Genomic DNA, 144,179 nt, shown 5'->3' with positions numbered 1-144,179 from the left:
TGCTTTATTGAATAAAGTTAGTTGTAGCTAAAGAGTTCTTTAGGTGTACAAGGCAAGGTTGGAGGGCCCCCATACCAAGCTAAGTACACTTTGGTTAAATTTTGTATAAATTAGCATAATTTTGATTCAATATTTATTGTTTCAGTGTTATGATTCAGTTACTTAAATGTGTTATGATTTCTGTATGATTTTTGGATGATTTTGGTTTAAAATCTAATTTGTGTACAAAAGGACAACCAAGGATTTAAGTTAAATTCTCTTTCTATCAAATTATGAATCACAACTAAAAATCATCTTTTTACATTTCTTGAACTCCAGTTTATGATTTGATGCAATGGTAGTATTGTTGGAGTAGAACTGTGAGGAAGGACAACCAAGACCTCTTAAGTTAAGAGCCTCTTCTCTTTCTTTCTACACATCACAAACTATTGCTCTTTAGTTTCTCTTCTTGAGGACAGTATTGTGGGGAAGGACAACCAAGACCTCCTAAGTTAGGAGCCTCTTCCTTCACTTACTGCATCTTGAATCAGAGACTTTTTAATTTCTTTAAACTTAGAAATTATTTGTAATATGCATTACCATTAACCTTTGAGTCTTGCCTTTCAAAATTGACTTTACCTGACATCCATATACTTTGGACGTGCTTCCAAGTCTACAAACCCGGATTGACAAGTAAACCATTTGCATTAGTTTACTTGGTAAATTGACCTGAAAATCTACCAAAGCCAAGAACTTGATCTATGCAATGAACAGGAAATCACACTCTATTTTTGGGCTATGATGGTGGGGTCCTCTAATCATGCTCCCATGAGGGAGATGAGATAAGGGTCACAGTCACAGAATTTTTGATGAATTTTACTCTACTGAACTGCAGCAACTAATTAACCTTCTAAGCTAACAGAAATACGAATAAGTAGCAACTAATCAACCTTCTAAAGCTAACAAAAAAAAGAATAAACTTCTACTGAACTAGAGCAACTAATCAACATTCAAGGCTAGAAAAAATATAGATACATGAGAGGGACCTTTGCTGCTAAGGTTGGGCCCTAACCTAAGAGCTTCAGCCCTCTGAATTAACTCAATGCTCGATCAAAATAGAACTTCTCATTATCATTCCAAAAATGTCAAATACATCATCAAAATAACAGTCACAAGTTCTTCAGCTCAATGGCCTCTTAGCTATAATAAAACTTTGAATCCTAATGAGTTCCTTAGCATGTTTATTTATACAAAGGGGAGCTACCAACAACTCCTTAGAAAATAGGGATATTTGTCTCCCTAACTCAAGAATAGGTGGATCTAGATCTTCCTTGACTTGCACTGGCTCGACTGCCAATGAACTCGGCCTGCTTGGTTGCCAATGACACCGAGTTGATGAGAGATAGAGTGGGGATCTTCGACTGATTGGAGGAGTTAAGGAGGTGGACAACCTCCTAAAATCTCTCTTGTTGTCTACTTCGAGTTCCTGCACTCAAATTAACTCGAAATTGCTCCAATTCCTACATTTAATACACATTAGGCCACATGACATAGCAACACATCTTTTACTCCTCACACTAAGCATAATATAACAAAATTTATAGATAAATGTGAGAAAAAAATAATTTAATGAGTTGGAGGATGGCATTGTGACCCATATAATATACCTATTGATGAGCCTCATTAGTATAGCACAAACGAGATTAGTATAGTCGCCTTTCAAAGGGAGTCAAGCTCCCCTCTCAGACTCAAGGATGTGATGTTTGTTTCAGGTCTAAAAAAGAATCTTGTCTCTATTGCAGTTTTGGAAGATTGCGGTTATGATGTGATCTCTAGCAAAGGAAATGCATTCTTGAGACACATAGCCACGAGACAGGTGAAGTAGATCGGGGTTCGTGTGAAGAACCTCTATAAGCTAGATGTGGAGAATTGTGTTGCATTGAGCACAAAGGCGGAGAAGGTGTAGAGTCGTGATGTCGGTGAACTTTGGCATAAAATACTTGGCCAGATCATGCAACATAAAATCACAGACCTCCCCAAAGGAGCACTAGAGCAGTAGGATACATGAAGAGGGTGTACCTTAGGAAGTACACAAAAGCCACTTTCCATGATCAGGACAGTAGAGCACATGCAGTCCTTGGAAGGATCCACTCTGATGTTTGTGGACCTTTCTCGACAGCCTCAACTGTCAGACACAAATATTTTATCATTTTTATTAATGACTTCTCACAGAAGTGTTGGATCTCCTCCATGCAGAAGAAAGACGAGACTTTCTCCAAGTTTGTAGAATTCAAAGCACTAGTTGAGAAAGAAATGAGCAACAAGGTGAAAGCTTTCAAGAGAGATAATGAAGGTGAGTATGTGTCGAATGAGTTTAAAACTTTTTGTGGAAAATAAGGCATTTGATGAGAGTTGGCAACACCTCACAACCCACAGCGGAATGGGGTGGCTAAGAGGAAGAATTGTAGCATTGTGGGAGCAGCAAGGGCGATGTTGCATGATCAAAGCCTACCTCTGCACTTGTGGGTTGAAGCATGCAACACAACGGTCTATTTGTAGAACAAGAGTCTTCATCAAATTCTTGGCATGATTACACCAGAGGAGGCTTTCTCAAGAAGGAAGTCGGATGTGTCACAATTCGGGATTTTTGGAGCCTTCGTTTACTTCCATGTCTCCAAAGAATCAAGGAAGAAGCTAGAGTCGACAACAGAATTGGGGGTATTTGTGGGTTACACTGAAACTCCCCACAACTATAGTGTATACTTGCCATCCCCCAAAATGGCAGTGGTGCGAAAGGATGTAAAATTTGATGAAGACAAATCCATGCGATGCTCTCTTGAGAGGGAGCTTCAAATCCCACCAGAGAAGGAGCTTTTAGCTCCAAAGGAGGAGCCTCGAGATGTTTTGCAGCAACCATAAGTTGAGGAGCAGAGAGTGTAGACAACCACTCAAGCATAACCATCTAGAGAAGGCAAGAAAAGGACCAGGGAAGCTGAGAGACTTGTACAAGATGCGAGGGAGAATGTGGGTGCTCCTTCAAATCAGCGTAGGCAAAGAAGGTCACCAAATCGGTACATTGACTACATGGTTCAAATCACTGAGCTAGTAGAGACTAAGCCATCCTCTTTCGAGACAACAGTGGAGAAACATGTATAGGTTGATGCAATTGAGTATGAATCCATTGTACAACAATGTTTGGGAAGTGGTCCCTGTTATCACTCCAGGAAACTCTCCTAAGTTGCAACTCGGAGATGCCTGGTAACATATAATCTTCAATATTGTTCTCAGAACTATTGGAAAGGATGATGGTTTAGATCAAGTCAGATAATCATTTCAGCTCTATTCTCACTCAAGACATGCATGAACACTCTCAGAAATACATGGCTTTAGACCACTAATGCTCAAAAATTTATAGATTCAATGAATAGATGGAGAATACTAACTGTACCAGCAGATTTCATACATAAACACATATGAATGGCCAGCTACAGGAAGTAAATGACACTTGCAAATCTAATTTATCAATGCAGAGATAAGATGACAGTTATCTGGCATTAGACACAGCAGAAAACATGAATAACCTATTCAAGTGCAAGCATAGAACAGCAAAGAGAATGGACATTGAACATATAATAGCAAAAGAACCTTATATTGCTATAATGAAGATGAGAAGCTTGAAGGAACAGAGTAGCGACAATCTCCAGAAGTTGAAACCTTGTTACATTTAGTTTCCAGCCTTTTATAGGCCTTTTACAATGCTCCTGAGCTCTCAAAGGCTCAGATTCTTAATCTATCCTCTTTATCCCTTGACTATTTGATTCCCTGAATGGGAAAGCATGGCTCGGAGGTTTTCTCCTTCTGACAGAGGAATAACCACCTTCAGGTAGTTTGATGCGCTGTCTGGGAGCTCTCTCGTGCCAGAGATGCCCCATAATCGATTCTGTTGTGTTGCGCTATCTGCTCCATGATCGTTTCGGTTTATTTTCGTTGTGTCATGCTGTGCTGTCCATGATTACTTTCTAGCCTCTGTCCCTGTCTCCTGGCCCTTGTTAGGTAATGGAAAGGGTCTGCGTGCCTCTGTGATCTTTTAAATGTTTATAATGATTGTTTTCTGTTTAATACAGAAAACACAGGAACCTTGTAAAAATCCCGCCAATGATCTGTTCTTCCGGACTTGAAAAGTCCTTAATCATGGCCTATATTCCTATTGGGTCCGCCTTTACAATGATATCACATCTCCACCGTTGATCTGGGTGCTCGAGATCCAACGGTTGTGATCTATTTCGGGCGGCTCTTCTGTATTGGAGTTAACTGCCTGATGAGGGTGGTTTTCTCTCTCCTCATCCTGGACACGTGGCGGCCGCTGTATGGCATCGGGGGGAGCTTGGCCTAAACCGCTTATCGCCTTTGGCTCTCCCAAAATCCTGTCAGTTTTGTGATTTTCCCTTTATCTTGGAAATATGTCGAAAACATTGGAAACTATGAAAAATCGGCCTTGGCAGACCTGAAATATTTATATATTCCATTCCCGAACCCTTTCGAGTCCGGGCCTCATCACATCGGTGCCGCTCCTTGTCTCCCCTTTGTATTTCCTTATATAATGAAATACATTAAAATGAATTAAAACATGGCTTTGGTGCGAACCTGAAATCTTATGAAATATCATTTATAATGTCGTCAGATCCGCTAATCGGGTCGCACACACACACACACACACACACATATATATATATATATATGTAAAGGCCCTGCCCCTTAAGGTTTCTGCCGATTGCGATCCGTCGATGTAACGTGGGCTGTCGATCTGTGCACGCAATCAACAGTGCACATTTAATCGTCGATCGCAATCGCTCATTCCATATTGTCTGCACCGATTTGCCTCCGCCGATGCGACCCGCCGATCCGATCATCGAAGATCGCTGATCGGTGATGTCTTCCGCCGATTGCCACTGCCCGTCAATCAGATCCGTCGATTGCGATTTTCCACTTAGATCTGGGTCATTGATCGACCAGATCTAACAGTTGCTGTGCATTTGGATTGTTAAGCCTGCGATACTTGGTTTTTCACTGATTTATCAGTGTTTTAGCCTCTTGATAGTGTTTTTCCTCCCTTTAAGGGCTCTCCTCCCGTGCTTGTTTCGATCTTTGGATGATCTTAAGCACTTTTGAAGACTTTAGGAGTGCTTTAGAGCATATCTGGACCCATTTGCATGATTTTAAGCAAACTTTGGAGACTTTGGGAGTGTTTTGGATCCATTTTTGGGCCAAACGCCAAAAGAGCTAATATTGGCTCCATCTGGGGATGAAAGCCTCCTTGTGAGGTTTCAAGAACTACAGAACAATGCCTTTCCTATAAAAAACAAGATTAAATCTTCCTCCTAGTGTTGCATTGGGCATGGAGTCTATTTAGCATGAAATAAAAACTTGAAGAAACATATTTACAATATGAAGGCTTGAAAGCTTTAACTGAAATAAAGTTTGAAGAACAGCCCATTGATTGGGCCATCAAAAACATCTCCTCCTTCCTTTAATGCTTCCCTTTTGAGAAAACAGTCACCAAACTGAAAATTGACCCTTTTTGCCTTTCTGTTAAAGGTTTCTTTTTCTTGGTCAATGTGCATATCAGCAAAATCATCAACGACTTGCAAAAGCCTATTAATTTGATCATCTACTTCAAAAAAATTCCAGCATTTGACATTATCAAGCAGAAATGGTCTATATTTCACCTCATCTTTGTATGCTTTCAACCTTGGATGTTTTGTTTGGAAGGTTTTGCACACCTATTGAATGATAAGGTCTACTTCATACTCTGTTGTGTCATTTGTGACCTGAAAATTTAATATAAAAGATGAATCAATGTATTCCTCTGTGGGGGACACAAGGACTACACCTACTCCTGCAGCGTCTTTAGAGCAAGCTCCTTCAAAAAACATGTCCCAAATATGTGGGCCTTCTTCCTCTGTGACCTGGAAAACTGGTTTTTTAAGCTGAGTGGAGGCCAACTGAGATTCTTCAATCTCTATGGCTAGAGCTTTGAGGATGATAGGATCAACTGGTGGTTGCTTCTGCTTATTAGCTTGTTGTTCTGCAGGGACAACAACTTTATGAGCAGGAGTTTCCTTGGAATTATTCATCTTTGACTTCAGATTATATCTTTGCTGATCTTCAGTTTGTAGAACAGCTTCACTGTCCCACTCTTGGCTGATCTGATCATTGAATAATGACTTCTCATAGGCAACTTTGGTTAAAATAGGGGCACTGCCTTGTCTTCCATACAATGGATCTCATCATCTTCTTCACACTGCTCTTCTTCCATGACTGCATTTTGAAAAGGGGTCTTCACCCTTTGGTCTTCATTGGCATCTTTGTTTCTTTGCAAAATCTGCAACTAGTCATTTTCTCTTCTATATGGATTTGGATTTGGAGGAGCAAAGGTGTTAGGAACTCTTCCTTTCCCAGAGTGTTGCTCAACCTTTAATTTGGAGATCTCAGAGGCTAATGATTCTATCATCTTGGTCATTTTATCTATCTTGGGATCAGAGGATGATGAAGACTCGCCTCTTTGTCTCCTTCTATCAGCATTTCCCTTGAGCTTCTCAGCAACCATGATGTTTGATTCTACTTCCAAGGCTGCATCCTGCATATCAGCCAAAGAAGCACATCGCCTCTCCCTCAATAGTAAACAGAAGTCAGAATCAAAGAGGGCTGAGAAGTGATTGATAAGACTAAAGGAGTATGATGGATAGGAGATGAGGTTTCCTTTGGGCTTACAACAAAAGGAGAACCTAAAGAATAAGGAGCTTTATGAATCTCTGAGATTTTTTCTTCGCTGCTAGTATTAGAAGCTATACTCTCAACATGTATTTGTTTTATAACAGGCCTTTCTTGAAGAGATATAAGAGATTGTTTAGATTTTCCTGAACCTAATGCTCCTTTCGGTAATCCCTTGCTCTTTGATGATTTTTCAGGGTCATGTATTGGGTCAACTTGTAGCTTCTGAGGATTTCTCCGAGTATGCCTCACAAACTGAGCCAGAACTATGAAGTGGAGTCACCAAGAGGCTTGACCTCCAGTAGAGTCGCCAGATAGATGATTACAACCAAAAAAGTGCCCAAACTTTTTCTATCATCAAATCTGGATTTATGTCGTTTCCCAGGGAAGTTGAGCTTCAGTTTCCTCTCCCCGGCAACAACGCCAATTATGTTATCACTCCAAGAAACTCTCCTAGGTTGCAGCTCAGAGATGCCTGGTAACATATAATCTTCAATATTGTTCTCAAAACTATTGGAATGGATGATGGTTTGGATCAAGTCAGATAATCATTGTAGCTCTATTCTCACTCAAGGCATGCATGAACACTCTCAGCAATACAAGGCTTTAGACCACTAATGCTCAGTAATTTATAGATTCAATGGATAGATGGAGAATAGTGATTGTACCAGCAAATTGCATACATAAACACATATGAATGGCCAGCTACAAGAAGTAAATGACACTTGCAAATCTAATTTATCAATGCAAAGATAAGATGACAGTTATCTGGCATTAGACACAACAGAAAACATGAATAACCTATTCAAGTGCAAGCATAGAACAGCGAAGAGAATGGACATTGAACATATAATAGCAAAAGAAGCTTATATTGCTAGAATGAAGATGAGAAGCTTGAAGGAACAGAGTAGCAACAATCTCCAGAAGTTGAACCCTTGTTACATTTAGTTTCCAGCATTTTATAGGCCTTTTACAATGCTCCTTAGCTCTCAAAAGCTCAGAGTCTTAATCTATCCTCTTTGTCCATTAACTGTTTGATTCCCTGAATGGTAAAGCATGGCTCGTATGTTTTCTCCTTATCACAGAGCAATAACCACATTTAGGTAGTTTGATGCGTTGTCTGGGACCTCTCTCGTGCCAAAGATGCCCCATAATCGATTCTGTTGTGTTGCACTGTCTGCTCCATGATCGTTTCAGTTTGTTTTGGTTGTGTCGTGCTGTGCTATCCATGATTACTTTCTGACCACTGTCCCTATCTCCCGGCCTCTGTTAGGTAATGGAAAGGGTCTGCGTGCCTCTGTGATATTTTAAACGTTTATAATGATTGTTTTCTGTTTAATACAAAAAACACAGCAACCTTGTAAAAATCTCATCAATGCTCTGTTCTTTCGGACTTGAAAAGTCCTTAATCATGGCCTATATTCCTATTGGGTCCGCCTTTGCAGTGATATCACATCTCCACCATTGATCTAGGTGCTCTAGATCCAACGGTTGTGATCTATTTCGGGCAGCTCTTCTGTACTGGAGTTAACCGCCCGATGAGGGTGGTTTTCTCTCTCCTCATCCTGGACACGTGGAGGTTGTTGTATGGCATCAGGCGGAGCTTGGCCTAAACCGCTTATCGCCTTTGGCTCTCCCAAAATCCTGTTGGTTTTGTGATTTTCCCTTTATCTTGGAAATATGTTGAAAACATTGGAAACTATGAAAAATCAGCGTGGGCGGACCTGAAATATTTATATATTTCATTCCTGAACGCTTTCGGGGCCGGGCCTCATCGCATCGGTGCTGCTCCTTGTCTCCCCTTTCTATTTCGTTATATAACGAAATACATTAAAATGCATTAAAACATGGCTTTGGCATGGACATAAAATCTCATGAAATATCATTTATAATGTCGTCAGATCCGCTAATCGGGTCGCACACATATATATGTAAAGGCCCCGCCCCTTAAGGTTTCCGCCGATTGCGATCCGCCAATGTAACGTGGGCCATCGATCTGTGCGTGCGTGATCGACGATCCACGGTTAATTGTCAATCGCAATCGCTCATTCCATACTGTTTGTGCCGATTTGCCCCTACCAATGCAACCCGCCGATCCGATCATCGGAGATCGCTGATCAGCGGTGTCTTCCACTAATTGCCACTCCCTGCCGATTAGATCTGCCAATTACGATTTGCTACTTAGATCTGGGCCGTTGATCGGCTAGATCTAACGATTGTTGTGCATTTGGACTGTTAAGCTTGCGATACTTGGTTTTTCACTGATTTTTTAGAGTTTTAGCCTCCTAATAGTGTTTTTCCTCCCTTTTAAGGGCTCTCCACCCACGCTTGTTTCGATCTTTGGATGATCTTAATCACTTTTGAGGACTTTAGGAGTGCTTTGGAGCATATCTGGACCCATTTGCATGATTTTAAGCAAACTTTGGAGACTTTGGGAGTGTTTTGGATCCATTTTTGGGCCAAATGCCAACAAAGCTAACAGTCCCAAGATCAGCAGACAAATCAGTGGCGGGTTCGTGATAGATCTTCAAGGTTAAGCATGCAGCAGACGAAAGCATAGAAAAGTACAAGGCCAGATGTGTGGCCCAGGGGTACTCTTAGGTTGAGGGGGTTGACTATTTAGGAGACCTTTGATCCTATAGCAAGGTTCCCATCCATCAAATCAATCCTTGCTCTGGATGCACAAATGGAGTGGAAGATCCACTAGATGGATGTGAAAACAACATTCCTCAATGGAGTTATTGAGGAGGAGGTGTATATCGAGCAACCAGAAGGCTTCGAGACTTTTGATCGAGAGTCTCATGTGTGCAGACTCAAGCAAGCGTTGTATGGTCTCAAGCAAGCACCCTGTGCTTGGTACACCAGGATCAATAGTTATCTCACTAGTTTGGGCTTCACCAAAAGTGAAGTGGATGCAAACCTCCATCATATTTTGGTAGAAGGTAATTTGTTTATTATTGTCTTATATGTTGATGACTTGATTTTGATTAGTGATGAGCATTTGATCAGATCTTACAAGGAAGACCTTGCAAGAGAGTTTGAGATGAAGGACATGGGTCTCATGCACTACTTCCTTGGATTGGAAGTATGGCAAGGTGATGGGGAACTGTTTGTCTCTCAGGGAAAGTATGCCAACGAGATACTTCAGAAGTTCCGCATGGACAAGTGCAAACCCATGGAAACTCCTCTAGCAACCCACTGGAGGAAAGAGGATGCTACTTCAAGTGAGGAAGTCGATGATACTACTTACCAGCAATTGGTGGGTTCACTCATGTATCTTGTGAACACATGACCAGACACGTGATTTTCAGTCATCCAGTTGAGCCAAACTATGGTCAGGCCAGCAAAATTGTTTTAGAGGGCAGCTAAGCATGTCCTATAGTACCTCAGAGGCACTACCCAATTTGGACTATGGTACAAACGGATAGAGGGAGTGAATTTGTGTGGCTTCACAAATGCAAATTGGGCAGGAATTCCATCAAACAGGAAGAGTACATCAGGTGGAATTTGTAGTGTTCGGTATGCAGCGGTTTCTTAGTATAGGAGGAAGCAAAGATCTTTGGCACTCAACTCGGCAGAAGCAGAATACATTGCTGCAAGTCAAGCAACATGTGAGGCACTCTAGATGAGAAAGATATGTGTTCGCTTGTTTGGTCAAATGATGGATCCAACTGTGATTTACTGCGATAATCAGAGTTGCATCAAACTCTCTAAAAATCTTGTTTTTCACGATTGATCCAAGCATATTGATATCTGGTATCACCATCTACGGGATTGTGTGCGGAAGCGGATTATGTTGTTGCAGTACATTTTGACGTAGGAACAAGATGTTGATATTTTAACAAAGGCCTTGTCAAGAGGGAAGTTCAAGTTCCACAGGTGTAGGATAGGGGTGATTGATAATCCCTTTCATGTTGAGAGGGAGTGTTGAAAATATAGCAAGAAAACCTCATTTTGACTATGCCTTGGTCAAACTAGAGAAAAATTTGAATTTCTATTTCAGCAGAAATCTTGGGGGTAGTTAATTGAGGTGACATGGCACTTGTCACTCATTTAACTTAACTAATTCGAGTTGGGGAACCTTGAGTCCAGTTCAGTATGATTGATTGCTAATTTTTAGCAAACTATTCAGTTAATTTGAGTTATTGTCAATTAAACTAGTTATAACTATCAAAATAACTAGTGGAGGTCAAGTTGTGGAAGTGGAAATTCAACCACACTTAGTGATCAACGAGTTAACTAATCAATCAACCCAAAATAATTGTTGCATGCAGAGAAATCGAGTTACCCAGTTGAGATGGAGATTCCAAGGCAGTGTACTATCAGTTGTAACATATTCCCATGTGTACAAGTGGTGCATGCAATCAGAGGAAGGACCTAGAGGAATTGCGCAATTCAATAGTGAGAATTTCCTAAATAATAGGGGCTAGTTTCCTCAAGGAATAGCGCAAGGAAATAGGAGCTTAGAGGACTTGAAAATTGGCTAAGTGTTGGCCAGAGTCAGTGAGTCAAGCAAAGGGATAGACTATAGACTTGCAAGGTGTGCTCAGGCTTGAGCAAGCATATGTATTTCATCTTTAATATCTGATTAATGCAATACATATAGGAAGGGGTTTTGAGCAGTTGCTTTCCCCTAGATAAATTTGTGTGCATGTGTGTTGTTTCCTTTTGCATGACTATGATTTGTGTTCTATATGGTGAATTAACTTACGCAAATCAGTAGAGTAGCTTCGAGTCTTATGATTTAGTATATTTCATAAGCAGTTTTGAATCTACACATTAGTTTCTACAATGAGGTACGATGTTTTGAATATATACGACATCATTCGTTGCTTATCCCCAAAGGAATTTTGGCAACTTTTGATCGTGTAGCATGGCACAAGCAGCTTCTACAATAGACTTGTTCTTTCTTTCAGCTACTCCTTTTTGTTCGAGAGTATAGGGCATAATCGTCCCTTTCTTGATACCTTCCTTCTTGCAATAATCGATGAGCTCATTCAAAATGTACTCTCCACCATTGTTAGACCTGAAGATCTTGATTTTCTTCCCTGTTTGATTTTCGACCAAAGCTTTGAATCCTTTGAACATTTCAAAGGCTTCATCCTTTTGATTCAAGTAATATATCCACGTCTTTCTTGAGAAGTCATCAATGAAGGTGATGTAATAGAGGTGGCCACCAATAGAATGTACGGGCATTGGACCACATAAGTCGAAATGAATGAGATGGAGGATGTCACTTGTCTTGTTCTCGCTAGAGGGGAATGGTCCCCTTGTCTTCTTTCCACTAGCATAACCTGGGCATACTCCACCATGTTCGGCTTGAACATTGGGAATACCAAAAATCAATTTCTTCAATTTCAGAAGAGTATCATAATGTAAATGGGACAATCTTCGATGCCATAGTTCACATAGATGATTTGTATCATGGACCAATGATAGAAGTGGTCTTATAGTAACCCTGTAGAGTCCTTAAAATATCGATCCCAATGTAAATGCATCTCTCATAGGTGATCCAACAAGCCAAGAATGAACCTTTCCCATGATGAAGACAACCCTCATCCCTTTGTCTTCCAAAGCAAATATTGACACCAAATTTTTCTTCAATCCTAGCACATATCACATCATGGAGCATAACAAATTCCCCAGACTCCAAATGAAATTTGATGGACCCAAAGCCTTTCACAGGATGAGTGGAGTTGTCTCCAAGAATAATTTTCAAATTTGACTCCCTCTCTACCAAATTAAACAGAACATCTTTATACCCAGAGAAATAATGAGTGGTCCCACTATCAACCAACCATCCCACTAATCTAGAGGAGAGGAACTAATAAGGATAGAAATAAGAATATATTTAGATTGTTTGCCAACATTACTTTCATACCTGGAGTATATTAATTACTTTTGAGGACGGCGATCTTCTTCATGGTCACTTGGAGCATCTCTTCTTCTTCTTTCATCTCTTCCATTGTGATCATTCCTTTTGTTATCTCTTCTTCTTCAATCATCAGACCTATTGTTGTTGCTTCTAGTGTTGTAGTGTGGACCGTTGTTCTTATCGGGGCAATCTCAGGGATAATCACGCTTGTGATAATTGTAGCATTCAATGCGAGATGATGTTCTATCATTCCTTCTCTTTGCATCTCAAGGTGGAGGCTTTCTTGAATTTGATGGACCTCATTTTCCTTTCTTCTTCTTGTTTTGAGTGACGAATGTAGTGGGCTCTCCCTCTTCATGCTTTTGAATCCTTCCTCTTGATATCATTGTTGATTCTTCTTGAGTGAGCTTTCCAACAATTTCATCAAATGACGGGAAGGCATTGTTGTTGCTTATGGTAGGGATGAAGGTTTCCCAAATGGGAGGAAGACCTCTAAGAAATACGATCACCAATTCCCTGTCAAACACAGTTTCCCAAACTCTTTGCAATTGATCTCTAAGACGAGATATCCTCATAATGTAGGACTGCACATACTCTCTAGTTTTCATCTTTGTGTCTTTGAGATGATCTTCCAAGGAGATTATTTCATTCAAATTGTTGACTTCATACATGTCAGTTATGTTATCATACATGTCCTTGGACTTTCTCAAATTTCCAACATGTGCATGTAAATTATCTTGTAAACCATCAGCTATGATTTGATTTGCTTTTAACTCACCTTTTTTGTGCTTGTTCTTGGCAGTAACAGAAGCATTCTCCAAAGGCTCAGGTATGTTCCTTGAATGTATTCCAACACATCATTATTGTCAGCTATGACCTCCAACTTGATCTTCCATGCAGCAAATTTAGATGAGTCACCCAACTTCTCATGTTCCTTGAAGAAAGAGGAAGACATCTTGACTTTGATTAGATAGCCACCTTCAAATTTCCAAAGATGATTGCTTCAATGCTTGTCTACTTGTGGGTTTGTCCTTCACCTTAGCTCTGATACCATGTTAATTTTCACACTACTTTATGTTGTTTCAATTGCTTTTAGCCCAATTCAATACTTCAATTAGCAATCTTTTCAATAACAATTAATCTTTCCAATCATCAACAGTAATTGAAGATCAAACAGTAAATGCAAAGATAGAGGAGACAATCAACACATCAACAAGAGACACCAAGTTTGGTCAAAGATAGGGAAAAACCCCACAAGGGGGAAAACCTTTGAAAATTCTTCTCCTACTAGATTATCATAAAATGTTCAGCCCAATACAAAATCATCCAACAAAGTTAACCTAACAACTTTCAGAAATATGTTCCTAGCATCAATAAATATCAGAAACAAATTTTCCTATCTTCGGTCAACTACAGTGAGAAGTCAAAAAATTTTCCTAGTTCCCAATTGCATGGAGGAGTTGTACATGCAGATGAGACTTTCCAACGACACCCTTGAGCCTGCTAGCTTGTGGTTATAGCCGAAAACGGCTTTTGACAAAGCTATGGTTGAGACCCAACACCATAGAACACATGCAAGCTTTGGACCCTATATTTTCGAACCTATGTGAACCTCTTTCCTCGACCCAACCTCAGACTTGTGCGAACCAATCAATGAAGAAGAGAAGAAGATGGTGTTTGGTGATGTCCAAATGAGCTTGAGGTCACTTGTATTTATAGGCTTCTAAGGGTGACCAATTTCCTGTTAGGGCCGACCTGTCCAAATGTGCATATGTGGGCTTTTCTTCATAAGTTCACTTTCCCTTATCCAATTTGAGTGCTTCAATAGTCAAAATTGGTCCTCTCAAAAAGAGGAATCTAGTCCCATGGTTGGAATTTTCCACTGAGCTACCAAAATTAACAAAAGGAGAGGTATTACTTATATTTAGTGAGGCAGAATTGTCTAAGGTTAGACTATGAATTGTGATGCAATAATTCTTGATGGTGCACCCTAAGTTGGGGATTTATGTTTTGTTGGTACCATGGTGGGGCTTTTGCTAGTGAAAATATATTTTATTTGCATGATACAACACTAGAGTGAACCCCTCATTGGCACACATATTCATGGTGATTTAATCATTTGGATATTATTTAGAAGTAGACTATAGTTATTAACATTTGTGCACATATTTTGAGGTTGATTTAACCATTCATTGGTTAAATTAATCAATTTTATCTGGATAAAGTTTATTTGCTACAACACCCTACTTCATTTTGCATAATTTCAACATGAAAGGGTTATTTGGAGATTATTTGAGGATTTGTTATGGATCACTCCCCTCTTAGGCATAGATTTCAAGGCTTGCATGCATTATTCTATTATTTGGAGGATGGCACATCCTTCTAAGGCATGTCTCTCTTGGATGGTTGAGCATCATTATGGAGGTTATCAAAAAGGAGAATTATATCATTGAACCATATTGGATCATTATAATGTATGTAATCTATTTCAATGCTTTCAAAGTGGAAAATTTGGAGGTATCAGCTTGTAGGGTAATTTTTACTAATGAATCACAATTTGAAGAATTGAGGTTTGACGCCTTTCAAATCCATTTTGAGACATTAAACAAAGTTTTTGGGAGTTTAAAAATTCTCTTATCCCAAACTCCCTAACGTTGTTCCATATTGAGAGACCTTTCCAACGATGCAAGAAAGGCATTAATCATAGTTCATATGCAAAAGTTATCCCTCCTAAAGGTTGATCTATTGGTTTGACCACCATGGTTCGATAGGATTCCACATCAACCCCCGTTACTCATGCAAAAGGGGCTAGCCATGTGTGGACTATGAAGAAGACTCTACAAGGGTCAAAGTTGTAACTCTAGTTGATAATTGGAGTAAAACCCGTGACCCCTAGTTGGCTATCAAGATATGCAAAAACCAAGCCAGTAGGAGGGGGGGTTTCATTCTATGTTATTGTATCTTGTTCCATAGTAGAGCATAGCAACTAGGAGTAGGGTTTCGAAAGCCTAATAGAGAGGGTTAGTGTTATGTAGCAGCCTAATAGGCCACGTCTCAAGTGACTACACAGAGTGTGCCTTCTCCTTTGTATTTGCATTATATCCATTCCAAAGAAAAGAGAGTAGAGCATCCTCACCTTCCAACTGGGTTTTCTCCAGTAAGGGTTTCCGATAGAAAATCGTTGTGTTCATTGTGGATGGTGTGTGATTGTACTTGTTGTTCTTTTATTTTTTTCATTTTATCTATTACAAGCATAAGTAGAAAATCAATATTTAACATATTTGGAATCTAAAGGGATTTAAGCTTCTTAGCATATATTTTAGTTTATTTTATCAAATTTGTTGTGATGAACTATTTAATGGAATATCCATGGCAATTTATAAATAAATTGTTTACTGATACCTACTTGTCCACACTTCCGAGTGGGAACCTTCCCCTTCTACACATTGCTTGTAAACATATAGTTCTGGCACACCCTTGGCATATTCTTCTAAGGCACACTTCATTTCGGGGATAAATCATTATTTTTTGGTTGGATGAGGTGGCTCTACGCATATTTTTCTAGGGCACACCTATCCTTAGTGCTCCTAGTCATTATTGCAAGGTCAAATATGGTTATTTCAACTACATTGGAGAGCACCCCCACCTCTTTGATTTAACATTATTATTATTTTATTTAGAGGTTGTTGTGTAGTTTTATTGGATGGCATGTTGCTCTCAAAGGGCACTACTTGTGGTTCTTGAATGCTTCTACTCTGTATCCTTTTTATATTTGGAATTTTTTCTTGAAGGGTGCACATGCAAAAGGTTTCCTCTTGTTATTTTTAAGTTTTATCTTGGAGGAGAGTACCCTTTATTATTAGCTTGGACGACATGCCTTGGAGGAAAATAGTTTAATATTTGATGTAGTTTTGTATCGCAAAAGTTGCAATTGCTTCATTACTTTAGTTTTTATTGAACTTTTCTCACATAAGTGATTAGTTTAAAATGGTTAATTGTTTATATTTGCATGCATACATCTTGGAGGGTGTAGTTAGTGAGTTCTCCTAGGTGGGCTTGGAGCAGATCCTTCCACAAGGAAGATTATTTTATGTATATTGTTGAGCTAGCACCATGGAGGGTGCATTCTATGTGGACCATATGACATCTTGACATTGTGCCTATTTTGGGTATTGCGACTCTTTTATAAGCAGTATCATGTATATCTCTTTTTGAATTGACCAACATCCTTTAGAGAAACTAGCATCTACACTATACACTTGACATGGACAACAAGATCTAACTGCTCCATGTGTTTATTATTTATTTGACATGTCATGGAGTCAGTTGTAGATTTATTGTATTTTACTATAAGAGGGATTAAGCTACCACTATATAAAGAGGAGCTTCTCTTCATTTCATGGTGTAACTGGAAATTAGAGGATTGCTTAGGGAAAAAAATGATTGAGGTGATGTTGTTATGATCCTTTCTGTATCAAACCCTTTAAATATTAATGAAGAAGTGAGGTATTGTTGCTTTGTAGTATGTTTATTTTATATGTTATTCATTTTTTGTAAACCTCTTGTAGGAACTTCTTGCTTTCACTCTTAACATAAAGGCTTCGTAATGAGAACAATGTTCATTTAGGAATAAGCAATGTGAGGAGGTTTTCCCTCTTGCATTATTTTTTATCCTATTTATCTTTTGTTTAGCTTTCTTCTATCACATCTAGTTGTTGATTGATTAATAATTCAAGTAATAAACTACACCTTTATGTTAAATTGAAATCTAGAAAATAAAGCCCTCCAAGATTAGTTTCCATGTCATAATTTCCAACAAACACCTTAAGGTTCAATGGATCAAATAAGTTCATCTTACCTTAGGTACAAAACTAATTTGTCAAGGTATCAAACTAGTTGTTTCATCTAAATAAGTGGAAGGTGTCAAATCAATGTTTCTACCTCATAACTTACCTCAAAGTATCTGATTGTGACAAATCAAAGCACTCATTTTGCAATTTTCTCATGACTCCATTGTTTTCCCACGGCACTAGAATCTAGGTTAAGGTCTTAGAATCTCTTACACTACCAACCCAAATACCACAACAAACTACTTTACACAATAGAATATAAGCAACAGTAAATCAACTAGTGCACAAATATAGACAATGTTTCACAATTTTCAACGACCCAACTTCGTTATATTAACAAATTGTAATACAACTGTCTAGGGCTCTTGTACCGAGGATAATGGCCCTCATACATCCATTGATACAAGAATACAAACTAGGGCATGTTCTTAACAACTATGACAACCAAATTTCCCTAAATAATATACATTGATCATCTAGATGATGTAATCGACTTCATAGCTACCTTGATCATAAATTATACACAACTATTGGTCCTTTGACTCCCAATCTGCAGCTCTTGCCTCGATCAATGGTCATGTTCCTTCAGGTCACTGAACATGGCTTCTCCAACTGTTCTCTAGCTAATTGTTAGTCCTTCAACATATCAACACATACAGACTCTTGTTGAGTTGTTCACAACCTTGTTTGTGAACAAATCTCAACTGCCCACTATTGCTCCTCAACTCCTTTGGGACTTCTTCCCTCTAATACCTTCCAGTGCTACTCCAATGAAGACAAACTTCGGGTCGGAGGGTTGCCACCTATCACTACAAGATGTCCTCCTCCAACAATGAACTTGGGCTAGTCAACAACTCCCTTTGACCTCCTCCTTTAGTCCTTCAAGGATCATTCACTGAGCCTCCTATCAATCTGCCTCTCTTAGCAATCCAAGTGTCCTTCCTTGTACTGAACTTAGGGCTCCTTTGAGCACCTCCTTGCTGCCCTCCAACAACCATGAGATTACCCAACACAATTTGTCCAATCTGGATTGTCAATGACCTAGAAAACCATCAACTTAGGGAGCAATTACCTATGATTAAGGGCCTTCTTTCTATTGTTTGCAACTCAGCCTAAGCATATTTGTCCTGTAGATTTTTGGCCTTGTTAGAGCACTAGACCAACCCTTAACCAGTCCTCAAAAACACCTTGTTCTCCCTTCTACAAGGTTTGTCATGTTGAAGAATGTAACTAGCGTCGGTCTTCATAATTGTATTTAAGTCATGATGTAATGTATTTGTCAAAAGAAAGAAAGAAAAATTATTATTAAACATGGGTTTCATGCTTTGTTTATTTGTTTCTAGGTCAAAAGCCTTCATTATAGGCTTCTAGGGTTATTGTCATGAGTCATATTCCTTGTCATCATTTAATAGACCCTTCTTAGGATTTGTTTATGAAGAAAGAAATTTATTTATGTGTCAAAAGTGTCATTTGTGCCTCCTCCACCAAGTCAACCTCAAAAGGAGTCAAAAACCACTATATATTCGCAGCTACTCGACCTCATTTGGACACACTCTCAAGAAGTTCAATATGCAGTTGCAAGAGGAAGAAAGAAGAGCAAAATACCTAGAGAAGGAGAAAACCCTAGCAAAAAAGGATACACATGTCAAGCAAGGATTCAAAGTTCTGTTTTTTCTGCCACACGTACAAGTTTTTGGGTTGTTGCAAGAGGGCCGAAATTCTGAAGCTAAAAGGGTCGAAATCTGAGTTGTTGTAAGGGGAAAGTTGTTTGATTAGAAGAGACTACTGAAGTTTGGCTAATCAACTTGGAAGGTTGACCTGGTGGAGATAGGAAGGTCTTTTGGTCTGGTCTAAGGTCTTGGATTGTCTCAATTTGATTTGAATCTACTAGTGGAAGAGTTTGATTGGGTTTTCCCCTACATAGGTGTTTTAGCCTTGGCTGAGTGCCTATATCTGGTGTCACTAATCTTGATGCTTTTGATTTGATGATTGTCTGATGAGAAGAAGATAAAAGAAGAACATAAAGAAATATAATAAGAATAACAAGAATATCACAAGTAATTGTCAACATAAGAAAATCTTTCTGCCTTTTTCAATTTTCTAACGTGTCTAACCAATGTCCTTCTTCTAGGCACCTACAACCTTATTTGTAGTTGATCTAACCCTAGCCCAAACCTTCAAACAACCCTCGATCCTTCCTAAAGTAACCCTGTAACCTTTGGCCCTAATCATAGAAAAGTTTCACCTAATCATGTGCCCAAAATTTCCCTTATCCCATGTTGCTAGCCTCCTATACACCTCGAACCTACAATGGATACAAAACAAACCTGAAACTAGTCCCAAACTCTCACGTCCTTGTCCTATTTCCATAGTTGTGGCTGCCCCAACTTCATATGCTCTCACATATGATGTGTTTGCACTTGGGTTAATGCCTTCTAGCCTCAACATCATCCTTATTTATATGTTTTCCTTTGGGCTCCAACGAACTGTCATGAGGGCTTATCCTAACCCAGTCGACTTGACTTCTTGTGCATGCCCATTTAACATACAAATAGTTCATATCTCACAAATTATTAACCCTTTCTTGGTGTTCTTTGTGTCCCCTAGCTCCTTTTAGGGTCCTTTACAATCTCCAAGGGTTAGGTCATCAAAATTCCTTGTGGTTTCACACCCACAAAGCTTGGGTGCAAAGCCCACACCTGGTTCTAAGCCCGCAAAGCACTTTTGTTGTTCCCATTTCTCCAAACCCCGAACCCTAGGGCTTGGAGCACCTCCCAAGCTACAAATCTCAACACTCCCTCTTAACAAGGGAGGTACTTCCAAGACTAGGAAGTAACTCGTCATCATTGTCATTGTTGGCGACGCTAGCCCAACCCTTGACACCCATAACTCTAGCAAACCCTAAAGCATGGACTGCGCCCTTCTCAGAAGTGTCACTGCCACTAGAAGCCTCCTGCTTCTTCTCCTGAAATGCTTTCACGTGATTCCATGATTCCTTCTTACCAGCGATAGAAACACCCTTGCTCCCCATTAACCACACACTCTTCTTTGGCCTCCACATTCTCCCTTTGAACCTGCAAACTCCCTCTAGAACTCAGCTCCCTCTAAACCTCTGGAACTTGGACCTTCTCTTCCTTCTTCTCATGATCTATAGGCTTGCCCGTCAGCATATGTAGACCATGCTCCCTAACTCCAATCACAACACCTGCAGAGCTAGAGCCTTTGGGCATGAGTCTCACCTTTTCACCCTAGAACAACACCTCAAATCCCTTATGCTCAATCGCTGAGACAGGCAACATATTATATCTAAGCTCTAATACAAACAGTACATCCTGAACTCGCGTCAACTGGCATGAATCCATCTTGAATGGCACGACACATGATCCTTTGATCTCCTTCTAACTCTTGTCGCCCAAAACCATATGCAACTTCGAGTCACCCTCAACTAGAGTGTCAAATACATCCTGCGAACATGCCATGTGCCTCGATGCACCATTGTCCACTTACCATGTAGCCTCGTCGATGGTACCATGAGAGAAATGAGAGATCAAAGAAAATTCCTCACTCTCCAATCTCCTAGAGAGGTCATCAATCTCGGTAGAAGTGGCGACACCTGCAACCTACTTCCCCTTCTTCTTCTCGTCATCTCCTTGCTTCTTCCTAAGACACTTCATCGAATAATGAACAAACTTGTCGCAGTTGAAACACTTGATCTTACTCAAGTCCTTTTGCTTTCCCTTCATTCTCACTGCAAGAGCCACATCATCATCAAAAGCCTTCTTATTCAAATGAAGATCCTCGCCTTGCAATTCTTCCTTAATGAAGTCATCCCACAACCCATTCCAGTCTGGCAACTTGTCCCTGGAAAAAATACCCTTTATGAATGACTTCCACTCTGGAGTAAACCCCTTCAAGGCAATCCTCATCATCTCAGAATATGAAGCAGTCTCATCGATGGCAGCAAGCTCATCTCGAACCTAAGACAATCTCTTCAAATATTAAGTCACCCCTTCACGCTATATCATCTTGGTGGCCTTCAACTTATCCTATAATACCAACACTTGGTTCTCGTTCTTATTCTGGAAGAAATTCTGAAGAGCTCACGTTTCATGGGCAGTGTTCTTCCCGAACAGATGAGGTATAAAGGAATCCTTGACACCATCTAGGATTGATCAACTTTGCCTTTGTATCCAACTATTCGTACACTTCCAACTCGTTAGGGTCAGTTGGCTTCTTCATCGCTTTCTCGACAAAGTCCCATATCTTGTTCACCATCAAAAACAACATGATCCTTTCCTTCCATGGAATATAGTTGGACAACCCTTCCAACCTATCCTCATACCGTAGACCAACCGATAACTTTGACATTGTTGTGAGCCCTTCAACAACAATGTAACCAACTCCCTCTTAGTTTGTACTTCATTGTGCACACTCTGATTCATTGGCCCTTCAAAGTAGTTATGATACCATGTTTTTCCATGACACTGGAATCTAGGTTAGGCTCTTAAAATCTCTGACACTACCAATCCAAATACCAAAACAAGCTACTTTGCACAGCAAAATATAAACAGTAGTAAATCAAATAGTGCACAAATATAGACAACATTTTACAATTTTCAACAACCCAACTTTGTTATATTAGCAAATTGTAATACAACTGTCTAGGGCTCTCGTACCAAGGATAATGGCCCTCATACATCCACTGAACAAGAATACAAAATAGCGCTTGTTGTTGACAACTATGACAACCAAACTACCCTGAACAAGATACACTGACCATCTAACTGTTGTAGTCGACTTTACAGCAACCTTGATCATCTCCTGTACACAATTGCTAGCCCCTATGCCCCCAATCTACAGCTCATGCCTCTATCAATGGTCCTACGCCTTCAAGTCACTGAACACGGCTTCTCCAACTACTCTCTAGTTTATTGTTAGACCTTCAACACATAGAGACTCTTGTTGAGTTGTTCACAACCCCATTTGTTCACAACTCTCAATTGCCTGTTGCTGCTCCTTAGCTCCTTTGGGACTTCTTCACTCTAATGCCTTCCTGTGTTGCTCCAATGAAGAAAAGTTGTGGGCCAAAGGGCTACCACCTATCATTGCAAGATGTCCTTCTCTAACAATCAACTTGGGCTAGTCAACAGCTCCCTTTGACCTCCTTCTTTAGTCCTTCAAAGCTCAGTCACTGAGTCTCCTATCAATCAGCGTCTCCTAGCAATCCAAGTGTCCTTCCCTGTACTGCACTTAGGACTCCTTTGAGCACCTCCTTGTTGTCCTCCAACAGCCTTGAGATTACCCAACACAATATGTCCAATCTAGATTGTCAACCACCTAGAAAACCATCAACATAGACAACCCTTAACTCTGATTAAGGGCACCTTCTCACTGTTGTTTGGAAATTGGCCTAAGCACACTTGTCTTGTAGATTTTCGGCTTGGTTGGGGCACTAGACCAACCATTAACCAGTCCTCAAAAATACCTCACTCTCCCTTCTACAAGGTTTGTCCAACCAACATCCTTCTTCTAGGTACATGTGGCCTTATTTGTTGTTGATCTGACCTTAGTCCAACCCTTCAAACAGCGCTCAGTCCTACCTGAAGTAACCCTGTAACCTTCAGCAATGATCACATAAGAGTTTCACCCAATCATGTGCCCATAATTGCCCTTATCCCATACGGCTAGCCTCTTGCACTCTTCAGACCTACAATGGATACAAAACAAACATAAAACTAGTCCCAAACTCTCGCGTCCTTGTCCTCTTTCCTAAGTTGTGGCTACCCCAACTTCAGATGCTCCCACATATGATGTGTTTTCACTTAGGTTGATGCCTTCTAACCTCAATGTCACCCTTATTTATATGTTTTCCTTTCGACACCAACGAACTATCATGAGGGCTTATCCTAACCCGGCCGACTTGACTTATCCTTGTGCATGCCCAACTAACATACAAATAAATTCATATATCACAAACTACTAACCCTTTCTTGGTGTTCTTTGTGTCCCCTAGCTCCTTTTAGGGTCCTCTACAATCTCCAAGGGTTAGGTCATCAAAACTCCTTGTGGTTTCACACCCACAAGCTTGGTTAAAAAACCCACACCTTGGGTTCTAAGCCCACAAAGCACTTTTGTGGTGCCCATTTCTCCAAACCTCGAACCCTAGGGCTTGGAGTACCTCCCAAGCTACAAATCTCAACATCCATTAGCCCTTTGATAGGTACAGGTCTCTCATCATTTCATTCCCTTGTTTCCCCCCTTTCTTTATTTTCTTTCTTTCGATAACCTTGTTTTAATTTCCACTTCCATATACCTTATTACAACACTTTGATTTATTAAGGCTTACTCTTTAAACTTCACCTTAAGCCCCTACTCCATAGCCTTGATAATTCTACCTTTAGGGAAGCCCCAACTGAGTTGGAGAAAATCCAACCAAAAGAGAGAAGAACCACAAAGATGACAATGGGTAGCCTTCCTATGTCACACAAAGTTAAAACCTTGTGCTTTGGACTTTACACTTTTGTGAATGCTAGATTTTGTTGTAACAAGGACAATGATGTGTTGAGAAATCAATACTAGTAGTAATTAGGGTTTGATTCCTCTTCTTTGATAATTACTTGTGAAATATGTTGGCTTCTTTTACTTCTTTATTATATTATGTTTCATCAAGCAATTACCAATTTATGTGTATATGAAGATCACAAGAACAAGAGACACAAGATGTAGGCGGGCAGCCAGAGAAAAACCCCTATAAGGGGAAAACCTAGTCAGAACTCTTCCTTCAGTAGATTCAAAGATAAGATGAGATAATCCAAAGACTCTTTTGACCTAGACACAGACTTCCTCTAATCACCCAGTCATCCCTTCCTTATTCTTCAGGTGATATTCTCCAGTAGCAACTTCAACCTAGAATTTCAACCTAGCAGCAGCAAAATTTCTGCCTACCCAACAGCAGAACTTCGAACCCAGCAACAGAACTTTGACCTGCATTAGAATTCAAAATTTCGGCCCCAGCAATAGCCCAGTAACTTCGCACGCGTGAGAGAATGATAGCCCAAAACTTCAACTGTCTTTTTCTTCAATCTTCTCCCTTCTCTTGGAATTTTTCACCCTTTTCTACCTCTCTTTCTTGTGTATCGAACTTGTTGAGTGAGTGAGCAAATGGATCGAATTGTCTGTCTATATATAACCTCTTCTGTGGGTCGAATTGCCCTAATGTAGGCCGACTTCATCATCATAGGGTCAACTTGGTGTGGAGGTGTTGAATGACCTATTTGACTCAAAAATAATTCTTTTTACATGATACAAAAGCCCAATAAGGGTCCAATAAAATTTACAATGACTCTATTGACTCAATATAAAACTTACAAGCCTACAATGGAGGCTTTTACCTATAAACATGATGACTCAATCATGAAACTCGTGCTTTAATAAGCCATTATAAAATTTCTTTTGACAAATAAATTACATTATACCATTATGAAGACCGAACCTACTTACGTTCTTCAACACTCCCTCTTAACTATATATATATATATATGGATATGGAAGATCTCGAAAACACATGAACTACAAAGAGTTCAGGCATGCTCAGTGCCATGGACTACATACATAACCAGAGTTATCTATCCAAGTGGGACTAAGATGGAGTAAAGTTTTCAGCCACTCTAGGTACCATCAGGCTTACTAACTAACCATCAACCCAAGGATCTAGGTGTGTATCCAAGGTCAAAGCTCTAAGACCAACACCACCCTCCCTCTTCGGGATCAGGACATCAAACACACATAGGTCGGCTAGATGACCTCCCAAGCATATGCCATTAGATGCTTCATCTCTCTTTATCAACCAAACCTGCAATGTCAACCAAACCAAGCATGCTTCTAAAATACTCAAACTTTTGATTTGAAAGAGACTTTGTCAACACATCAACTACATGGTCATATGTTGGAATGTATTGTAGCTTTACAACCCCATCTTGTACCAAACTTCTAATATAGTGGTATTTGTTGTTGATATGCTTCGTCCTTGCATGGAATACAAGGTCTTCGGCTCTTGATGCTGCTTTGATTATCATAATTTATTATAGTAGGATCCAGAGGTTTTCCAAACAAATCTGACAAAGGTTTTCTTAACCAAACAACTTCCTTTCCTACTTCACATGCAGCAATGTATTCAACTTTGGCACTACTTAATGCAACAAGATCTTGTTTTCTACTTATCCATGAGATCATTGCAACTCCCAAACTAAAACATCCACTGGTAGTGCTTTTGCCATCAATCTCACTACCACCCCAATCTGAATCTACGAAACTTGTCAACTTAACTTCCTTTCCATCATATTTTAGGCAGTGATGTATAGCACCATGGAGATATCTAAGAATATGCTTAGCAGTTATCCAATGGTCATGACTAAGAATATATATAGCAATTGACTAAGAATATTTATAGCAAAACATATATCAGGTCTTGTATTTACCAGGCATATTAGAGAGCCCGCCAACTTACAATAGCCAGTAGATCGACGAGACTAGAGTCAGAACTTCTCAACTTCTTGAGATTAGTGATCATGGGAGTAATCATAGGCTTGGAACCCATCATACCGAATTTTTGTAAAATCTTGATTATGTATTTACCTTGACCCAGATATATTTCTCTAGGTTTCTACCAAACTTCTAAACCCAAGTAATAGTACATAAGACCCATATCTTTCATTTCAAATTGATCTGCCAGCATCTTCTTACATTATTGTATTCTATGCTCCACACCTGTAATAAGTAAATCATCTACATAAAGTAGTATAATGACTAGTTCATTGTTTACTACCTTAATGTAAAGATTTGGATCTACAAAACTATTGACGAACACAATTCTTAAGAGATATGCATCCATCCTTGCATATCGTGCCCTAGGAGCTTTCTTTAAACCATAAAGGGCTTTCTTAAGTCTGCAAACATGTATGTCCCTATTATTTATTTCAAATCCTTCCAGTTGTTCAATGTATACTTCTTCATCGTTGGTCCCATTGAGAAAAGTTGTCTTTACGTCCATTTGATGAATATTCCATCCCATTGTAGCAGCGAGCGAAAACAAAGATCTTATAGTAGTACACCTATCAGTAGGTGCAAAAGTTTCTTCATAGTCTATACCTTCCTTTTGAGAGAAACCACTTGCAATAAATCTAGCTTTGTATTTATCTATACTTCCATCAATCGCATGTTTGATTTTGTAAATCCATTTTGAAGTGACAACCAATTTGTCCTTTGGCCTAGGAACGATTTCCCAGACTCCATTCTTCATGATGGATTGATATTCTTCTTGCATTGCCTTCTTCCATTCTTCTTGATGAGCAGCGTCTTCAAAAGTAGTTGGTTCAACTTCTATCAAATTTGTTATGTATGTTGCATATCCTGAATATCTTTTTGGTCTTTTGCTTTCTCTAAAAGTTCCTTTAGCAACTCCATGTCCTTCGGCATCTTCAAGAGTAGCTTTCAACCAATTTGGTCGCTTTCTTGTTTCAATTATTATCATACGTTGAATCGGTTCACTTGGTCCTTCATATTCTTCTTCTTGGTTAGGAGTTGTCTCATCATGATATTTTCTTCTTCAAATAGTGGTGTATCTTTGTCATCGAAATCAATTGGAATATCCTTAGGTCTCTTGTAGGAATGATTCTCATCAAATAAAACATCCCTGCTTACTTCAATTTGTCTTCCTTCCTTAATGTAGATATATGCCTTTGAAGAAAGACTATAGCCAACGTAGATACCTTTGATGCTTGTAAAATCTAGTTTCTTTCGCTTGTCCTTTAGAACATGGATGTATGCGGGACACCCAAAGATTCGAAGATGGTCCACAAATGGCTTCTTCCCTATGAATGCTTCTCCAGGTGTCATATTCTCAAGAATTCTATGAAGACTTCTATTTTGTATATATATATTGTTTCATAGCTACTTCACCCTATAGAAGCTTTGGAAGATCCTGATCAAATATCATAGTTCGTATGCATTCTTCAATTGTTCTATTTTTCCTTTCGACAACTCCATATTGTTCCGGATTGTAGGGAACAATGAGCTCCCTCTTAGTACCTGCTTCTTTACAATATGTAACCAATTATTTTGAAGTGTATTCCCCACCATTGTCGGATCTCAAGGTTTTTATCTTTCTTTCGGTTAAGGTTTCCACTTCATATCTAAGCTCCTTGAATTTTTCAAATACTTAATCGTTTGACTTGAGAAGGTAGAGCCATGTCTTTCAAGAGTGATCATCAATGAAGGTCACATAATAAATATGGCCTCCAAGTGATTTGTTAGACATAGGCCCACACACATCAGAATGAATGAGGTCTAATATTTCTTTAGACCTTGTATAACTGCTTGTGAAAGGCTTCCTTGTATTCTTTCCCAAAGCCCATCCCTTACATAGTCCTTCACGATTTTCCTTGGTGTTAGGGATGCCATTTACCATTTGATTGAGAGAGGGAATGATCTTGTAGTGTATATGTCCATATCTTCTATGCCATAGTTCGATGGGATTGATTTCCATGTGAACTAGGGCTTAAGGCAATGGTGTTATAACTCTATATAATCTTCCTTCACGAACTCTAATAACTTTTTCTTTTTCTATGCTAGAATCCTTTCCCATACCAAGACTTTGCCTTCTACAAAAGAAACCCTATCTCCTTTATCTTCTAAACAAGAAATTGAAAGTAAATTCTTTTTCAAACTTGGAACATACAGTATATTGTTGAGGTGTAGTTTTTCTCCATTCTCCAGCTTCAAAGATGTAGATCCAAGGCCCTTGACTGCATAATTGTTATTGTCTCCTAGCTCCACTGCATGAGATGTTTGTTCATTTGATAGAGTATGAAGTTGTTTGTTTTCTCCTATCATATGTCTTGATGCTCCACTATCAATGATCCATGCATTGGAATCATCAAGAGCACATGTAAGTGCAACCAAAAATCCTTCACTTTTGAACTTCTTAGATAGGTTGTAGAAGATCCTTCCAATCCAGCTTTCTACAATTCTTATGATATTGAATCTCATCTTCAAGTAACTTGCCATTGAGGGAGTATCCTTTCCTTTTATGCCAACAAAGTGCTTTCCAACCTTCTTCGACCTTAGCTCTGATACCATGTTGAGAAATCAATACTAGTAGTAATTAGGGCTTGATTCCTCTTCTTTGATAATTACTTGTGAATTATGTTGGCGTCTTTTACTTATTTATTATATTATGTTTCATCAAGAAATTACCAATTTATGTGTATATGAATATCACAAGAACAAGAGACACAAGATGTAGGCGGACAGCCAGGGCAAAACCCCTATAAGGGGAAAACCCAGTCAGAACTCTTCCTTCAGTAGATTCAAAGACAAGATGAGATAATCCAAGACTCTTTTGACCTAGACACAAACTTCCTCCAATCACCAAGTCAGCCCTTCCTTCTTCTTCAAGTGATGTTCTCCAGTAGCAACTTCAACCTAGACTTTCGACCTGGCAGCAGCAAAATTTTAGCCTCCCCAGCAGCAGACCTTCGACCTGCAGTAGAATTCAGAATTTCGGCCCTAGAAATAGCCTAGTAACTTCGCACATGTGACAGAATGATCGCCCAAAACTTCAACTTTGTCTTTTTCTTCAATCTTCTCCCTTCTCTTGGAATTTTGCACCCTTTTCTATCTCTTTCTTGTGTATCGAACTTGTTGAGTGAGTGAGCAAATGGATTGCATTGCTTGTCTATATATAACCTCTTATATGGGTCGAATTGCCCTAATGTAGGCCGACTTCATCATCATAGGGCCGACTTGGTGTGGAGGTGTCAAATGACCTATTTGACTCAAAAATAGTTATTTTTACATGATACAAAAGCCCAAGAAGGGTCCAATAAAATCTAAAATGACTCTATTGACTCAATATAAAACTTAGAAGCCTACAATGGAGGCTTTGACCTATAAACATGATGACTCAAGCATGAAACTCGTGCTTTAATAAGTTATTATAAAATTTATTTTAACAAATAAATTACATTATACAATTATGAAAACCGAACCTAGTTACATTCTTTAACATGATGTTCTCAATAAAATCTCTTCTTAAATGCTTAACAAACTTTTCCAACGTCGGAAGATAGATTTGATTGACATATTTTTTGGTCAGTTTACTCTAAGACATGAAATATGACCTTTTATCCTCCATGAGAAAAAGAGATGTATACAATAATGCCCTCTAATCTGTCCCGTCTCCAACAGATTTGTAGATATATGCAGCCCTACTCTATCTATATATTTTATGATAACATAAGATATTATTATTACATGATTATCCATATAAAGAAACCATTACCCACATCCATAGAAAACCGTACCAAGTGGATAGTACAAATGCTCATTGAGGAGCAGATTACCAGCCTCTTAATCCTATCTTTTCACCCACGAAGTAAGCATTCTGTGGGCTTATCATCAAAATAGTCGAGAGCAATGGTATGACTCGGAGAGGGAAATAACAAGGGAGGATACGTTGTCCTGCCCTCTTTAAGAAGCTCAATAAAATATAAAAAATGGTTTCCCCAAATTCAGGGCAGATATCCACAAACCTACAATATGTCACAATTGTTGGTGTAGGTATATGCAGCATGTCCAACTTCCTATTAAGTTAAAATTATATTAACATAGAAGCAAGATTACAAAACACCGATCGGGGAAATCTGAGTGCAATTTGTCAGAAATATATATACTAATCTGGACTGTCTAGAAAATTATAGCTGCATAAACACAAGGTACTCCTGGGAAGTGTTGATCCACGAATCGCCAACCTTGATAGCAATTGTTACCAGCCGAGTTACCAGAAATAACCAGCAAAATAGTGAATATCCCAAATATAATGAGCAGGACTCCAAAGTATAATAATAATGATATCCCAAGAGGTAACAATATCAAATCATGCATCTATGAGTGAATGACTAATAAAATCCTATTACACTCTAATTCTCCACTCATTACTCATGTTGGCTCGATTCTGGGCCAGACAACCATTTACTTATACAAATAATCCCTTATATTTGCTAGATGGTCATAACATAAACTAAGCCTATACTGTCCCTAAGAATATCAGAGACAAAGAAAGATTAATAAACTACACCCTGACAACATCAGAGGCAAAGCTTCAAAGTCCACTCACCCGTCTCACTTCCAAAATAACCCTTGATAACTCTGCATCATAAATGTTGCTTGATTTGTATAAGCCTTCACTAAGCATGACAATTTGGTCAAGAGTTAGAAAAGATGGACTTAAAGCGAGCGAATTCATTGAAGAGATCAAAATTATTTTAGATGTTACACTTGATTACACTAACTTAGAGGGTTGGAGAGTAAACTGCAACAAATCATCAACAGTGAGGACCCAGATTGACATCTGTGGTTATAAGCATGAAGGCATCTTTTCGAAGCCCAACTCCCAAGGTATCTAATACAACAGCTGATAGACCCAAGCAGCAAAATATTCCAAATGATTCTCAATAGCCTTAAGAATTGCATTACATATATCTTTAACAAGAAAAGCTCTTACTTTGTAAGGTTACAACTATTACTAGAGTATGGGTTAGTAGTTACAAGACCATGTGCGTTTTAAACGCCTGATGCACCAAACTATCACTCATAGCAGGCAACCAGAGTAAGGAAACGAAAACAAAGAAGATGAAACTATTATATCATACAGACTTCAATCATGGATTATCTCTACAAATGAAAACGAGTGGATACTGCCTTTCAGCTCATGAAATTGCATTCAGAAAGCTGGCACTATAATTCTGTTGACTTCTTACCCATATGCCACATCCATACAGTATACCTACATGATGACACAACGTCTGTTACCACCTACTGATATGCCACTCGTATTGGAAAGCCTGATGCGATTCACTTGATTGCAAGGGAAATTAGCTTCTTCAACCCCATTCTGAAAGAGCAAAGCAAAACAAATTAGAATGACACACTTCAAGTAATTCTTAGGGCCCTGCTCATCCTTCTTATTTAAGATACAACGGAAATTAGCTTCTTCAACCCCATTCTGAAAGAGCAAAGCAAAACAAATTACAATGACACACTTCAAGTAATTCTTAGGGCCCTACTCATCCTTCTTATCTAAGATACATCAGAACGTCTCTTGCATGATATGAAACCCATAATTAAGTAACTACCTCTTGTGTCCTCGTATTGGCAACATTATTCCGAGACTCGGGATTAGCATTTGATAAAGGAGTCGGCTGAATCAAAAAAGATTGTTGTAGATCATGTCGAAAATGACGGTACTCGTAGTCACTATCACAGTACCTTCTAGGATCTGGGCCCAAAATTCTAAGAATGAATGCCAAAAATACTGTTGCAGCCTGACAAACAAAAAACAACATAGGTCAAAATTAAACAAAAAAACAGCATATGTCAAAATTAAAGCTTGAAATCAGTAGCAAATAATGTAGATGTTACATGTTGGTTTCCCTGTCATCCTGCAACAACTTTAACCATACATACACATATGCTTCTATTTTCCACAGAAAACGTCATCAGAGCTCCCCTTTTCCCTGGAATATCCAGCCGGAGGGAGGCTCAACAACCCGTTACAATAGCTGCTCGTAAAGCTTAAAGCAGCTGGACTCAGCTGAACTAGAACTGGAGACTGACAGTGAACTTCACTTCAGTCCATTTTAACTGATTGGGCTAGCCCACTGGGCTGTACATACTACATACACGTATACTTCTATACATATGTACAATTTATTTATTTATTTATTTAAGGGGTTAGCATGAAAGTCAGACTAATCTAATTCTAAGGGGAAAGCGGCAATAGGCCGCAATACATTCTTTAAACTGGAAACCTCAAATCAGAGGATGATGTATGCTGAAAAGAAAATTTTCCATGGTCCTCCTAGATCACTAATCTATGGCTCTACCAACTCATCGTGTTCTTCATCTATTTTCATTACAAAAAGTGAGTTAAAAAGCAGATTGTATCCTGTGCTGAATCAATTCCAATCAGATTGATCCTCGACAGTGCATTTTTGGAATATAAATTGAAGATTGATCTCATGGAATTTCATCCCCAACAGTGCTTTAAATAAGCAACAACACCATAGGGAATGTTTTTTTGAATGGCGATTTCAACACTTGCATTCCAAGCACCAATTCCATAGGGAATTTCTTTCTTCCGCTTCAATAAATACAATTCAAGTGTTAATGTCATATAAAATTTCAAAGTGTCGATCCTATGGGGAATCTCTTCCCTGCTTCTTTAATATATAGAAGCAAACCAACATCAATTTATGATCACGAACTCTAAATCATAACTATGGGACGTGATAATGCATTTTTTATATAATCATTAAATTATAAGCAAGGGAGCACACGATAGATTATGAGCATAGTTTCCGTATGAGAAGTTTTAGAATATGTCACTCTACAGTATAGCTACCTCCTCCAATAATGATGTAGTTTCGTTTAGAAGAGACGTGATGATGTATTGAAGAGCCGAAACCACTTTGTTGTAGTAATAATGTAGCACAATAAAAATACAAGGAAATGTTGTAACGCTACCTATCTCAATTCATAGCATACATTTAAACTTGCCATGTTAATAGCATATGTTGTGACAGCATCCCAGCCTTGTACAGTGGAAGCTCAAGGTTCAAGGCCCCATTAAAAAAGGGATGCATTAGTATGAATCTATAAAAACAATTCCTATAGTGTCCACTTATTAAGTCAATGCGGTATAAACCCAAGGTTATATTAAAATGTAAATATAAATACAAGTGGACTTTAATGCCTTCAGACAAATTGAATAGGACCCAAAGGGTATCAGTTGGTCCAAGTGTACAATCCCTTCAACTGCCACACAGTGATTAGGAGTCAAGACTACGACTTATGTTGCACTACACACATCTATCAAGCATGTCACGATGTCCAATCCTGACGAAGGCTGAGCTCCTGTAAATAGAAACCCAACCAAGCAGAAGTGGCTATTTTTGTGGAAGTATGTTGAGGGATATTCTAAAGTTATGCTACTTAAAGTGGATTAAGTGTGGTACATACTAGAAACCCAAAAGTGAAAGGAAACAAAGAGATAATAGCTCCAAAAGGGAAAATGTGAAACAACACGGAGATTGGCTTAAATATACAGCTAATTTCTGTACAAAAGAATGCTATAGTGATAAGGATCAGAAAAATGTAAGGAATCATTGTAACTCTTAACTATGAGAACAATTGTACTATAGTTCAATCCTACGACCAAATCAGTACAAAACATTGTAACTACAATGTAACATTATATGATGCTTCTACGATCAGTACTTAATTATATAATTATTTTAAATGGACTGTTTCCATATTTATACAAGAGAATGTATAGAATCTGCCATCAATGTCATGGTTACAAAGTTAGCCCGAGGAATATCAACCTCCTAGGACTTATGGAAACCCACCCACTAGATTGGAGTGGGCAAGGTCAACTTTGCTCACCTGAGGTTGTGGGTGCACCAAGCAAGTCAACTAAGAGATTCAACTGATGATTCTGAGGAATTGGGAGTTGTGCTAGTGCAATGTTATGCACTTCGATCTGTTGGTGATGCCACATGGAATTCTGAATATTTTTCTAGCACCATTAGAAACTTGTACAATTTATCCGTTATAAGATAAAAGTTTGGCACATATACTGACTCAAATAATTACATTCTAGATAAACTAGTTTACAAAAGGACCTTATTTGAGTTTAGCCAATTGACTTTACCTGCACCACAAGAGCTATTAAGCCAACACATTTGCATATAGAAAGATTGTTTTTGATAAATTCCTTCAGCTGTTTAAATCGACCAGTAGGGTCATCAGGAATATCCTGCAAAACAATTTTTGGTTATCAATAACATGAGAGAAACCATATATATTATGCAATAATTTAAAAACATAGTCAATCGACTCAGAAAATGATAGAGAACATATACTTACATCTTCCCACTTCTTGTCTAACAAAACACGGGCAATGGCTCCTCCCTGAAGTATGAGCAGCAATAAAAGAGAAAATATGTACTGAAGCAAATTAAGGACATGTAGTGTGAATAACATCTTCAATAATGAGAGATCATGTGACATTTATTTCAAAAATAGAAGAATAAGATATTTATGATAAACGAAAAAATGTACAAAGGATGATTGAGAATGCCTTATTGTCCAGCACATAAGAATAATTGACAGCTTCTTACCAAATTATGCAAAGGTATTGTTTTACAAGATAATTAAGTTTGTAGTGAATAACGGTCTCACCAATGAGAAGCTCTTCAATCTATGGATTATAGAATAAGTAATTATCAGTAAAGGTCAAAAAGAGCACTAGTGGCCAGCCTAGCCTAGGCATGTCTATAGTCGAGAAATAATGAAATAAGATTTGAATCGATCATTCTTTTCTTAAAGCTAGATTGAGGGTCTAGATGATTTGCCTCTGATTGACGTCATTTGCAATCAAAGGGAATTCATTTAGAGGTTTGCCATTTTGCATATTAAATATTATAGTATGGTATTGAATTTGTAATGCATTACAACATTCCCTAGCAAACATTGAAATTAGTTGACGACTAAAAATGTCCCAAATGCATGATCACAATCACAAGTTCTTATAAACATCTTCCTGAACCTGAAGCAAATGAAGACAACAACTTGGCATAACAGGGTTACTATGAATCCAAGCCTATTCGAATACTAATGCCATAATCATAAGTAAATCCAATATTTCTAGCACAACGGATCCTTTTCCTTACAAAGATGCTACAAGGATGGCAAAACCTCCCATGAATATCCTGCTTTTAGGGTTAGTTCCAAATGGTTATAGCTCATAACTCTCCACAATTATGCCTCACTATGTGACTCAACCCCTTCACCATACAACATGTGACACAAAACTTCCATTTGTGAAAATTTCAAGTCTGAAATCCTATTGCAGCAACCAGAAATTATTTTTCTAATTGTTAATTTAATTTAACAATTTATCTCCTACGGCAAACATCAAATAATTCACACTGCAACCTTCACAAATAAATTGCGGAAGAAAATAGCGTTAGAAACTGAGAAATGTATTAATACACACATATTAAAATTAACACAATTATTTTTGGACAAATGTCCCCGGAAAAACGCAACTTGGGAAAATTGGTGCAGCCGTTGAGGGTTTTTTACTTTTTATTATTATGTAGCAGTGAGAAATTCTGAGTACAATTTGGATGCAAAAAACTAGCAATCCTACAGAGAAATTACTGGCAGAAATATTGTGAGGAATTTTACTCACCCCCATTAGCAATCCAGGCTCTGACTGCAGCTCCAAGTGAGACGTCCAAACAGCCTCTACGCAGGCCCGCGTCACCCTTGCGCAGTCCTTTCTATGCTTTGCCTGAATCAGCTACTCCATCATGTCTGCCAGTAGCTAAGAAAACTCTCTCTTCGGCCTTCCAGAACCCTTTCCTGTCCTCTAGAACTGAAACTTGGCTTCTCTCCAACAAAATCGAATTGCCTCTAGAGGCTTTTGTGCAGCTCCTATGTCATCCTCACTATGGCTCTTTCTGCCTCTCTGCAATGCACTTCACCAGATTTGGAAAATTTCCTCCCGCTCACTGTCCCTACCCCTCACTGTCTCTGCTTCCTTCTAAAGCTCGAACTCTTCTGGCAACTGCTAGTTCTCTGGAAAAAAATCGAACTCTCCAAGGAAATCGAACTCCACAAGTGTGTTCTCAATCTACCCATTGGCTTCTTCTTATAATCTTTTGTTGGACCTCCAATGGCCAAGATTAAAACTTAATCAAGGGCTAAGATCATATCGGAGTCAATCTGTGTGAGTTTCTAGATGATTCGCACCTTATCTCAATTAATTCTGATTAATTAACCCTTTTTCCTAAGTTTAGACTTGGGAAATAATTAAAAATAGGCTAATAATCTAACTGAGACCAGTGTTGCACTAATCGCGATTATATCGTAAAATCGCGAGTTTTTGAAATCGGCGATATTATCGGCCGATAAATACATGTATTTTTTTCGGCGAAAAGATAACAATATATATATATATATATATATATATATATATGAGGAGGAGGAGGTGACACAACCTACCCAAGCTACCCCTGTCACTAGTAGAGGACGTGGTCTACCTCTTATAGCTCCTAGTTCTTCAGCTTCTAGAGCAAAGCAGAGTCCACTGCCAACTCCACCGACATCTACATCTAGAGGGGCAAAGGAAATCAGTAGTATTAGACTTTAGTTATTTGGTTCATTTCATTTGTATATGACATTATGACTCATGATATGAGATACATTATTATATTTTTTTGTTGATATTTTGAGGCTGAGTTGGGAGTCATGAGTCAGGACTTACTATTCAAGACATGATTCACTGTTATGCGTGATGTGGCACTAGAAATCATATTAAACATCTTATATATTAGTTCTTTTATCATATTTATGTGTCAATGTATTTATTTTATGTTGTAGATGCTTTAGATATTAAAAAAATTATTTAAAAAAATGAATATTTTTGTATGTTACGATTTTTTCCCGATTTTTACAGATTTTTTCCCGATTTTTACGATTTTTTCCGATTTTTTCCCCGCGCTGATTTAATCCCGATAACGATTAATGCAACATTGACTGAGACACTTCTAGGTAGAATTTCCAGAAACGATTTATGGGGTATGGAGAACTCCTGTGTTTTAGCCTCTCCACAAAGTTTCGAGACTAGAACACCTTCGATGATACAAAAATAACACTTCCTCTTAGTGAGGAAGGTGTTCTCTCTAATGTTGCACATATTGTCACAACACCCTATTTTTGTATCACCCCTCTATCACATTATTGATCTTTGGCCACTACCCACCAACCACTCTGCAACTCTGATGTTGCATTTGTGTTGTTGTTGACACTGGTGTACTACTGCCAACTCTACATTTGCACTACAACTCCCTCTCGTCTATTGTTGTTGCAACTGCAACAACTGCAACTGAGAAGCATCCGAAATACTGAATACATTTGTCACCCAAGTCCTAACTACTACTAGCCTCTGCATTGTCTACTGAAGAATCTACACTACTGCCAACTCTGCACTCAGCCACCTAGTCTACTGTCAACACTGCACTGCCCTCCTCAAAATCTGACCGCCACTAGTCTGCAACTGTCATTAGGAATCTAAATACATCACTGAAACTGATCCATCCTGCTATTGAATATTGTGGGCCCCCTATAGCAAGGTAATGATCCATGAGGAGGACACCTCAAGGACCCTACCCAAGTCTGCACCTCTTGGACTATAGCTCTAGATCTCCCCACCTCTCTCCTGGAGGTATGGCTGCAAACATGGCAAACTCTTCCTCCAGTCTGGAGGATAGCTTATCTATCTCATCAAACGCTTCAGCTTGGTCCTACTTCTCCTACTTGTCCTTCTTCCTGAGAGGACACTGCATGATGTAGTGACCAAACTCACCACATCTTAAGCACTTGACTTTTGACAAGTCCTTCTTCTTCTCCCCCTACCCCTAAATAGGACCCTTGGATGCCAGGGCCACATTCTCCTCTTCCTTCTCACTCTTCACAACCTTGCTACTGCTACTTCCGCTGATGGTACTCTTCAATAGATCATGCCTCAACTCCTCCTGTTGTAGATTAGCCCACATCCTGTCCCATCTTGGCAATGTGTCTTTGCCCAAGATACTTTAGACAAACACTTGCCAATCCTTTGAGACATTGTTTAGTGCTAGTCGTACAAGCTCTATGGGTTGGGGTGCCTCCCCAACAATTTCTAGTTGATCACGGACCTCCTGAATCCTAGTGAGGAAGCCATCTATGCTCTCGCCCTTCTGCATCCTTATGCTTCTCAGCTTCTCCTAGAGAAACATCTTCCACTGCTTGGAAGAACTCTGATATAGCATGCAGAGAGCTTTACACAATTCCTTGGCAGTCCCTTTGCTAGCTACATGTGAGACTATATGATCTTGAACTCCATCTAAGATCATCTGCTTCGCCTTCGCCATTTCTTTTTTGTACTCCTTCAGCTGATCCACATCCTGGGGTACTGCTACAACATTGTCCACATAGGCTTTCAGGCCATATTCATCTAGAAGGAAGGACATCATAGCCTTCCAGATGACATAGTTGGAGGCTCCCTCCAACCTATCTTGATCGCTAAGCCCAGCAGTGGCCATCTCTGAATCTGTCGAAAGCTCCCTCTTTCCCTCTGCTTGGTTGTTGGATCTGCTACTCGCACTTCCTTCTGGAGTGAGAAGATCTGCTCTCAGCTACTGCCAATCTGCAACTAGAAAAAAAAAAATCAAACTTCTAAAACTCAAGTCCCCTAAGAGAATTTTTCCCTCTGTGTGCTTTTCTCTTACACCCAACGTTGATTTTGCTACTGCAAACTGCTGCAAAACCCTCTGCTCCCAACCAAGGAATCTGCTCAGTGAAAATCTAAGTTGTTGTTGCGCCCTCTACTTGCTAGAATCACTATTCCGAGCAACTCGAATTTTTTGCCACCCTGCAACTGAAAATCGAACCCTTTCCCAGCAATTCACACTGCCGGGTAAGCACTACGCAAAACCAGAAAATTTCGGCTTGCTGCTCCCTCTGAATAGTGAAATTTTCTTCTTCTGCTTCAGAGCTTCCCGGTTGATCAATAACGCTCTAATACCATGTGAAATTTTCAAGTCTGAAATCCCGTTGCAACAACTAGAAATTATTTTTCTAATTGTTAATTTAATTTAACAATTTATCTGCTACAGCAAACATCAAATAATTCACACTGCAACCTTCACAAATAAACTGTGGAAGAAAATAGCGCTGGAAACTAAGAAATGTACTAGCACACATAAAAATTGACACAGTTAGTTTTGGACAAATGTCCCCGGAAAAACCCAACTTGGGAAAACTAATGCAACAATTGAGGGTTTTTTTTATTATGCAACAATGAGAAATTCTAGGTACAATCTAAATGTCGAAAACTGTCAATCCTGCAGAGAAATTATTGGCAAAAATATTGTGAGGAATTTTACTCACCTCCATTCGCAATTGGGGCTCTGACTGCAGCTCCAAGTGAGTCGTTCAAACAGCCTCTACGCAAGCCTGTGTCATCCTTGCACGGTCCTTTCTATGCTATGCCTAAATCAGCTACTCCTGTAGCCATCCTGTCTATCACTAGCTGAGAAAACTGTCTCTCCGACCTTCTAGAACCCTTTCCCCGCCTCTGGAACTAAAACTCGACTTCTCTCCAGCAAAATCGAATTGCCTCTAGAGGCTTCTGCGTAGCCCTTACATTAGCCTCACTGTGGCTCTTTCTGCCTCTCTGCAATGCACTTCACCGGATCTGAAAAACTTCCTCCGGCTCATTGTCTCTGCCCCTCATTGTCTATGCTTCCTTCTAAAGCCCGAACTCTTTCGGCAACTGCTAGCTCCATGGAAAAAATCGAATTCTCCAAGGAAATCGAACTCCACAAGTGTGTTCTCCATCTACCCATTGACTTCTTATAATTTTTTGTTCAACCTCCAACGGCCAAGATTAAAACTTAATCAAGGGCTAAGATCCTATCGGAATCGATCCGTGTGAGTTTCTAGATGATTCACACCTTATCTCAATTAATTTTGATTAATTAACCCCTTTTCCTAAATTAAAAAACATGCTAATAATCTAATTAAGACATTTCTCGATGGAAATTTTAGAAATGATTTCTGGGTTAAGGAGAACTCTTGTGTTTTAGCCTCTCAACAAAGTTTCCAGACTAAAACACCTTCGATGCTACAAAAACTAACACCATTTAGCTCCTTGAGGATCCTTACCCAATATGGTAAGCAATATAGCTTTTTCACATAGGATATCATTGTTCACTTTCCTATCAAGGTTTGCAGTACATTAGCATGTCGTCAAATAGAGATGATGCAATCACATTTACATATAGGTCAATATCAATTACCCTATGTTACCCCTTATTTTCTATGAGGCATGTTACCGCTCAATCTAGCAAGGGTCCTAGGAGGGATTCCTATAGAGCAACCACTAGGTCAAGTGGCAACAATGGAGCAATAGCCCAATATCACCTTAGCTAAAGCTCCCTGCTCTTTACAGAGTTTCACCAATGGGAGGAGTCAGATATAGGGGAAATCACTAAGAATGGTATTCAATGAATGGGAAGTAGTGATTTCAATAGCCTATTCAAAGGAGAGACTCTAGTGATAGGGTTTACTTGCTCAAGAAGCAAGATGGATGGCTCTCCAAGAAGGGCTAAAGGGAAACCTAGACCTAGGGAAGAGGAGTATTTCTTGACATAATGTGCCCTAGACCTAAGAATCCCAGGAGAATAGGGTTTTCTAAATGATCCTTGTGAAATTAGAGTGACATGGTTGCAAGACCACAAAGAAACCCTAGTGGACCTAAATGAGGTCAAGGGTTTAGGGTGAAACTTCAAACAAAAGGTCTTGACCAAGGGAGGGGAAGAGGATCAAAGAGATTGGATTTGTCTTGAGATTTAGTGCAATGATCCTTGATGAAGCCACTAACCAAATGAGACCTAGAGCCAAGAACAGAGTTGGAGCTAGGGCTTGGAATAATTCCAAATCCAGCCACGGGATTGATCTCAAAATTTGTGGAGGCCTTGAGGACACCCCAGCACAGTTATGGACCAACTTGCTCACCAAACGGATGGCTACAATGAATTTCGTGTGATGCCCTAGGAGACACTAGGGTTAGGGCTTAGAAAAAGAGAGGTGAAAATATTTTCATTAAGATGATCACCAAGGATTAGACCAGTGCCTAGTCTATTGGGAGAATGGAGTCAAAAATGAGATTGACTTAGGTTTTCGCTCTATTAAGGAGCCTAATTGCAGCTTCGCATGCCCTAGTGAAGCAGCTACCCAGCTACAACAAGGATTTATACTTCAACTTGTCAAATAATGGAGTTTTAGGGTTAGGTTTTCAAAACAACCCCTAGGAACATTCGCTTTTTCTTGCCCAATGAATAATGCATGCAATAGATCAAGACTACCACAGTGATTCAAGATTTTCACATAATTTAGAGCACAAGCAACAACATGATGCAGTATTCCATACATTAATCATATAATGAAAATTTCACACTAAAGAGAAACTTACATGGCAGAAAAAAGTATATCCATCCATCACATTTGCAAGAGAGAAGCTCCAAAATAGAATAGCATTAACCCAAACATCAAAATGCATTTAAGAATCTCCAATTTGTCCTCCAATAGCTATAGCGAAAATCCCAGAAGAAACAAATGATCCAAATCCAAGTGATGATGAGAGGAGAATGAGCCTCTCATTAAATTATACCATCTTCTAAAGGTTTGATTTGCCTCATTAAGCCTAAAGATGCCCCAACTAATAAAATAATGTGCAAAATAACATTACTTGGTGACAAGCCCAACAAGATAGCTCCATAATACAAAAATAAGCCTCTCAAGAGGGAAAAATGATAGATACAATAGGTCGAAGGGCCATTGAAGAGGCCTAGTGGAGTCCAATGTGTGCCAAAATGAATGGATGGGCTCCAAACATAGTGATAAAGGGGGTGGCCCCTTGATATCCAAGCAAATGACCTGTGGTGCCCCCAAGCTGTTGTGGGGGCACAAAAATATCCTCTTAGGTCTCCAAATGAATCGAAAAGCTTGTATCCCATCTATAAGGGTTGGAACAACGATGCAAGCCCTCCCTTTGTCTCCCATGGTGAGGCACGTCATCATTTGGACCTTGATCAGCTGCTAAGTGTGTGGTGTAAGCATGTAGCCGGATGGACAAGGTGGTCCAGGCGCATCATCATTGTCAAATGAATGGAACACGAGCAAGTAATGAGTGGAACTGAAGGATCCCATGATATGGCAATCTGCTCTCTGCTATAGTAGAGGCCCATGGCTCTCAACGGTCACCCTACAAATGCTAATATGACCCTCTGAAGGGCTTAGACCTTGTATAGGGAGAACAAACCCCAAGATGAATACCCACCTGCAATCATGTATAAGATCCAATGTGTCCCCTCACCTTCCTGATTCCAGCCTTCTTGCAAAAGTCAACGAACTAATTAGAAGTGTATTCTCCACCACTATCGGACCTGAAGACCTTGATCTTTTTCCCTGTTTGATTCTTTATCAGTGCCTTGAAATCCTGGAACATATCAAATGCTTCGTCCTTGTGCTTCAAGTAGAATATCCATGTCTTCCGAGAGAAGTCATCCACAAAGATTATGTAATATAGATTGCCACCAATAGATTTTACTAGCATGGCTCCACAAAAATCAAAATATATGAGTTGTAGAATATTATTGGTCATGCTTTTGCTAGAAGGGAATGGTCCCCTCGACTTCTTTCCACTGGCACATCCCGGACATACCCCATCATGCTTAGTTTGAACTTCAGGCATTCCAGAAACCATCCTCCTTACTTTAGGTAGGGCATCATAGTGTAGATGAGCAAACCTTCAATGCCATAGCTCACTTTGATGATTACTATCATGTACCATTGCTCGCAACGATCTTCCGTTGACTCTATAGAGTCCTTCAATTCTAGATCCCAAGGTGAAAGCATCCCTCATGCGAGATTCCATAAGCCAGGTGAGGACCTTTCCTCTTATGAAGGCAACTCTCATCCCTTTGTCTTCCAAGGCAAATATAGATACAAGGTTCTTCTTCAATCCCAAAACATACATAACATCATGAAGAAGTATGGTTTCCCCATAATCCAAATGAAATGTGATAGAACCAAAACCCTTCACAAGATAAGTAGAGTTATCCCCAAGAATGATATTCAAATTAGTCTCCCTCTCAACCATATTTGAGAGGACTTCATGATACCCAGAGAAATGTCTAGAGGCCCCACTATCTACCAACCATCACACGAATCCGGAGGAGAGGAACTAGAAAGAGCAGAAATAAGAATATATTCAGATTGAGTAGCAGTTGCATTATTTCCATACCTTGAGTTCCTTGATCTCTTTTGAGGATGATGGTCTTCTTCACAATCATCAAGAGCATCTCTTCTTCTATCATCTTCTCTTCTTCTATCATTAAACCTGTTGTTGTTGAAGCTGTTGAAGTTGGACCTTGGAGCATCACTCTTTTTCGGACAGTCTCGAGCATAATGACCATGCATGTGACAATTGAAGCATTAAATTCTCCTTCCTCTTATATCGGAATCCTTTAATTCAGGGGCAGGGTTTCTTGAGCTAGATGGTCTTCCTCTTCTTTTCCTCTTCTTTTCCTATGCAGCAAATGCAGAGGGCTCTACTTCTTCATGCTTTTGTATCCTTTCTCTAGATATCATCCTGGTTTCTTCTTGAGTACATTTGCCAACCAACTCATCAAATGTAGGGTACCTATCATTACTGCTTATAATAGTAATGAATGTCTCCCAAATTGGAGGAAGATCATGAAGTGCAACGAGGACTAGCTCTCTATCAGACATAGATTCTCCAATAGTCAACAAGTGATCCCTGAGTTGTGATAATCTCATGAATCTCTCGTTTGTTCATCTTGATGTCCTTGATTTTATTTTTCAAGGAGAGAATGTGATTCAAATTGTTGACCTCATACATCCCAACCAGCTTGTCATAGATATCCTTGGACTTCTTCAACTTTCCAATGTAAGTAAGCAAATGATCTTTCAAAGAATCAATAAGTATTTTCTTGGCTTTGATCTCACCTTTCTTATACTTGGCCTTGGCAACAGCAGGAGCATTTTCCAATGGCTCAGGTACTTTTCCTTCCACATATTCCAAAACATCATTTTCATCCAATGTCACTTCCAACCTGATCTTCCAAGTAGCAAAATTAGATGAGTCACCCAGCTTCTCTACATCCTTGAAGTATGAGGTAGACATCTTGACCAAGTAGCTTCTTCCAAATAGATTCCTTCAAAGGTGATTGCTTTTGTCTCTTGTCTCCTTGGGCTTGTCTTCACGTCAACGCTAATACAATGTTAAATTTCCAATGTTCTATGTCTAGCACAATCACTTAATCCAATTCTTCTTCAATTAGCAATAAATTCAATCTTCCAATAACATTAAGCAATTGTAGATTGAACAGTAATTCAAATGCAACAGAAGACAGCCAAGAACAAGAACAACAGAGACACAAGATTTGGTCAAAGACCAAGGAAAAACCCCAAAAGGAGGAAAACCCTTTCAAAATTCTTCTTCTATTAGATTGTCATCAAATGTTCAGCAAAGAGATACAATATTCAAATTCATCAACAATGAGTCAAAGTTCAACAACTTTGACTATCCAATCCAACTAACCAATATCCAATGATAAAAGAGCCCAAAAGTCAAATCTGATCCAAAGTCAAAGTTTGCAATTTTTGGTCAAAGTTAACAACAGTCAATAGCAGTCAAAGATGCCCTAACCAATCAACATTTAGCAATCAAACCACCTCGAAATCAGCTCGGTCAACAGTCAAAGTATGTTACCTTCCAATCTCGGTCAAACCCAGCCAAAACAGTCAACAAATGCTTGGTCAAAGGAGAGAGAAAGCCTGCAGTCAAACTTCAAAATTTCTGTTGTCAAAATCTGCAGTCAACCCAAGTCAAAACAGCCCATAAAAGTTTAGTCCTTCACCCAATGAATTTGTCCTCCAAACATCAAAATTTTCCAAGTCAAAGTTGGTCAATGGCTGGTTAAACTATCCCAATCAGAAATTCAACGCAGAAATAAGACTTATCCTCCTTCCCTTCACACGTGTGAGCTTGGACCTCCTTATTTCAGACCTATATGAACCAATCAAATGAAGAGAGAGAAGATGAGAAGATTAATGATGATCCTCCAAAGTGATGTGACATCATGTGTATTTATGTGTTGGAGGAGACCCAATTTAACCTTTAGGTCAGCCTTTTTGTGCACATGTGGTTCCATCATTAAAAATTATACTTTTCCTTAAACAAATTAAATTCTTCGTTGGGCTAGGAGGGGTCTTTCTTGATGATGAAGGTTGTCCAGTGGAGGAAATTTGTCCCAGAGCTACCAAATTAACATATACAAGAGGAAAAAAATGAATGAAGGTCCTTGTTACCACACAATCTAACAAGTCCTAAGAAGGGAAAGCCTACAAGACAAAGAGCTAGACTAAGTGATAACAATGGGACAATGGCCCGTTGTCACCTCAGCGAATGTCCCCTACTCTTTACGAACTTTCACTAATGGGAGGAGTCCTGATAAGATGATAATCACTTTTCGATAGATATTCTAAGGCTTATAGTGCTAGGTGGTGATGTAGGACCCCTTGAGGTAAGCTCTATGTGATTATATGGCACTTCAAAGGGTACTCCACTCCCTCTAAGAGACCTAGAAAGAATTTGCATGAGATCTAGAGTTTTGTGAATTATCATGGACAAAGGTACTCTCAAGACGAAGGCAAGGAAGAGAATGTGCTTCTTATGATTTACTTCACCAAGTAATAAGCTCATACAACCCACAAAGAAGTCCCTAAGTCAAGGAAATACAAGTTAGGGTTTCCCTTCTAAGGCACACCTAGGGCAAGAGTTTTTATGGACGAAAGCCTAAGGGATGCTTGTCAAACTTTGAGGTCTAGTAGATAAGACCCTAGGCTTGATTTATATGCTCCCGGAATCCACCAATTCTTCTTCTAATGTAATTAGCTCTATGCCCTAGCCAAGCCATCCTATTCAAGGGAACTAAAATTTAGAAGAACGGAAATATGGAGAGAAAGTGAAGTTAATCACCAAAGGCTTGAACCAGTGCCTTGTCCTTTGGGCATATGGAGTCTTGGATGCTTTAAATTATCCGAATTTGTCCTTAAGGAGGTCAAGAATTGATGCCTTAGATACCAACCCTCAACATTTACCCACTCAAGAATTATATAGTTTCATGGAGGAAAAACAAGATTTCTTCGACTAGGAACATTCATCACTTGCCATTCAATGAATAACATATGCAATTTTCAACCAAATAGCCTTGAAAATGATCTTCAATAAATTAGGGCACAATAGCATTAACCTAGTTGCAACAATTCCATACATTAAACATATTTCAAGAGCAAAACTTCAATACAAAGCACTTACAAGATGACAATATGATATATCCATCCACAATCCAAGAGATAGCTCCAAAGAAGATCAAGATTTCAGCTCCAAATATCAAAATGCATCCAAGAACATCCAATAGCCAACCAAAGAAAAAGTGTGAATTTGCCAAGAAGGCCGAAATTCCCGAGTGTGATGATGATCCTTCACAAATGATGTTGAGTTCTATTTATAAGAGACCTAGTTGGGCGAATTATTAACCTAAGGCCCCTAACATTATAAAAATGTGCAATATATAAGCCTTGGTCATAAGCTAACTAAGTAGCTTTTACAAATTATGATTTAGCCATCTAAATGCTAGCCGAACATCATGTTGAAATAGGGTCGTTGGAGGGCCACGTTGAGTCCCCTTGGTGCCAAAATGTGTGACAAGACTCCATAAATCATGAACTACGGGATGGCCCCTAACTTTGCATGCAAGTCATCCTATGGTGCCCCAAATTGGTTTTGGGGCACAAAAGCTAGTCTCGTGGGTCTCCTGATGATGGAATAGCCTATAATGCTCCAATACTAAGGGTTCTGACGATGGTGCTTGCCCTATCATGTCTCAAGGGGTAAGAAAAAACCTCCTCTAACCCTTGAATCAACAGCAAAACCATGTGACCACTACTAAGTTGGTTGGGGGCACACTAGTCCAAGTGCATCATCTCGCGAATGAAGTGGGGCAATGATCAGACTGTTGACGGTGCTGAGGGTGCCCATGGCATGAAATGATGTTGTACACATGATGGGAGTCCCATGGCTCTAGATGCTTCCCTCGGGGGTATCAATATGATCCTTTGTTGGACTTGGGCCCCAATTAAGTTGCCCAATCCACGATGAAAACACCTACCAATTACATATAATGTCCAATATGCATCCTCGCCATCAGGTACGTTAATTCATTAGTGCATCTAAATGAACCAAGCTTGTTAATCAAGGGCACATTGAGACTTCATGTTGGGCTTCCCTTCCAAATTTGGGGCTTCAATCTCATAATAGTGTTGCCTCCATAGGTAAGAGTGGTTAATAAACAACCCTATTAGGTGTTCCCATCCCCTAAGGGGAAAGACAGTTCCTTGATACATCCTTTATTTGATAGGTGTCATGTGAATGATGATGAATGGATGGGGACACGGGGGTCTCAAGGCCAAATGCCATGGGCTCAAGGGTGGCAATGATCAGGTATGTCCACATACTAGGTGTATAGATGTAGGAGAGAGCAATTATGGATACATGAGTTACCTTAGCCTTTATTTTTCCACCCTCCTTTATTTTCATTTTGCCTTTTCTTGATTTTTCTTTGTATTACTGCTTGGGGCTCTAAGAAATGAGAGCATGTTGTGCATAATGTAAGCAATTATTACCCCCTTAACGTGGGGCAACTCATCGCCCACTAGGGGTTGGGACGTGCATGGGTTCCTTAATGATGTAGGGGCACTCATAGGGCCCTACGAACCAGCGTGATGACCATAAGAAGGGGTAGAGCTCATGCTTGCCTTTTGCCCACGTGCTATATTAAATGTCCCGACTATCTTTTCCATTTTTTAATATTCTTTTTCTTTTGTTTCGTGCTTTTGGCCATGATATGCTTTTCAGGTTCTTTTAGCTGCATCAACCTCTGAGGCAACATTTCCAGGCCCGACCCAAATATGTGCGCATGGGGAGGGGTGTGCCAGTGCCTAGTTGACCCAGTGATCATGTGAACCCAGAGAAGGAATGTGATGAAATAGGGCTTGTAATATGCGAAGGGGAGTGAAAAATGTGGATTGGAAAAATGGGACCATGCCACCAAAATCAAGGTTTCCCAATTAGTGTTCTTCGTAAAGCCATATGCCAATAAGGGAGATCCCACGGGACTAGGATTGAGGATTAACCCCCCATTTAAGGTGAGGGAACAAAACCATGGTCAAAACACTTCCTTCTTCCAAGTCAACCAAAAATCCATGCCCAAGGAAAAACAAGCATAAGCATCTGATTGCACAATGAAAAACATACCTTTTGGATTGGATTGCCCACCTTCTAACATACACTCTCGACAGATAGGCGAGGGGAGGGGATATATGACTGGTGCAGGGAACGAGATCAAATGCCACAATGTATCAGCTACACTAGTCGCTGTCAAGGGTTGTCAGCTGAAGAGAGATCTAGGAGAAAAATTCCCCTACAGGGTCACCCACTTTTGGTGGGTCACAGTCCTAATATAAGTGATGGTGGAAAATTGCTTATTAAGAGCTGGTGCAACATTGCTTATTAAGGACCAGTGGAACATGAATGGCAGTGCTACCCCTACCCCATAGCTACAACATTTGACAACATGGGTGCTAGCACAACAAGTAGCTCAATTTATTGTTTTGGACCTTTCGATCTTCATAATTCGGTGTGTATAAGGCCTATTTTGTAAATATAACTATTTTCTCATGTTATTGTTGATAGTTGCTAGATAGCCTGTTTCATTCCAAAAATCAATGGTCTACTTTCTATTATATGCTTAAAAATTTGTATGTTTGTAATTGATAGAATCTAGATTCTAGATGGTTGATGCTCGAATGATTAATCATTAATGTATTATGGATGTCATTTCTATCTTCATTGATGTGCAAATATGCATGTTTCCATATATTCTACAACTAATTTGGCATTCCAAATGTTTTTCTTTCAACTATAAATTGTTGATTTGGGGTAGCATTGGATGTGCTCTAGCCATGAAAAATGGTGGAGAGGCTAAATCACATGAGATCTCCAAGACCCAGAAATGGTTTGGGAGATATTAAAATAATTAATATTTTTAATGGAGTTCCTAAGTCTAAAGTTAGGAAAAATAAAATATTAATGGGCATTAATATAAAACTGGGTTAGAAGGTTCCAAAAGTCATGGATCAAGCCAAATCTAATCTCATTCGTTGATTAGAGATTTAATCTCGGTCGTTAAAGGATCAACGAGAAAAGTATAAGAGGAGGCTTGAGGGTCAGTTGGAGAAGACACCCAAGTGATCAGTCATTCATTGTGCTAGAGCGGGATTGCTAAGCAAAGTTGAATCAATGATCAGCAACGAGGGGCAGTGAGTACGAGGCAGAGAAGCAGAGACAATACTGGGAGACTAGCACAGAAGTAGAGAGAGCGAAAGCAGTAATCAATCCAAGCTATGCAGAGCCCAGCAAAGGCAGCGTAGAGCCCAGAGAGACTGCGTCATCCATGCAGAGGGCAGAGGGAGTGACGCAGAGGCTCCCAGAGGCTGCGCAGTGCCTCAGAGAGCTGACACAGAGGGTCCTGGGGCTGACGCAGAGGCCAGAAGGGCCAGCGCTGAGTTTAGTTGTGTCGGAGAGGGTTTCGTGGGACGGGTTTTCTGAATACCTATTTCCGGATATACAGGTATTGTTGCCGTGTATTTTTCTCTGTCGGGTGAGCCAGATTAGGCACCCCGTTGTACTCAGATAGACTGCATAATAAATTATAATATAACCCTTAGAATAGCTGCACTAGTTTTCCCGCATTAGGTTTTTCCAGAGACATTTGTCCAAAAATAACGGTGTCACTTGTGTGCTTATTTTCTTTCAGTTGATGATCTATAGATGTGACTATATTGTGTTTATTTCGATATTTAAATGTATTAAATAACTTGTTCGAATTTAAACAAGTAGAAGAAATAAACCAGCAGAATACAGATTAATTTTCTAACAGATAGACTTAGAAAATTCAACATGGTATCAGAGCGTGGTTGCAGATCACAGGAAAACTGAAGGCATCAGCTTAGCAGAGTATTTGCAGCAGATTCAGCTATCCCAAGTGAAAGAGTTGATCCTTGCAAAAAGCGACAGAGGAAGGAGTGACGCAGAGGGACTATGTCATCATTCTAGGCCAAAGAGAGGCAACGCAGAGGCTAAGGAGGGCAGAAACAGGCTCACGCAAAGCCACGCAGAGGCTAGGAGGGTTGACACAGTTGGTTGAGCGAGTTGTTTTGCCGATGCCGGGATTACGCAGAGCCAAAAGGCTCAATCCTTCAGTTGTTGGGGCATAGGAGGCTGTGGGTAGTTTGCAGAACGAAGCTGGTGGGGTACTGTGGTCAGAACAATACCTAACAGGGCAAGACCAAGGTGGAGGGAGTTGCTCCCGAAGCAGATTTCTAGCGAAGGAATCTAGAGCAATGTTGCAGTTGCACAGACGATCGGAGTGGGGCAACTTTACGTTGGCAGAAGGATTTCCAGGAGGGAAATTGGGACTCAGAGGGAGTCCAGAAGAGAACTTCCAGGCGGGAAGTAGAGAGACTCCGAGGAGTCGACAGAGAAGAGCAGAGAGATGGTCGTGAATGGGCTGAGAGATCAGGACAGGTTGGACGGAGCATCCAACATGGTGGTCTGGAAAGCCAGGATCTTGTCCATTCTAGACAGACATTGCATCAAGGGCTTCCCCTTGAGAACTATGGCTATCCCAATTGACTCGGTAGCAAATGATAGGTACAAGGAGGCAATGGCTAAGGCAAAGTGCATTATCCTTGATGGGATCAAGGATCATGAGGTACCACATATTGCCGAGAAGGAAATGGAAAAGGAGATGTGGGACACTTCGAAGACATTGTACCAGCATACTTCCATGCAGAGGAAGATGCCCCTTGAAAATCAGCTAAGGTCATACCAAATGCAGAAGGGAGAGCAGATAGATGTCTTCCTCGATCGGTTGAAGGAGATCCATGACCAGCTAACTTCCATAGGGGCCACGCCAAATGAGGAATTAATGGTGAGGACCACACTTAACACAGTCTCCAAGGATTGGGACGTATTTGTCCAGAGCATACTGGGCAGAACGAGTCTTTCGGATTGGAAAGAACTGCTGGCGACCCTACATCAAGAAGAGATCAGACGGCTAACCAGGGCGGGAAGTAGTCGCAAAGGAGTCAGGATCAAGGAGGAAGAAGAGGATGCAGCTCCAGCATCTGCGGCAAAGAAGGAGAAGAGGAAGAAGAAGGACCTCTCCAAGGTCAAGTGCTTCCATTGTGGCGAACTGGGTCATTTTGCGAACCAATGTTCGAGAAAGAAGAGTAAGGGAGAGGGTTTTGACTCGAAGGTAGCGCCAACGAAGGCAGAGAAAGAAGTAGAGGAGGATGACGATTGTGCCACTTGAGAAGAAGTGGGGAGACATTGAGCTGTAGTCTAGAGGACTACAGGCAATAAGGAGCAAGATCCTTGAGGTACACAACCTCTTGGATTATACCTTGCTACGGGAGCCCTAAAGAGGAGTAGCAAGACTCGTAGATGTCGATAGGGACGGATGCGGAAGAGGTGACAGAGAGTGCTACAGTGCAGGAGTCCCAGGACAGCGCGAGGCTAGCAGGCTGCAACAATGCGAGAGGCACGGGAGTGTTGCAACAGTGCAGGATAGCACAAAGAGGTTTGCAATGGTGTGAGATGCAGGGAGTTGTTGCAGTAGCGCAGAGGTCAATAGAGGGAGCACTTGTTAGCGGCAGAGGGAGCTTCAGCATCGAGAGTGTTTCTAGCCTGACAGGGGTGTCAAAAGTTGGGTGGACCAGTTACTTACTTCTCAGTAACTGAGTTGCAGTGCAGTAGCACGATGCAGCATGATGAGAGGGGATGCAATGTAGATGCAGTGCTGGGAGGATGGACCAGCAGCAGCACGGATGCAGAGGGAGTTGTCGTACAAATGCAACAGCGGCGATGGTAGGGCCATGGGCAGCAATACAAGATGCAGCAGTGCAAAGGATGTTGGGCGGGGAGGCCTAGCATCAACACAGGGACCGATGCCGAATAATCAAGGTGATGCTCAGTGTGGAGTATTACTAGAACAGTCCTCGCTAAGAGGGAGTGTTGATTTGGGGTAGCATTGGATGTGCTCTAGCCATTAAAATGGGTGGAGAGGCTAAAGCAGATGAGATCTCCAAGACTCGGAAATGGTTTGGGCAGATTCTAACCAGTTTGGGAGATATTAAAAGAATTGATATTTTTAATGGAGTTCCTAAGTCTAAACTTAGGAAAAATAAAATATTAATGGGTATTAATATAAAACTGGGTTAGAAGATTCCAAAAGTCATGAATCAATCCAAATCTAATCTTAGTCGTTGATTAGAGATTTAATCTCGGTTATTGAACGACCAACAAGAAGAGTACAAGAGGAGGCTTGAGGGTCAGTTGGAGAACACACCAGAGTGATCAGTCATTCATTTTGCTAGAGCGGGGTTGCTAAGCAAAGTTGAATCAGTGATCAGCAGTGAGGGGCTGTGAGTACGAGGTAGAGAGGCAGAAACAATACTAGGAGACCAACACAGAAGTGGAGAGAGCAAGAGCAACAGTCAGTCCAGGCTACGTAAAGCCCAGCAGAGGCAGCGCAAATCCCAAAGAGACTGCGTCATCCACACAGAGGGCAGAGGGAGTGACGCAAAGGCTCCCAGAGGCTACCCAGTGCCTCAAAGGGCTGACACAGTGGCCAGAAGGGCCAGCGCTGAGCTTCAATTGTGCCGAAGAGGGTTTCGTGGCATAGGTTTTCTAAATACCTGTTTCTAGATATAGAGGTATTGCTACCATGTATTTTTCTCTGTCCGGTGAGCGGGATTAGGCACCCTGTTGTACTCAGATAGACTACATAATAATATAACCCTCTAAATAGTTGCACCAGTTTTCCCGCATTGGGTTTTTCCGGGGACATTTGTCCAAAAATAACGGTGTCACTTGTGTGCTTGTTTTCTTTCAGTTGATGATCTGTAGAAGTTGTGATTGTATTGTGTTTATTTCGATATTTAAATGTATTAAATAACTTGTTCGAATTTAAACAAGTAGAAGAAATAAACCAACTGAATACAGAGTAATTTTCTAACAGATAGACTTAGAAAATTCAGCATAAATGCAATATATATAATAGAAGCTCTGCTCCTAAGGATTTTTGGAAAATGGTGCTCTCGATCCTCCTACTCTCAAAAACACTCCCGCTTTGTGCAACCTTGCGAAGGACTATGGTCTCCTTGCCCCTAGTTGTCTCCCAATTATGGAGTTGCACGGGCTTATCATGGAGAGCGAGTAATTTAAAATGACGATTCAAATGCCTAGCTATTTTGGAGGGATTGGAGTTGGTGCCTTGGACATCCAATTCTATATTATGATTCCTATTTTTTGTACACCATGTTTCATCAAAGACATTCGTTATCCCAATCCTTAATGCTCAGTGGTTCTCCATGGATCTAGAGAGTAGAAGGATTCATCACCTACACAATGATTAGAGATTAAACTTTCCTATACGCTGAGAGTTTTGGCCTGGTTGATGATCTATCAAGCGATTCCAACCAAGGCCAAATTGACCAAGAGTGGACTCTCCAATGGCCTTTTCCCTATTTTTTGGTGCTCATGCAATAATCAATGCATTTTTGGGGAGCACATGTTTGTCAAGCACTATTGGAGATTTCTTGACGATCATTACTCAAGTGTGCCTCACAACAAGATTCAATAGCAATTTGTTTTATTTGGTGATTGTTTCTCTTAGGTTCATCTTGCCTTTGTAGGGCTTTGGCATTCTCTAAGGATCTTTACTTTATTTACTCTTTGGAAAATTACGTGTAAGTTTGTTTTTTCTCACAAGGTTAGCTCTCTAGCTTCCTTTTGTTTTATGTGGTGGGATGAGATATGCCTATAGCTTGTAGCCAAAGGATCTTTTTGATAAAGAATGCTCATTCTTTGGATACAACTAACTATTTTGACTTTATCTTAGCTCCCAATGCTTTTACGAAGAGGTTGTGATCACTAGTGTATATACCCTTCCACCTTTTTTGTACAAATCTTTGTAGATATTTTTTTTTTTGACTTTATCTTAGCTCCCAATGCTTTGACGAAGAGGTTGTGATCACTAGTGTATATATCCTTCCACCTTTTTTGTACAAATCTTTGTAGATATTTTTTTGGTATATATAAGATATATTTTGCAATTTTCTTTTAAAATCGATCTTTAAAAGGAGGGCCTCCCAAGTAAATCTCCTATGTCCACTCAAGGACTTTGCAAGGAGTGATAAGATTATCTAGGATTAATCTACCATGAATGAAACTTGTTTTCTCCTTCCAAACAATCCTAAAAACCAACAACAAGATCATTCTAGCAAGGACTTTGGTGAGCATTTTATAGAAGATATTCAGTAGGGGTGATAAGATGCCACCCACCCACCAAATCCCTTTCAACAACTTTAGCAAAGAGTTTTATAATCTAAAGCATTCAGCACCTCCCTTGGTAGCTACTTAACACATTTCAAATAAGAAATTAACCTTAAATGGCATTATACATGTGGTCTATAAGGCACATAATTATTAGCCTATTGGAATTATGAACCATCCTAAAATAACCCCTAAACACACTGGAGTCCCTTATTTAGCAATCATACAAGGGGAAAAATGGAAGAAAAAGACCCTAGTTTAAGATCAAAAGGAATAAGGATAAGAAATGGTACCTTCTATTTAGTTGATTGCATATTATTAAAATAAAAGCACAATTACCAAAGGCCAAGGATACAATAGCAAGATAGTTGCGGTTTATAGTTTCAATAGCAATATGTCCAATGAATGTTACGAAACATAAAATCATTCCCATTGACAAAAATGTGTAAATAAACCTGCAAAACCAAAATCCCACATGAATCAGTCTTGACAAGCAATGACAAAGAATAACAACATGGTATCATAAAATGAATCTTGAAACATAATCTAAAATCATTAACATGGCAATCTCAAAACAAATAACATGATAGTTGACCAAAGCATTCTTCCAAAATTGACATCTTAAAAAGATTACTGTAAAGATGTTTCATCATTATATAATGTGAAAATATTACTTAAAAATGTTGTTGGATGGAACAAAATCTTTAATCCACAATCTCTTTGTAGGTATCGTAGAAGGGATATATACTTTATTTTTCCTTTTTTTTGTAAGAAAAATGTTATAATTTAAAAAATGCATTCAGCCTCAAGACAAGATTAGCAACATAGCACTTCCTCCCCCCCCACATGAGAAGAGTAACTTGACGACAAAATATACATGCTAAGGAGCAAATGCTAGGAATCTCCTTACATCTGGTTGGGTATCATAACCAACCTAGATAATTCTAAAACAAATGTAATATCTAAGCAATGTGTGTATATACAGTATACTTCTTAATGTAATAATAATGGGACAAAATTGCAGCATTAGGCAACCCCACATTTAATTAGCCAACATGTAACCAACAACATTCATGTTTACTCTTATAAGATCATAACAATCACTAAATAGTAGACACCATAACACGAATACTCATGGGTAAAGCAAATCAATGTCTATATGAAGTAGAGTGCTTTATTTAATGTTAGCCAACATATTAATAACTCTCCATAGTGGACACCTCCCTTCCTTGAATCCCTACCTTGAAATGTTCAAGTATGGATACATGTTCAAAACACAATTGAAATGGCATAAAACAAATTGGGTGCCTATATAGAAATAGAAACACTGCACAATACATTTACGCATGTTTCAAACTTTAGTCATGCATTTCCGGCAATCCTAAAAACAAATTAAATTTAGTTACTAAAGATAAATTCAACATGATTTACATTAATAGGTTGATATTTATCATTTTTTATATGAATGGAAAAAAAATGAATACAGATAACTTACTTCTCCTTCATTTCCTATAAGAAATCCATGCTCTCTTTCATTGCTTACACTTTCTTCAATAGCCATAGCTTTCATACTGTAATGAGGGTTTTGTTGATTTTTAGAGCATTGGGAGCAATCTTTACAACAGTTCCAGTTGGGAGCAAATTTCTTTGATGTTTTTTGCAGCTTCCATGGTCTCTCAAAGTGGTGCTTGTCTTGCTCCTAGACTAAAACCAAGCAAGTAGAATAATTATTATCCTCTTTGGAAGTATGTGATAAAAATTACACATATTCCAAGTAGTGACTCTTGGGAATAGGAGAGCAATCTTTGTCACAAGCCCTGCAAAGTTCTTACACAAGATTGGAGGCACATCTTTTGAATAAAGGAGGGAATTAACTTGATGATTGTGCAATAAGAGTGAACCAAACAAAGGGAGGAATATGCACTGGAACATATTGATGCTCAAACAATGAAAACATGTGAACTCAACTTCCTTCATCACATTCTTTCCTAAGTCCACTTCATCAAGGAATTGTATTCTTCAACCATAATATTCTCCCATGCAGGTCAACCATGTGCAACTACATATGCAGTAGGATCACATGCTCTGGCACATCTGACATTATAGCAATACTACCACATTTGTTATGTTCTCTAGTCTTCCTTGAGTCATTTGTATTACCTACTTCAACACCAATAGCATCTATTTATCTATATTCACCAATTGCCTACTTCTCTTAGTCGCCCACTGAGGAAAACTAATTTTCCTTGTAGGAGTTTCTACATTAAATTCACCAAGAAAACATAAAGTGGAATAATCATTATGGTAATTTTGAGATCAAAAGGGGGCTTCAAAAAAAAATGTATAATCAAAGTCAACCTTAAAAAACCAATAGGGGTCACGATGATGATGTCATCCTCGGGGGTAAATACTTTTGGAAAGAAAAGAAGAAAACTAATTTTTTTAATTGTATTTTCGATTTATATCCTTATAGGCTTACACAAATTTCAAGTGTAGGCACTCAGATGCGGAATTTAATTCCGCATCCAATGAGTATCCATTCTACATACTTTTAAGTAAAGAGACACACTTAATTTTCAATTTATCTTGGTGAGAATCTACTCAAAAGTATCAAGAGTTGTTACTCATTGGATGTAGAATAAAATTCCCACACTTGACATTCGAATAAACCTATAAGGAGATAAGTCTAAAATACAATTAAAAAATAGTTTCCTCTTTTCCCTATAAAACTTCATAGCTCTTATTTTAATATTTTAAATATTATCCTATTATTTTCCTTAGGAGGGCCATTTTAGACCTCAAAATTCCCCTAATGGAAAGCCATCCATTCGATCAAACTCTACAATAGAAGGTCAACTACAAGTTAAATCTATCATGTGAGTCGACTATCCAAACAACAAACTATTTGACATACTAATTTATGTGTATAACATTCACTGGATCCAAAATTCATCAAAATTTCAAATGGATTGCAAATTAAAAATCAAGAAGAGTAGTTTAATGAAGCAACACCTAAATCTTTATTGTCAAAGGAAGCATCTCTCCCGCAAATTCTTATTTGACTGGATCAACAACCTATAGGCTTTCAACTCATCAAAGTAGCCCACCATAATATAAGCTTGCTTGACAATGAACTGCACAGCGTCTAGGAATTTTGACCTACGGCTCCCTTTGAGAAGCGAAATTCTTTCCTTTGCTTCTGAGCTTCCCGGCTGATCACTTACGCTCTGATACCGTGTGAAAATTTCAAGCTGAAATCCTATTGCAGCAACTAGTATTAATTCTTCTAATTGATGAATTAATTATTCAGTTTACTGCTATGGCAACATCGAATTAAACACACTACAACCTTCACAAATAAAATTCTGCGGAAAATAAATAGCATTTGAATCTAAGAAAATACTAGCACACACACATAAAATGACACTATTATTTTGGACAAATCTCCTCGAAAAAACCCAACTTGGGAAAACCAGTGCAATAGTTGCGGGTTTTTTTTATTATTATGCAGCAGTGAGAATTTTTTAGTACAGTCTGGATGCCGAAATCTGGCAATCCTACAGAAAGAAATACTAGCAAAAATCTAGTGAGGAATTTTCCTCACCCCACAGGAAAATTCGGGCTCTGAATGCAGCTCCAAGTGAGCCATCCAAACTACCTCTACGCAGGCCTGCGTCATCCCAGCGAAGTCCCTTGCCACGCACAGACTGAAGCAGTTGTTCCTGTAACCGTCATGTTTGCCACTGGCTGAAAAACTGTCTCTTCGGCCTTCTGGAACCCTTTCCCAACCTCTGGAACCGAAACTCAGCTTCTCTCCAGCAAAATCGAACTACCCTTTAGAGGCTTCTGCGTCAGCCTCACTGTGGTTCTTCTGCCTCGCTGCAATTGCACTCGCTGGATCTAGAAAACTTCCTCCAGCCTCACTGTCTTTGCTTCGATCTCTGGCTCTCCAGCAACTCCTACTGCTCTCTGGAAATCGATCTGCCAATGAAATCGAACTATTGGTTTATTCTCCAAGTGCCCATCGACCTCTTATAATCCTCTATTGGAGCAGCAACGGCCAAGATTAAAACTTGATCAAGCGCTAGGATCATCTTCAAGTCAATCCATGTGAATTTCTAGATGATTCGCACCTTGATTTAATTAATTCTGATTAATTAACCAATTTTCGTAAGTTTAGACTTAGGAAACATTAAATAATAGGTTAATAATCTAATTAAGTCATCTCTAGGTGGAATTTCCATAAACGATTTTTGGGTTTTGGAGATCTCATGCATTTTAGCTTCTCCACAAAAATTTTGTGGCTAGAACACATCTGATGCTACAAAAACTAATAGGTAGTCCCTACTTCCCACTAATTCACACACACTCTCTCTCTCCAAAGGGTGTGTTTTGCCTCCTTGTGGCCCCCTTTCTAGCATGGGACCCATCAATCCACATATCCTAAGTCCAAAATTCGCCAAAATTTCCCCCCAAGCCTTTGCTCTTTGACCAAGTGACAAAATTGGGTTGAATGTTTCCCTTTTTTTTAATGCTTATGTGATGGGGGATATTTAATATTACAAGCAATCCCTTTTTTTAATTGATGAACCACTTATTTCCTCCAAGTGACTTTTGCCCATTTTTTTTAATAATAATTTGCCCCTTTTATTATTAATAATAATAATAATATCAAAATTGGGCAAAACTCCTTAGTCCCCTTTGCAATTTTCCCCTCTTGCTAGCCTAAAGGAGACAGTTAAGCAAGTGGGAATGATATCTTTGTGCTTAAGAAGTTGGGGACATTACAGTCCTCCCCACCCAAAATTGCTTGTCCTCAAGCAATTTGAGCCCTAGATGTTGCAATATCTGCTCTCCTTCCCATGTTGCATCCTTTGAAGGTAGATCCTTCCATTGCACAAGATACTCCTTGATAGTCCTACTCAAACTCCCTTCCCTCACCTCCAATATCTCCTCAGGAATCAACACTAAATGCCCTTCCTCATCCAAGGGAGGCAACTCAGATGAAGGAAGAACAACCTACTGCCCTATCGCTTTCTTCAAGCAAGACACATGAAAGACATTATGTATCTTGCTTCCCTCTGGAAGCTCGCCACTTCTCCCACTATCTTGATGATCGTATAAGGCCCATATAATCGTGGCTTCAACTTCTCCGCGCCTTTCTGCTGAAGGGTGGGCTGTCTGTATGGCTACAAACGCAGATACACCATATCTCCTACCTCAAAACTCCTCTCTATTCATTGTTGATCGACATACAACTTCTGTTGATTTTGGGTCTGTGTAGATTATTCTTGAGAGCCTTAAGCATATCTTGGCACTTTTGGATCCAATCTTTGGCCAATGGAGCCCGTCTATCTCCAAACACCATATCAACAAATGATAGAGCATTGTAGCCATTTAGTTCTCTGAATGGTGACATCCTGTAATGACCCATTTCGATCTATAAGCAAAAGAGTATTAGCATGCATACGATGTATGCATATGATAGCTACATATGCACACATCGCATGCCTTGCACTAGTATACTTATTAAATAATTAGGAAAAATGTTTAAATGAATGAAAAGGGACTAAATACCTAAATTATTGAGAAGAGAGATATTACCTAAAATCCGACACTCAAAATATACATATTAAATACTTCGTACTTATAAGGTTGTTAAATAAAATTTACAATTCCAATCCTTCTAATGTAAATATTGATCATTATAGAGTTAAAGTTATAAATTAAGTATTGTTAATATATATATATATATATATATATATATAAGTTAAAGTTTCTAAATTAATATAACAAAAATTTGATATATATGTATAACTATTGATTTTTATTATTATAATTAAATTTTATAAAAGTTAAAGTTATTAAAGTTTAAACATGTCAAACATATCAAGATATAAACACATCTCCTCATCTCCAATTACATGTAAAGCTATATCTGTCAAATATAATCTAATGAGGGCAGTGGAAGAAGGCGGTGACCACCTAGGGATGATATTTATCCCAAGTACGCAGAGACACTAAGGGAGGAGGGGGTTTTTGGGAAAGAAAGACTGGAAGGAGAACGAGAGATCTGAATCAGAGCCGGAGATTCGATTTAGAGCTGGATATTCGAATCAAAACTTGAGAATTGAGCAATTATTCTTGAAGCTTTTGGGCACGAGGGACCAAAATACTCCAATTGGGAAGTATTTTGGAGCTGAGTACCAAGGTTGTGCTCAACTTGGCTAGGAGGATTGGTCATTTGGTAACAAGAGCAAAATTGGGAACGAGGACAGCCTGGGATCGACATCAAATTCAAAAAAAAACAAACAGGTATTTTCCTAAATTTCATTTTCTGCAAAACTAGAAGTAATTTCATAAATTTATGTACTTAGAGACCTTACACATCCCAATCAACACATGATACATGGTGTTGTAACAATACTCTCCCAAGTGCAACTACTTCACCCAAGCCCTTTGCTACCTAGTCACATAATTCCTCAAGTACCCCTCAAGCCATTTATTCATTATCTTTGTTTGTCCATCTATCTGAGGATGATAACTCGTACTAGGAGTGAATTATGTACCCACCAAACCTGAACAGCTCCTGCCAAAATCCTCCCATAAATCAGTTGTCTCTATTGCTGACAGTGGTCTTGGGCACACCATGTAACCTGAAAACCTCCTGAAAAAATAATTCCACTAGCTGATATGTTGAGCTCCTAGAAGGGATCGCAAAGAAATGAGCATGTTTGGTCAGTCGATCCACCACAACATAGATATAGTCTTGTCCCTGTACTGATCGCAACCCTATGATAAAATCCATATAAATACTCTCCCACTTCTGCACTTGGATAGGCAATGGTTGTAGTGGTCTTGTAGGATGTGTATGCTCCTCCTTATTTTGCTAGCATATGCTGCACTCTCGGACATAACTCAAAATGTCTTCCTTGATACCCTTCCATGAAAATCTCTCTCGAACATCCCTATATGTCTTAAGGAAGCTTGGATGCCCTGCTAATGGATAATCATACACCACCTGTATGATCCTCTTCTTCAGTTGCAACCCTTGATCCAAAATGGATCTAACATAGACTTTAAGTCTATGAATTTTCCTCACAGAGGAAAAATGAAAGTCAAGGGATGCTTTTGTAAATAGTCCCATTGCATAGATCTTTTCAATTTGAATCTAATGCAATTTGAATGGGCTAAAATGGACTTCGGATGAAGAAGTTATCGCAAAAAGATGATTGCCCATTGTCCTTTGAAAAGGGGGCAAATTCTTAGAAAAAATGGCATAAAAAGCTCTTTAAGGAAAAATCGCATCGAAGGGTTAAAAGGAGGACTTAGACCAAAGGCGGAAGGACTCCCCCGATTAGCGATCTCCGATATATCATGTCGGAGGTAGGCTGCATGCGATATCGGGATCTAGGCGGAGCTGATTGTGATAAAGCGGGATCGGATCGGCGGATCGGGTCGGCACAGTCCATGGTATATGGAAAGAACCCCGGGTCGTTACATATGCGGTATGCTGATGCGATATGCCATGATGCAATATTGATCGTCGGATCAAGGAGTCAGATCAACGGTCAGGATCTGATCAGAGTGATTAGCAATCGGTGATCCCTGATACAAAGGGCCAATGCGATAGCGATATGCGATATGCGATATCAGCCATCGGATCGGAAAAAGAATGGACGGTCTTGATTTGATCGGCGATCGGCAATCGGCGATCCGTGATCCCCGATAAAAAGGGCCAATGCACATTGCGACTGCGATTGCGATATGCCGATAGAAGGCGGACCCGATGGGAATTATGGACGCGATTTCATAATATTTGAAATCTGGAAATGCGGGATTTCTTTGTATTTCCTGTGTATTGGGTTTTTTGGCCAATACGCCATGCAATTGCAATTTGTGATGGAATGGTGGACCCGATAGGTTTATAGATGCGGTTGCATTCTATTTGAAGTCAGGGTTTTGCGCCCGATAGTATATTTTCGGCATATTTCTGTGTATTGGAATTTTGTTCCATTTTCGAGTTGTCGCCTGAAGAAAGGCCCCGATTCCTTTGTAACTGTCCCTAATCATTATGCCACGCTGCAAGCGGGCGTTTTATAACAATAATGTGTTTGTAACACGCAGAGCCACAAAGCCAGAAGCTAGAGGGCCAGTCGAAGAGACAGAGGGATGATTACACACAGAGAAACGGACAGGAAGTCGCAGAGCCGGGAGGATTCCTCAAAGGCCAAAAAGCCAAGCAAAGAAGCTAGAGTTTTGTCCCTTCAGAGAGCTGATAGAGGCAGAGCCATCGGATCTTGGAGTTTTTGGAGTCGCTTGGAGGTCGAGCGAAACCCAAGAGCTCAATTGACAGAGGATCGCTTGGAGGTCAAGCGAACCCAGAAGCTCATAAGAGCCAGAGCCAGAGCCAGAGCCAGAGCCGAGAGAACAACAAAGAAATCAAGTGATCCAGTTGTTGCTGGTGTCCAGGGTGTGCTAAAGACAGAAGAAGGAGTTCCAGAGACAATACAGAATTCTGAGGGAGTCAGAGAAGCCAGAAGCTCAAAGCATTGACTGCAGGAGTCAAGTCCAAAGAAGCCTAGATCTGTCTGCAGAGTGAGGACAACCAGCGTGATAAGATGGTATTCTAGACCCATAGGTTCAGTTGTAAACCAATGGAGTTGAGTGTGGAACTTGTAAAAGAGAGATTACCATAATCCCAAAGAGCCTAGTCGAGTTGATTAGAGCTCAAGGAGATGTAGCCCAAGATATCAGGGTGAACTCCATATTACATTGTTGTCTCATGTGTTTGCTTATTTGCTGCTTTTATTTACTGTTATCTGAGTTTTATTTCAGCATAAGCAAATGAACTCAAAACACATAAACAGTTAAGGACAAACACAAACATACACCTCTTTCAAGTTATTTAATTCCGCATTTATCAAACATAAGATAGATCTTGGGAATATATAAGCTTTGGAGTGGGAGAGGTTCTTGTAAGCTTGACAAGAAGCCTTTAGTGCCCCATTTCAGATCAGGTGGTATCAGCGCTGACAAAGCTAGTTATATCTGAGCTGGTCATATCAGAGGTGGTTATATCCGAGCTAGTTGATTAACCCCACCTTCAATGAAGGTTATATCATAATTGGTTATACTAGAGCAGATGGTATCATGATACAAGTGGTATCAGAGCAGAATGCTTGATTGACAAAGCAACCTATTTGCTTTTTTAACTTGAAAGGTGTTCAAACAGTAGCAAGGATTTTGTTGTTTGATTGTTTGTAAACTGACTGTTGTTTGAGTTTGCAAAGGTTTAGGGAAAGCTGTTGTTAGCTAAGTCCAGGAGAGGACAAGAAGGAAGAAGGGTTGAAGGCATTCTTCTTATCCCAAAGGACCTCAAAGCAATCCTTGAAGCACAAGAGGTTTGTTGCAAAAGGTTGCTTGAATAAGCTCTTTGTTAATCTTGTTCGAAGTTCTTTTGTTAATTTTGATAATGACAACTTCTACAAGTGAGTCCTCAAATTCTTCTTTCTTCACAAGAGTCTTTGATGACAACATGAAGCAAGACTTGTCCACCATGATGGATATGGTGAGAGAAATGTATGAGGATGGAAGGAAGAGCATCATACTTACAGAACAGTTGAATTCCATGAAGGAAGAGAAGCAGTTGCTTTCTGACAAATTGCAAGAAATGGAGAGGCAACTTCATATTGCAAATATGAACCTCAAAAGGATGCATGAGTTGGAGACACAACTCTTTGTTGCCAAAGAAGCCTTGGTCAAGTATAAGCTTGAAGAAGAGGTAAACAATTCCAGTTTGTCTTCAAATTCCTACAAGAATGTTTATATTAGTTCTTTTGAAAAAAATACCAAAGGCATAGGTTCCAAGTTAATGTCCAAGATGGGCTATGAAGGAAAAGGCTTGGGCAAACATGCACAAGGTATTGTTGAACCAATAATATTTGAGGAAAGACCTAAGTATTTGGGTCTTGGCTACGAACAGTCTTATGGAGAAAGTTCCAAAGCTGCCATGAAGACAATTGAAACAGTGCCAAGGAGTTTCATTTCAGGTCTTCCACCTCAAGAGTGTAAAGATTGTATTCATGGGGGATGCAATTGCTTGAAACATCATTTTCAGGAAAAAGGTGTTCATAAGCATACACTTGAACCAGAGAGTTGTGGAAACTCTGAAACCAATGAAGAGATTGATGGTGTTCCAAAGGGAGCTACTTCTTCATTTGATTCACCTCCTCAAGAAGGCAATAAAGGTGAAAAAGAAAGGTATAAATCTGGTTATGATCATATTCCTTTTGATTATATTCAGCATGATAAATTTCCATATAAGCATTGGAAAAGAATTGCATGTTCCTTTTGTGGTTTGGTTAACCATAATGTTTCTAGATGTTGGAAGAAAATAGCCACATAAAGGAAACTTTTGAAGGAAAAAAGCAAGAAGCCAAAGGTCCATTGGACAAGGCAAATCATGCTGTCAAGAAGATGCACGTGTTGCACGTGCTGCCATAAGCAAGGACATATTGCTGCAAAATGTTGGACTCTAAATCCAACAATGCTTCCACGAAACTTGAAGAAGGTGGAAAGAGAAAATGGCAAGAATGGAAAGAAAGATTCTATGAATGATGTGTTTCAAGATGATTCACATGTTGATGTTGATGTGCAGACAAAGGTAGCACCTTTGAAATGGATTGGTAAGAAATGGTTAGAGTTCTTATCCAATTAAGATTGCATGTCTTCTTGAAAATGCATCTATTTGCATTTCTTGTTAATGGAATGCAAGTTGCAGGTTTTTACCAAGAAGGTGAATGGAAAAAGTTGAGTAGGAGACTCACTTTGTTGCTGCAACATTATATTCATTTCAGCTTCGAAAGTATAGTGTGCTTAAGCAAAAGTTGAAGGATGAAATGCATGCATAAGCATGATATGCATGAACACAGGGATGTTGATGATTTCCTTGTATTTAAACATGTATGTGTGATTAACTTGAAGGGTTGATTACTTTGTTGTAAACATGCATGTAATATTGACTTGGGAAAAGTTGATTTGGTCTCCAAAATGGAGATAATGATGAAGTGTTTCATCTTTGAAAAAGAATTCTAAAGATCTTTTTCCACATGCTTGACTTGAAGGGTCAATTGTTTTAAAGGCATGTTTTATTGGTTTGTTATCTAGTCAATCATTTGTATGCAGATGTAAAGACATGGAGGTGTTCACAAGATGTGAAATCTGTTTCTTTTGTTGAAGCAAGAGTTTAGGCCATCCAGTTGTTGTCTGTAATCATGTTGTTGTTAACAGTTGTTGTTGACAGTATGTCAAACAGATACAAATGAGAATTTTGTGAAGCAGATGTTTCACATTTGTTTGAGCCACCTAGGATCAATGATCGAGGCAGAGAAGTTCAAACTACCATCTGTGACCTTCTCAGCAGGAGTTCTGCATAAAGTCAAGGAGGAAGACAGTTCTTCCCAGGAGGACCAACACATCCAGGAAGGAAAGTGGTCAAAGGATTTGGTTCAGAGGCACTATGCAAGGCAAATGTATGGAGGCTGAAAGAAGAGGGTGTTGTTACTCTCATTTACTGTTCAGATCAGTATATCGGACTTTTGGAGACCAAAAGCTTTTTAGTGGGAAGGCGTGATCCAAAATGGATCTAACATAGACTTTTAAGTCTATGAATTTTCCTCATAGAGGAAAAATGAAAGTCAAGGGATGCTCTTGGAAATAGTCCCATTGCATAGATCTTTTCAATCTGAATCTAATGCAATTTGAATGGTTAAAATGGACTTCATATGAAGAAGTTATCGCAAAAGAAGATTGCCCATTGTCCTTTGAAAAGGGGTCAAATTCTTAGAAAAAATGGCATAAAAAGCTCTTTAAGGAAAAATCGCATCGGAGGGTTAAAAGGAGGACTTAGATCAAAGGCGGAAGGACTCCCCCGATTAGCAATCTCCGATATATCGGGTTAGAGGTAGGCTGCATGCGATATTGGGATCCAGGCGGAGCCGATTGCGATAAAGTGGGGTCGGATCAGCGGATCGAGTCGGCACAGTCCATGGTATATGTAAAGAACCCCCGGGCCGTTACATATGCGATATGCCGATGTGATATGCCATGATGCGATATCGACCGTCGGATCGAGGAGTCAGATCAACGGTCAGGATCTGATCGGAGTGATCGGCAATTGGTGATCCCCGATACAAAGGGCCAATGCGATAGCGATATGCAATGTGCGATATCAACCATCGGATCGAAAAAAGAATGGACGGTCTTGATTTGATCAGCGATTGGCGATCGGTGATCCCCGATACAAAGGGCCAATGCACATTGCCACTACAATTGCGATATGTCGTTAGAAGGCGAACCCAATGGGAATTATGGACGCGATTTCATAATATTTGAAATCCGGAAATGCGAGATTTCTTTGTATTTCCTGTGTATTGAGTTTTTTGGCCAATACGCCATGCGATTGCGATTTGCTGTGGAATGACGGACCCGATAGGTTTATAGATTCGGTTGCATTCTATTTGAAGTCCGGATTTTGCACCCGATAGTGTATTTCCGACATATTTCTATGTATTGGAATTTTGTTCCGTTTTCGCCTGAAGAAAGACCCCGATTCCTTTGTAATTGTCCCTGATCATTGTGCCACGCTGCAAGCGGGCGTTTTATAACAATGATGCGTTTGTAACGCGCAAAGCCACAAAGCCAGAAGCTAGAGGGCTAGTCGAAGAGAGGGAGGGATGATTACACACAGAGAAACGAACAGGAAGTCACAGAGCCGGGAGGATTCTTCAAAGGCCAAAAACCCAAGCGAAGAAGCTAGAGTTTTGTCCCTTCAGAGAGCTAATAGAGGCAGAGCCACCAGAGCTTGGAGTTTTTGGAGTCGCTTGGAGGTCGAGCAAAACCTGAGAGCTCAATTGACAGAGGATCGCTTGGAGGTCAAGCGAACCCAGAAGCTCGTAAGAGCCAGCGCCAGAGCCAGAGCCCAGAAGCTCGTAAGAGCCAACGCCAGAGCTAGAGCCAAGAGCCAAAGCCAAGGCCAGAGCCGAGAGCCAGAGCCAGGGCCAGAGCCGAGAGCCAGAGCCAGAGCCAGAGCCAAGAGCAAGAGCCAGAGCCAAAGCCAAAGCCGAGAGCCAAAGCAGAGAGAACAACAAAGAGATCAAGTGACCCAGCTGTTGCTAGTGTCCAGAGTGTGTTGAAGACAGAAGGAGGAGTTCCAGAGACAATACAGAATTCTGAGGGAGTCAGAGAAGACAGAAGCTCAGGAAGCTCAGAGCACTGACAGAAGGAGTCAAGTCCAAAGAAGCCTAGATCTGTCTGTAGAGTGAGGACAGCCAGCGGGATAAGATGGTATTCTGAACCCATAGGTTCAGTTGTAAACCAATGGAGTTGAGTGTGGAACTTGTAAAAGAGAGATTACCATAATCCCAAAGAGCCTAGTCGAGTTGATTAGAGCTCAAGGAGACGTAGCCCAAGATATCAGGGTGAACTCCATATTACATTGTTGTCTCATGTGTTTGCTTATTTGCTGCTTTTATTTACTGTTATCTGAGTTTTATTTCAGCATAAGCAAATGAACTCAAAACACATAAACAGTTAAGGACAAACACAAACATACACCTCTTTCAAGTTATTTAATTCCGCATTTATCAAGCATCAGATAGATCTTGGGAATATGTAAGCTTTGGAGTGGGAGAGGTTCTTGTAAGCTTGACAAGAAGCCTTTAGTGCCCCATTTCAGATCAACCCTGCCACCAAATATATCTCGTCCTTATAATAGATGATGTTGTTGACGACCTTGTACCTGCAGGCTGCAATCTTTCAACTTGCCATCCAAAATCCCACAAACCATCTTATTCTTTGAGTACTCCACCAAGAGATGGGACTTCCAATTTGTCAAAGTGTCCATGAAAGAGAATTGATATCCATATGCAAGTTCTCGTCCTTCTTCTTCACCAAAACTACTGAAGAGGCAAATGGGCTAGAACTAGGCCAAATGTGTCTTAGTGCAAGCAAAATAGCTCTCTCAATCTCATCCTTGTAGACCTTAGGATACTTGTATGGAGTAGTAATGACTTTCTAGACTCCCTCCTCCAGCTCAATAATGTGCTCAAAACCCTTATTAGGGAACCTTTGTGGGGGTATATCTCCAAAAATCTTTTGATGCCTCTGCAATAAATGCATAATATATGTTGGATACTATCGTGGCTTATCTATTGTCTTCTTATCCGAAAACTGACATTCTATTGCCCATATAATGTCGCCATGCCTCAGATGTACCTCCATCCGGTTTGCTGACACTAGATTGGAAAAAGTTGACCTCGGGAATAGATCGGTAAGGGTCCGAAAATTGAAAAAGTCGTTAAAGCCGAGCAGTTTTTGAAAAAAAAACGGCAAAAGCTCAGCAAAATTTAAAAAGTAAAAAGATATTCATATTTATAAAAAAAAAATAGCATCTAAGGTATCCACAACATCAGATAAATGCATTGTCACATAAATATGAAAAGAAAGCTAATATATAAGATGTATAAGAAGTCTGGTGCTACATCACATATCAATAGTGAACCAAGTCCTGAATCCTGAGTCTTGACTCAGTCTGAAGAGTCAAAATATCAACAAAAAATATATTAAATGTATATCATTATTCATCATCAAGAGTCATCTACATGTCATAAACTAATCAGTCACTGAGTTCCTCTACCCCTTTTACGAGAATAGGGAATGGCTTTGCCTTTTCCTCTAGAAGAAGAAGGCCTTGCCTTTGGGGCTACAAATGGGACTCTGTCGTCCTCTATAAGCAAAATTAGGAGGTTACCTCTATCCTCTGCTACATCCTAGATATGTCACCTCCTACTCCTCCTCCTTGTCCTGTTCCATGTTGAATTTCCACAATCTTGGGTCTAGGATAGAATCTTAGAATCCCTGATGCTATGAAACCAAGAATCTCAACAAAAGCTACTTTACACAGTGGAAAAAGCAGTAAATCACACAAGCACAAGTATAGACAACATTTTACAAAATATTGTACAAATATGTACAACAACCCAATCTTCGTTATATTAAACGAACTGAGTAATATAACAGTCTAGGGCTCCCAAAAAAGGGATACAAGATACAATGACAATCTCGTTACAGTCTCTATGTCGTATCTCGTCTTGTCAGTCCTTCACTTCTGTTCTGCTCTCTATTGCCCCTTAGTCCATCAAGAGACAACACATAGACTCTCCAAGAGGGCTGCCACCTATCATTGTTGCAAGTCGCTTTTGTTACAACGAACACGGGCTGATCCAATCTGCTCTTCTAGGCTAGCCAACACCTAAGTTCCAATTTGCCAATCTAGTAGCTTCTTTCGTCCATCAAAGAGCTACACATTAGGCTCCAATATTCCCCCAACCTTCAGCTATCAACGTCACTTTATGAGTGTTTGTCAAGGGCTACTTTGGGTAGCCAACACGCTGCCCTCCACTAGTCCAATGGCACCCAATCCTCCACTGTGAAATTTGCTCCTTCAATAGGCTTTTATCCACCAGGATAAGCCCTCCAAATGGCTCACACAGGCTGCTAATAAATATACCATCCAATTGTCCAAACTAGGACCAACAAATCACTTTTGAACACATCATCAATACATACATTAGGGTTGATGTTTCTCTATTGTATCCTCTGCTCCTGGTTAGGGCTCTCAACAGTCTGTTGGCCCTCTCAAAAATGCACTAGCAGCCTCCTAAATATTGCGGCCTCCCCTCCTTATCTTCATGCTCCCATACGCTGGCCTCTAAGGAATGTTCCAGCCACTGTTAAGGTCTTTCGACCACCTTCTAACTAAGGTACAAGATTGCGGCCCATCCTCTCCACTGTTGTACAAGATTGCGGCTTCACTTGGAGGTTTGTCCACACTTTATTTCTACACCAAACTACCTAGAAATGCCTCGGCCTACACACAGAGTATCTCGGCTCCCTAAAACAGGAATTTGCCCTCACATCTATGCACAAACTGTCCCAGAAGTACTTGGCCTCCAACACACGTCACCCTCAGCCTTCAACAGTCACAAAAAATACCCACGGCTCCTCTTAATATTTGTTTGTTTGCTCCTCAGATCTGCGGCCCAAAAAAGAGGTGTTCCTTTGTGATTTGTTGCACTTGGATGCTCTAAATGAGCCTCACACACCTCCTATTTACACACTTTAGAAGGGCAACGAATAGACATGTCTTTTGGCACATGCACACTAAGCTTGCATGACTTATGTGCCAAAAATCCAATTATTAACCTCAAAAATTCATAACTCATCAAGGACATCTTGGAATTCGACGATTCTCGAAGCGTTGGATTCTCCTTGTTGTCCTATATCATCTCCATCCATCACATGTCCAAAATGCTCCATGGTTTTGGCCCAAACAACGATGGGTGCAAAACCCCAACCTTGGGTTCCAAGTCCACAAGTGACTCTTGTGGCGCTTCATCCTCTAAACCCCAAACCCTAGGGCTTGGAGTACCTCCCAAGCTACTCAAAAATCAACACTCCCTTTTAGCGAGGGAGCTACTTCTAAGACTAGGAAGTAACTCATTGTCATCATCATTGCTCGCAACACTCACCCAACTCTTGGCACTCACCACTGTAGCAATTCGTGTAGTATGAACTACACCTCTCTCAGAAGTGTCGTTGTCACTGGAACCATCATGCTTCTTCTTCTTCTTCCCATGATCCATAGGCTTACCCGTCAGCCTGTATAGACCATGCTCTCTAACTCCAAGCACAATACCTGCGAAGCTAGAGCCTATGGGCCTGAGTCTTGCCTTGCCATCCTAGAATAAGACCTCAAACCCCTTCTTCTCGAGCATCGAGGTAGATATCACGCTATATCTAAGTCCTAGTACAAACAGTACATCCTAGACCTACATCACCCGTCTTATCTCCAGCCTAAATGGCACAACTTTCGATCCTCGGATCTCCTTCTCACTCTTGTCACCCAACACCATGTACAACTTCGAGTCCCATTTAGCTAGAGTCTCAAAAACCTCCTGTGACCCTATCATATGTTTTGACGTACCATCCATCCTCGTTGATAGTACCTTGTGAGAAATGAGAGATCATAGCAAAGTCCTCCTCCTCCAATCTCCTAGTAAGAGCATGTATCTGAGCAAACGTGGCAACACCAGTGACTTTCTTCCCTTTCTTCTTCTCTTCATCTCTCGCCGCCTTCTTCAACAGACATCTCAATGAAAAATGACCCATTTTGCCACAATTGAAACGCTTGACCTTACTCAAGTCCTTCTTGTGCTTACCCTTCATTCATGCTGCAAGTGCCATGTCATCATTTGAAGCCCTCTTCTTCGGATGAAGATCCTCATCTCACAACTCCTCTTGAATGAAGTTGTCCCATAGCCTATTCCAGTCTGGTAACTTCTCTCTAGCAACAATCCCCTTGATGAAGGGTTTCCATTCCTCGGTGAACCCTTTCAAAGCAATCCTCACCATATCAGAATCTGAAATAGTCACATCGATGGCAACAAGCTCATCTTTGACCTGAGACAATCTCGTCAGATACAAAGTCACCCTTTCACCCTGTATCATCTTGGTGGACTTCAACTTATCCTCCAATATCAGTACCTGATTCTCGTTCTTATTCTGGAACAAATTATGAAGAGCCATCCATATCTCATGTGCAATGTTCTTCTTGGACAAATGAGGTATTAGTGGATCCTTCACACCATCTAGGATGATCAATCTCGCCCTCGTATCCAAATCCTCGTACACTTCTAGCTCCTTTGGGTCAGTTGGCTTCTTGATGGCTTTCTCGGCAAACTCCCATATCCTGTTGACCTGCAAGACCAACTTGATCCTTTCCTTCCATGGACTATAGTTGCGCAACCCTTCCAACATATCCTCATACCGAGGACCAGCCTGTAACTTTAACATTGTAGTGAGCCCTTTCCCTACAACGTGACCAACTCCTCTTAAGTTGTACTTCGTTGTGCACTCTGATGATTCACTATCTTCCAAAGTAGCTCAGACACGCTCGGATACCATGTTGAATTTCAATGATATTGGGTCTAGGATAGAATCTTAGAATCTCTGACGCTACCAAACCAAGAATCTCAACAAAAACTACTTTGCACAGCGGAAAAATATAAAGCAATAAATCACACATGCACAAGTATAAACAACTTTTTACAAAATATTGTACAAATATGTACAACACCCAATCTTCGTTATATTAAACCAACTGAGTAATACAACAGTCTAGGGCTTCCATACAAGGGATACAAGACACAATGATAATCTCATTGTAGTCTCTATGTCGTATCTCGTCCTGCGGGTCCTTCGCTTTTGTTTTGCTCTCTAGTGCCCCTTAGTCCATCAAGAGACAACACATAGAGCCTCCAGCAGGACTGCCACCTATCACTGTTGCAAGTCGCTTATGTTACAATGAACACGGGTTGATCCAATCTGCTCTTCTACACTGGTAAACACCTAAGCTCCAATCTGTCAATCTAGTAGTTTCTTTCATCCATCAAAGAGCTACATATTAGGCTCCAATCTTCACCCGACCTTCAGCTGTCAACACTACTTTATGACTACTTGTCAAGGGCTACTTTGGGTAGCCAACAAGCTGCCCTCCACTAGTCCAACGGCACCCAATCCTCCACTGTGAAATTTTCTCCTAGGATAGGCTTTCATCCACCAAGATAAGCCTTCCAAATGGCTCCCACATGCTGCTAATAAATATACCATCCAACTGTCCAAACTAGGACCAACAAAGCACCTTTGAACACATCATCAATACATACCTTAGGGCTGATGTTTCTTTGTTGTATCCTCTGCTCCTAGTTAGGGCTTTCAACAGTCTATTGGCCCTCTCAAAAATGCAACAACAGCCTCCTAAATACTATGGGCTCCCCTCCTTATCTTCATGCTCCCTACGTTGGCCTCTAAGGAATGTTCCAGACACTATTAAGGCCTTTCGGCCACCATCTAACTAAGGTACCGGACTATGGCCCATCCTCTCCACTGATGTACAGGATTGTGACTTCACTTGGAGGTCTGTCCATACTTTATTTCTGCACCAAATTTCCCAGAAATGCCTCAGCCTGCACATAGAGTATCTCGGCTCCCTAAAACAGGAAATCTGCCCTCACATCTATGTACAAATTGTCCCATAAGTACTCAGCCTCCTCCACATATCACCCCCGACCTTCAACAGTCACAAGAAATACCCACAGCGCCTCTTAATCCTTGTTGAAGTCTGCTCCTCAGATCTGCGGCCCAAAACAGATGTGTTTCTTTGTGATTTGTTGCACTTGGATGCTCTAAATAAGCCTCACACACCTCCTATTTATACACTTTAGAAGGGTCAACGAGTAGACATGTCTTTTGGCACATGCACACTAACCCTGCATGACTTATGTGCCAAAAATCCAATTATTAACTTCAAAAATTCATAACTCATCAAGGACATCTCAAAATTCGACGATTCTCAAAGCATTGGATTCTCCTCATTGTCCTCTACCATCTCCATCCATCACATGTCCAATATGCTCCATGGTTTTGGCCCAAACAACGATGGGTGAAAAACCCCAACCTTGAGTTCCAAGCCCACAAGTGACTCTTCTGGCACTTCACCCTCCAAACCCCAAACCCTAGGGCTTGGAGCACCTCCCAAGCTACTCAAAAATAAACATTCCACCTCCTAGTCTTACTCCTCCTCCTCCTCCTCCTCTACCTCTCCCTCCCCTGCAGTTGCTACCTCCTTTGGCTCCAATGCCTTTGGATCCACCTTTAACCAATCAGGGAGTGAGTCCATGGTAGGCCTCTCAATCTCAACCCTCCATGCAGAGCTAGTGTCAATATGGTCCAATGAGATGGCTTCCACGCCAGGGGTTTTCTAAAGTTGTCTCACCCACAATCGGGTAAATCTCCTCCTCTTGGGTAGTGATAAACACCTCCTCTCTCAATAGGCATGAATCGCAAAGGTTAGAGTGCAAAATGAGTGGAAAAATACGCCTTTTCCTAACTTATATGCGGCTCGGCACCTCACTCACGAGTTTTTGGATAAACTCCCGAGTTTTTCATTATTGTAAAATTGTGAAAAACTCGGCTGATAAAATCATTAAGTTGAAAAAATCACGAGTTCCTGATGTTATCGTGATTTTATTGGGACTTTTTCCACAAAGGCTGACACTACCTTTGGAGGAGATGTATGCACGCCTCTTAGTACCATCTTTTTTCCATCTGGACTCATAAACTCCATCTCCATCTCCTAATAGTTCGTGGTTGACGTCCAATGGAGTACAGCCACTGAACTCTTAAGACCACATTAGTGTTAGGAACGTTTACCACAAAAATGTCATCAGTGGCTGTGTAGTTTCTCATAGTTAAGCTCAACTAGGGAATCATCTTGTTACATTGCATATGATTATTCCCTGGTATTACCACGAAAAACCTCTCAAACTCCTCAGTGGCTAACCCTCTCATGGATCTAAGGCTAGCGTCTATAAAATTGTGGGTTGCCCCACCACCAATTAGCATCGTAACCTTCTACCCGTATATAGTGCCTCACACCCGAGTGTATGAAATCTGGGAATATTGGTCAATGAAGCAATAACACCAACTTTTGCTCCACCCTAGGGTTGCTCGCACACCATCTCTCGGAACCCATCCTCCTATGGTTGCTCCTGACATCCTCCTCTTCAATATAGTGAGCCTTCCCTTTTGTTGTGCATCGGTGCCCTAGTGCCCATGGTTCCTGACAAGTGAAACATAACTTCCTCCTCCTAAGATCTCTCCTGGTCTCCTCATCCAACTGGTTCTTCCCGGTCCATTCCTTTTGAGGTCTAATGTCTTCACCCTTCAATGGAAAGGTTGGCTTGGTAAGAATCCTGGTCCTAGGGATTTGTATCCTACAAGTCTCATGTCCTACTCACTGCATCCTGCAAGGAAGCGGGCCTATAGGACTTCAACATCCCACGTAGAGGCTCAACCAACCCCTCAACAAACAACATGATTCATCTAGCATCTGATAAGTCTAGCACTATCACGAATAGTCTTAGGAACTCCGATATATAACTCTCTGGACCGCCTGTGTGTCGGAGTTGTGCTAACTCACTGAAGTAAATTTTGGATCCTTCTTGTCAAATCTCTCAATGAACTTTCGTGCAAACTCCGTATATGATGTAATGCCTGCATACCCAATGTGATTAAACCATGATAACACCATTCCTGGGCATTCCTTTCCAAATGTAGGATGGTGAATTTAATAGCATTTGCTTCCTTCATATGGTTGGGTTGTAGATAAGTGTCTAACTTTTACACCCACATCCTGGCGGAGTATTTAGATGACCCATCAAAATTAGGGAGTGTCATCTTCCCCACAGCTTGTTGGAGATCTTGGTTATGATTTTTGAGGAACCACATTGGTTTGGGTCTGTCTCTCCAATTACAATATTCATTAAATTGAGAGATGCCTTAACTTGAGGGCACAAAGCATGATATGCTTCCAAATTAACTGCAAATGATTCCGCTACTGTCATTATATCCTACTCCCCTACAGCTTCATCCAGGAACTGAGGCATTGTGGGTCTAGCGGATCTATCATATAATGGGGATGACTTTGCATACTAGTGCGAGCATGAGTGTGGCTTCCCTAGCCTGAATAAGATCCCCTCTCTCCCTTGCTGTCTTGCGTGTTTTGATTCCCAAAGGAGGCACTAGCTACTTGCTCTATTGCGTCAAGAGTTGTCTTTTGCATCTTTGTCATTTCCTTAATGGCAGCTACTAGCTCCTTTAGAATTTCACTGTCCCCCATGGTTTCTTCGGATTTTGGCTCTCTATTCTTCTTTCTTGGTGGCATTACTTGGCTTTAGACCCACAACTGGCCAAGATCATGCTTTGAAACCACTGTAATGTATGAAAGCTAAAAAATGCTAATATAAAGCAGCAAATATTAAGATTCTCTTTGAAGAATTCTGTCAAACACTTAGTGAACAGAGATTTCATCAAACACTTCGTAGACAAAGTAATGCGCAAGGAAATAATATATGGGGTAATATAAACTTTATTAAACTGATCTGAAAGATTTTTACAAGCAAACTCAATGAAGAAACCTGTGATCTCACTCCAGCAATGATCTGACCCAATCCGGCCTTCAATAATGAAGATATAAATCTACAGCAAACCAACTCGGCCTACAAGATAACTAATTTATTTCTGCTACAATAATTTCACCGCTCAGAATCTGCTTTGAAGACTGATTCAAACCCCTTAAATACCAGTGAGTTCGACCTCCCTTTGAACAATGAATTGGCTCCTTTAAATTCTGGAAGGTTCAGCCCTTAAAGACAAATAAACTCAGCCTTCTTGGCAGGGGCTCCTGAAGAATTTTCGGCACTTGAAACTTGTCCACTAGCTACATTATCCTTCAAGGGCCGATTTATTTTTCTCCAAGGAGGCCGAATATTTACTTCCAGGAGGGCCGAGTACTGAACAAATTGTCATTGGCAAGGGCGTGTTATCTCAGTGCCAAGGGAACAAATAGTGTTGGGCCGACTTATTGTTTCCAGGAGTGCTTGCAGAGCCATATTTACAGGGCTTCTTCCAGTGATTATATCCAGATCAGGAGGGCCGAATTTATTCAGGAAACATAGAGGTCGAGTTGGATCTCATAGTAACCTTCGCTCAGCCAAGCATATCAGGGTTTATCCCTAATTTTTATCACCGAGAGCAGATCAAACTCAAGCAGATTTATTATCTTTGTAGCAGGGTTTCAACCAAAGAAAGGGAGACTGAATTATTGGAGCATTTCCAGAAATTTTTGTGCCAAAGTGTAGGTCGATTTCCTTCAGCAATTGGGGTTGATTTTGATTAGAAATAAGGAGGTCAAATTCATCACATTTAGAGGGCCGAAATTCACTGTCTTAAGGACTGATATCCCAGCCTTGATCTCAGATCCGAAATTATCTTCCAGGTGCCACAAATTCTCGTTATTCCTCAGTGTTTGTTTTGCCCAAGCAGAGGTCAAGTTTCAGATTTAATGGCTGAGATACTAGCAGAGAGAAGAAGGCCAGAGACATTCTTCTAGTGGGTCAATTCTCCCATGGTTGGAATCTCACATTAGATCAGATTTTCCAGAATTGAAGTAGACTAGTGGAGGTAGAGACATTCATCATATTTCCAGTTCTCTTGTCTAGGGGGGCGAGCTGCCCCGAATCCAGAGCCTATTAAAATATTGTAAATTCAGAAGCTTAATGTGTGCTGGAGCTAGTTCCAGGTTTTGCTTGAGGTAGCATTTTAATCTTTGGAAATTCCTCTTCAAAGTAATGTTCAGATTTGCCTCAGATTTCTAGTGGATATTATTTCTCCTATGTTTGATAAAAGAGTTATTTTACTGAAAGTGTTTTCCAGATTTCACATGTTAACTGTTTGCAGAAAGTTGTCAAAGAGAGAGTTCCAAATTTTTGGAAACATTTGCTTGAACTTTGCTTGGGTACATTACAAAATACTACTAAAAACTAGAAGGCTTGGAATCAATGATGTTTCCTATTAATGCTATGCAACTAGGAAACTTCTTCGGAGGCCTGCTCTCCCTAAATGTGCTCCTAGGAGTGCCAAAATACTCCTGAGCATCCCTCAATGTCTTCTGTAAACCATCAAGGTCTCCTGATAGAACTGGAAGAGGCTGATGTCTCCTCCTGACCTAAAGATTGTCATCCTAAACTGGACACTGTTGGGGTCTTTGGTGACCCTAGCTCAACCTCAGAACTTCCTGCTCCTTATTCTCTATGACTGAAATGGGCTCATGTGACTTCTTGGATGCAAATCTTCCTCAAATTTGACATCCCTGCTTACTATTGTCTTCCTCTACTCTCACTATAACCACAAATAAACCCTTCCTACTGGAGGGATCCAACTTGGTCCTCTTTTCTATACATACATAGATGTAGATTGGAAAACCAAAGATGCAAAAATAACTCACCTTTGGCTTCACGCCAGTGAATGCCTCCACTGGTGTCTTATCCCTCCAGATAGTGTGAGGACACCTATTCTAGATGTAGATTGTTGTGTTGCATGCTTCTACCCAAACAAACATGGACAAGTCATGATCATGGATCATGGACTTACCAGCCTCTGTGATGAATCAATTTTTGCTCTGCAACCCCATTTTGTTGTGGGTTGTATAGAACTTTTAACTCCCTCTTGATTCCTGCCCCCTTGCAGAAATCCTTGATTTCATTGGAGGTATACTCACCCCCATTATATGATCTCAAAACCTTGATCTTCTCCCTTTTCTGGTTCTCAACAAGAGCTTTGAACTCCTAAAACCAGCTAAAGACTTGATTCTTTGTCTTTAAGAAGTAGATCCATGTCTTGTGAGAGAGGTCATCAATGAAGGAAACATTATACATGCTCCCTATGATTGATGCTACTGACAATGGTCCACATACATCTGAATACATTAGGTCTAGAATCCCCTTAGACTTCCTTTTTTTCAAAAGAAAAAAACAACAATCTTCCATTAATCAAAACGAAAGAGACTTACATTTGCATATGTGAACTTCCATAAAGCCCCATGTCCACAGAAAAAAACTGGAAAAAGGAACAGAGGAATAAGATCAGGCATAGAGCAGCCAGAAAGGCCGACTCAATCGTAACAAAAAACAGAGCTATGAAGTCTCCAAATAATCCCACAAAGAAAACATACTGATAAGCCATCTGAATCAAAACAAAATCAGATCAATGAGGACTGCAACAGGGATAAAACAACAATAATAAACAAAAAGTTGTTCAATCGTATAGTCCAAGTAAATTGTCCAAGAGACCGCTGCGATCTGCAAAAAGAGAAAACAAGCTGCAACAAAAAGGTGGCGCTAGAGAAAGAAAACCCCAGAATTGTAGATTGATCCATTCACAAGAAGCTCGAACTGTATCTGCCCGTGAATCACAGAAGACCCTCTTTTGGAGAGCGAATTTGCAGAGGCATTCTGCTCCCAAAAAATGTCATAGAAGGAAATGGAAGAATAGGAGGCCTTCAAGAGATCGATTTGCTCCAACCAGTGAAGTAGAGGAGGCACCTCCAAAGTGGCAGATCATTTTGCCCAATCGATCACAGTCTTCAAGTCACCAGCAATCAGAATTTCCTCCACTGCCAGCCACAATGCACATCTCAACACCCCCCAAAAGATCCAGCACCTCTGCTCTAATGTTCATGCCAAATCCCCCCTGATCAGAAGAAGTGGAAGGCCAGTGAAGGTCAGATAATGACAATAGCACCGCATCCACACACACCATTGACAGAGGCACCATCAAAGTAACCTACAGGGGAGGAATTATCAAGATACTTGGGAGTCCATCGGTGCTGGTGGCAGACTGGTTTTGAAGGACCAATTTCCATAAAGTACACCACGATTCTCTAAGAGGTGGATCTGAAATCTGGAACTTTGTTCTCGAATATGGATTCATTTCTACAACACCAGATGTGCCAATAGATGTATAAAGGAATAGCCCTGTATTCTTGATGGTTGATTGCCCAATTAATTAGGCATGACACAATAGAAGACCTATCCACCTGCAAATTGATCTTGAGGGAATTAGAGACCTCTGCCCAGAAGTTGTTCACAAAAGGACAGGTCAACAAAAGATGAATAATCTCCTCAGATGCAGATCTACACAGAGGACAGAGCCCTGGACCCTAAAATCCTCTCTTGGCTAGATTCTCCTAGGTAAATATGCAATTATGGAAAACTACCCAGGTAAGACATTTCAATTTAGTGGAAACATTCCACCTCCACATTCTAGTCAGACAGTCAAAGTGAGGACCCTAACTCTTCGGGTTGAATATTGTTAAAATTGGCAACTAGGTCCAAACTCCATATGGGTCACCTTATATATGGTAGCTGATATTTTTCTTGGATTCCTCTCTTCAAGAGGTGTAGGATTGATCTAAAGATCATCCGATTCCGACATGTATATATGGAGATATGAATTTATTTATATTATTGACAATTTGTCAAGGTCGGCCAGCAAGCAAAACAATGATTTTCACCCCAACTTAACCTCAACGTTGCATATAAAAGGAGGAGACCTCATGGCATTATTTCACCATCTCATCCTCACATCCTTCTCTCTCCTCTCTTGTTTGGGTACGCATATCTGGAGCAGCTTCTCTCACACGTGCGAAAGGAAGGAGACTGTTTTCTGTTTAGGGCTGCATTGACTGAGTTTGACCGAAGCTGCAGGAAGGCTATTTGGACAGTGTTGACCAGCGTTGACTCTTCTTTGATTGCGGATTGGGTTAGGCTGCCTCTCCTTGGCAGGCCGCAGTTCTGGACAGCCACTTTGACCCTGCGTTGACCAGCGTTGACTGTGCTAGGGCTGGCCACAGGCTTGACTGCAGTTGACCAATGTTTGACTGGGATTTTCACACTGTTTTGGGCTGATACTTCTTGCTGTTGGAGGCCAAGTTGACTGAGCTTTGACCAAGCTTGATTGGAGGTCAAATCTGACCTGTTTAACCAACTTTGACTTTGCTGGTTAGGGTTTGTTGTTGCTGTCATAAAATCTCAGATTTGTATATTTATACTCTCTCTCTCTGCTAAACTATTGAAGATTATAAGAAGAATTGATCAAGGGTTTCCCCACATTGGGGTTTGTCCCTAGCTAGTGCCACATCTTGTGTCCTCATGTCTTGGCTTGTCTTATTGTTTATGTTTATGTTCTATCTGCATTTTACTATCATGCTGATGTGATTGCTAAACTGGATATTGATATTGGGCTAATTAAGAAATTGAGTAAATCGTTCTTAAGCATAAGAACATACCAAAAATTAACATGGTATCAAATCTGAGGTGAAGACAAAGCCCAAGCAAGAGTGAAAGAGCAATCGCCGAAGACAGTTGGACAAGGACAAAGGCTCAATGGGCTCCTCATCCCACTTCCCAGCTGAAGACAAGCTCCGTGAAAAGTCTGACTATCATGGATGGAAGACATATCTTGATCTGACATTGGAAGAACAAGAAATGTTGGACTATGTGCGAGGTAAAATCCCTGAGCCTTCTTCAAATGCACCAGCTACTACAAAGAACAAGTACAACAAGGTTGAAGTAAAAGCAAAGAAGATTATCAGAGATTCCATTGACAAGCGCCTAGTGGCCTACAGCTCCAATCTAAACACCTCCAAGGAAATCTATGACAGGTTGGTCAGTGTGTTCAAAGTTAGTGATGCAAATCAAATTTTATTTCTCAAAAATAAATTGAAGGACATTAAGAAGGGAAAGGATGAGGATATTCAATCCTACTTCTTAAGGATCACTGAGATCAAGAATGATCTTCTATCAATTGGAGAGTTCATTCCTGACCAAGAACTTACTATCACTACCCTTGGAGGACTCCCACCCGAGTGGCATATATTTAGAACCACTATTCTCAATAATGATCGAATTCCGAGATTTGAAGAATTAATGTCGAGATGCATTCAAGAAGAGACAAGAACGGTGGAGCAAGAAATGCCTTCTAATAGAGGCAACCCCATTGCTTTCTCTGCTCATGCCAAAAGGAGAAATAATGCAGGGTCTAAAGGTCATTTCAATGGGAAGCCCGAATCTAAGGGTGGAAGCAAGGGCAGGTGCTTTGTTTGCAATAAGTTTGGCCACTATGCGAGGGAGTGTCCAAATAGAATGGACACATCACATGATGATGATCACAATCACTCCAGGGGCAACTTTAACTTTAATCACAATCACGTTTTTCATGTATTTCTTATTTTTCGTGTAACAAGGTCCATCGAAAGTATGCAGCATGGGTACTCCTTGGATGAGGAATCAAATTATGCGTCCAACGAGCGTTGTTGCTCGAAATTTGAGTAAACCCATAGGGAGATAAGCTGAAAATACGAATTGAAATAATAGTTTTTTCTTTTTTCCCTCTAAATTTTGATGATGTAATCAAATCTTATTTTATTATTTCCACTCTTATTTTATAGTTTCCTTAGGAGGCCCGTTTTAGACCTCAAAACTCCCCTAATGTTTCCGGGCTCACCATGAGTAAACTCCTTTGTTGAAAGGAAACACGAACTCCTTCTTTACCACCCACGTTGAGTTTTGTTGGTTGAAGGGTTATTTTTGCCAATTATTGAGGGTCGTGGACTTCATCTAACAATTGTTGGTCGTATCATTTGTGTGTTGGGCAAAGTTTTAACTTCTTCATGAGAGCTGGAGGACGAGTTTGACCTTGGTTCTTGAGAAATGCACTGTTGAACAGAGGATCCCAATCATCTCTGTTGGATGCATTACATAGAGACAATATCTCACTTGTGGACCGAGTTCCCTTCTACTACAGGTCAAGTTTCTCAATGGAGAAGCACATATAGACTACTATAAGCTGATGACATTATTGAAATATGTAACTAGGTTTGGTCTTCATAATGACATATGTAATCATTATTTTATGTATTTAATGAAAAGATGAAAATAAATTTATTATTGTTGTTCTTGAGGCATGGGTTTCATGTTCAAGAGAAATTTATTTTTAGGGCTTGTTATTTAGTCTACAAGTCAATTGAGTCATTGTCATGTATTGAAGACCCATTTGAGCATGTTACATATTGTAAAAAGAATTTATTTGAGTCAAAGTAGAGTCAAAAGACCCTCCAAGACCTCGTCGTGATGCAAAGATCAAGTCAGCGTACATGAAGGGACAAGTCAGCCTAAAGATAGCAATTTGTACCCTCACAAGCCTATAAAATAATAAATAAGAAGGAACTCGATCTCATTTGGAGACTCACTCAAGCAAGTTCGATCTTCTCAAGATAGAAGCTGGAAAAGGATGAAAAAGAAGGAGAAGGACTAGATCAAAGTTTTGGGCCTCTCTCTCTCTCATGTTAGGGTTTCTACATTTGTTGGACAGAAGAATTTGTCGAGTAGGTCGATGTTGCAGAAGAGTTTGCTGGGCAGGTCAAAGTTGTAAAAGAATTTGCTGGGAAAATCGAAGCTCCAAAAGAATCTGTTGGGTAAGTCGAAATTGCAGAAGTTGTTGGAAGCAAGGTTTGACTTGGTCTTGGAGGGTCTTGTTCGAGGGTCATAGGTCTTGGAATTCATTAATTGAAGTTCTATAAGAAGAGATTCATTCTTGTGGGTTTTCCTCTAAGTTGGAGAGGCTTTCGCCCTCGCTGATCGCCTACATTTTGTGTCCTATTATCTCATTGATTTTATTGTTTGGTAGCTATTGATGATAAAGAACACTAATAATAATCAAGTGTAAGAAGAAGCTAATCAAGTTAGGTAAAAATACATCACAAGCAATTATCAAAGTAAGAGAAATCACCTAATTTAGCTGCCCCTCGATTTCTCAACTTGGTATCAGAGCTAAGATGACAAGACAACGAAAGGCAGCTTAAAGAAGGACATTCAAGGGTTGAAGCTCTAGAAAAGCATCTAAGAAGCATCAAGAATTTCGATCAAGAAAGAAAAAGAAGCCTAATACCTAACGAAGGAAAAAGGAAGGAGAAGTGAAGCATTTTCTAATCTGTTTTTGGGCTAAATATTCTCCACACGTGCGAAGGTTAGGTCATCATCCTGCAACAGTAGAAGTCGAAAATTGCAATCACTCGAAGGAGCCAAAGTTTGGGTTAAAGGACTATTTAGCAAGCTGAATTGTCAAAAGAAGGAATCAAGGTCAAGCAAATTCAAAAGGAGGCAAATCTGTCCATATTCCAGCGACACATGTGACCTAGGTTTTCTGCAAGAAAAGTCAAAATTGCAATCCTGCAATTGCAAGCCGAAAATCTGAAGACGGGTTGAAATCTGAAGTTGTAAGAAGACCTCAAAACCCTAGCTCATTCATAGAAAAACTACACATTGAAGCATCTAAAAGTCCCTACATTCTAGAGAGGCAGGAAGGAGTGTAATCATCGTCATCAAGGAATCAGGGTGATCTCCCTCTCATTGAAGGATCACTTTGAAGGAAGACATCTTCATCAAGAATACATCTTCTATCATCATCAATATCAAAAAGGCATCAAGTTGAAGATATTAACATCAAGAAGCATCTTCACTTGACAAGTAAGTATCTTTATTTCTATATTTGAATCTATCAAAATGACTTCATTTTGCAAGGATAGCAACAAATTGGTTGGGTCGACAAACTTTTTTTCCATGGAAGAAGAGGACAGATTTGATCCTAATAGAAAATGAAGTCATTGACCATGTTAAGGGTTCTATCATTAAATCTCCAAAGAAAGAAGCTCAAGCTCTAGTTGAATACATGAAAAGGAAAATAAGGGCTCAAAGAATCCTTATGTAGCAAAATTGGAAAAGTCAAAAGACATCTATGACAAAACTTGTAGAATTATTCTCCGTAAGCATTGTAGGAGAAGTGATCTCATTAAGACAAGAACTCTACAAGATGAAGATATCAAAAGAAGAAGGAATAGCCTCATACTTTATGAGGGTGTCGGAAATAAGGGACCAACTACAAGAGTTGGGAGAAATAATGACAAGGAAATGACTACTATAGTGCTCAATGCACTATCGGAGGAATGGGGTAACTTTACATCAAGCATCTATGGGAAGAAGGAAGCTACTCCATTCAATGAACTATGGTCACTATGCAAAATTGAAGAAACCAAGTTGAAGGCAAAAAGTGATGTAGGATCAAATGAGCAAACTCAAGCATATGCTTCCATGGTGAAGAGAAAAGGAAAGTTTGGGAAATTTGGTCCTTAGAAAAGGAAGAAGAATATGGCGAAGATCCAATGCTATGAATATGGGCACGACAAGAGAGATTGTCTGAAATTCAAGAAGGACAACAAGAGGAAAGAAAGAAATAAAGCTCATATCACCAAAGAAGTGGAAGAACCTAATGAAAAGAAATCCAAAGGGATAGATCTTCACTATTAGGGTTCCTCCAATGCATAGCAAGGAGAAGTAGGAGGTGAAAATAACTCTACCATGGCAGTCAAGATGAGAAGCATTATGACTAAATGCATCTTAGTAGAAGATGGCATCATATTAGAAGCATACCATTAAAACAAGAGCTCATTAGAAAAGCTTGAAAGGATAGTTGATGTAGAAGTCTACATGATTGTAGCAGTCATCATAAAAAGGAAGTAGCTCTTGGTAACCTCATTGAAATCATAAGTAGTAATTATGGGAAAAGAAAAGTCATCTAGCATAAAAAGAACTCATCACGTATCATCATCATCATTAGGAAGGATCATTTGCAAGATGAGGATAGTCAAGATCCTCCATTGGAATCTTCATTGGAAGGTTCGCCTCTCTTTGAAAAAGCAAGTGTCCTGCTGATAATTCCATCTTGTATGGGATTCAAGGGATGATGTTATGACGACAAATGAGTACAACAAGTCAAGATGGTTGAAGTAATTTAAATCAAAGAAGTTGTCTAAAGAAGTCTAGATGACCAAAAAGAAGAAAAGAGGTATGTATGCATGTATTTTGAATCATGTCATCATATAGTTGCAAAAGAGGGATCTCCTTCGTTGGAAAGATGCATGAAGGCATGGTTCACATATTGACAAGATGAAATCAACATCATATGTGCTCATACGGAATATAAGGCGGTTGACAAAGACAAAGGAACTACAGATGGATGTTCCTAAGCAGCGATATGTGAAGAAAGAAAGAAGATATCATGAAAGTTGCAACTAAGGTCACAAGGAATCAACATCAAATCAATCTGATGTGACATCTCCATGGGAAAAGTATGAAGACCTTGATAAAGTCTGAAAATAAAGAAGACCCTCCACATTGAAAGTCCTAGAGATGTGTTTATGAATATGCAAGATGTTGATGTCTCTAGCAGCAAATGTCATGATGAAAGGCCATCACAAAAGGTAATTTTGATTTGATGTTCATTTTTGGTTTTTGAATAACATCTGGATGGGTTAATGCAGGGCTACCAGAAAAAGAGTTGTGGATGTCACCTACAACTAGCACTCATGTGGTGGGATGGAAGATCCTAAAGGAAACATGATGTGGAAGAGGTAGTTGTATGAAGGAAAGCCAAATGTGGACTAGAAAATCACTTTCCGATAAGGGGAAGGATGACATGACTGACTTGAGGAAAGTGATGGATGGTCGATGCCCTACAAGATGAAGGCTCCATAATAATGAAGATAAAATTCATGACATCAAATGAAGGAGCTCTACAAGCAGCTGAAGGTCCCATGATCTCCACCAAAGAAGAGATAGTTGCTACCGCAAATAGGTCCCTAGTTAAGAGGGAGCCTAGAAGAAAGTTTCTTGTAAAGAAGAAACTTGGAAAGCAAGTCCCTAGCTAAGTGGGAGCTTGGACAAGTCCATGGTTGAGTGGGAACTTGGGTACATTCCTTCATAGGAATGGGTATATCATCCCTAGTTGAGAGGGAGAGATAGGCACATCATTCTTGTCTTCACTTGGGAAGAAAGAATGGAGGATTGGCTAAGCATCTGGCATCCAATACTCTTTGAGAATGTGGTAAGGCATCCAAGATAAGAGTAGTGATAAAGGACCAATATTCTTTGAGGACTGGGAATATGAGATAAGAATAGCCCTGGAAGGACATGCCCAGTGAACACCCGAGTGGGGTATGTTCCTTGAGAGACAATGATGAAGGTGTCTATAAATCATTGGTCTTGCCAAAATTGTGCTCTGATCTTGTGGAGAGATAGAGTTGTTAGTCAAGGCCTTGCTATGTGATAATGCTGATAATATGATACTAAACAGATTGGTTACCAATCCGACTCTTCTTATGAGAATTCTTCAGATTGAGAATGTCCAAGTACCTTGCATGGATTATGAATACCTCCCTAGTTAAGAGCGAGTGTTGAAATATGTAACTAGGTTTGGTCTTCATAATGTAATATGTAATCATGATTTTATGTATTTAAAGAAAAGAGAAAAACAAACTTATTATTGTTGTTCTTGAGGCATGAGTTTCATGCTCAAGAGAAATTTATTTTTAGGTCAAACACCTATCAAGTGCTTCTAGAGCTTGTTATTTAGTCTACAAGTCAATTGAGTCATTGTCATGTATTGAAGACCCACTTGGGCATGTTACATATTGTAAAAAGAATTTATTTGAGTCAAAAGAGAGTCAAAAGACCCTCCAAGACCTCGTCATGATGCAAATATCAAGTCAGCGTACATGAAGGGACAAGTCGGCCTAAAGATAGCAATTCGTACCCCTCACGAGCCTATATATAAGAAGGAACTCGACCTCATTTGGAGACTCACTCAAGCAAGTTCGATCTTCTCAAGGTAGAAGTTGAAAAAGGACGAAAAAGAAGGAGAAGAACTAGATCAAAATTTTGGGTTTCCCTCTCTCTCTCGTGTTAGGGTTTCTACATTTTTTGGGCAGAAGAATTTGCTGGGCAGGTCGAAGTTGCAGAAGAGTTTGCTGGGCAGGTCGAAGTTGCAGAAGAATTTGCTGGGCAGATCGAAGTTCCAGAAGAATCTGTTGGGTAAGTCGAAATTGCAGAAGTTGTTGGAAGCAAGGTTTGACTTGGTCTTGGAGGGTCTTGGTCAAGAGTCAAGGGTCATAGGCCTTGGAATTCATCAATTGAAGTTCTATAAGAAGAGAAGAATTCTTGTGGGTTTTCCTCTCAGTTGGAGAGGTTTTGGCCCTGGCTGATCGCCTACATCTTGTGTCGTCTCATTGATTTTATTGTTTGGTAGTTGATTGATGATAAAGAACACTAATAATAATCAAGTGTAATCAAGTTAAGTAAAAATACATCACAAGCAATTATCAAAGTAAGAGAAATCGCCTAATTTAGCTGCCCCTAGATTTCTCAACAGAGATGAACCAGGTTCTTGAACTTGGTATCTCTGTTTTTTATCTCTTTATTAATCGAAAATGAAACTACCGGATCTGCAATATGTACCTGTGGGATGCTTTAAGGAAGAAACCCACGTAGTATGTTACAATAAAAGTTTCAGAACAGTGTTGTTTTCTCTTTAAGTTGGTCACTTCATTTATCTTTCGCTGAAAGTCTGTTTGAAGCTCTTACGCATTTGAGCATTTGAGACTGGAAAAATAAAATATATATATAGATAGGCACATCTACAGTAGCCCATAATTTCCAGTATGGGTAGTGATGTACATTTCAATGAATGGTGACATTTTTGAAGGTCAAATAGTAATCTTGGGTTGATGTTTGAAGTTTGGTTGCAAAGATTTACCATTGTGTGCTTGCCCAAGATAAAAATACACCTACAGCTTTGCTTTCTAGCTGGAACATCACTGCTGCGTGCTCTTTTTTGGGCTGAAGGTTGAAGGGAAATTATCTTCATTATCAACACTGATGCCACCATACATCAATCAGCCTAATTACTCAGGTTCCTATCTTTGTTTTATGTACAGACCTCATTTTAGTCAGTAAATCTGAGATATATTACTCAATTGCAAATAACTGTGGACTCTTTTAAGTTTCTGAGTGTTATGTGATTGGTGTGTAATTGACTCAAATGTTTTTCAGAGCTTGGTTGGGCACTGTGTATGTATTCTGAGTAAACTATGAAAAAAAAATTGCATCTACAGCAGTGTGAACAAAATGTTTGACAAAATATCTCACTGAAAACTCAACCTTCTATTGGAAAATCTGGGTTATTACTAGAGTGGTATTTTACATATTTGGCGGTTAAAATAGTGTGTGGATGTTTCTAGATGTCTCGCAAGTTATAAAAATACTCTCACCTCATTCCCTCATCACAGAAATTGAGCAAGTCGTTTCACCTTTAGTCTTTATTGTTTAGTAGATTGAGCTCATGTTTTATTTCTATATGTGTTCATTGTCCACAGTTTGATATTTGTTGACATAGCATTGTACTTGCAGCCTCATATGTAAAGGCTGATTTTGGATATATATTTATAATAAACCTCATTTATCAAGGTTGTTTTTGGATATTACTACTTTCATTATGTGATCATTCATGAGTAAATGTGATGTTAGTATGTTTCATCATCATATATAATTGATAGGCTTATAGTTTACGCAATGACATTGGACAATGTAATCATAGTATAATAATGTATCATTTATGACTATGATTTATGATTGCACATAACATTTCTTAAATGTCCTAACATACATACATACATACATATATATATATATATATATATATATATATATCACGTTTCCCTGTTTCCAAAATTTGGGGCTCACATTTCGTACCCGTACCCGTTTCGGAAACTTGTACCCATTTCCTTGTATCGTGCAACTTAGTACCAAACCCATTGACGAACAAATCTACAAACGGTCATTGGTCAACTGGAACCAGAAAACTCCAATAAGAGAGGATAGTGAGCTTTCCCTCAATCCGACAAGTTAAAAAATCTACTTGCCAAAACTATGCATAAGCTAGCAACTCCACAATGTTCCATATACCATATCAGAAAACATGTTGGGCCGAAGAAGGAAAACATACTTGGATTCCAACCAATAGTAAGAGTTTAGTGAAATACCCTTAAATTCCCAATTCAAAAGGCACCACCAATTAGAAGCCTCCTCATCCAACATATGGCGTAATAAAGAAAATCACAACAAAGTGTTCCAAGTCTTGTTGTCCTTTGAAGTATTCCTTATTTCCAACCAAGAAAAAATCAAAATATTCATCACCAATGTTCAAAGAATCAAGGCTAACCCTAGGTTTAGGTCCACCCATATCATCAACAAGCTATGAATGAGAAGGGGAGGATTCACTGTTAGATGACATCGAACCATCTTCAAGCAAAAGAACTCCATTAATTTGGATTCTTCCCACAATATCTTCAATAAACTAGATAACTCCCATGATCTTAAGGTCTTGGATGGAATTCCTTTTTTAATATGGTAGCTCCTCAGAGGATCCATCCATGTGCCCTTGATCACTCGCCGCTACCATTCGAGTCTCAATATGCACACTCAAAATGACCACTACATCTATTTTTGACTCGCATAATTCCTGCAATCCAATCAAGAGCAAGAGCAGCCACTCTTCTTGAGCTTTGAGATCCAAATCTACAACAACTGTGACATTAGTATTCAATGAAAAAACTATCACCTTATTAAAGCCATTCATAACTGCACAATCTAAAGGAAAAAAAATTCTAAAGCGGGCCAATCCATGAACCGATTCCAATCATCACAATTATCTCTTGCTAGTTGTCCTCCCTTTCCCAAGGAATCTATACCTTCGATCTTGCTAGGAGACCATACATGAACACCTTGAGAGCTCAGGTTCTGGCCATGGCCGAATGCCACAGCTTCAAGCCTACCCACTAACCTGTTTGTATAGTGGCACAACAATGTTTCACTCCCGCACAATTAAGATTCCTAAAAGGAATACTTAATACAATCTCCATTTGACCTCAACTTACATGGGCTTGTGTCAGCATGGTCCAAAGGCTTGATATATAACAATGCCAATTTTCTTACTGAATAGTTATGCAAACAACTAGTGTACATTAGCACAATTTTTCCTTCTCCGTGACCACTTTTTGTTAGACGGTCAATTTGAGGAATCAAGTGATAAGATCAACTAGTCACCATCCTAGCATTTAGTGAAAATACTACTACTTTCTTTTAGTTCTCATTCATCTCTAACAAGATAGCACTTTTCCCCTATGACTCGTTCAAATTCTTTCCAACTGACAACAGGAGGTCTTCCTTATTAGCATTGCCTTTGACAAAAACTTTCCCACCATAGTGCTGCATGTCAGGAGTCAGGACATCTTTAGGTCGAGCCTGAGGAATTTTTTGAAAATTTATGAATCGTTGACAACTACAAGTAAACATCGAACAAGCACACCCAGATTCCAGTCATCTAGCTTCTCCGCATGCCAACTTCCATCAAATTTGTTAATCGTTAGTTGTCATCCAGTGGACAACGGCCTTGTTGAGGTAAAGGGAAAACTGATAGCTTTGTGATTGCAGACGGGATAACTGTTATCTACTGCATTAGTTGCAAGCTGTCCAAATAAGAATGATGTCAGCAAACAGTCCGACTTGTATTTTCATTGTAGCCTGGAAGTCTACCATACCCTCTTTTAAGCAAGATAATCTACGTTTGGTGGAGGGATTTTCCTATTCTTCGTACTGAAATTCTTTGGCCAATCCATTTGTTTTCATTTTGGTTTTTAGTCATTCCAAATGGTCGTCTCCATAGGTAGTTCACCTACTACTTTATACTGGCTCCTTCTTTGCACATTCAATTCTATTTTGTACCCTTGCTCTCATAACAAGTTAATTCAGACCTGTAATTAGGCCTGCGGGACAACAAATTCCTGAGGATGAATTAAGTTGTGAGAAAGATCATGTACTTATCTGTGCATATTGATAATGGAGACAATATACAACCAAGATGCTGAATAGTGAATAGTAATATCATATTACAACAAAATGAATCTATATATACGTAATGTAACTTGGAAAGATAATAGATGCTATGAATTTTTTTGGTAAATGAGGACCTCCTGAACAACATTAAGCAAATATAGGTTCTGCCAAGTGAACGTAATGGCAGATGCACAATGCTGAGAATATCAAACTGTGTATAAGATTCTGTCCAACTCGCTAACTTCAATACACTGGCTCAATGTCCTTACATGCATGTTAAATAGCAAGGACAGTTTGTTATTACAATTATATTCAGTAGATCTGTTTTGAAACTTATCTTCTAATCTCTCTCACAATCTTGGAGTCAGTAAAGACTTCCAGTTTTAAACTTCATTTTTGAATGGTTGAAGTAACCCAAAAATTACTACTTCAGCTTCTTCGTCACTATTATTAGTTGTCCTAAACCCAAGTTATAGGTATAAAACTTGTCTCTGAAACGCAGCAAGTCCCCTATCCCTGCTCTACCCAGATGACCTTTTGAGGCCGCATCAAATAGTAATATAGGGTGATCTTGTTCCATATTGGATGACTAGGCAGAATATGATTCTCTTAAGGTCTCTAATATGTATAAAGTTGACTAGTTTTGACTGTACGGTTTAAAGAATATTCCCAGCACCCACACTCTTGAAAAATTATAATCTAATTTATTCTTCCAAATAGAAACGTTAGACCAGTCATGTAAATTTTCTGAATCCTCGCTTCATCCAACGGGATTCTGTCAAATAATTTCTACTAAGATAAGCCAAGATAAGTTCGTCTAAAACATGTGCTCTTCTTTCATTAAAATAGAAGATAACGTGCCTCAAAGTTCAGAACATGATCTCGGGCCATTTCCCACCGGCAGATATATGAGTGAAACAAATTAAATTTTGCTGCAGAGGTTTCAATATGTCCTTAGCTTGGGATCCATTTTGCTGCAGAGGTTTCAATATGTCCTTAGCACAAATTACTTAGCAGGAACAACGTTTCAAAGAGAAATTGTTTGTTCAGTTTCCCTCAGTCTAGAGAGTGACCCTGACTCTATGTTATTATATTCAATAATTTGGACATATGGGTTTCGAGATCGATTCCTGTAGAGCTCCACGACATAATTAAGCCTACCGCTACTCTCACGATTTGAAAAGCATGGCACTTACCAGGGACGAGCTGGAGCTCCGTGCAGCACCATTTGAATTTGTTCGGTAACATACCACTGCTTAAGCATCCACAGCGAATACCAGATCATTGCGATCCCAACGAGGATAAATATGGAGTTTATGATCTTCAGACCCCATATTATGCGAGTCCTGTACTGATTGCTCCTCATTTCTCCAATATACCGATGGCCTGAGATGCCCGACATTGCATCCGCTCAACACTGGATTTGTTACTCACTGGCCTCTGGGCTCTTAATCCAGAGAGTGAACGTGGCCACCTACTTAATGGAGCTGAGTAGCATTTACATTGAAGTTTGAGCCGGGACAGAACAGAACCAATCCTAATCCTGGTTCTGTTTGTTCAACGTGGTTTTTATGCGCAACTTGGATTATAAAAAGATATTTGTGGGTTTTGTCATGCATTTTCGAAGTCGGTTTGTCTTCCTAAATTACGGGTGTTGGTATGCATTTTAAAAGTATGCCTCATAAGCAGGCACGGGGTTTTTATATTGATAAACTAAATCTTTTAAAACATCATTTATATCATTATTTTTTTAAAAGAGAGTTTATGAAATAAATAATTTTTAAAATATTTTATTATTTTTATTAAAATTATATATATTTATTTATTTATTTTTCGTTCTCAGCCGTCATAAGGTGTTAGAGAGTTTGTCGCAGGCACTTCAGTGGAGATGTGAAACTTCATGGGTTTCCAGGGTGTGCCTTGAACCAAGAATCTTGAGCTTATAGCTTCCAGGCCAACACACCATTGAACATATAAGAAGAAATTCAGGGTTCGCAAGATGTGGAACTTCATGGGTTTCTAAGGTGTGCCTTGAACCAAGAATCTTGAGCTTGTAGCTTCGAGGCCAACACACCATTGAATATATAAGACGAAATTCAGCTGGTGGAAGAGGAAATTTGCCATAAATTACAAGTCACTTCTGATTTTTAGACATTATGGTAGTTATTGATTGTTTGATTTTTAAGACGGTAAGCTATGGATAATAATTTTATTAATTGAGCGGATAAGCTCATTTACAATTCGTTATCAAAGTTGAAATTTTGCTTATGTTAATCAAAAAAAATTAACAATCTAAAAAATTAAATAACTATACAAAATATTTAAATAATGTCTATTCATAAAAAAATTGCACGTGACGAAATTGGATCGGATCTCTCTCTGTTCATGTTAGATTTGTATTTAAGATGGATCTATGATGGTCTAATGTAAATCTCTTCTATTGTAATACAAAAATAGCTGAATATATATAGCATCATAGATCTATGTAACTTTGGATCTATCATGTGCTGAGAGGGTCAAATCCCTCTAGGTGCAAACCTTCACTCAAATTCTACACTCCAAAAACAATGTTGTTTTCAATTTAAATTCTAGCCTACGTTGTTTTCATATTAAATAAATATATTTTTCTTAATTTTAAAAGCACAAATGTCAATTTCAAGTTTAGCACGTACAAAATCAGAACCAAGAATCTTGAGCTTGTAGCTTCGAGGCCAACACACCATTGAACATATAGGAAGAAATTCAGCTAGTGAAGGAGGAAATATGCCATAAATGACAAGTCACTCTTGACTTAGATGTCATGGTAGCCATTGCTTGTTTGATTTTCAAGATGGTAAGCCATGGACAATAATTTTGTTAATTGAGCTGAGAAGCTCATTCTACAACCAGTTACTCATTCTACAGCCCAGTATGATGTGTAACGTTGTTCGTCTGTCATCAAAGTTGAAATTTTGCTTATGTCAACCAAAATAAAAAATTTAACAATCAAAAAAAATTAAATAACTATACAAAATATTTAAATAATGTCTATTCACAAACAACAAAAAAATTGCACGTGAAGAAATTGGATCCCTCTCCGCACATGTTAGATCTGTATTTAAAATGGATCTATGTTGGTCTAATGTAAATCTATTCTATTGCAATACAAAAATAGCTTAATATATATAGCATCATAGATCCATGTAACTTTGGATCTATCATGTGCCGAGAGGGTCAAATCCCTCTAGGTGCAAACCTTCGCTCAAATTCTACACTCCAAAAACAAAGTTGTTTTCAATTTAAATTCTAGCCTACATTATTTTCATATTAAATAATTTCTTAATCTTAAAAGGACAAATGTCAATTTCAAATCATGCATTGCCCTCATACTAGTTTGTAGAATGCACTCTCAAAGCAATAATTGAAGTTATATAAAAGATAATAATATTCAAATAATTTAGTTATTCCAATAATGGAATATTCCAAATGTTATTCAAATAATTTTAGTTATTGAAATAATGGAATATTCCAAATGTTATTGATATCAATAAATATTCTTATATAATTTATAAATATTTTATTGATATATTAGTGTGTGTTTGTACTTTGTGTTTGTTTAAATATTTTAATATAAAATTAATATTTATTTATTATTGTTTAATATTTTAAAAGCATATTTTAATGGCTTTATAATTTGATTTTTTTTTACCAATAGTATTTTTTCATTATTTAAATTGTATTTTTTAATGCATAAATAAATTTAGTGACCCCACTTGTACAGTTGGATATTTGGCCTATGACTTTAACAAATTTCTACCAAATTTTGAGCAAAATTTACAAAAGCATATAACTAGAAATTGGCAAAAATATAGAACAACTAAACTATACTTATTCAAATATAAAAATAATAATATTTATTTATTATTAAAATAAAATATCTATTATACATTGTTTCTTTATTTAAATTGTATTTTTAAATGTATAAATCCATTTGACACTGAAAAACCATTAACTACAAAGATTAGCTTATATATTCAATTTTGACAAATCCTTTATCAAATTTAGAAAAACAATATATATATCTAAAAATATGTCACTGTTTATTTAAATATGAAAGTAATAAAAATAATATTATTTTGTTATTCATAATATATATAAAAGAACTTATAAATTATATTGGGTTGTCAGAGGTGCTCTCTAACCCCATAGTATAACCCTATGTTAAAATATTTCAAACTAAAAGAAATTCTATGTTTTTGAGCTCCAAGTTTATGAGAACCCAACCTAAAGGGGGAAATTAAGCTGGCATTGGAGTGTCCACCTTAAACATTGGATAATAAGCTCCAGGTTTATGAGAACCCAGCCTAAAGGGGGAAAGGGAAATTAAACTGGCATAGATCAAGAAGACCAGGTGGAGTGTCCACCTTAAACGTTGGATAATATCCTCAATCCACTTACACAGTGTGTGTGTGTGTGTATATATATATATCCACTCACACAAAAACAATATCAGAAATAGCACCATATATGATCACAAATTGTGGAAGCATACATTCTCTTATCAAATCCTTTTTCACTCTAAAAAAATTTAGATCTCAAAAGATTTCATCCCTTTCATGGTATATTCAAAATTAAAATGAACTTAAATAAAAAATATATTAAGCAAAGTCTTTCGGTATATTCGACGTTACCTATTAATATTTTTTAATAAATTAATAAACTAATATCATTATTTAAATATTATTTTTCAAAAACTAATATTTGTTTTTAATATATTAATAAATTAATATCATAATTTAAATATTATTGTCCAAATATAGTCGTTACTTGAAATTATGTCTCTACATTCCTCTCTATTTAAGCCTTTGCCATGGTCTAACTCTTCATCTGGTCCTAATGATGAACCACAAATTATGTTTCTACATTTTTATCTATTTAAGCCTTTGTCATGATCTGCCTCTTCATTTGGTCTTGATGATGAACCACACTTGTTGGTTCGAAAGGCATCGGCCAAAAATTTCTCTTATATGTAATTTCTACCAAAAGGTTTTGTTTAATTCATTATGGATCACAGAAACCTGAATACAAAAAATATATATATTATTATTATTTAAAATACATTAAATTTTATTAAAATTTGTCAGGCCAGGTAGTAACTCCACCAATTTAATTCATATTATTCCTTTAGGTTGGTCTTTATTATATACATGAGTGAGGCTGTTCACTTCATCTCCCGATGACTGTTCATATTTCTTATTATTTATTTACATCAATTATCTTTATTCACCCAATCCTGATGATTAGGTGTCAACATTCCCCCCTTAATCTGAAGGGATATTGGTGAGTCCAAGCATCATTCTTAATCGTTCAAGCTTTTCTCTTCCAAGTGCTTTGGTGAAGATGTCTGCAATTTGCTCATTAGTGGAGCAATGACGGAGATGGATTGTTTTGGCCTCAACATGATGTTGAATCAGATGATATTTAGTACTGATGTGCTTCGTTCAATCATGGAACTTTGGATTCTTGGCCAACTTTATTGCAAAGGTATTGTCAATCATGAGTGGAGTTGATTGTATTTGTTTTACCTGCAAATCTTCAAGAATTTTCCTGAGCCACACAATTTTTTTTGTTGCCTCAGCTGCTGCCACATATTTTGTTTCTGTTGTGGAATCCGCTGGAACTAATTGTTTGCGTGATCTCCAGGAGACAGCGCCTAATCCAAGACTCATAGCATATCTTGAAGTAGATACCCCAGTTTCTTTGTCTCCATCGAAGTCTGAATCACAATATCCAATCAAACTGAAGTCGTCCACCTGTGTATACTTGATTCCAAAGTCTTGAGTTCCCTTCAAGTACCTGAGAACTCTTTTTGCAGTAGACCAATGTCCTTCACAAGGCTTTTGCATAAACTTGGAGAGGATTCCAATAGCAAACGAAATGTCTAGTCTGGTAGTAGTTACGTAGTTGAGACTTCCTACAAGCTGTCTATACTTTGTTGCATCCTCAAATTCTTTTCCTTCAATAGATGTGAGCTTTAAGTTTTGTTCCATTGGAGTAGTAAGAGGATTGCATTTTGTCATGCCAAACCTGTTCAACAGATCTCCAATATACTTCTTTTGAGAAAGAAATATGGACTTCGGATGTTGAGTTGCTTCAATACCAAAATAGTAATGAACATAGCCCAAATCAATCATTTCAAAACTTTTCCCCAATTCCTTCTTTATGGATGCAATGTAGCTTTCATTGTTCCCTGTCATCAAAAGATCATCTACATATACCACAAGATATACAAATGTTTTGCCAACTTTCTTGGCAAATAAAGTTGCATCATCAAGATCATAATGTTTGAAATTGAGTTTCAGAATATGCTCAGTTAGTTTTTCATACCAGGCTCGCGGTGCTTATTTGAGGCCATACAAGGATTTCACAAGTTTGCATACTTTTTGTTTATGTCCTTTCACAGCAAATCCTTCAAGCTGGGACATAAAAACATTCACTTTAGATCTCCATTCAAGAAAGCAATTTTTACATCCATTTGATAGACTTCTCAACCGTTCTGAGCTGTTAGGGCAAACAGTGTCCGGATGGTAGCCCATTTCGTTGTGGGGGCAAAAGTCTCCTCATAATCGACCCCTTCCTTTTGTGCAAAACCTTTTGCCACAAGCCTGGCTTTGTGCTTGTCAAGTGAGCCATCAGCTTTATACTTGTTCTTGTAGACCCACTTGCAGCCAATTGGTTTGGTTCCTAATGGAGGATCAACCAGCTTCCAAGTGCCATTCTTTATGAGGGCATCATACTCCTTTTGCATCGCTTCTTTCCCTTCATCATGAGAAGCAGCTTCTTTGAAGGAATTTGGTTCAAAATCTGTAGACAAGTTCAATTCATAATCATTAGCAACATCCATATCAACAGGTGAATTAGAGTAATCTACATCACCTCCATTTTGCCGGTTTGAATTTCTAGTTCCTGTCTTTCCAACCTCATTAGGATTAACACTTTCAAGTGTCTTTGTCAGCCACTTTGGGGGACCTTTCTCAGATGGTCCAGGTTTCTCCGTTGATTGATTTGGGACTGAATCAAGATTGAGTCTCCCAATTCTATCAATCACATCACTTAAAGCATCATCCGTTGTTGGAGTTTCATGCAGGGGAGAGAGTTCTTGAGAAGAAGATTCCACATGTTGATCTAGTATAGGAATCCCCCCTTCAAGATGTGGAATCTGATTATCAAATTCTTGAAATGATTTTGCATTTGCGAATTTATCCAAGCGATCAAGTTGTCGCTCAACAACATTGTCAGTTTTGGATGATTCAAGAAAAATTACATCTCTAGATACAACAAACTTTTTATTGACTTCATCATAGAAACAACATGCTTTGGAGGTGTTTGAATACCCCAGGAAGATACACTACGACTTCTTGCACCAAGTTTATTTCGATGTACCTTTGGTATCAAGGCATAACAGGTGGAACCAAAGACCCTAAGATGCTTTACCGAAGGAATGTGCCCATACCACATTTCATATGGAGTCTTGTTTCTAATAGCATTAGATGGACATCTATTTTTTATATATGTAGCACATACAACAACATCAGCCCAAAACATTATTTTTACATTTTTGAAGAAGAGCATGGAGCATACCATATTTAAGATTGTCCTATTCATTTTTTTAGCTACACCATTCTGTTGGGGATTATAAGGTACAATTGTTTGATGTTTGATCCCATGTTGGCGAAGATAGTTTTCAAATTCATTTGATGTGTATTCTTTTCCATTATCAGTGCAAATAGACCTAATATGAGATTGTGCATCATTTTCAATCCATTTATGAAAGTTCTTGAATGTTTGAAAAGCATCAGATTTGTTCTTTAATAAATAAACCCAACACATTCTGGTGTGGTCATCAATAAATGTCATCATATATTTATTTCCATTTGCAAAAGGAACAGGCATTGGACCATATAAATATGAATGAATGAATTCAAGTTTTCTATGTGCTCTTGAATGTGAATCATGAAAAGACTATTTGCTATGCTTTCCTAAAATGCAAGCATCACATTGCTTAAATTTCCTAGGATTTGTAGGCAAACCAGCGACACCATTTTTCTTCAACAAATGGAGGTTGTCATAGTTCAAATGTCCAAATCTAGCATGCCATAATAAACTTGATGGAAGTGTACCTTCTTCATAATGAGAATTGTATGAGAAATGTTGTGCACGAGCAGAGGTACCTTGCAGCTTGAGAAGCCTTTCTTCTTCTATTCCCCTCATGACAAGTGAGTGGTCAGATGCTTTTCTCACCTCAAGCTTGCCATCAAACATATGAATGGAGTGGCCTTGCTGGCGCATGTGGACCAAGGACAGCAAGTTTCTCTTCAGCTGTGGGAGATATAAACATGATGCAGAAGAAAGTCTGGAAGACTACGCAATTTAAGCCTGATTGTGCCAAGCCCTGATGGCTTGATTTTTTATTGGTTTGCAAAGTATAATGCTCCATCAACATTGTCAGTAAATTCTTCAAAAAAATCTTTTCTATGAGTCATGTGGCAAGTTGCTCCTGAATCAAGCAACCAATCATTTTTCCAAGAAGCAAGTGAAGCATTAAATAAATCTTCATTTACTCCAATATTACATTGTGCTACCACATAAAGAGCAGATTCAGGTGCTTTACCTTTGTCTGTGTCATTAGCTTTACCTTTGGGTTGATTTCTTTGTTGCTCGATTTTGTCCCAAGGTATGTTGCATGTAGAGGCATCATGTGATCCATTTCTTTTGCAGCGTATGCAGTGCAAATTTGCCTTTTCTCCTTGAGATTGTCTGCCCACCTTGCCTCTGAAATATCTTCCTCTTCCTCTTCGACCACCTCTTCCTCTGGAAGAATCTTGAGCAGGATTCTTTTCTTTATGAGCAAGGCACACAGCCTCTTCAGAAGATTCAGGGGTTGTCTTCTTTCCAAAAGCTTCCTCTATTCAGCAAATTTTTTCACAAGAGAGTCAAAGGTAATATCTTTAATATTTCCATTTGTTTGCTATGACTGAAGATAATTGGAGTAAGTAGGATAAAGTGCCTTGAGAAAAGCGATGAGATGAATATCCAATTCGACATTAATGACTTTGATATCAGGCATTATAGACTTTATTTCGGATGCAAGAGCAAGAGGATCATTATTTTGCAATTCAAGAGTGAAGAGTTTAATCATGAGTTGAACAACTTCAAGTGCAGAATGTGAGTCATAGAGTTCTTTCAGCTTTTGTAAGGCTTCGAAAGCAGTTGAAAATGGTGAAATATGGCGACTCACCTCTTCACTTACAGATGCTGCGATTAATGCATAAGCTTTATTGTTCTTATTTTTCCAAATGGCGAGCTCTTTGTCTGAAGTAGGTTGTTCTGGCTCTTTGTCTCCGTCTCCAATACACACTCCTTTCCACAACTCATTGAAAATGAGGGTGTGTTTTATCATCCGAGACCACTCAGGATAGTCCCACAATAGATATGATTGAATGCATGCTGTAAAAAACTTCTGTTGCTAAAAAAATGATTCTGATAGAGGTATTAAAGTGGATATCAAAGTGCGTTTGAATACCCACTACGTTTCATTATAATATTCTATTTCAATATAGTACTGTCATTAAAAAAAACGTTGTCATAATTGTGGTATGTGTAATATTACACCATAGTTATATTAAAAATCAATTGTAGCATGGTAACACCATTTCAACATTGTAGCAGAGAATAATAGACCAACAACGCTATGCTATCTGTTTTTTAATACATCAGTGTATTTTGGAAATGAGACAGCGTAGCGTAGAATAATGGAACGCATATATATATATATATATATATACCAAAACAAAAAGCAGTATATGGGCAAGCATCGTTTCACGACCTCCACACCCAGTCGACTCCTTCTCTCGGCTCACAGGTTTCCATGCTATGCTCCCATTCCAATTGAGAGGTTGCGTTCAAAAAATCATGGGGGAACAACAGCAAACTATTCCGGGTTCGATTCCCATCCGCGCTCGTCTTTCTGAGGGAACTGCAGCAATCTAGCACGCAAGAGTCTGCGTTCGAGTCAAATGACTACCGCTCCCTTTGTGGTGGAGAGCCCTGTGGGGTCTTTTACATATGAAGGTTAGGGTGGAGTAAGGCGTATTAACAAGAGCAAATGCGTTTCTTGGTGATGAAACGGAGGGACAGAGTAAGGCATATTAATCAAGAACAAATGTGTTTCCTGTAGATGAAACAGAAGGCAGAGGCTGCAGATGAGCGAGATGTAGATGATACCTGGTGATGTAGATGAGCGTGATGGGCGTAGATGGGTTTGTCCTCGTAGCCCAAGTGGTCGTTTAATTAAAATGACTCACACTATGGCACGAGTTCGATCAACCGCAACCAGCATCTTGAAAATCATAGGCGGTACTTTACAGTGATGAGCGAAGGATTTTAGCCGAGGATGAGGCCGTCCTGGTGTATACAACGTTCAATCATGCAGAGAACGCTTTTCGAAAACCGCCCTCTGCAATGGAATGTTGTTACCAGGTCAGCGGTGTCAGTTCTGAAATATGGGCAAAACAGGAAAATAGGCAGAAAAGGTAGAAAAGGGAGTTACAAGGGCAGGAATACTAAAAATAGGACTGGCTCTGATACCATGTCAGGCCAGGTAGTAACTCCACCAATTTAATTCATATTATTCCTTCAAGTTGGTCTTTATTATATACATGAGGGAGACTATTCACTTCATCTCTCGATGACTGTTCATATTTCTTATTATTTATTTACATCAATTATCTTTATTCACCCAATCCTGATGATTAGGTGTCAACAAAATTAATAAATTTGATTTATTAAAATTCAAAATTAAAATAAATTTAAGTTGATTAATAATAATTAGCCCCAAGGGTTAGCTCAACCGGTCAAATCAGTGCCTCGCCTATCAGGAGGTCATGGGGTCAATTCTCCTAGAAGCCCTTGGGGTTAGGCCTAGTTACCCAATGACCAAAGTATCCGTGAACCACACCAAAAAAAATTGATTAATAATAATTAATTTTTGAAGAATTCTTCGGCGAAAATCACATGGAGAAATTTTTGTCGACGCGTTTCGAACCAACCAGTGTGGTTCATCATTAGGACAAGTTGAATGAGCAGATCTGGCATATGCACTTTAAATAGACCGGGTAGAATATCCAATGACTCAGATTACTTGATAAGGTAACAGCTAGAAAGACAACAGCCCGATTTGGCCTGATAACGGCTAGTTTGACCATTATATTAATTTATATTATTTATTTATTTTATTTATATAACAGAAATTTTAGTTATAGAATAAATTAATCATAAAATGAATTAATTATAAAAATTAATTTTAAATATATTAATAAACTTACATTAATTTAAGTTTGTTAGAAATGTATACTATAATAGGTAAAATTATAATAAGTAAATTACTATTAAAAAAAAAAAAAAAATCAAATATATTAATTTTGCACTGTTAAATAAAAATATTAGTTAGTTATAACGGCTAGTTTGACCATGATAAGGGCTAGTTTGATAAGGTGAATTTATTTATTTATTTACTTATTTTATTTCAAAAATGGAATTAATAAACTTATTAATTTTGGATCCCAGCCCTCTCCTCCTAGTCGTTTCCTTTTTCTTTCTTTTCCTCCCTTATTTCATCGATTAATCAATTTTTAATATAGTAATTTATTTTATTTACTTATTTATTTATTTATTTATTATTATTATTATTGTTATTATTTTAATTTTTTTTTTTAACTATTAATTTAAACTTAATTTATCTAGGAAAATTAATTTTAAATCGATTTTAATTATTAATTTAAACTATTATTTAATTTTAATAGGTTAAAATTAGTATTAATATTATTAATTTATTATTATTATTTATATATATATATATATATATTTATTTATATTTATATTTTATATTTTTAAATTTTTAATTTTTAATTTTATTTATTTTTATTTTTATTTTTATTTTTTATTTTTTATTTTTATTTTTATTTTTATTATATTTTTTTTTTATTTTATTTTATTTTTTAATCAATTTAAACTTAATTTGGATAAAGTTAATTTTAAAATTCTATTTTTACCAGACCTTGAATAAAATTTTTACTAACTAATATTTTTATCTAACAACTAGAAATTAATTTTATTCTCATTAGTTAATATATTTGAAATTATTTATGTTTATTATTACTTATTCTATATTTCAAACAATTTTAAATTAATTAATATATTTGAAATTAATATATTTTATGATTTACCTATTATAATTTATTAATTCCATTTTTGAAATAAAATAAGTAAATAAATAAATAAATTCACCTTATCAAACTAGCCCTTATCATGGTCAAACTAGCCGTTATAACTAACTAATATTTTTATTTAACAGTTCAAAATTAATATATTTGAAATTATTTATTTATTTTTAGTAATTTACTTATTATAATTTTACCTATTATAGTATACATTTCTAACAAACTTAAATTAATGTAAGTTTATTAATATATTTAAAATTAATTTTTATAATTAATTCATTTTATGATTAATTTATTCTATAACTAAAATTTCTGTTATATAAATAAAATAAATAAATAATATAAATTAATATAATGGTCAAACTAGCCCTTATCAGGCCAAATCGGGCTGTTGTCTTTCTAGCTGTTACCATATCAAGTAATCTGAGTCATTGGATATTATGCCCGATCTATTTAAAGTGCATATGCCAGATCTGCTCATTCAACTTGTCCTGACGATGAACCATCTCAATTCAATAATTAAATTATTAAAAATATATTATTATTATTTAATATACATTAAATTTTATTAAAATTAATAAATTTGATTTATTAAAATTAACTAAAAATAATAGAATTCATTAAAATTTATAATATTCTCAAAACATTCATTCCAATATAATAACTCAAAATATAATTACATAATTTATAAATTTTAACCATAATAACAATAAAATAAAATAAAATAAAATATATATATATAAAGTTCCTCGTTACATAAATAAAATATCATATGCAAATAGGTCATAAGATCTCACATCTCATATATTATTTTTTCTGCATAATTTTTTTAATTCTTATACTATGTATTATGGATATTCCATTTAAAACCATTTAATATGTATATAAATAAATGAATTTCCTATTTATCAACCGTAAATGTCGATGTCGATATCCCGTGCAAATTCCCTATTATTATAATGTATATTATAAATATTCCATTTATACATAAGTAGAAAATTCCCTATTTTTCAATAGTGCTTACCATGTGGAACCCCAGTGTACCTATACTTATCCTTTTTAAAAAACAATGTATCTGAAACAAATTCAACGCTGATAACCAGCCTGTCCGATGCATAAAGTTTGTCAATGTAAATAATACCTTTCAGGCAAGGACATTGATGCCAGTTCTTAGAGTTGCTTTCACTTAAGAGGCATTGAACATGCCTGCTGTTAAAGGTACTTTTTCCTGTCCACGCCCATGTCGTGTGTGTGAAGACAAGGTTGTATGTTTATCATATAATATACGTAGTTGTTTGTTTGCTGATCATAAGCCTAATATTTTGCATTTAAAAAAAGTAATAAGAAAAAGAGATGTGGCTATCATTATCTTCAAAGATTCCAAGACAGTAATAACAAAAAAAAATGTGGTTACCATTATCTTCAAAGATTCCAAGATGCACTGTGTCTTTGGTAGGTAGTAGTTGCGTTGAGGAGAGCTTCTTTACTTTTCTATCTAGTCTCTCCAGCCAAGTTGTTGGGTTGAGGAGAGCTTTGACTTAGAATTAAGACTTTATAATTGTGTGTTAATTCACATCTAGGCAAGTTGTTGGGTTGAGGAGAGCTTTGACTTAGAATTAAGACTTTATAATTGTGTGTGTTAATTCACCTCTAGGCAAGTTGTTGCGTTGAGGAGTTGTTGGGTTGAGGAAAGTTTTGATTTAGAATTAAGATTTTATATTTGTGTGTTAATTCACTTCCAAGGCAAGTTATTGGGTTGAGAAGAGCTTTAACTAGAATTAAGACTTTATAATTGTTTGTGTTAATTCATTTTTATTTTATTTTTGGGTTAGTAAATTTATTTTTTATTTTTGGGTTAGTTATTTTATTTTTATTTTTGTTAGATCTTAGGCTTTTGTGATCCATAATATAATAAGTATGTATTTCTAATTAATCATATCAATATTATTTGGTCACTCATTCAAATTGACGAGCTTTACCAGCGATTTCCCTTGCGTGTAGGGTTATAATGTTAGATCTTAGGCTTTTGTGATCCATAATGGAATAAGTATGTCTTTCAGATTAATCACATCAATCTTATTTGGTCAAAGTTCAAATTGACGAGCTTTATCAGCGATTTCCCTTCCGTGTAAGGTTATAATGTTAGATCTTAGGCTTTTATGCTCCATAATGTAATAAGCATGTCTTTCAGAATAATCACATCAATATTATTTGTCAAACTCTAGCTTGTTCAAATTGACGAGCTTTATCAGTCATTTCCCTTCTGTGTAGGGTTATAATGTTAGATCTTAGGCTTTTGTGATCCATAATGTAATAAGCGTGTCTTTTGGATTAATCACATCAATATTAATTACTAATAATATTGATGTGATTAATCCAAAAGACATGCTTATCACTTTTATTCTATTTAAATGAAGATATTTTTAGAGTTAGGAGATTTAACTAATATTGGTTATAATTGGAACAACCTAATTTTCATAATTGATTTGAACCTTTTGAACTTGAGATCTAATGAAGACTAAATCCACACAAATCAACTAGTGTAAACCTTGTGGGTTAATAAATTATTTACTAATAATAATAAGTTATTTACTAATAATGGGGTGTTAGAATGTTTAAAAACGAGATGATGCTTTTGTGCAACACAAATATATAGTCATATGGCTTAAACAATCAATGTGGGCATGAAGGACGACAATGATTAACATGGTGTGAATGATGGTTTATTGTTTTGTTTAAAATGATTTTTTTTAACCGTTGCTATTATATCTTAGAGTGGATGTCAACTTATTTTAGTTGATAGTTGAAATATGCATTCAAATTACATTGGATCTTTAATGTTTTTTAGACCATATTTCCATATTCATCTTAAAAGTGGGTTATTATTAAGTCTTAATAAGATGGCATGTCTATCTTTAAACCAAGACTTATGTGTAAACACATTCATTGAGCACAATAAGACATTTTCATCAGTAAATGTGTTTCCAAATTTTGAATTTGGTCAAAAATTGCTTTTATGTTGTTTCTTTATACCTTTCTAATTATTTTATCAAGAATTAGCCATTGTATCAAAGATTTGGAATATTGTAATAGAATTAACGCAAAACACATATTGCAATGAGAAATCCCTAGAGAGGATCAATGTGACAAGCAATGCTATGTCACATAAGCACTAGCATATATTAATATGTAACCTAACACTGCAACTCATTCATGCAAATAAACATTTGACTATGCTAATAATTAGCCATGCAACTTGTTACCCCTTATTTCTGCAGAGGTACATATGTACCTTTTCATTGTTGGCGACATCATTGTAAGTCCAAAGAATGCAAATCAAAAGCCCTATAACCCATGTCGAGGCCCTGTATTATGGTATCCTAGGCCTAGTTTGGTTAGCCACAGTCTATCCTTTTGAGCTAAGTCTCTAGTCATTTTGTCTTGTATAGGCTCAAGGGGCTTCTGATAGAGCTGAGGGGGGCTCATGGTTTAGAGGAACTATCGGTTTGTAGGGGTGATCACCAATGTAGGGACCAAATCAGCGCACATTGGGTGCACCTATGTCATTCACACATGGTTGTGTCATTGAGCATATATGCATTCTTTGCCCATGGTATATTCATCATAAAGTTCTTAGCATGGCAGTGTCACAGTTTTCTAGCATGTTAACGCTTCCCAAGGTAGTACACATTTCCCAAAGCATGTGGTCCCAAAAGGCAAAATGATAGCTTAGTCTCAAAAATACTCAGCAAAAAATCTATACATGCCACATTGAAGTTTTTGCAAAATGTGAAGGCATCATTAAGAAAGTGGTAGTCAAAGGTGGTATAGTTGTATGTGGGGTATCCAGGTGGCATAACATGGGCATATTTTGGCAAAATGAACAATGTAATACATCGAGCAGGTCTACAAAATCAGTGGGACAAAACCCGTGACAGATCGTTTAGTTCGCCTAGGACATTGGAGATCCTCACTTATTGCATGATGACGTCCTCACTAGATGCCTCATGGGGTCAAGAGGCTTGGCATCAAGGGGCAAGTGTGATTTGAAAAGTTATGATAAAAAATAGCTAGACAAAACCTAAGTGGCAAAATCCTCAAACTTTCAATGGCGTTGAAGATCTAGCCAAGTGGACCAAGTTGGCCCTCTTACTAGCCATTAAAGTCAACAAAGGTGGAACATTAGGGTTAAAACTAGTCGTTTGAAGGTCAATATAGATGTTGTGTCTCAAGTGGACATGAAAGTAGCCATTGTAAAGTCAAGTCTTCATCCATTCAACCAAATTGAAGTCTCCAAGAACTGTGACAATTCTATCACTGCAACAACTGATTTACTTTACCTACTTATTTTCCAATAAGTTATCTATGAAATTCCTTCAATAAACATTAAAATAAATTCTACTGTAGATATCACACCATAATACAGAAACAAACACATGCACAAGAATCAACACATTGACATAGATATTTTGCACAACAGTCCCCGGAAAAACCCAATGTGGGAAAACCACAAGGGATGATTTTATTATTCAGCAATTCTTCAGTACAACAGGGTGCCAAACTGGCTTCCCCAACAGAGAGAAAATTCTCCAACACTTCTCCCAGTCTCTGCGTCAACCTCTGCATAGCTCCCAGATACTCTGTGTCAGCCCCTGCCTCTCTGCGTCACCCACACAGGCCCTCTAGTGACTGTGCAGTTTGTTGTTGCCTCTGCATCTGCCTCTTCAACATCTGCGCTGGTATTCTGGTGTTGTTCCCGACTCTTTGTTCCATACTTGCTGCCTCTTTTTGGTCTCCAGAGCACTTATTCGAATTTCTCAGTTAACCCCACTCCAGAAATCGAACTGACTAGTCTCCCTCAGTGTGTTCTCCAACTGACCCTCAAGCCTCTTCTTATACTTTTCTCGTTGGTCCATCAAAGGCCGAGATTAAATCTCTAATCAACGGCTAAGGTTAGAGTTGGTTTGATCCATGACTTTTGGACCCTTCTAACCCAGGTTTATTTTAATATCCATTAATATTTTATTTTTCCTAATTTTAGACTTAGGAACTTCATTAAAAAATATTAATTATTTTAATATCTCCCAAACCGATTAGAATCTGCCCAAACCATTTCTGGGTCTTGGAGATCTCATGTGCTTTAGCCTCTCCACCAATTTTCATGGCTAAGGCACATCCGATGCTACCCCAAATCAACAAAGACCAAGTCAAGTTCTTCATGAACCAAAGTCACTCCAAGCAAGCTTGTTGTTGGGTCATCCAAGTGGAACATTGAGCATCTTTTGACTGCTATTTTCTATTTTTTGTCTTTACAGGGTTAATGCAAGTGGAATGTTGGACCTTCAAGGGTCATTTGAGCCAAGTCAAACTCCTTTAGTGAGTAAATCATTATATTAAAATATATATTTTGTTGTAATTTACTTAGTCTTTGATATGTGGATGACAAGAAATATATTACTTGTGAGAAAGAGGTTGAACTTTTTGTTATCTAGCCATTAAAAGTAAATTATAAAAGGCTAGCCTCTCCTCTCTTCTAAGTTGTTGTTGAACTATGAGATCATTCTATGTCATAATAAAAAAATTATTTTACGCACACTTTGTGTACATTGTATGAGTTGGCTCTCTCTAATTTATCTTTTATTGATTAATTTTGTAAAGGGTTTTAATAGGTGCAAGCTTCAACCAAGTGGAGATTTTTCTTGCCATATAGTCAACTGGAAAAATGGAAGTGTCTCACTAGAGGTTGCTCCTAATTGAATCCAAAAAGGTGTGAAAGCCTTAGACAAAGATGGAGTGATATAATATTCTCGATTCCAAACCCACCTCAATATCCAAAGTACATGACCAACCTAAGGGCAAAGGTGATTCACAACCCAGTATTAAATGGTAAAATAGTGGCTAATGTAGGCCATTTTCAATACCCACTCTTATTTAAAAAATCTAAAATCTTTGTAATTTTAAGTTTTATTTAAAGTATTTACCAACCTGCATTTTAAATTTTTAGCATAAATTAGCTAGTAATTCCTAATCCAAGGAATCAATATATCTTTATTTTGAACTTCCATACAAATATATTTCACAGGTATACTTAGTTGTTTTTGCAAATCCACAGTAGGTTATAGCAATATACATTCAAATTTTGTGAAAAACAGAGATACAAGGGCTTCTCCAAGTAGGTTACCATCCCTAAAATCTTTGTACTAAATTTCAGATTTGGTTTTCTAGTTAGTATCATTAACCTGGCTAATTTAAACATATATCAGCAATTAATACTCATTTCTACAAGCTGGAATATTTTTTTGGGTCGCCATTGATTCCACTTGGAAAGCTAAGGGGTCTATTGACCTGCTTTATGAGGGCAATAAAATCTTCTTGGTGCTTTTTTTCTCAACCTATGTTTTTTTGGGTCGCCATTGATTCCACTTGGAAAGTTAAGGGGTCTATTGACCTGCTTTATGCGAGCAATAAAATCTTCTTGGTGTTTTTTTTCTCAACCTGAGGACCATTAGACGATCTTTGAAGCTAGCCCTACTTCATAAATTCCGCTGGTTTGGAATGAGCATACTGCAGTACAGAGCATTTTGACCATTCACGTAGAGTTCTCGGTCAAGCTATGACATGGCTTCGATTGTACTCTCTTCCAAATAGGGTTTTGGAAGGAAGAAATCAGGGGGGCAATAGGTAGTTCTGTCGGCGTTGTACTAAAAAAATTCTTATGCCACTCGAACAAAATTATATAATATGTTTGTGTTCGTGGTCAGATGATTGATCTCACCCCTCTCCAGAATCAGTTGTTCTTGTGTATCAAAACCGAGAATGAACTCAAAGTATTGGCATTGAACAGATTCCCTTTCAGTGCCTACAATGTCATAAACTCAGGCTTCGGGCCAGTGATTGTCCCCTTGTTCCAACAAAAGTTCAACCCCTGAAAAGTCGGCCAACAAAAACAACAAACGCTTATGGTTCACGGTGGTAGGGCAAAATGTCAAAGGGGGCAAGAATAAAGTGGGTTAAAAAGTCTGTCGAAGGAGCATCAGTCACTGGGGGGAACAAATTTCATGCCCTCGGAGAGAGAACTGAGGTACACCACGCAAATTCAATTACTAGAAGCAACCGGTTGCCACAAACTTCAACAAATCCTGCTCTCCCTTCTCATTCAAAAAAAAGGGGGCATCCATTATTACTCGTCCTCGGGTAAGCAAAATGGAATATGAACGCCCTAAATATGAGCGCGAAAGACAAAGGCTCAGGAAGCTATTGATGATCCTCCAAACAGCGAAATTGTGGGTCAATCCTTGGGTGCAAACGTTTTGGCATTTGGCCCCTTAAATTTAGATATCCAGAGTCTATGGATATAGACAAACCCATCAAGGAGGAGATCATGGAGGGCCTTAAGGACAGAGAATTGTTCCTTACTCGTTTTGAACCCTATGTGTTAGAGAACTCTTTGATTGAGTCTCTTTGCAAGCTACAGAGGAAATTTATATTAGAGAAGCATGGAAAGATTACACTAGCGTCTAAAGATAATTATGGGAATCTAAGGACCCTGGTGATAAAACCTTCTTCCATAGAAAGCTTGTATTGACTCTCTTTGCAAGCTGCAGAGGAAATTTATATTGGAGAAGCATGGAAAGATTATACCAGGGTCTAAAGAAAATTATGGGAATCTAAGTATCCTGGTGATAAATCCTTCTTCCACAGAAAGCCTGTAGGTGGTCGTGCAGCGAGGTAGGAATCCCTCATCAAGATTGGGAGGCAATAGCTGAGAATATGTTAGAAGCAGGACAATGTAAACCACTTACAAGATTCTTCCACCATGATGCAAAACACTCTTCGTCATGAAACTCCTGACATGGTATTAAACACCCCTTGCAAGCAAAAAATGTTCAAACAAAGATTAGCAATTGAAGGGCCATATATATTTTTTTTTTCCAGAAACAAAGAGTAGCATTGAGAAACTGTCTACCTATGCCACATCAATATCGCAGGGTTGGTAAATAATTACAATGGCTCGGATGGAAGCATGGCAATCTTAATTAATCCGTGTAGCATTTGACTGCATAATCAAGTAGCAACAAGGCTTGGATATGGACCTCTTTTCAGGAATACCACGGTGATATTAAGAGCCATTTAACCAATCTATGTGCACCAACAACTCTGCAGGGTAAGTTGGTAATTTGGTCAACGCTTCTAGCATGTAGAAAATATAGCAAATATCTGTGATACCAACCATGGATTATAGCAGTAGTCAATATCTGTATTGCACAGGACTAAAAGAAAGGTGGAAGCTAGCGAGTAGATGCAGCAGGGATTGGCCTCTGGTTTGTTATAGAGCAACACCATATGGTGGAATAACAGTAGAGGGTGCTAATTGGTTTGTGTGGGGTTTAGCTATCCATCATGTTGTTGGTTCAAATATCATGGAAAGGGGATAAGGTATGAGTCACCCATGGGGCTAAAACTGTCGCAAGAAATGCCAATGGAGCCTCTCACACAATCCTGATAACAGCTTCCCACAAGTGAGCAGATTGTTCTTCCATCTAACACTTGGCCGATTGTTCTTCCATCTAACATTGAAGCTGACCCCAGCCCAGACTCGACTCAACTTAACTGTTAAAAACAAAAGTAAAAAGTGTCACATGATTGGTTAACATTTGATCCATTTAGTGATTGACCATTTTGTAACCAAATCTCAACTCTCCACTAACCCTTCCCATTTTCTAGGGGAAGGTTCTCACCACTGGCCCATCCTACTACGATAATATACTCATTCCTTTTGGTCTCTGGCCTTTAAAATTGACATGATCAAAATTCAGACTTAACTTGGTTTCGTTGTCATAGTGATGGAGTTTAAAGTTGAATGATTACAAATTTCAACTTGAACCATTATCATAGTAATAGACTTGAAGGGTACATGCTTTTATGTATCTATGGCCATTAAACCTTCTTCGCTGCATTTCGATGAGAACTGTTTAGACTACTTTTAATCAACTTCCATAATTAAAGCAAATTACATAGACCTTTCCTAAAATATCCTACTGTAGATCATTTCATTCAGATTAATGACATGTGATTGGAAGTCACATACAAATGTGGCATATGTTTTCCTAAGGTCTCTAACCTGTATCAAATAAACTTACTCTGACTAAACTGTATAGTTTAAGTATATTCCCAGAGGATTGAAGAATCTTAATTTAACTTATTATGTCCCAGACATTGCTAATGGAGATATTTTTCTGCACGCTTGTTGCTTCCAATGGGATTCTGTCAAACCGGTTCGCTTAAAATAAGCCAGAATTTCAATAAATTCGACCAAGTTCACAGTATGAATTTACCTAATTTAAGGCCATTTTGCGCCACAAATTAAAGAAATTCTGCTTGCATAAGTTTCAATATGTCTCTAGCTGGGGAACTAATTTTAAAATGAACAGAATCAAGTTATTTTAGATTTTAACAGGATCAAATTCATTGTAGCAAAAGTCATAATCGTGAAATTCAACAAACTGTTAGCAAAGACGCAGATACCAAGCTACCCGAATCTACAAATTGAAGCTTACTCTATCTGAAAAAATTCAAAACTCCGAATACAAAGGTCACTTGATCGATTCCTGCAGAGTCCTGCAACATAATTAAATCCTACGGTTAGTCTCATTCTTAGAAAAACGCGGCACTTACCAGGGACGAGGTGGAGCTCCGTGCAGCGACGTCAGATTTTGATGGGAACCATACCACTTCTTAAGCATCCACAGCGAATATGTGATCATTGCGATCCCAACCAAGGTAAATATGGAGTTTATGATCTTCATGCCCAATTTTATGCAAGTCCTGTACTTATTCCTTCGCATTTCTCCAAGATACTCGATTCCCGCAATGCCTGACATTGCCTCTGTTGGTCCCTGGATTTGTAACACAATCACCTCTTTAGCCCACGGAGGGAGAGGGAAAGGACAGAGCTCAGCCCCTGTTATATGCAGATTATTCACATCTCTGCCGAGCGTCTATCCTTTCTGCTTTTCCAATGTTTATCAATGATTATATTATTAAATTTTATGGGTCAGCTCTTTGGCGATATTCTTATTATACGGGCATTGATAGCTACCGCTTGAATGGATGCACATGGCAGTTTCTATACACATACATCTCCTTTAAATGATGAGGGGAATTATTATTAATTTTATTTTAGTTTTAAATTTTTTCATAAAATTTGAATTTAAAATTTTATGGAGATTAAATCTTACATATGTTAATTTATTTATATATTATTGATAAGGTATAGTTTGAGAGGGCCTAATAACTAAAAGTATGTGGTTATTTTTATAAAAGGCACATTGTGTACATTTTTGTAAATTTTAGTAGTCAAAGCATTACCACAATCATATAATTTAAATAATTTGTAAATATAAATTGGCATCAAAACACTGCCCTCATGATATATTTTGTTTTTTTTTTGTAAGTTTTAAAGATTCTATTGATTAATCAAAAATGAAATACATCATATACAATTATGGCTCTTTTCTGGCAACATAACTGAGATGTATGAGACTGAGAATAGCAAAGGAGACACAGAGGAATAGAAGAAATAATTACAAAAGAGCATCATCCAATTTGAGGCAAGTCTTCGGAGCAACCTTTCTTTCCTTTCTTTTTTGAAACCTTGACTCATCCTTCCAAAAGCACGTTTATCAAAGCGATTCAAAAGTTATCATTGCCTGCTCAAGGAGAATCCTTGTTAGAGTCCAAAGAAGTCCACTCATGGGCTCGCTTCAATGCGCCCAAAGAAGCATTAGTATTCACTATCTTTTTGTTTACCAAAAGAGCATGTTTCACAACAAGATCCTCATGAGACTTTTGAGGAGCTAAAGGCCGAACCTTGTTCATTGAATGCATTTCATCATCAAATCATTCATCATCTTTGTCTGAATGAGAGAAACCTCACTCTCCATAGGAGGCAGGTTACACTTTTGATGAGATGTGTAAATGGTTTGTTTGATGATTAGAGTGGCGGTGAATCCAATGAAAATCTGGTATTTGTAAATTAATTAGGTCTACCATCCCTTTGCTAATATTGATTTCAACACAAATTATGTCATAGGTGTAAACTCCAAGTTGCCCACCAGAAACATCACTTGCAAGGAAACAACTCAAAGAACTTCCAATGCCATGGAAGACTGTGTGATGCCACAAATGATACATCTCATGTTATTAGAATTTAGAGACTCATAAAAAATTATATATATATATATATATATATATAAACATTAAAATTGCATATAACAAGATTTGTGATCATAAAGATTCACCTCACTTTATTATAGAGATTTTTAACATGTAAATAAGCTTTGTTATAATATTATTGCTCACATGTCCAAAAAAACCATAATTTATATTTATATAACATATTTTTAATTAATTTAATTAAAAGAGAATAAAATGCATAATTATTTTTAAAATAAATCTCAACCTTTAATTTGGGACTATTATTAAAAATATTTTAAAATATACCATTATTATTCATCTACTAATTATTAATAATTAAATTAAACTTTTAAATTTAATATTCCAAATTAAATATATTTATCAACGAAATTATTACATTTATTTAATTATTTTAAATATAAAAATAATATAAACTAATGATTAATAAATAATTTAATATTCCAAATTAAACATATTTATTAATGAAATCATTAAATTTAATTATTTTAAATATATATAAAAAAATCAATAATATTATTTAAACATTTATTTTAATGACTAATATAGTGCATATAGCAAGGACACCCAAAGTTTATTTACAAAGTCAATATTTTATTTTTTTTATTTTTTTAATAAACAAGCATTTCTACCTTATATTAATAGAGCAAAATTTAAAATAATAGAAAGACATAAAGATTTACCTAAAGAGTCAATATTACCTAGAGAGTAATAAAATAGCCAAAATTGGAGTACAAACAAATTTTTAAATCATTCAACCCAAGTAACAATTTATTAAAAAAATAACAATAAAAATAAACAAAATCTAAAGAGAAAAATATTTAAATTAAATATATGTATAGTTTCATAATAAGGAATGTTGATTAAATAGATGATAGGTTGGCTTAATTGGTCATAGCCTTGATAATAAAGTGTCAGGTTCTATGAAATTGGAATTTTGAAAAAAAAAAAAAAAATATATATATATATATATATATATATATAAAAGGAGTATTTATCTATAGGTTATATTACAAGAATATCATTGGAAAAATTTGAGTTGTCAAAACTTAGAATAGAAAAATTGTAAATGATAAATTGACTTTATGAACTTAATTTTACCTAAATTATCGTAATAATATTACAATATTTATAAGTATTAATTTGTTATATATATTTTTTTAAAATTAGGAGTATTCATCCATAGGTTATATTACAAGAACAAGAATATCATTAGAAAAATTTTGAGTTGTCAAAACCTAGAACAAACATTGTAAATGGTAAATTGACTTTTTGAACTTAATTTTACCTAAAATATCGTAATAATATTACAATATTTATAAGTATTAATTTGTTATATTTTTTATTTTAATTTAATTTTAAAATTTGACTTCTCCAAAATTATTTTTAAATTTTTTATTTTAATTTGGGCAAGCCAAAATGTTTACATAATATTGTACAATATCTCTTCATAATGGGTGGAGAGTGAGCTGGGCGCAATTAAAGTTATAGTTGACTTATAACATTAAATTTTTTTTGTAAGTTTGGTGGACTACACCTTCCTCATTCGTCATGCCCAATATATCACCATGATAGGGGCAAAAAGTGCCTTAACAAGCACCCAATCACTATTTATCACCATCTATCCAAAACCCCATAAACTACTTATAACATTAAATTATTTTAAAAAAATCAATTCAAATTAATTTATAATTTAATTTAGATATTTATGTTTATTAAAAAGATTAAACATGATTAACCAATTTTTAAAAAATATAATATGTATAGATGGTGAGGAAAAGGTAAAAGCACATCCTCAAAGGAAAAAAATAACTAGAAAGTATCAAAGCAGCAAAACCAAGAACAAAATTTGTCATTTTAGATTACAAAGAAATGAGTAATGGGCATAAAAGTCATGATAGTGATTAGGTTTACAATGTTTTGCAAGTTTATTGTTTGAGCTTGGAAATTACCGATAAGACTTTTTCTACTGGTGTTTAGAGAGTTGGAAGTAAGAGCTAACCAACCAACCACATATTGGTTTCGAGAACTAGCATTTAGTAAGCCATTAGCAAGAGTCAAGATTTCTTATAGGAAGAGAGCTAAGCATCTATCTCATTATAAGCTATCAATGTTTAGAGAGAACCAACCCAATCTCTAAAGAGACAAAAAAATCATCCTCTAATCTTGTAGCAAGTACTAATTAGAGCATCAAAATATAAAGTGGTCTTCAATCTCAAAATCTAAAGAGAAAATCTAGTAAATACAATGCTCTCCAGAACATAGTGATATGTCTCAATGTGATATTAAGGAAAATAAAGTTGAAATTGGGCAAGAAGAACCATCACCCTACAAGACAATTGGATTTTGGTATACTTTAGGAATGAATGAACCCATTAATACATTGAAAATACAAATCAAAATAATGTTGAATTAAAAATATCAAAATTATAAATTAAAATAATGTTGAATTAAAAATATACCAAAATTATATTTCCATTAATACTAATTCAAGGAAAAATTTAAAAGTGAGAACAAATTTCCATAAACTTATAATCAGAAGAGTTAAATTATATATATATATATATATAGATATAATAATGTTATGTCTAAAAAACATTAAATCTTTATTTCAAAACATCGGTAATAAAAGCAAACATATAATTTATTTAACTTCTTTTCATTAAAATTAAAATTATATATATATATTGAAATTATAATTATATATATCTTGTGAAGTAAAAAGTTCAAAAATATATCAGAAAAAATTATTTTCTCTATTAATTAAAATATATATCTAATTTAAAGTCATTAAAACAATATATTCATTATAGGTTTAATTTTTCATATGTTAAAATTAAATTTAAATGAAAAAATAATATTATTTTTTTCAATTATTTAAATTAAAATAAGACATAAATTCCATATATATAAACAAATCAAAATAATTAATTTAAATTTATTTAAAAATAATTTAATGAGATTATAATATATAATTTAAAATATATATATATATATATATATATATAAAATCAATTTGCAAAGAATCCCAACTATGTTCTATCATTTATGTATAAATATAAATACTCATGGAATGTCATATATTCTAAATACAATCCTCCTTGTCATCATGGAATGTCATATATTCTAAATACAACCAAACAGTATCGAATGTAAAATATTTATGCATACAACCACATATGACACCCCCCTCCATTATTGTGGGGTTATTTTTTGAAAACGACAATTGGCTTTATTCCCATAATATTTACAAAGCTTGACTTCCATGTTCATTTTTCCATTGGTTAATTTTTAATTCTAGCAACAATTATTCCAATGGTTTTATCAGTGTGGGCCAACGCGATATTATCGTTCCTTTGGTTTTCTGACTCTGGGCCAACATGATATTATCATACAATCAATGCATATGTTAATTTTACATGGAAGAGAAATGTAAAGTAAGAATGGAATAGTTACATGGAAGAGAAATTATTTAATAAAGTATCAGATAATTTTTTTTTTTAATTGAAATTACTCATTTATATAAAATATATATCTATATAGTTTTATTAAATGAAAATTGAGTATTAATTTAAATAAATAAAATATAAAATAGTTGAGTTTTAGTAACATAATTGGTTGAGAAAGGGTATTGTTGGTAAGACTACATGTGTTCAAATTTTATCGCGAGGAGACATCTGACTTACAAAAAATAAATAAAGCATGTATATACTTTTCCTAAGAACATGTGATGTTCTCTACCTTTCATAGTTCTCCCTTTGGAATAAGGAACTTTTATGTCCAAACTACGTATCATTTGTTTTTGAGTTGATTGTCATACAAGTCTTGTTATTCACATAGAATAATAGAAAAAGTACAGTTTTGATTGTTTCAATTGTTGAAAACAATGCTATAAAAACTCTACTTACAGCTAGACTTTCCATATCTGAATTTTTACAAAAGAGTTTCCAAGGCATTACAAAACAACTACCCTAACAAAACTACTACATGTTGTAACCAGAAATTGTAAGACATCAAATTTTGACCTATTTTTTTGCATATATGTTTTCCGAGAAAGATGTTGCCTGCGAAAAAAATTGCTTTGTTGATTGCTGGTTTAAAATTTGCAAAAAATTGATGTGTTATTTTGTATAGTCCTCCTACTCGGTAGAAGAAGTTCGAATAATGAGGCAAAAGACGGGGAAACGGATTCCTCAAAGAGCACCCATCAAGCTCTTCGAATATGATGAGGCTTGGTTCTAAGGTTAAGGTGCTCTTTAAAAGTCTGTCAGCTTCCTTGTTGAATTCATGTGAATAAGATTAAAATTGATGTCTTGAAATAAAACTTTTGTCTTGGCTATTCTGCTTTTCCATGCTTATAGATTAAGAATATCCAAGCATGCATGTCCTAACATCCAATCAATTCTACATTTAGAATCCCTTAGAATTCGAATACTTTGGATGTTTCTTTTATTAGCTAAAGTCAGGAGGGCCCAAGCAGGGATCAATTCAAGTTTAGTGTTGGTCCTCAATCCAATCCCAATCCTAAATCGAATATATTTGGATCCAAACGGTTTTATTAGGCCCCCTCCACCACAGGTGCTTCCTTGAGTAGCTCCATCAAAGAAGTCCATCGGCCTATCAAAAGGGATATCTGGAAAAGGAGCACGTCTCCTGATGGAGGAAATCTGGAGTGGCATGTATTACCTGAAAAGAGAGATAATTTTGGAGACTTGAGGAAAGATGGTAACATTAGCACTTTTGAAAATAATTATGTTTATAAGCAACCAAATGCCCCATGCAACAAAAATAGCCAGGGTGCAGATATAACGAAATTTCTTCACCTAAGAGTGCAGCAGATCATCAAAATAGTTGCCATATATATTGTCTCTAATGTTCATTACTTGGAGAAAAAATTTCCTAAGCAGTGCTATAATTCACAAAGAGATGGTCTATGGATTCTTCATTCTGTTTGCGGAGGCAACAAGCACTTGGCCCTATGAAGCATCTTTTATTTAAATTGTTCCAGGTTAAAGTTTTGGTGTGTAGAACCAACCAAGAAAAACACTCAACTTTGTTGGGGATATGCCACTTCCATATGAATTTGTTCCACCATCTAGAAATCAACGCAACTTCTGAATGTGTAATCACATCATATGCAAGATGATTGCTTACCTTTTTAGAGGTAGGATGCCAACTCTAGATCAGCTCATATTTGTCATTTATTAGTGTGGCTCTATTGAGGTTCATCTCGTCTATGAAAAAATTCCATTCTTGTGTTAGTGGACCAACTAGTCCCAGATCAGTTGAAGTCAACCAATAGATTGAGGAGGTCATGAAGGAATGGGTTCTTTTGATGTTGCTCAGGTAGAAGATATCTTTTGAATAAAGGCTTTGAATCAGAAGATGAGATAACTTATAGACTCCAACACCTACTATAAAGGGCTCTTTCCCAAGGACAACCTACTTGTCATCCCCTACCTTCCAAGCCAACCAATTGAAGAGGGTAGGGAACGAGGCCATGATTGCTTTCCAGATTGTAGAGCCTCTTTTGACTGGTTTCCATGTTTGCCTTCTAATCCAATTAATCATAGGATGTCTACATAAATATTTTTCTTTTATGAACTGGCTCCACAAGCCTTATCAAAATAGACCTCTCCACAAATTTTTCATGGTCGGGGCTTTAGCAAACCAAACCAAGTTTTTGAACCCCAACCTCCAAGATGTTTTGGAAGTGAAAGAGAGATCCAATTTACGAGGTGTAATCCTTCTTTATTGTTTTTCTAGTCCATACAATTCTAAACATTACCTCCTAAGGACAACCGATTGTAGCATCATAAATTTATTTTCTGCTCCACTCTTCTAATCAACCACAACCAGTATCCTTTGTGGTAATCATTTGGTTTAAGGAAATAACCCAAATATTTGATACCATCTTCCAAGGGGAAGGTCTGCAAAGGAAAAAAGGAGTGGACATATGCAAGAGTAGAAGGAATAATTGCAAATTGGTGAAAAGAAGATTTTTTCAAGTTGATTTCCATTCCCAAAGCACTGCATAAAAGGTTTATGGCCTTATGAAAAATATGCCATTCTTTGTTTGTGCCCATTCCTAGGAGTAGAACATCATCTACAAACAAGATGTGCGCAATATATAGATTGTGAGCAATTTTTATACCTCTTACATTGCCATGCTTATTATCCTTTAGTAAAAGAAGACTTAATCCTTCCATCACCAACAAGAATAAAAATGGTGATAGTGGGCATCCTTGCGTGAGGCCTTTGGATTCATATAAGTAATTAATTTGTGTAACTACATGTCATGTAGGTTTCATTTATCATTGTACTTTATTTTTCATTATTTTATTGTACAATTTATTTTAGCATTTGAAGTTATTAATGTAATGGCCATATTATTACAAGTTATCTTACCAATAGACTCAAATGATTTTATTTTCTGAGAAGACTTAGGCTTTTCTTTATGAAAAAGATGGGGAAACTTTTTGACAATCTTTGGTGGTTCAATAAAATAAATAGGGTTACTAGTCAGATAGGTCAGGGGAATATGAGGTATCTAGATTTGTACTATATCAATATTCTTATTTATTTTCATAACTTACATGGGAATATAAATACTTGTAAGGTATAAGCATAGTATTGTGACATTGTAAAATTTTCAGTGGGGCCTTAAGGTAAGACTCTCTTAAACTATTATAATCTTGTCATAAAGATATTACATAAATATGATTATGTATTTTGATATAAGTATATTTAAATATTATATAATGAATTAATAAAACTTATCATAAAAATATAACACAAGTATTATAAAGTATTCTGATATAAGTATAATTAATTGCAATCATATAGTAAATGGTTGGTAAATGTCAAAAATAATGTTTACTATTTACCTAATATTTATTAATATTTCTTACTATCTACTTACAATTATTGATAGTTAAATTAAAATTTTAGAAACCCTATTCCAAAATAGGCGGTCCTGATTCCAAAATAGGCACGCCTATTGGCATAATTAAATATTATAAAATGAACTAATATAAAATGATTTTATGAGTAGATAGACTTATTAAATCACTTATAAGATGGTATAATCATATAACGCAATAAACTTTTATATTAAATGTGACATTGAATAATTAAAAGTTAAAGTAACAAAGTTTATAACACATGTGATAACTTTTTAAAAAATAAAGTAAAAAATAAATTACATTGTACATAAGTGGACATAGAAGAAATGGAGAAAGAAAAAGAGAACTTGTGTCATCTACCCAAATCCTCATTTATGAATTCAAAAGTGACATGAGAAAATCAAGACACCTCATATTACCATGCACATGCTCACCTACCACATTTCCTTTATAAATATAACCTTTAGGTGGGAGGAAAGTTCCTTCTATTTCTTCACTTCTTGTTTGTCCTTGTTGGCCCACACTGAGATGGCATATGTTGTTATTGCAAATATATGGCCATACTTGAAGTGTTATGGCCGGAAGATGTCAATGCCAAATCATGAGATCCCTATTGAGATAAAGACTCAAATTTGTTATATGTTATAATTATGTTTTGAGTTGTTTTCTCTATTCTCATGACATGATACCAATAATAGATTGTTATTGTTATCTCTTTCCAATTGCTCGGTTGTGGCTCAAAATGGGTATCAAGTTTGAAGCCTGTAGTTGATCATGAGTTGCAATCCAAAAATATTGATTGCTTGTTATTGGGATTGTTTGAAGGTAAGATAAGTTGAACTGTTCCTAGCCCCTTGTCAATTCAAATCATGGGTGGCATTTATTGTAAATTCCAATGGTTGGGTGGATACTCATTCCATGGCATCCATGTTTAAATTTACGTCGTCAATAATTTTCTATTTCTCATAAGATGTTTTGTGTGTGAAGATTATCTATTTAATTCCAATTGTTATTATTGTTTTACTAGGATTTGATATGTCTATATATTTGTTTCAAATATGAACATAGTTACCTACTTGATGAGAACCTTTCAAAGTTCTCATTTATTCAATGGTTGTATTTTGTGATCTTTCTTACCCCATTAAAAAAGTAGTGCTATCAATAGCACCTTTTTTTGAAGGGGGTCTAGAAAATATAGCTTGTTTGATACCATGACTTTCATAACCAATATCATTATGTACAAAAACCTTAAAATAAATTCCCAAATAAAAAATTAGCACTCCTAGAGCACACATTTTCTTTTTTAGGTTAAATTACAATTCGATTGACGTCATGGACTTAATCATGAATACGGAGAATCACTAGTCCACATGACGATGGAGAATCAACATAGTCATGGTATTTTGCACCTTTCCTCCTCCTCTGCAAGCATGGGGTTCGTGGACTCTGCCTTGGCCTCTTCACTTCATTGTAATAGTGCACCTCTCACAGAAAATGCTTTGCTTCATCTCAGAGAGCTGACGTTTCTAAATGTTATCCCTCTCAGAGACAGCTCTCCAAAGGTTAAGCATGGTCACCACCCTACATCCTGGGCTCCAGCAGTGGTGAACATTGAACTCTTATTTTTAAAGCTTGGCTCTAAATATGAAATGTCTCCTTTTAGTTTCCTACAGAAATTATGGTTCTAAGCAAAGGCATTATCCTCTTGGCCCACGACATCCCAAAATGAAGAATTGGGCTTAGTCAATTCAGGCATCTACAGACCCCACGACAGACCCATTTCCAATACTTATGAAAACTCTTAGCGCTAAGAACGAATTCTCCTTGCTACAAGTATGGCTCATCTAGCTCATGTTATGCAGATTTGGCGGAAGAATTGATGTAGTAAACTAGTGGTGGAGAATCACTAACAATCCCCAACCTATGCTCTATGGTGATAGGTTTTCTTCTGCAAGGTTACCCATTGGTTTCATTCAATACTAAATTTGGATAGTATGCCCTCATTATAGATCCTCAGGTGCATCAATTACTCCTTCTTCCATCTATGCTTTTCGGTTATTCAACAATGTTGAAGTGGTGCGGTTTCATTTGAGGCCGACATTGACCCAATGGCCCTCGTCACAACTCAATCTAACCAACAATGGTTCTTTCACCATGGCCTTTCCATGCAACACTTCCAAGTCCTTTCCAAGTTTTTATTTTCGTCATAACTAGAGTCGTTAGCTCTATTTTATATCAGATTAGAAACAATTACTCTATCAAACAAAGCCTCCAAAATTTTGCTCTTAGGTTTGTGCATGTAATCAAGGTTAATGTATGTTGGTAATCAAAACTAATGAAAAGGGATATATGAAACCTTAAGGCTCTCTACCTATACTATTGGTTTGGTTTCCCAACAGGCATGCCAATAGTACAATGAAATATCTCACGTAACACTCTATTCTAGTAATAAAGAGATGAACTTTAAACAAAAAAAATCATGAATATATATACAAATATTTAAATTGTTATATTTTTTTCTCACTCTGAGTTTTGAACCTCCAAAACCCATATCACCTCTTGTAATCCCTGATGACATTTCGCTATGGGGGTATTCCCCCCCTTCTCCCCTTAGGCATTGGCATTGATGCATTTAACGCTCTTATATTAGAGTGGTCCCAAAATCCCAAGGTCATGCATGACCTACCAAATTACTGAAGAACACTGAAGAAGTTCTAAAATTTGTGGCGAACACTACGAAAATGCGCATAATGTGCTTCGATTGGCAGTTCGAGGTCTAATGGACTAGTTCAAATGGATTTGGTCCTCCCATAAATCCCTGGATCTTTAGTTGGATAAGAACCATATGCTTTTGATTAAAGGAAAAGTCTCAGCTTCCTTTTGTACAAGGGTTTTTTAACCTTTTATTTTGAAGATAAATTTCTTAGAGACTTGATATTTAGAAGTGGCCCTTATTTTATGAGAGCTCAAAGCTTATATCTAGATAGTTAGAGTCTATATTTCAACCTTGAAAAATTACATTGTTGAAAATATAGCAAGCAGAGGTCTTCTGGCTTGTGCCTTAGCCAATGGAGACCTCGATTTGTCTTTCTCCAATATGAATGTGAGCTCATGAGTTAGAATTTAGTTAGGATGAGTTTATTTCTAGTTTATTGGAATAATCATCAAGATGGCATGTGTAGAGTTGGAGCTTCAGTTTAGTGGAGTCTTTATAAGTTTGACTACATAATACAGTGGTAGTTATAAGTTTAATTAGAGTGAGTTATTCTTCAGTCTTGATTGAAGGTAGAATGAGTTAATACTTGAAGTGTTTATTTGAGAGAGAAAGAGCAACACTCTCAATTAACTCACAATCAAAACCTGAGCTTCTAAATTTGAACTAGGTCTCCTTACCTGCTCAAATTGGATCTATAAAAAGGAGGACGAAGGCACAAGAATTAACAAGTGTCTTCATGAGTTTGTGAGATCTTCTTTGATTGTGGAGAGTGCAAAATTGAAAGCTCATGTCTTAAGAAATAGGAGATGACAAGTATGTATGAATTACAGGAGATTGCATGTGCGCATATTTGAGGAAGCTTGTGTCCTAAGAAAAAGGAGACCACAAGTGTGCAAGAGAATAGGAGGTTTTGCACTAAAAAATAGGAGCCATACTTGCACTAGGAACTAGGAGGATTTGCATAAGGTTTTAGGAGGCTTATAGTGCACAAAGATCAAGGAGAAGGGATAAGGAATTACAAGGGCAAGTCAAGGTATTCAACAAGGGAACAATTGAGAGCTAGAGGATCAAGATAAAGTAGTGATCAAAGTAGGCTAAGATCAATTTCATCATCTAATATTAGTGAGAAGAAGCAAAACACTTTTCGGAGATAAATTACTTTGTAATAGATCAATTGCTCAAGAAGAATCAATAAAATACCACAATAGATAGAAAGGTTTACCTTTTGGATTTCCTAGGTAAACAACCGTGTCAATTTGTGTGATGTGTTTTTTCTCTTTGGTGTTTTTATTCCACTACTTCTAAATTGTTAAGAAACTTTGTATCTTGGTGAAAGTAATTTGATTTCAGTTTTCAATTGCCTTGTTTTCAATCATTCATCTAAGTAGTTATAGTGTTTCATAGAAAATTAACATGTCATCAAAGCAAATATCAACATAAAGACCAACACCAAATTGATAAGTCGATGAAGAGTGTAGATCAAGCAGGAGGCTTATGCTAGAGTTTTGAAGAGAAGTATATTTGGATAGTAGTATCAGTCCAAGGAAAAGACCATCTAGCGGAGGTTTTTGCAGAGGTCCCTATAAAAATAGCTCAAAAAATCCATTTATAGCAAAGGTCACTAGCCGAGTTCAGGGGGTAGATATTTTAGCATATGCTTTTTTTAATAACCCTAGTCAAATCTCCATGTAAATAAAGTTAATAAAGGCAAAATAATAACCAAGGTCATGGGACATGTATTCCAAGCTGAGTGTTGGGCAAAACATTCTAGTGTGGGTGTTCATTTGGTTTATTATGGGGAGTGGCGGGCCATTTTTTTTTTAAAGGTTGTGTTTTAAAAATTATTTATGATTTTTTTTAAATAGGTTTCCATATTTGTTTTTTAATGTTCTTTTTAATGTTTGTTTGTTTGTTTTTTTGTTTTTGTTTTTGTTTTTGTTTGTTTTTTTTTTAAATTATATAGTATCACTTTTTTGTTTATTTTAAAAATAATTTATTGTATTTTTTTTATTTGTTTGTTTTTTTTTTATATAATTTAAAAAAAAAATTAAGTTAATTTTGTTTTTTTATACAAGTTTATGTGTTTTTTTTTTCTTTTTTTTTTTCATTATATATATATATATATATATATATATATATATATATATATATATATATATATATATATTATTTTGATTATATTTTAATATGCATTTTCATATATCTTTTATTTTACTTCTTATTGTTTTTTAAACTTGTTGTGTTTTGTTTTCTTCAACGTTTTAATTTTTATTTTCTTTTGTATTTTTCATTTTTATTTATTTATTATTTTGTTTGATTTTATTTTTTCCTGCAGGGTTCATGTTGATCCTCAACTAGCAACCTGATCCCATTATGTGTCAATTTGATAGTTGATTTTAAAGTTTTCATTATAATGTATCGAGTCTGACCCCACAATGTGTCAATTTAATGGTTGGTCTTTAAGCTTTCATTAGAATGGGTCAGTTCGCCTACACTACTTGTCAATTTGATGGTTTATTTTTAAATTTTTGTTGCAATGTGTCAAGTTGTCTTAGGGTAAGATTTTGAAGTTGTTATACTTTTAGCATTTGAAAAAAAAATTACTCTTCGTATAATGACTCTTTCATTCATGTATTCATTAAAAAAAAATTAGTCATAGAAAATTTTCATAATGCCATGGTTGAAATATGTTGAAAAATTAAGTTTTTTTTTGTAGTCATGATCTTTGATTTTAATTCCATCGTTGAAAAATTGTAAAATTTTTAAGGGTTTTCTAAGTCATGACATTTTATCCTTAACGTCATTGCGAAAAAATGTTGAAAATGTACCTCGAAAAAAAATTGGTTTTTATTGGTTTTTACTACCATGTTTAAAAAATGTTGAAAAAAAAACCTTTATTCCAGCATCAACATTTTTTGTTTTCGAGTTGTTTTTCATGTTTTTTGGGGGGTTTTTGGCTAGAGTTCTTGTTTTGAGTTTACAATTCTTGTTTCAAAGTTTACGTTGTTAAAGGGAAAGACAGAGCTAAAGATAAATGACAGCCGAAAAGAACAAGACCTCAGGATGCAGGTGAGAAAAAAAATGTTGCACCTTACAAGAAGTTTAATGGGTCACAACACGGAGGGCAGCAGAATAAAGTTGATGGTACATGGTGGTTGCAGTGTTGGACATGTGGTAAGGATCATTTTAAGAGGGATTGTCTACATAATCAGGGTGGTAGGCCTCAAATTTATAGTGCACAATAAGCGCAAACAGTTGGGGATGTTAGGCAGAGCATTCCATAGATTTATGCAACACTGGATAACAAGCAGGAAGATCACCAGGCAACTGTTATCAAGATGGATGGTAAGATTTGTGATCAAGTTGTTTCCATTTTGATTGACCCTAGATCTAATTATATTTATGTTAGTCCTAACTTGGTGGATAAGTGTGGTTTGAATAAAGAAGTGCATGCAAAATCCTAGTTAGTGCAGTTGGTTACAGGTACAAAGAAGAGAGTGTATCACTGGGTAAGACCTTGTGCATTCAAGTTTAATGGTATGTCTACCTCAACACATTTGAATGTATTATTATTGGGATCATATAGTATGCTTTTGGGTATGGATTGGTTGTATCTTCATAGGACCAAAGTGGATTGTTATGACAAGGCCATTGAGTGCTTGGATGATAATGGAGAACAAAGGATCTTGCAGGGTAAGAAGAAGGCAACATCAGTTAGAATGGTGATAGCTATGCAAGTAAAGGGAAATCGCAAAAAAGGGTGTGTGTTATTTGTAGTGCATATTTTTGTGATAAAGGTAATGGTGTTGAGGATGCAGAGGTATTGAGCAGGTACCCGATCTTGCAGCAATTTCAGGATGTGTTTCTAGCAGATATTTTAGAGTTGTAGCCTCACATAGAAGTGGAATTTTCCATTGAGTTGGTACAAGGGGCAAAAAATAGCATCAAAGGCACCATACAAGATGAGCATACCAGAGTTAGTAGAGTTGAAGTAAATGCTTGAAAAGGGATACATTAGGCCAAGTGTATCGCCTTGGGGTGCACCAATATTGTTTGTGAAGAAGAAGGGTGATACTCTCAAGTTATGCATTGATTACAGCCAGTTGAACAAGGTGACCATCAAGAATAAGTATTTGTTGTTGACGATTGGTGGCCTGTTCAATAAGTTGAAGGGAGAAACAATGTTCTCAAAGATTGATCTGAGATCTGGATACCATCAGGTACACATCAAGGAAGAGGACATATACAAGACAACTTTCCAAACTAGGTATGGGCATTATGAGTTTGTTGTAGTTCCATTTGCTTTGACTAATGCTCCATATATGTTTATGTGCTTGATGAATAGTGTGTTGCATTCTTATCTAGACAAGTTTGTTATTATATTCATTGATGACATCTTTATATATTCTAAAAATGAGGAAGAGCATGTCGAGCACTTAGCAGCAGTTTTGAGTTTACTGAGAGAGCAACAGTTGTATGTTCAGCTTAGCAAATGAAGTTTCTTTCAGACATAGGTACATTATTTGGACATGTTGTTTCCAAGGAAAGCATAATAATGGACTCGGAGAAGATAAGAGCTATCATGGAGTGGAAAAATCCTAAAAATGTGGATGAGGTATGATCATTTATGGGGCTAGTAGGTTACTATAGGAGGTTCATTATGAACTTATCTCACATTGCATATCCTATTACGTCACGACAAAGACAAGGTAAGAAATTTGAATGGGAAGAGGAATTTGCAACAAGTTTTGAACAATTGAAGCAGTTTTTGACAAATGCTCTAGTGTTAAAGATTGCATATATGGACAAAGAGTTTGTGGTGTGTGCAGATGCTTGCAAGAGAGAACTTGGTGGAGTCCTTATGCAGGAAGGACATGTAGTATTCTATGAGTCACGAAAACTGAATGAGCATGAGAAAAAGTATCTGATACATGATCTTGAGTTGGAAGCGATCATCCATGCTTTGAATATGTGGAGACACTATCTTCTCATTAGGTGGTTCATATTGATGAGCGATCATAGTGGATTAAGATACTTGTTCGACCAACTGAATCTGAATGCCAGATAAGCTAGATGATTGGCCATGATTAGTGAGTTTGAATTTGAGATCAGGTACATCAAGGGTAAGGAGAACAAGGTTGCATATGCTCTTAGCAGGAAAGTACAAGTGAATCACAACAACTATGAGTTCTTATGGAATAGACTTACAGGATCAGATCTTACAGACAGGACAACATGATGGAAAGTACATGGAGCTTATGCATAGGTTACAACAGGGTACAGGTGGTCAGGATGTGGACTATCGTCTTACCACAAATGGTTTGGTAAGATTTAGGGACATGATATATGTGTCAAATAACAGTGAGATCAAGAAGAATATCTTGCGAGAGTTTCATGCAAAACCGTATTCAGGTCACCTAGGATACTAGAAGACATTGACAACAGTGAAGAAGTTTTATCATTGGTCGAATCTGAAGAAGGACATGGCAGAGTTTGTGGCTAGATGTTTGGACTGTCAGCAGGTGAAGGCAGAGTGTAAGCATCCAAGTGGACTACTACAACCAATTCTGATTCCAAAATGGAAGTGGGAGGCCATTTCCATGGATTTCATCACAGGTTTGTTGAGGACATCTAGACAACATGATTCCATCATGGTTGTGGTGGACAGGTTGACTAAGGTAGCACACTTCATTCCAATGAAGTCTACTTATTCAGCTAGTGATGTGGCATAAGTATTCATCAAAGATGTAGTGAGGTTGCATGGTTTTCCAAGGAAGATTGTGTCAGATAGGGATGTTAAGTTCACTTCCAAGTTTTGGAAGGAGTCGTTTATGAGTTTGGGTACAGAGTTGGCCTTCAGCACAACTTATCATTTGCAGACAGATGGACAAATAGACAGGGTCAACAGGATATTTGAGGACATGTTGAGGATGTATGTGATGCAGCAACAACAAAAGTGGGAAGAGTATCTTCCACTGGTTGAGTTTGCTTACAACAATGGGTACTAGGAATATGTTAGGCCCCTATACTACTAGTGTAACCCATTATTGTTATTAGCACAACCCCATTATTATATTGTTGTACCCATGTGGTCCCCATATTATTACTATTGTGCCCCATAGAAGCCCACTATTGTTATTAGTGTGCCCTTACATTATTATTGTTATGTCGGCTCTGATTATATTATGACCCCTTAGACTCCTATATATAGAAAGGAGGTCTTGTCATTTGTATCATCCAAGAATTTTTCATTTGTGTAATGTAAAGGAGGTTGCCCCCTCGAAGAGGCTGAATTCTAAGGCGTTTATCTATCTTTTGTGAGCTGGTTTCATAACATTTGGTATCAGAGCTTTGGATTCTAGGGTTTCGTTGCTCCAAATAGGTCATCGTGGAATTTTTGCTATAACTCTTTTTCTGCGACGTTTCAGAAGTGAAAAAAAAAACCCATTTGAGACGAAATCATGTTGAACCTCGGATCCAAATTTCAGAGTTTTTCGCACTATATTTGAGGAGATATGAGCTGAGAAATTTGGTATTTTTGCGAACTCCTGAATTACATTCCAAACAGGTGACCTTAGGAAAATCATCATAACTTTTGTTTTGAACATCTGATTGAAATTTCGTAAGAAGTTATAGAAAGAGGACGGAATGTAGTTTCCTGTATATATTTTTTAGACCCAAAGGTCAAAATAATGACACGTGGCACCTCATAAAAGTTCGCTCTTCTGAAAAGGTATATAATCAGGTCATCTTGGGAGATTGTGCATAACTCTTTCCTGGAGAATCTAAATTCGATTAGACTTATGGCATTAGAAAGAGGACATAAAGGTCCACTGCAAGTCGCAATTTCAGAACTTAAAGATCCGAAAGTACAGAGTTACAGTCATTTTAAGATTGAGCTCTTAAAATCAAGAAAAAGCGAGATGAGGAAGTTTGATGGCAAGGATCCGGTAAATTGGATACTTTAAATGGAGCAATATTTTGATCTACATGGTGTACCACTGTTACAAAAGGTATGTATTGCATCTTCATATTTAGAACCAGATCAATTTTTATGGTATAAAGGGATTTGTTCTCGTAAACAACTTGTTACGTGGTCAATTTTCGCGGAGGAAATGATAGCACATTATGAGGATACAAAGAGCAACACCACAACAATTGGAAAGAGTAAAATGGCTTTGTTACATAGTGGAAAATAAAATTATGGCAACAAGGGAGTCTACCCCTCACAACTATAATAAGGGAAGTGTTGTTTCTCCTAGCCTTCCATAACCTTTTTTTTTTTCCACAGGAAAAAAACGAACCATCTATTAAAAATAGAGAGTTACAAAGCAAATGTTGAGCATTTCGGAAAGACTCATTTTTTGCCTTATAATAGGGAGAAAGAAAAGTCTCAACTGGTTGACAATACATGCATGCGAAGTATTTGCTCACCAGTCTCACCATCAAAACAAGCAAAATGACCCGTCCTGTCCACGCACACCTCCCGAGATCCAAAAGAGGATAACACGCAGAAGAGATATGATAAAAGACAAAAGCTGAGAGTCCGAAAGAACAGCGAGGCAAACAACGTCCTCAGAGAATCCATAGTAAGCACTAGAAGGATTCTCGAACTCAAGAAAAAATGATGAGATTACACAGCGGTCCGGGCCTCCTTTTTAAAGGAAAACAGCCCAGGAGACCTGAAGAAGTTCTCCAAAAAATGTAGCAAAAACAAAATGAAACAGTTTCAAACTATGTAAAAAACACAATAACAGTTTTCTGTTAAACAAAAGCTTAAACAAAAATGGGTTGTTCAAGTGGTCGAATCACCCCATTTTCTTCCTCCAAAACTGTCCACGACCCCATATCTTGTTCAACACCCTCTTTAGAAAGGCGATCAGCTTCATAGTTCCTTTCCCTGTAGATATGGCAAAGAGAAATCTCCGTGAAACGACATTTAAGACGAGAAGCTTCTTTAAGCAGAGGAAGCAAGATGAAATTTCTGCAATGTTGAGTCCCATTAAACCATTTCACAATGTTCATTGAATCCCCAAAAATCTGGACTTCTCTCACATTCCTAAGGATAAGCCAACAAAGAAGGAAGTGTAAGGCTTTCAATTCAGCAAAGTTATTGGAACCCTGGCCAAGACCAACAGATGCTTTAACAATATTTTCCTTTGATAAATGAATAATAAAGCCAGCCCCGCAGCGTCCATTAATGTCAGAGGCCCCGTCAAAATAAGCCCACTGAATTGAATATCTAATAGATTCTTGACGAAAAACTCTGGTAGTAGGAGGAGCTTGCGGAACAGGGATACTGTCATAAATAGCAGCTCCTTCTGAAGCCAATCTTCCAATCGGGAAGACAGATTCCTTAAAAATGGCCTGATTCCTAGCAAGCCATGTCCCCCAAGTTATGAGAAGTGGAATGGATCTCTCTCTGTCGTTAGTAGCTTCATTCCACCACCTCTGCCAAGCTTCCAAGAGCCCTTGCCCTTCCCATCTAAAAGGAATTTTGAGTAACCTTAACATTTCGGCCCATAGGCTAGTGTTAAAAGGGCATAAAAGGAATAGGTGTTGTACTGTTTCGATACTATCTTTACATAGGGGGCACTAGCCAGGACCAATCCTTCCTCTTCTTTGAAGAAAATCCCATGTAGGAACTTTTTGTAGTAGGACACACCAAAAGAAAAGTCTTGTTTTAGCTGGCCCTTTTAACTTCCAAAGTGGTTTAACCCACCAAGCCGAATTCTCCACCCATTTTGAGACATCAACCATTTATACCCCATCTTTGGAGAGTAAAGCCCATTCTGGGCAAAGACCCATCTAAGTTCATCTAGAGAGTCAGAGAGCCTGACTGATGAGTTGAGTAGGTCCCTTCTATACAAGTCCCATTCCTCCAACCATTCTTCATCCAAATGTAAATCTCTTCCCTGAAACCACCCTTGACTCCATATGGTGGAAACCCAGGGATCAACCACCTGATTTAATGTGTAGAGTCCCCTATCTTTTAAAGCCGAAACTAGCCCCTGAGATAGAGAAAAACTCTCTGTACATCCTATCCAGGGGTCTCTACCCAGCCTGATCTGAGTTCCATCCCCCACACTCCAAGCCAAACCCTTCTCTATAACTTTGATAGAAGCGACCACAACTTTCCAAACCACCGAGGAGTTTTTGGAAGTCTTTTGCGGTAATCTGATCCAATCTAGCGTTGATAGAGGATCAATATATTTTCTTTTAGAAACAGAGGTCCACAGGTTCTCAAAAGAAATGAGCCTCCAGGCGAGCTTTGCTGCTAAATATTGGGAGAAGCAAGCAATATTTTTTATACCCCAGCCTCCCCACTCTTTAGGACGTGCCACTTTATCCCAAGCAATCCAAGGGGTAACTTTCTCTGACTTGGACCCCGCCCACAAAAACCTGCTACATAATTTGTCAATTGAGGATAAGATTCCTTTGGGAACCCATGTCAAACTAGCCCAATAGACTGGAACTGCCATTAGAATAGATTTTATTAACACTAGCCTACCTGCCCTGGAAAGCCACTTGAAACTCCAATGTTTCAGTTTGGATTCGATTTTTGCAAGGATCCATTTCCAATCTTTGATCCTGTAATTATCAGGCTTTAGAAAGAACCCCAGGTATTTAAAAGTATCCTCCAGCGATTTGACTTCAAAATTTAGGACCAACTCCACTCTGCGCACCAACTCTCTGGACAAACCTGTGCATGTGAGTGTGGATTTTCTCTCGTTTATGTAGAGACCAGTAGCCTTCAGGAAAAGGTCCAAGATCCTCTTGAGTGTCCTACAGTCCTCGAGACTTCCATTGCTGAACAGAATTATGTCATCCACGAAGAGGAGGTGAGTGACCCAAAAATTATCAGCTACTTCAATACCTTTGAGAGTCCCCTGTCTTTTTGCGTCATGAATCATAAGACTGATGCCATCTGCTGCTAGCAGAAACAAAAAGGGAGAGAACGGGAAACCTTGACGCAGGCCACGTTTAGGACTAAAAAAACTGGAGGCTGCTCCGTTGATCAGAACAGCTATGGAAGATGAAGAAACATAGCTCATAACCCATCTCACAAAATCATACCTGAAACCCAGATGAGTTAACAGAAGCCTAAGGTACATTGAGCTGATTCCATCATAAGCCTTTGACAACTCGATTTTCACAACGGCTCCTTTTTTTTCCCAATTTTTAGACTATGAAGAATTTCTTGAGCAACTCCTACTACTTCATGAATTTTTCTGCCATCTAGAAAGCCAAATTGCTCAGGGGAAATGTTTCTGGAGAGGAAAGGTTTTAGCCTGGAAGCAATAACTTTTGCAATAATTTTGTATACACAGGTGCACAGGGAAATGGGCCTGAATTCACCAAAAGAGCCCGGAAGATCAGATTTGGGAATGAGGGCTAGAAAGGTGGCATTGAAGGGATGATAGATTGATCCTGTACACTTGGAATCTTCCACAACTGCCACTAACTCATCTCCAATGAATTCAAAGAAGTGTTGGAAAAATTCGATAGTCCAGCCATCTGGGCCGGGGCTTTTGTCCTTTTGCATTGATTTGAGAATGTCTTCTACCTCCTCCTTAGAAACAGGTTCCATGATGGAGTCATTACCTTCCTCCTCTATGAACCTAGGAAAGAACTAGGCGACTCTTATAACTTCTACGATTCTTGAAATAATTGACCCCTAATGAGGCCAACTCTTCAAAAGAGTGAGCCAATTCACCATTGGATTTCTTCATTTCCTAGATTGTATTAGAGTTTTTCCTTCCTTTAGCATAATTATGAAAAAACTTGGTGTTATTGTCCCCCGCCTGCAACCATATCACTCTACTCTTTAAGCGCCAAATTTCCTCCCTGAGCTGGAGGATTCTCCTCCTTTCCATCTCCAACTCTTGAAGTCTAGCCCGAGACTCTACTGTTCCATAGCCATTACCGCCTGGGTCTTTGTTTAGTCAATTTAGTGTTCCTAAATTGATGTCATTAATTGTCAACCCGGGGCTCGTAAGCTGATGAAGTGAAGGTGTACTATATGTACTTAGGCAACCTCTTAGAGCTTTTTCTCGTTTGGGGTGTTGTTTGTGGTTAATTTATCTTCCTAAGATGGAGTGGTGATTTATAAACAGATGAGTGATAGTGTGTGTAAGGTGAATTCTAGATGAGTGAGAGTGTGTGATTAGTGGTTTCTAACTACTTGCTAAAAAGGAAAAGCTTGAAAGAAATAAATAACTTGAAATGACTTGAAAGCAAAGAACCACTTTCTAATGGCACTAGACACCATTCATGCTGCTGCAAATAAAAGGTAAGAAAATCACTTTAAAAACCAATGATAATGTTTATCTCTTCCTAACTCTCTGTTTCTAACACATAGTACTGTGTAAAACACGATTAGGAAGTAGCTAAAGATGAGTTAGAAAAGTGATCAAAAATGAGAAAAATCTACTTTAAAGACTAGTTATAATGTTTTGCTCTTTCTAACTCTCTGCTTCTATCATATGGTACTATGTAAAGCACGATTAGAAAGTAGTTAAAGATTAGTCTAAAAAGTACTCAAAGCCAGCTGTAAGTTATTAGTATTCTGATCTCTAAAAGATAAACAATTTGTGATAAAGAGACCATTCATATGTTAGCAGACAACTTTGAGAAATTAAACTAAAAATCAGCTATGAAAGTAAAGGCAACAACTTTGAATCTGTCAACTGAAAATACCATCAGTTATAAAGCAAATACATAAACATAAAAACAATCCCGGGTTAAAAACCTGCAAAAGAACAATACTGATCAGCTTAAAATAAAGGCTGGAAATGAAATAACATGAAAGTGAATCAAGCTGTACATGTTTCAAAGAAAAGAAATGCTGAATGGAAAATAAGGAAATGCTGAACATAAAATACTATACAAGGGCTAACATGAACAGGGGCCCTCCATTCATATAACCCAAAGAAGACTCAAGGATTTGAAAACTTCAGAACAACACTGCTTCTATTACTCCATGTGCAGAAAATTATAGTCAAGAGTGCTAGAACAGCACTATTAAAACAGAGTCTTGAAATGCACTAAAATTATAACAAGTTCATAAAACACAGCAACTAAAAAGTAACATTAAGCGTATGCAAACGCTAGTTTTTATAGGCATCTAAACGATGGCCTAATGCGTAAAGCTAGAAACTGAAAATTAACTAATCTGTCATGCGTAATAAAGGTTCAGCAACACGTCATAAGCCTCGTGGATGAGCTGGAGGTTCTGGTCGTTATGGGAATTGAATCCAGAGTTGGATTATGTTTCCCACAACTTGCGTAACACGGACAAATCACCAGTTGCATTGACGTGACCCAACAGCTTACGTATCACCGTTTAAGCTGCCTTTGTTGACCGTGGCTTGACCCTCGTTGACCGGAGGTGTAGATGATGTGGCTGACCGAACTAACAACACAGGAACCTCGAGCACCTTTATCCCTACATGCCCATGTGGCTCGTTTTGCAAAATGACACGTGGAACCTTGAGATTAACAAAAAGGCTGCGGAATCGCTGAATGGCTGCGGAATTGCCAGACAGCTGCGGAATCTCTGCAAATATGTCAAAATCTAAACAAAACAGTCACACATTAGCAAAGTTCACTTAATCATGCTTAAAGACATTAAATGTAATGATCTGGGTTGGTTTGCAAGGAAAATGAGGCAAAAGAGAGAGATGAGTGAGGGAAAACTGTAGGTAATGATGGATAATCAAGTGCAAAGTAGAGGCTCTACATACCCCCACTACGAGGGCATTGCATGTCCTCATGCAATCAAAAACATTGTTCAGTCCACCCGCTGAGATGCCTCTGCTAAGACATCCAGCCTTCTCTTCTTTCTCTGTGTGGCCACATTGACTCTTGGTCTTTTCATCAAACACCTGAATTTTAGATTGATCAAAGCTCTGTTTAATTTCCTGCATCTCTTCTTGAGCTTTTTGTTTTCCTTTTGCCACAGGCCCATATGAAGCATGGTGTTATCTTGGACCATCTTGTCCACATTGCTCTGTATCTTCAGTTTTTCATTTTCTTGTTTGATGTGGCGATTTAGTACCTCCAGCTCAAATATTTCTTGCTTCAGTGATTGAACTTGCTGCTCCAAAGGTTGAACAGTGCTTGGACCAGCAGCTGCTTGTTCTAACGTCTCCAGGTAATTATAAACTTTCTGCTGATCTGGGTCAACCTCTGGAGACTTCTTTGGAGTGGGCTCATACTCAAATTCGGATCCATGTTCAAATTCAGGCTCATGCTCAAAAGGACTTTCCTCACGTGGAGGACTGGTCTCAACATACTCAGCGTGTGGAGGGCTTTTCTCAAAGTCAGGTCTTGTAGCAACCTTTTCAGGTGTGCTCAAGTCAATGATGAGTGACTTTTTGTTCTCGGTGGCCCCCACTTTTCTTTGTAACCTGCTGCTTCTTCTCACGGTGGTGATGTTCTGTTTTTCTTTTTGTGCCTTTTGCTTTTGTTTTTCCACCTTCTTGGAAAGGGCAGTTTCATGGAGTTGGGCCAACCTTTGTGCTAAGGGCTGAGTGTCTTCTTCACTAGAATTCTCTGGAGTAAGGTAGGTTTCTTGAGCTATGGATTTTCCTTTATCTTTCTTTTGTTTCTTCCTACCCTCTTTTCTCTTTTGAGCAACTTCTTGGGCAAGTTCTGAAAGGGTTTCTGTGATGATTCCTTGAGCTGTTTGATCAATGTCCACAGCAGGCTCAGGATCAATTTCATGTTCAGAATGATGTACATCAGTTTCTTCTTCAATCTGTTCTTGGACAGTTTCCTCTTGGACAACAGTTTCAGGGGTAGCCTCTTTTCTTTTTCTTCTACTCTTTCTAGGCACAAAGGTTTCTCCTGCTTCTTCAAAATGGTTTCTCACAAGAAATCTCTCCTAGGTATCTCTTTTTGCTTTCAACTGTTCTTCAACTAGCATCTTAACAAGACCATGATGATACAGATGTGATTCAATGTTTCTTGGGTTCCTTTGGACAATTGAACACATTTTTCTAAGACTTGAGAGTAGAAAATATGGAAGGTTAATATCTTCTCCTAAGAAATGCATCATGACTTTGGCATGGTAAACATATAAAACTCCAAACCTTCTCTCACAAGTAAAAAATTTTTGCACTAATAAAAGTAAAGTTGTCCATTCCTCCTTGACATAAGTAACAGGAATCCATTTTGTAAAAATGCTGGTATCCATACCTGGATTCTTTAAGATTTGCTTCCACTGTTGGTCTTGTACTGATCTGTTTTTAAACCATCTTTCTCCAGTTTGTGGGAGTGAAGTGGCCTGTGCTATACTGCTCTCAGTGACTGTAAACTTTAGGTCCCCTATCTCCACTTGATTATCTTTGTCTCTGAAGGAACGTGCAAAGGCCTTCGTAACCTCTTTGTGGTAACCTCTGAATTTCTGGATGCATTGGAGCCAGTTTGCTTTCTGCAAAGCCTCTTTAACTTGAGGATATCCCTCCAGAAATTTTGAACCCTCGGGTTCTACTCTTAAGAGTTTACCCATTGGCTCTACGGCTCTGTTCTAAGACTTTTGGAAAAAAGGTTACACGGCTTCAACAGTGGCCTTAACACAGTAAATTTACGGCTCTAATGTAACAGTCGTAACATACGTTCACTGATAATCAAAATTAGCAGAGAGGAAGGAGTAAAACAGAGTATGGCTAAGGTAGCAGCGTAGTGAGCACAGCGGAATAAGGGAACTGTGGAAATGAAACAGCGTGAATGGAATGATATGAGCGTAGGAGGGTTATGAAATGATGGGTAGAAACGGTTAGGTCCTTAGGTTTCGGTCATAGGTTTACACTTGGCTGCGGGATTATGACTTAGAGAGACGTAGTACAGTAGTCTACGTCACTTAGGTACGAAAATCTTAATGGAGAAGCAGCCGCAATTGAGTTTCAAAATCGTGATGATCATGACCGATAAGTGTGGGGGATACGTGGATTTTTGGTCGCATGATGGGAAAGACTGGTAATAATTACATTAAATGGCAGAAAACATAACCCCGGAAACTTTGCAAAATGAGATAACCGTAAGTTTAAGATTTAGATCATACCTCATATCCGCGCTTGGATTGCCTTTGATCATTTTCCACTAACCCTTCATTGTTTTATTGTTGTTGCATGACTCTTTTCCATTTATTGTTGATGACTTCTGAACTGTAAATTTCTTTTCAAACAGACTGTGTTTTTTATGCAGGTGCAGAGGGCTGCGGAATGACTGAATGGCTGCAGAATTGCCAGACAGCTGTGGAAACTGCAGTGATACCCTCCGGCTGCACAAAACAACTTCAGTTATCTAAAAAAAAATAACTTTATTGATGGAATGAAATGTAATGAATGGATGGATGGATGGAAAGAAATGAGGTGAAGTGAGAGTGATTAAATGAATGAAATGGTGAATGAAATGGATGAAATGGCGAAATGAGATGGAAGAGAGAGATTTTTTTTTTTTGGAAAACATGAGGTGTCAGGTGACCCTGATTTTCACCTCAGGTTTTCTGCATGAGACTGCCAATCAGAGATTGGTTTTCAGGCTCATACATTTATTCTTTTTTTTTTTTTTTTTTCAAAAACCAAAGATTAGGCTGATGGAGGAGAAGAATCCTTCTCCACCAACCTGATTGCAGAATCTTCTTTAAACAACTTGACAAACTCTTCTTTTGAGAATGGCTTTTGGTAGATTTTCAAGCGATGGCCATTCACAATAAGAGGAGTATGAAATTCATCAATAGTTTTCACTCGAACTGCTCCATTGCTAAAGACTTCATCAATCTCATATGGCCCAAGCCAATGAGTTTGAAACTTTCCTTTGAAGTCTTTGAACTTTGAATCAAACAATAGAGCCCAATCTCCTTTCTGAAACTTTCTTTCTTTGATATGACGATCATGCCATTTAGATCTTTGGTGCTGAACTAGATCGGTCCTTAGAATTGCATCTTGTCTTATTTCATCTAGCTCATTTAGCTGGTCCATTCTGTGTCTTTGGGCTTCTAAGAGGCTCATTCCCAATTGGACTGCCATCTTGAAGGTCTTGATTTGGAACTCAATGGGGAGCAGGACTTCCTTCCCATAAACAAGTTCATAGGGAGAATGTCCTGTTGTGTTCTTCCATGTAGTCCTATAGGCCCATAAGGCTTCAGGGAGCCTTTCCGCCCAATCTCTTCTATGAAGATGAACAGTCTTGGTGATAATGCCTTCAAGAACTTTATTGGTAGATTCCACTTGGCCATTTGACTGTGGATGGTATGGAGTAGATGTTCTGTGCTTGATCTTATATTCCTCCATCAGCTTCTCCATCAGTTTAGATGTAAATTGGCTGCCCTGATCTGTTACAATTTCCCTTGGGACACCAAAACGAGTGAAAATATCCTCAAAAAGAAATTGAACAACTGAATTTTCAGTGGGAGAAGGCAATGCCTTGGCTTCTACCCACCTAGTAACATAATCAGTACAAACCAGTATATACTTCTTTTGCTTTGATGGTGGATTAATCGGTCCAACGAAATCTAGAGCCCATTTCTCAAAGGGTTCGATGCATACCTGAGGCTGTAGAGGCATTTCATTTGAAGGAGTTGGTTTCCCAACTCTTTGGTAGCTGTCACACCTTCTAACATACTGCTTTGCATCTTTAAAGAGAGAAGGCCAATAATATCCTAGAGAAAGGATTTTATAGGCTGTCCTCTTGTCAGCAAAGTGCCCGCCGCATGGTTCATCATGACATGCCTTAAGGATGTCAGGCATTTCATCTTCCCGAACACACCTTATGATTATACAATCTGGCCCTGTTTTGAACAATTCATTAGAAATCCAAGAATAATGTGCACTCTCCTGAATGATTTTCCTTTTCTCATTAGGAAATAAGTGTAGAGGAAGCTTCCCTGTAACAAGATAATTAGCCATATCTGCATACCAAGGAGTCTTGGTAGTCACTGCAAACAAGTATTCATCTGGAAACTTATCTTCTACTGGAGAATCTTCATTAGTGTTTTGGATTCTAGACAAGAAATCAGCTACTGTGTTTTGTTTTCCAGGTCTATCTAACACAGTAATGTTGAATTCTTGTAAAAGTAAAAGCCATCTTGTAACTCTACCATTAGTGACAGGTTTGTTCATTAAATATCTTATGGCAGAGTGATCAGTATGGACAAAGGTTTCATAGCCGGTTATGTAGTGTCTAAACTTATTGATCGCATTTACCACAGCTAAGAACTCTTTTTCTGTAACAGTATAATTTAACTCAGTGGGAGTCAAATTCTTACTTGTGTAATAAATGGCATAAGGGATCAAATCCTTTTGTCCCAAAACAGCTCCTAGAGCTGTATCTGAAGCATCAGTAGAAATGTGGAAAGGGAGTTTCCAATTTGGCCCCCTTAAGATGGGTGCTTCAGATATTCTAGTCTTTTAGGCTTCAAAAGCAGATTGACACTCGGGATCCCATTTGAACTCACAGTCCTTGGTAAGCAATTTGAAAAGAGGGGATGCTATCTTAGTGAAGTTTTCAATAAATCTTCTGTAATACCCAGTAAACCCAAGAAAACTTCTAACATCCTTCTGGCAATTTGGAACAGGTAACTTAGAGATGACTTCAACTTTGGATCTATCAACCTTAATCCCATCTCCTGAAATATGATGTCCTAAAACAATCCCTTCAGTAAACATCATAAAGCACTTTTCATGACTTAAAGAAAGATTTGTTTCCTTACATCTTACCAGTACTTTTTCCAAATTTTCCAAAGCTTCTTCAAATGTATTACCATAAACTGTGAAATCGTCCATGTATACCTCTACACAATCATGAATCAGATCTGAAAAGATTCCTAGTACAGCCCTTTGAAATGTAGCGGGTGCATTGCACAATCCAAAAGGGAGTACTCGGTAGGCAAAAGTTCCCCAAGGACAAGTAAATGTGGTTTTGTCTTGATCTTCAGGTGCTACCTGAATTTGATTATACCCACTAAAACCGTCCAAGAATGAGAAATACTTTTTACTTGCTAAAGTGTCTAGTACCTGATCAATAAAAGGTAGAGGGAAATGATCCTTTAAGGTTGCCTTGTTCAATTCTCGATAATCAATGCAAACTCTCCATTTACCATTCTTTTTGGGCACTGTAACCAAGGGAGAAACCCATTGGCTATCTGAAATGGGGTAAATGAAGTTTACCTTGAGCAATTTCTGGAGTTCTTCTTTCACGATTTCCCTAAGGTTTGGATTCATCCTCCTTTGCGGTTGCCTAATAGGTCTGCTATTTTCTTCAATATAGATGTGATGAATACAAGTCTTAGGATCGATTCCTTTCATGTCAGTGTATTCCCATGCAAAGGCAGTGGAATGTTTTTGCAACAGTTTGGTTAATTCTTCTTGTTGTGGTCTTCCCAAGTTTTTGTTAATGTTCAATGTTTTGCCTGGAAGGATTTCAACTGTAGAACTACCAAACTCTTCCATTGAGAAGAGAGACATCTGTCTAGAGGAGAGATATTCAATGTCTGCATCTAACTGAAACTGTGTAGAGTCATATTCTAAAGGTATTTCAAAATTTTCTAATGTATTTAGAATTTGACTATCCTCACTGATTTCAGAGATGGTTAGAACAGGTTGAATAGTATCCTCATCATCAACCCACTCATCTTCTCCTATTTCTGTTATTGCCTTTGCTGGAGGATACAAGTTGAATTTCTTGGTGGAATTACCATCTGATATATATATGTCCCCAGACCTACAACTTATGAAAGCATCAGCTGTGGCCAGCTGTTGTCGGGAAAAGTATCCAATACGGAATGACCCTATCCCACTCTGAGGGTGATAGTACCTCAGCAACAATCAAAGCAAAGCTATTCAAGATTACTTCTTTATGAGATGAGAGAGAGAAGAGAAAAGGGATCCACTAACCGTTATCTTCCGCTAATGGTTGATCCAATCTTCCCTCTTTGCTGCTTGCTCCTAGCTCCTTGCTCTTTCACCGGCCCAGCTACACAAAGGTCCTGTAAAAACACAAAGAAAGGAAACTACAAGAAGCATACATCCATAACTGATTCAAGGATTAGCATAAATCAAATATACAAGCATCAATTCGCCATAG

General features: G+C 37.9%; 1 protein-coding gene across 3 annotated transcripts; it reads right to left on the bottom strand.

Moving 5' to 3' along the window:
* Positions 1-30,968: 30,968 nt before the first annotated feature.
* LOC149259982 (tetraspanin-19-like) lies at positions 30,969-114,288 on the bottom strand. 3 transcript variants are annotated; one of them, XM_089419441.1, is made up of 6 exons: positions 113,931-114,285; positions 55,050-55,149; positions 34,462-34,542; positions 34,247-34,351; positions 31,668-31,856; positions 30,969-31,426 (listed from the first exon to the last, which is right to left on the bottom strand). In XM_089419441.1, exons 1-6 carry the CDS (start codon positions 114,134-114,136, stop codon positions 31,319-31,321), a joined length of 789 nt encoding a protein of 262 aa, XP_089275567.1. In that variant the 5' UTR covers positions 114,137-114,285; the 3' UTR covers positions 30,969-31,318. The 3 variants fall into 3 exon arrangements, with proteins under 3 accessions (XP_089275567.1, XP_089275576.1, XP_089275583.1); XM_089419450.1 differs by lacking the exon at positions 113,931-114,285 and adding an exon at positions 93,195-93,623; XM_089419457.1 differs by lacking the exon at positions 30,969-31,426 and adding an exon at positions 33,979-34,099 and having other exon boundaries at positions 31,739-31,856; positions 113,931-114,288.
* Positions 114,289-144,179: the final 29,891 nt, after the last annotated feature.

The sequence above is a fragment of the Pinus tabuliformis genome, chromosome 6 (genome assembly GCF_031772625.1).
Source record: "Pinus tabuliformis cultivar Carrire ecotype Pingquan chromosome 6, CPIR1, whole genome shotgun sequence".
In the NCBI taxonomy this organism is placed as follows: Eukaryota; Viridiplantae; Streptophyta; class Pinopsida; order Pinales; family Pinaceae; genus Pinus; species Pinus tabuliformis.
This window is presented reverse-complemented; position numbering and strand designations above follow the sequence as displayed.

Coding starts and splice junctions, on each gene's coding strand:
- LOC149259982 (XM_089419441.1), bottom strand. CDS start 114,136: ATGTCAGGCATTGCGGGAATCGAGTATCTTGGAGAAATGCGAAGGAAT. Junction 34,352..34,461: donor TAGACAAGAAGTGGGAAGAT/GTAAGTATATGT, acceptor ATTGTTTTGCAG/GATATTCCTGATGACCCTAC. Junction 31,427..31,667: donor CCAATACGAGGACACAAGAG/GTAGTTACTTAA, acceptor TTGCTCTTTCAG/AATGGGGTTGAAGAAGCTAA.